We start from the raw sequence: 144,179 nt of genomic DNA, 5'->3' as shown, positions 1-144,179 counted from the left end.
TGAATGTCTTGAGGTTAAATTTATAGATTTTTCTTTCTGTTAGTAGGCTTCAAGTTAAAAGGAAAATTGTCCAGCTCTTAAATGTAAATTCATTGAATCACGTGTGTAAGGAATGTGCCGATATTTTTGTTGGCAAGTGTTTTAATATGATGATACAATGCTTTTAAAGGAGAAAAAAGAAAAATCTACCCGTGAAAGTTCAGGCACGAATTCTAAAGATAAAAACATAACGCATAAATGAAAGATCAAGCCCTGTCACAGCAGTCCATTAATTTCACAACTTGAATATATGTCTAATTTCAGTCTTTAAATAATAACCTGTTAAATAATTTTTCATTCGTTTATCCAGAATTGCTTTAGTAACTTTGAAGTTAATATCTTAGTAACACTTTCTTTCAAGACGTAATTTCTTAATCCATTTCCGTATATACATTTCCATTGATATTTGAAATTAGCGCAAATTTTCAGGTCAAGCCACTAGGAGCGCCACTTGCGACTTGTCTCCCATTTTAACAAGGCTAAATCCGGAAAGGGGAGGCGGTTCTCCTAGACGGTAGCGCCGTCTCTCAGGCCAGGGGATTTGTATCGGAGAGGGCAGTGAATCAGTAACTTCCCTCCCAACCACCAGAGCTCAGCGCGATGATCCTTGAGTCCAGTTAGTGGGGTAGGCCGTGGATAGTGCGGTCATGCCTCCAGGTTCCTTCGAAGAACTTATTTGCTCACTGTCGGAAGCAAAACTTCACATGCCCGGATGAAGGCCAACGCAATTTGGTGGAAAGCTTGGCTTTAATAAACGAATATATAGTGGCTTTAATCCAGTTACATATTTATTTCTGTATGTTAATAGAATTAGCCACGAAAACCTACGTTCATTAACAAGTAATATTCTATAATGTTCTATCTTGTTTTTGTATTTGAAGGAAATTATTACTCCATTAATGTTGTAGGTACATTGTGAAACAATACAGTAGGCAGTGAAGTGTGTGGTAATATTAGTTTCTCGCACATCTGCGTTAAAATAACTTTAACATATCTAATTTTACATTCCTATGTTAATTTACACTTGTACTTAAGACCTACTTAATCTAAACAAGTGCTTCAAAAGTGATGTATCACCCTACCTGATTCTTGAGACTTCCTTAGTGATTCCTGAGAGATATATTTCTTTAGAGGGAAGCTTGACTCGATGGAAGAGGAATAATCTGTAATATTAAGTCCTTTGTAGGACACACAGGACGTAAGCCTACAAAGGGATAAAAGCTATTGCTGCTGATACAGCAAGAATATTTCCCTTGCGGTTGGCTTCTTCTTTAATATATTCACTGAATTATATTAAGGATAGCATGAACTACACATTCATGTCATGGATAACAATTTAATTTCTGAGAAAAATGCCCCTGTGTTGCGATAATGCTAAGCACAAAAGTTTAAATCAAATCGCCTCATATGCGTACGAACGTACGGATTCCTTTTCTACTCGTAGTTATTCAGAATTGAAGTTCTATCGCTAGACGAAGAATGAAATAAACGAAACAAGCCATAAAGCACATCGTAAACAACGTTTTAAGTACTCAATCCCATTTAGTACCAAGGTTTACTTCCAACCCTCCATAGGTCGTCATGGCTGATATGGAGAAGGCTTGGGCTTTGCTAATCTTTGTCGAGAGCAACTTCACTGCTTCTATATAAATATCGTATGATCTACAATCAAATAGTGACATAATTATTTTTTTCTACGTACAGCTCTTAGTATTTTGCATCGAATAAAACTTCTTTGATTGATCTCGAATATGATTTCCTTTCTTCTGAGTAGGCTTCATTACTTGAATTGTTCTTTTTTTAGAGTAACTTACCTTCTAAAGGCGTAAACAATGCATTATTTACAAGTAAATATTGATTTATTTCCGAAAGAACGAACTCCATGACTTCAGTTACTCCTCGAGAGTGTTATTTCTCTTCTTCAAAGTAAGCGTCATGGCTAAATGGTTAGTGTGCTGGTCTTTGGTCACAGGGTACCCGGGTTCGATTCCCGGAAGGGTCAGGAATTTTAACCATAACTGGTTAATTTCCCTGGCACGGGGCTGAGTGTATGCGTTGTCTTCATCATCATTTCATCCTCATCACGACGCGCAGGTCACCTACGGGTGTCAAATCAAAAGACCTGCATCTGGCGAGCCGAACCCACGTTGGGATCTCTCGGCACTAAAATCCATTTCATTTCATCTGCAGCCAAACAGTCATTTACCCTTTCCGGCCAAAAATGTTGGTATTTAGAGACAGCCGTCAGATACTCAATATATCTTCCCATATTTCACGATTCTTATTAAACAGCGGATAACAATATTAATTAACAGCTAAATTCGAATATACTTGGCAAAAAGGTATAAATCACATCTTGCTGATTCTTTAAATATATATCACACTTTGTTTGAGATTTTCACTGCGAAGTGCTATGGCCACAAAACTACTGCAACGTATAATGCTTCCAAAGAAATGGAGTGATTTTATAATTATCTGTACCACTAACAGAAAGTCAAAATGCAGTGATGTACAAAAAGTAGTTATTAAAATGAAAGTAGACGTAAATAAGCATCTTGGAAACTTAAAACATGGTACCAGGGGAAGTAATATTATCTTGATCCCTAAATCGTACTGTATTTTCTCAAAACATCCTGGAACGTTGGTGGAGCAACGTGTCCCGAAATGATCCCTTACGTGTTGGGACGGTAAAATATCGGCTTCAGTCCTGTTTCACAACATTCTCTGCTCATTTTCACTTGAATGGGGCTACGCGCTGGATCCAGCATGTCACATTGGTTGTTCTCTAGATCTCCTTCAGTATTCTGTCTCGAGGTGTGTTGTCAAACATGTCTCTCCGTAACCTACAGCATGTTTCGAAGTGAGGTGTCGAATATGCTCATACCATGTCCTACTGCTAGTATCGAAGTGAGAGGTCAATCATGCCCTTTCTATGGCTTACTGAACCATTCTGTTCATTACATAATAGGCGATATTTAATGCGGACGAAATATTGCGCAACAGGACACCAAACACAAGGGCGTGATGCAGTATAGAACCCGAGAACTTGGAGGTGATTCCCTAGGCAGGGTGTGACCATGCATGAGTGAAACAGAAGATATGTTGGAGAAGGAAAAAGACATGAGAATTTTGTTTTGGTAAGCACCATGCCAACCTAACAATATTTAAAGAGGGAATAGTCAGGTTCACCACATCACGGGAATCGAGTGATATCTCCTCCTGTTTTCCAGGATAATAAAATGATGAAATTATATCCAGAATTTTAGGAAGCTAATGATACGTTAACACCGTTAATAAGTAATGAGATTAACAACTTCACATTAATCCGACCACCGTAGGGAAACTGTTTAGTGGCTGAATTTCAAACTCAAGAGTCTTAGGAGGGAATTTCCCTGGCGTGGCTCCACTTTTTGCTCCCTACAAGAGATGAGAGATTGGGGAGAGGCAGGCTATTCGACGATAAGATTGCTGTTGGGGCGAGTCGCGAGTCTGTCTGTGTTATTACGCCACAAACCATTGTCTAAAACAAAGACTAAGATTACTTATGGAGTGTTGCAATGATTTCACTTTAACTGTAAATATGTGAGGAATAGTTCTCGTGAGATTAGCTTTGATTTGTTATAGTGCGGTCGTGAACACTAATTAAACTACTATAAATTTCGCTAATGGCGTAGGCTTCTTTGTACGATCGGGCTACAGGTCAATTTGTAATATGAGGTTGGTCGGCAAGTGAGCTAGTACAATCAGTGTAGCTCCACGAAGCAGGCTACGAACTTGTAGATAAGTAAGCCTTGACGCACCCCAGTGCGAGTTTTATGTCTAACACTATACAAAACGATGGTGTAAATGCAGTACATTTCAATCTTGCCTAGTGTGCGCAGGAAACGGTATTTGTATAACGACTGTGCTGTGCGAGTTATTAACTGAACTTCTCAGTCCAATAAGTGTAGTAACGAGTTCGAGACTGAGTGCGAGAAATCTTCAAGCTGGTCTTCCGGAAGACGGCGTCAGAATGGAGCCACCTACGCTGCTGGGAACAAGAAGATCGATCCGGGACGACATCGTCACCATGATGGGCTGAATGGGCACAGCCTAACTCTGAAGGAGGTTTGTGGTGGTCACTAAATGTCAGATAAGTGAACCAGACTTGTAAGCATGTGATAGGAGTAGCGACAGTTACGCAGTAATTTAGTAATTAAGTATGTAAATATTAGTAGTGGAGCCCTCTTGGCAATCAGGATATGACTTGATCATAGCCCATCAGGCTATTTATTAAGATGGCTTTAAAATCACTAATGTTTTAATGTACATTTTTATGTAGGGAATAGTGACGTGCGATATACTATTTGGTGGGAAGAAGAGAGCCAGGTGTTACATAAGGTTGTTTAGTTGAATATTAGATCAGAATATTCCATAGTATTTTGTCTTCGGGTTAAATTTTGTTATAAGTAAGGATCATTTTGGATAGTTTATCACTCTCTCTTATTTGGAAGGATAGATAGATCTGCGTAACGTAGTGTTTGCATGTTGCCTGAGCATTATTTACCTGCACGTATCTGTTTGATTAAATCCTGGTGAGAAATTAAAACCACGTTGTATGCAGTGTCATCGAAATCTCTGACTACGTTTCACACTGCCAAAATAAGGGCTCGAACCATGGGTCTAGAGGGTGTCATCCTATGCCATTTGTGTAGAGTGTCGTGATTTTATGAGAAATAGCACGGTATAGTACCCTGTATGAAATGAATTAGACCCGAGGCGGTCTATTAAACGAGCCAGATATGCAGAATGAAAATTGGTTTCTCACTTGTTATAAGAAGTTAAGTTATGGCTCAAAGGATGGTTGAGAAGACGGATATGAAGGCCTTCTTGTAATGTCGAGTCTAGAGTCGCAGTAAAACGAGGTCAATGTCAGCTTTGTTTACGATTTTTTGTGCGATTGGGGGGGGGGCATTGCTGGCTAGACAGCTAAGTCAATGGCCTAAGTACTCCACCCCAGGGAGTCTCAGCCATTTTTAAAAGCCGTGTGCTGTATTGGATTCTTCCCTTTCAGGTCGAGAGTTATTTGTGACAATGATTCTTTCTTTTCGTCTTTCTCTTCTTTTCCACTTACTTGTCAATATTGATGTATATTTGTATATATGATGTCTTGGTACTAGTGTATTCTGATTATTAGATATTCTAGTAAGTATAAAGATTACCCAGAGGACATGAGTTCACATCCCTATGAATTTTTATATGAAGGCGGGTATCATATAGCTTCAGTGTTTGGTTTATTTTAGTTGTCGTTTATAACGTGCGGTGTTGCTGTTTATATGTAAACATTTCCCCAAAATGTGAGGGAACCTCAGTAGTAAATCTATTTCTGTGAAACGTCCCTAATCCTAGCATGTTTTTATTTTGTTGATCCAATGGTGTTGTTCCCTAAAGGATGACACATATTTGGTTCACTGAGGTGCTCATCATCACAGCAACGTCACATTATTTTTGTCTTCGTAAATTACAGCAACGTCACTTTATTTTTACCTTTGTAAATTACAGTAACGTCACCTTTTTTTATCTTTGTAAATTGCATATGTAAACTGGTTATGGCATTTTATCTTTGCACCATGACTGCCGTATATTATAAAAAGTTTGTGGCAACATAAATTTCTAAACTGACTATGCTTTGTCAATTAAATAGCTGAATTATTGAGTTCCTCATTTCTTAAATTAAATCATTAGAGTAGTATCCCTGTCCAATTATACTCTCGTGGTAGGACACGAAACGCCCATTTGCCGGTTTCAGCTAAGCTGGTGCAGTTTATTTTATGGACAAGTAAGCAGGTAAGTAATGTAACCCATTATTGCTTTAGGTATTTAGGCCCTATAGGGTGTATTACTGCTTGTCTCGAAGTGAGGTGTCAAACATGCTCTTTCCATGTCTGAAGAAAGAAAAGGGTCACGAAGAGCATGGAAGCGAAATACTCCCTGGGCCTCGTAAACGTATTACTGTCAGGGTCGGAAAATAACAAAGAGTTAAACCAGAGGGGTCGAATAGGTTAGGTGAAATTCGCGAGCCTGGCACAAGTAAGTAGAGGCTACGTCAGGACTCAGATAAGGGTCCTGTGGTCACCAACATATGCTCAAAAATTAAGAGCCCCTGGGGCCCTTAGTCATCTCTAATGCCAGGCAGGAGATAGGGTGGATATTATTCTACCATCCCAATCCACAAGGGGTGGTGGTGGTGGTGGTGGTGGTGGTGGTGGTGGCGGTGGTGGTGGTGATGGTCATTACTTTTCTTCTGTTTGTTAGTGTCTTAACGTCGCACTAATACATCAGATGTATGGGGAAGGTAACGGCCGTGACCTGAATTTAGGTAGAGCCTCAATAGATAATTTGCTCGGTTTGAAAAAGGGAAACCACGGAAAACGATCTTCACGGCTGCCGCCATCTCCCGAATGCAAGCTCACCCTAACCACTCGGCCAACTAGCTCGGTGATTATTCCTTTAAGAGGTAGTAAAACTGGCTAACAAATATCTATTAACATCAACCAAAGGGGAATAAGGAGGCGGTGCAAGCCTTCGGAAAATGAAGGTATTGGTAATAGACAGGAAAGGGTCACGAAAGGCGTGAAAATAAAAGACGCTCTAGGCATCACAAACCTAATACCTTCGGTGTTAGAAAATAACAAGAGTTGACGAAGGGAGGTCGAATGGGGAAAAATAAAAGCCAGGATCCTGGCACAAAAATGTAGAAGCAATGCAGGACTCCGCTAAGGGAACACTGGTCGCCAACCCACCCTCCCAAACTGACAGTCCCTGTGGGCCCTTTTAGTCGCTTTATGAGAGACAGAAGATACCGTGGATATTATTCTACCGTCCCCACCCACCGGAGGGGACAACGGTAGAGTTCACAGGTGTTCCGTATTATAATTGATTCCCCGTATATAATGATCTGAAGCACTTTCCCGTTTTAACAGCATACGGGACGCCATTTTTTCCCCACATTCAAACAGTTCACTTATGTTATGGTTAAAATTATATTATGAAACAATTTACCAACCTTGCATTTCAGTTCATTATTCATCATCTATCGATTCTGCACTGTGATCGAAGTAGGTGTAGTAGGTGAGGGAACCGCCGGTGCCGAGCCCAAGCGCCACACTCGCGGGAGAGAGACGCAGAGGCATCTGGTTAATGTCAACGGAACAATTAACGACAGCCTGTATTCTATTTTCAAATGCTTTTAGCAGAAATGGTTAAACCTAGCAGTTTATGTTGTACTGTGGTCCGGTGCGAGTAAGAGAGTTCATACCACGGTAGCAAGAAGAGAGACTGTAGGCGAAACGCACAGCCGGCCAGGAACATGTGACGTCAGTGGATTCCAGTCCACTAAGCGCTGTAATTTTGTACGAGAACATATTAATATCTTTACCCGCGAGGAAAGCCACTATAACCGCCTTAAATCACAGAAGGAATACCTAAGCCCAGACCTTAATGTACCTAGGCTCTATGAATCATTCAAAGTAAAGTACCCAGAAAAAAAACCAGTAACATATTAGTTTTACCAAGCTGTGCTCCTGAAAGACTGTCCAAACTTTTATTTTCAAAGATCACGAGTTGATACATGCAAAACGTGTGATTCACTGCACATCAAATCAAAGAATCAAGACGTCAGTATCGCAAGATCAGCAACGTGTTCTCTTGTGTTACATCATCGCCAAGTGGAGGTTGTATTCAAGTCTATAAGAGATTATACCACAAGTAGCACTCTGTCAGACAGTGATACGTGTACTATAACAGTGGAATTACAGAAAGTGTTTTCTCTGCCAAGACTCACCCGCAGCAACATGTACTATTCCATCAGGCATGAAGGCCAGTCAGCAAGATGAGGGAACCAGATGGCACCCTGCATACTACAGGCGCTAAATGTGGGACTTCTCAGTACTTACAAACAGAATCTGTGAATATGGAGTGATAACTGCGCTGGTCAATTAAAGAACCGAATGATTTTGTTTCTCTATATGTACCTTGTCTCAAACGGTTTCTTTCATACCATTGATCACACATTTCTAGTTCCTGGACACTCACTCTCTTCATCAGATCGTGACTTTGCGCTAGACGTTGTATTTGTAAGTTGCAAACTGTTGATGATGTGAAGACTGCTATTTCTGCTGCAAGACCCCCGCAACCCTTCAAACTGCTAGACATGGGTAATAAAAACATTTTTGATTTCGACCATGTCTCATCGAAGTACATTAACACATCCGCATCCAAACTAGCGATCACCAAAGCTGCATGGCTGCGAATCACGAAAGACCATACAGGAGTGGTTTTGTACAAAATAAACTATAGTGAAATTGCAAGTTGGGAAACATGTCGTGTGATGAAGGCAGGCATCACTGATAATAACATTTAAAAAATCTGCTACACTTCCAAGCCTGAATAGTGAGATACCTCTCAGTGAATTGAGAAAGTGAGACTTACGGAAAACGCTTGATTTTATGAGTGCGGAAACTAAACAATATTTTTCAAGAATTCTGTCAGTCAGTGTGCCTGCTGATGATGATGATGGTAAACAAGGACTTAGATCTGTTTCATAATATGTTTATCGGACTAATATCTTTTCCAAGTTTCTCCTTTTTTTCCAAACAATGTTAATTCTTTTTCAGAAAGTTTCTTTTTTCCTTGCTAGGAGCTTTACGTCGCACCGACACAGATAGGTCTTATGGTGATGATGGGATAGGAAAGGCTTAGGAGTTGGAAGGAAGCGGCCGTGGCCTTAATTAAGGTACAGCCCCAGCATTTGCCTGGTGTGAAAATGGGAAACCACGGAAAACCATTTTCAGGGCTGCCGATAGTGGGATTCGAACCTACTATCTCCGGGATGCAAGCTCACAGCCGCGCGCCTCTACGCGCACGGCCAACTCGCCCGGTCAGAAAGTTTCTTGTCTAGCATATGTTATTCATGTTTCCCTAGTTTCTTCTATGTTTTTAAATTAAAATTTGTATCAACAGTGTTCCACAGATGCAATTCTCACTCCTCCATAAAAAACGTCTTTTGGCACTAAAATCACATTGTCCCGCCACAATGGTATATTACTTACAACTAGTTTAATGCAATTGTCTTCCTGCTTTAATTGGTGAAAATCCCTTACGAGTAATCCGTTAGACGCTCATTCATCGTTGTCATTTCGCGAGTGAGTCTGAATACTACCACTGCAAACCTGATTGAAGGGATTAAATTTTACTATGGCAGCACGTGAACACAAGTCGTATGATGGTAGTTCAGTGGTTCTTTGTGTACTTTACATGAACATTGTTCAGAAAAGCTCATATGATGTAACATTCAGGTGTATCAAAAATTACGTAAAAATCTACGCTTGATTAACCTGATTAATCTTATCCATAAACCAAATGATAATATCAACAGTAATTTCATCTTCGGCTAGTATGAAATTGAGCAGGCAGGTTACTGATTCGCTTTAGGTCAGGAAGATCCACGAACTCATTGAAAAGGCTTGCTAAACAATTGTACGTCACGATTTTATCACACTACTGTAATTCTTAAAAGGAAAAACTGATTATCAACATTCAGCAAATACGCGAGGCAGACTGCAATAGTTTCAAGAAAAATCGACGAAATTTAAACCATGGTATGATGCTTTGAAGCTTTATTAATGCAAACATACGTACACGCTATAGTTCTATTATTGATTTTTGCTTTTTAATTATTTTCAATCCCTTAAAATGTCGTCCCTTTGTGAGAGATAGTACTAAACCTAGGTTTAAGCTCTGTAACAACATAGATTTGTTTTCAGTTTTAAAGTACTAGAGATTAATAGTTTGTAATCACAGTTTGAACTAGTTCGTGCTAAATACGGTATCACAGTTTAAAATACCAACGCTCTGGACTGACCTTTAAAATACAGCTAAATTCCGGTTACCACCGATACTATACATTAATATATATAAAGTTGGGCCCCACACAGAGATTAATAGTTTAAAACAATACACGCCTGTACTCAACCAGAGATTGTGTTTAAAATAAGAGCATAAAAATTCCCAAAACAGCATTTACCATATCTGCGATGTAGTATATCAAGGTTTCCAGGAGACGAAGCTTTCATAATCTGACTGTTAAACTGCTGTTAATTTCCTTTTACGGATTGAACCCTGGTATAGCGATATGTGTATTTTGTATAAAGTTTCTATAATAATTTTATGCACTGGCCTGACACTTCTTAGAAAGGTGTGGCAATCAAATTGTCGAACCCGCTGCCATACTGATATTGGATCTCCACTGAATTAAAAGTAGACGTCAGAGTTCCACAGAACGCCTTATTCTTCAAATTCACCACCAATGCGTTCGGCCTCAATCGTGTTATTACGCCGCCACCGATCCTCGGCAACAATACCATCGACTTTACATTCAGAAGGAACATTTTGCCCACTACGATATCATTCGTTTGTTACTAGTGTCATGAAAAACACTCCCTATGCTCAGTTCATATTTGTCAAGGATGTTCATGACCAAAGGTTACTTCTCAGAGGCAACGGGAAAGATTATCAAGGGGACCTTGCCACTTTGATACTCGCTATACTCCCTCAGTCACAGGTAGAAGTGCTCGCCTCCCTCCATCCTTGTTTAGCCGTACTCGGTTAAATTTGTCCCGCGTGCCTTTGTCTCTCGAAACATTACACTTTTGCCAAATAGTGGACTCATGTCTGCGCATGAAACAGTAGTAGTAGTAGTAGTAGTAGTAGTACGATTAAACATTAGTTTCCAGCATAAGATCACTATGCTGCGTATTGGCTAAAATCCAAAGCAGTGAATATAAGCTAATCAGTAGAGATGGGCTCAGTTCCATCACCATCTACTACTACTACTACTACTACTACTACTACTACTACTACTACTACTACTACTACTTTCTTTCTGTCTTAATCTGTTTACCCTCCAGGGTTGGTTTCTCCCTTGGACTCGGCGAGGGATCCCACCTCGACCACCTCAAGGGCAGTGTCCTGGATCGTAAGACATTGGGTTGGGGGATAAAACTGGGGAGAATGACCAGTACCTCGCTCAGGCGGCCTCACCTACTACGCTGAACAGGGAGCTTGTTGGGGGGATGGGAAGATTGTAAGGGATAGACAAGGAAGAGTGAACGAAGCGGCTGTGGCCTTGAGTTAGGTACCATCCCGGCATTTGCCTGGAGGAGAAGTGGGAAAGTGCGGAAAACCACTTCCAGGATGGCTGAGGTGGGAATCGAAACCTCCTCCACTTATTTGACCTCCCGAGGCTGAGTGGACCCCGTTTCAGCCCTCGTACCAATTTTCAAATTACGTGGCAGAGCCGGGAATCGAGCCCGGGCCTCCAGGGCTGGCAGCCAATCACACTAACCACTACATCACAGAGGCGGACAATACTACTACTACTACTAAACATTTTTATTTCTCCCTATACGGTGACGCCGCCTCTAATTTAATGAGATTTGTAACCGAGGAGGAGATGTGCGGAGAAGTTGAAAGAAATAGCGGCCGTGGCCTATACTAGGAGCTGTCCGGGCATTCGCTTTAGTGCAGAAGAACGGAAAACCATTCTCAGGACAGCCGACAGTGGAGACTGGCTCCTCTCCGTCTTCCGAACATAGAGGCGTAGAGCTACGTCAAAGCCGTGGCCACCCCTCCTCTGATCGGTTGGCCGGTCGGAATGCAGAGCTGTCAGACCGCGGATCAACCATGGCCACTTGTAGGCCAACACCCACTCTGCATCCGCCATTCCATCACCCTTTTATACCTTCAAATTCTTGGCCTTTGTTCTTTTGTAAACAAGGGCTTACTCACATCAGGCTGAACCACACAGCATACGTCAGTAAAGCAAGCTACGTCATCTTCCCTAGTCGGCAAACTTCGCTTCGAACATGCCCTGTCGAACGAACTAGAGCAAACTCGGGTATTTTTGCTTACACGCTCCACTCATGCGTGATAACGGTTGCATATGCAGCAAGGCATACATTGCTCCGTCTTGGTTACCCACCTCAAGTTCGAACAATGCACGCCACTATTAATTACCATACCCCAGTCGAGAAGCGCATTTCCAAAAGTAAAGTTTTACAGGAAAGAGAAAATCACTCAGGGTGTAAGCTTTCAATTGAAATATTCTTTCAACAACCTTGTTATGTTTAGAAATAATAAATGCAATGTTATATAAAGTGTTCCTATTAAAACTTTTGAAGTTCAAGAAATATAATTCAAGAAAGCGTACTGGACTTGGTACTATTGTTCACTTAAACTCTAAACACTTCCATCCGAGAGACACAAATTTTACTACAGTAATTAGAAAACTGCCGGCCCCACGGTGTAGGGGTAGCGAGCCTGCCTCGATTCCCGGCAGGTGAGGGATTTGTACTTGTATCTGAGGGCTGGTTCGAGGTCCACTCAGCCTGCATTATTACAATTGAGGAGCTATCTGGCGGTGAAATTGTGGCCCAGGTCTAGAAATCCAGGAATATCGGGCGAGAGGATTTGTCGTGCTGACCACATATCGCCTCATAATCTGCAGGCCTTCAGGCTAAGCAACGGTCAGTTTGTAGGACAAGACCTTCGGGCCTGTTGCGCCACGAGGGGAATCAGAAAAGTGACAGTATTTAAATATATAACAGCGATCTTATTCTTATTCTTCCATTTCCTGGTCGTATATAAACCCATTCAATGGGCACTTCCGAACTCACTCAGAGTCGGCTTGTCTGACTCGGAGAGAGTATGTCTAATGTTCTTGCACCAGCTCTAATGACACTTCACTTTTCTTTGAGGCAGCTTCAACAGTTCGTTTCCGTGTTGCCTTAGGACGCCCTGTTTCACTCTCCGGCTCTTCGATGGCACGAGCTTTCTGTACTAAATGGTATTCATCACGTTTTCTGACGTGACCATACCAGCGGAGCTGTTTCTCCTCCATCTTATCGCTTATGGGCACAACTTGAAAAGATCCTCGCACTTTATCATGCAGAGTAATGCCCGCCGACCATTACAACATCCGCATTTCTGTGACATGCATTCGCTGGACGTGCTTTTTCTGTCTTTCCCAACCGGAACCGTACACGAGAGCAGGCCGGAGAGTGATCATATTTACTTACATACAGTGAAGGCACAGGTACGCAAAGTGAACCATAAGTCCGTTAACATTTGACGAGGCAATACTTCAAAGAATATCGAACGTAGAGAGGTAATAATTGACACATACACATGATTGGCATGATATTTGGTTTTACTGACACCAAATAAAGTACATAAACTGGCCAACAGATGGCGCTGGACAGCAACATGTCAGGTAGAAATGGCCACGCATGCTTGACATGACATGGGGTTTTACTGACACCAGTAGGGGAGGATCGGGAGGTATCGGACGGCGGCTGGTATCGGACAATCACAGATGTCTTTGTTAGCAGCATGTGGCAGAACCTGTTTAGTTACTCACAGGTCTGCCTGCATGTTTGACGGGTGGGTACATCCTATTCAGTCGAAAGGCAGGGTCGTTTATGAGTGGTGGTGTATTTTTGTCCTTTGTGTGATTTTCGGCCGGCACGGATTTATTTTTACCAAGAAGTAGCAGAAACAAGGACAAGTTGCATTGAACTTTAAGTACATTAGAAGAAACAGTATTCTTTACTCTGTACGGGTTTAGAATAAGTTTCTTTTCGAACGTTCTCGTTCAGTTCCTGTTGTTTCTTAAGGCAGTCATTCGGGCGGTATCGGACACGAAACTGGCGTGTGGTATCGGACACATACGTTGCAGTTCCGTCCGAATTACTTATAGTATTATCCTTTGTTTTAGGTAAGCATGGGGAAGACACGAGGATAATGGGAAGAAAGCAATATAATATTAGCCGTGAGTAGTGTCAGGGACAGTAGAATGAGTATTAGAGAGGAAAGTCAATGTTCCTCTGTTCCACAAAAGCACGTTAGATGACAGAATTAAAGTTCTTGAAGCTGGTAAAGAGATTCCAATAACAGCGTGCACGGCGAACAGTGAGACTTATCAGAGTGCATTCTCAGATGAAGAAGAGAATGACCTGTACATGCATATCAAGGCCTCGACAGTCAGCTCTTGCCACTCATCAAAACAGAATTTTTTAAATCTTGTGTATCAATTTGCTGAGGAAATGAGAGCTGAACATAGGTTTAATAAAACTAAAATGATGGCAGGAAAGGCCATGTTTTATGATTTTATGAAGAAGCACCAGGACTTCCTTTTGAGGACGGCTGAATCCACCAGCGTTCAGCGAGCAGTAGGCTTCAACAAGGAGCAAGTGGAGATATTTTTTGACAAATTAAATGACCTTATGACTAAATATTTGTTTAGTCCATCAAGAATCTTCAACGCTAATGAGTGTGATATTTGACTCCAGTGACTCGAGGGTGTCGGATGTTCTGATCAGCATTCTAAATTTATCCCCTGTTGAATATATCCATGGGATCATTTTTTAAATATTCTAGGTCGTTTCTAACCAGTCACAACGTTAATTTGTTTGTATTTTGAATGTGAAAAAAATATATTTTTGTTAAAAAAGATTGACTTCCGATACCACCCTCCATTTTTCAAACCTACGAAAGTGTAATGACCTCTTAATTTGTTAATATTGATCGTGTTTTTAATTGTCATTAAATATATTCTCGTGAGTACGTTAATATAAGAATATAGATGCTTATAAAATGAATTACATGATTTTTTCCTATTCCATAAACAAATTATGGCAGAAAAGTTAAACTGTCCGATACCTCCCAACATCCCCCTAACGAGTGCATAAAAAGGCCAACCTATGGCGCTGGACAGCAACAGGTGAGTGATGCCGCATGAGATCCGTGTACATTATAAAAGGAGCTGTGGTGAGAAATTGCGTCAGATGCGCCTAGAGTCGTGGCATGCAGACGTTACCAGAAAAGGCACTGTTAGTGAAGCTTTACTGTACTTTATTTTGGTGTCTATAAACCCCATTTGATGCCAGTCATGTGTATCAATTATCACCTCTATACCTCTAATATTCCGTGAAGTATTGCCTCTTCAAATGTCAAAGGACTTTTGGGTCACCCTGTATTAAATAAAATAAACAAAATGTACCAAGTGAGTTGGTCGTGCGGTTAGGGGTTCGCAGCTATGAGCTTGCATTCGGGGAACAGTGGCTTCGAACACCGTAGTTTCCCGTTTACACACCAGGCAAATGCTGTAGCTGTACCTTAAATAAGGTCTCGGCTGCTTCCTTCCCACTCCAAGCACTTTCCTATCACATCGTCGCCGTAAGATCTATCTGTGACGATGCGACTTAAAGCAACTTGTAAAATATATAAATATAACAATAAACAAAGTGTTTTGTTGCTGCTGGTAGAGTGACCCGGAAATGGGTCCTCGTTGGTTGCATGAACACGTTATGTTTCGGCCAATTCACCCCGTGGTATTTGCTACTTATTGGAATTAAACATGATTTTCAGCGCCTTGTATGACAAGGATTTTGTGTCGTGTTGACTGTTTCTTTTTTCTTTCTTCTTGTTTCGTATAGGACCCTTGGACCAAGTGGTTCCTAACAGTGGTGAGCTTCCTTCATAGCCCTGTATTCCTTCACCTTTACACAGTGGGTTGTTTTCCTTTCCTGAATCCACTTCGCTCCCACTTCAGGACGCAATATTTTTAGCTGCCAGTGACTGGAGGGTGTCGGATGTTCTGCTCAGCATTCTAAATTTATCCCCTGTTCAATATATCCATGGGATCAATTTTCAAAAATTCTAGGTCGTTTGTAACCAGTCTCGCCCATTTAGCATTTGCCCCTTCCCTCTAGAAAGCGTGTTGAAGGTTCTTGAGGTCAGTCTCTTGTTGTGACCGTAGAAGATAAGTCTCCTCTTTCTCATGGCTAATGTTATGCTCACTAAATGTTGGTGAAGCTCGTTGTTATGTCTAATTCTGTATTCACCTCAGTCTTTAATGGAGCCCATGGTTTTTCTTAGGATCTTCCATTCTTTCAGTTCCTAATTCTTGAATTGTCCCTTTTTTGACCCTGTTCACGCATTCTGAGGCATTCAGTACCGAAGATCATACTACGATTTCATAGTGTCGAAGTTTCTTTCCTCTTATGAATCTTCGTACCAATGTATGTTTTCCATCATAATCACAATGTTTAATTTTTTGGATTTAGTACTGCACCCATAAGCGAATTTTACGTAATTAATTTACAAATTAAAAGTTGAATATTTCGCATATCGAACACTACAGTAGGCTGTGTGAGCTAGCAGTCACAAAGGAACCTTCTGGCGCCAGGCTGTCGGCAAGGAAAATCCACGAAACTCTTCTTAGAGCACGAGCAACTTGTAAACCGCCCTGAGTACTGCATCCAATAAATTTTATGGTACCGCCTAGGAGTGGCGACTTTCTACTTGGTTCTCACGAGAAAATCACGCGTTGAGGCCTGACCTACTTAGCAGAACAATGAGACAACGATAGCACCCACCAACCCTCGGGAGAAAATGGAAGCATCCATGCTGCAGAGAGCGCGAAAGTCTCAGCCAATCACAAAATTCTAAATTTGAATGTCCTGTCATAGCGGGAATCTACAGTCAGTATTTCGCTATTTGAAGCCCGGAGTAGTGGTGAAAAACAGTGTCCTGACTTCTTAATAATATTGGAAAGTTTATCGGTGCAAATCTGTGGTTAATTAGTGCCTGATTAGCAAAATTTTAACCTCACACGGAAGAGTAGTATCGCCCAGGAAATGAACTGTCATGGCGGGAAGGAGCCATTCGCTGGAAGGAAATAACGCCGGTGACGCGCGTCGTCGTGTGGATTATCCTGTGATCGTATCCCACGGCGCAATATAACAAGTAAGTCAGACCGAAATTAGGAAGATTTTGTACATAAATTTAGAAGCTTTAACCTACGGATGTATGATAAAGCGCTCCCAAGGGCTAGATCACTACGCCACATCCCTTCCACAGAACTATTTTCAAGGTGGGGGGAGAACTCATTACAAAAACCAGCGAGCAGGGTGGTGAATCTTCAGTGACAGTGTGACAGTGACACAGTGACAGTGTGTTGACAGTGTGACTGTGGCTGTGTGTTTCACTGTGTTCGTGGGTTAGTTGAATCTTCAGTGTGTTTAGAGTATGTCAGCTAATTCAGTTAGTCAGCTTTGAACTTTACTTTTGTCTGGTAAGAAAGCGATCAGAGACACTTGTTAGCATCCGAGTGAGCCATGCATTTTACTTGGGAGAGTAACATTTCAGAAATGAACACTTTAACAAACTTTACTTTACATTGAATTTATGCAGAGATAACAGGCAATAGCTACACTTTCAACACTGGGCTTAAATGAACTCACATTACGAATCGAGAGGGACAAGTCCATGTTTTCAGCCTAGCTGCATAAAACCTCTCTAATCCACGTGTAGTTTGATATTTGTTGGAAAGCTATTTTATTCTTCATTTTGGGAGGACGATCAGCATAAATTTCTCCACATCATTGGAAACTGTACTTTAGCTTGCTTTTACCACTTACAACAAACTGTTTTGGCAAGCGAGATGTATTCGGGGAGAAAATAGTTAAGGCAGACAGGGAGGAGAATGACTTTTCTTTAATGAAGGCCGCAGTGGTAGAGACCTTGAGCAAACTGTTATGTTCCGAAGAGGTGAATAACCGGCCAGCCACTAGGTAAACAAAAACTGAGAGAGGGTGTGCAGACCAGCAGGTGATTTCCAGGCAGGTAGCGGAGAGGAAATTCCGGCTTCACATCAGGAGTCTATGCAGTGCTATCGTCTAATCTTCACTGGAGTGCGAGAAGATGCGTGTGTTTATGTTAATGTAAGCATGTGTAACGCCATGATAAAAATGTATCAGGTTTGCGTGTGTGAAAATTTGGAATACCACATCAGCTTCAAGATGGAATTCTAATTCACCATGACGGAGCCCGGAGGGTGAACCAACATGCCTCCATCACCCAGGTATGAGCATCAATAAATAATGTAAATAAATATGTAGGACCGTGCCTAATCGATGATCAAATGTAGCTTAGACTCTTAGGTAGGATTGTAAATAATTCACATTTTAATAATAATAATAATAATAATAATAATAATAATAATATTTTTGCGCTTTCAGCTAGGGTTATTTGCGCACTTCCTTTATGTAGATGTGTTTGCGTATTATTATGGATTATTCTGTAGTATGTCACTTTGACAATTTAGGATGCTATATTATCTGATCTCAATGAGTGTAATGCCGATTCATAATAATAATAATAATAAACATCATGTTATTATATCGTTGGTTTTGAGCGATATTTTCTGTTGGAGTTGTGATTTTGTAGACGCCGCCTTGTTGATTTTAATGCTTATTTAGCCATTTTGCGCATTCAGCTTGTTTTGTGTTGTGGAGTCATCCTTCAGATGACCGTTTCCGGTAGTTCTTATCCCGTGTATTTTGCGACGATATTTTGGTGGACGCGAGTATTTATTTCTGTGTAGTTGCGGTTACACATTTTTCAATAGCTGTGTTGTGAGAGGCAATCTCGTCATTTCTTTTTTAAGAAACAGTTAGTGACAGGAAGCCATTGATGAGTCAGCTCTGATATTTTGTGATATGTGAAGCAGAGAATGATCTAGAGATCGAGCTAAGTGGGTAATATCCCTGATGATCTACGTTGATAATGGAAATGTGATATTTGGACCATGTCATGAACTGTCGTAAGAAATACTAATGTGCACGACAGATATTTCGCCCGCCGGATACGAGCGAGGCTGTATTATGAAGTACTACGTCGAGAATAATGATGAGTAAATAGAATTGAGAGATGAATAATTTAACCAAGAGTGTTAAATATGTTTCGACATGGGTTATGATTGTAGGCAGAAGCCTGTATTTGTTTCAAATAATTCCAGGGAAAGTAGATGCTCGGCAAAAATGCTAGCCGTAGTACATGTGAGCAGAGCGACGAGTCAATGTGTATTTTGATAGTCATGTAGTGTCATGGATGACATGGAATAGCAGTAATTATTGTCCAAAAGGGTTAAATAGTGTCATGGCCAGACATTTGTCATCTAAGGTTAGAGATTGCCGTCAAATTCACAATATTTTTGCTACTCGTAGCGGGGTAAATTTCCTGTAAGCTCCGATATTTTGCGCACTTCATCCTTATTAATTTTCAGTAGGCAGCGATTTTGGGATCTAGTTTTGTATTCATTATTCTTTCTTCGTGTACCTTTTATTACCGTTTATTGGTAGAATGTAATGGTATGTGAATTATTTATATTTGATTTGATGTAAATAGATAGGTGTAGTTAGGCTAGTTTGATTTCTGTATTTTCTTTTGGTTGGAGCAGTGTTTCTCCATTTACAGATTTAATTATGTAAATAAGATTTCATGTGTTAGGATAACGGATCATCGATTAGGTCACAGTCAAAACCATAGTAGTGGTATGCTCATACCAGGCATTCAGTAATTACCAAACCTTTTAAATCCACTACATTTTAAATTAGGAAATGAAGCGATCTTTAATAAACCAGTTGTATATAAAAACTGCCGCAATGAATGAGGTAAATAAGATGGCATCTGCCTCCATCTAGTGGTGGTACCACAAATATGAGTTCATAATGAAATGCAGTCAGCGGCAAATTCAGTAAAAGTGTACAAGGATCGCTTTCATTTGAAATGTAAACATGAGGCACTTGGCCTAATCATTTGGATTATTTTTAAGAAGTCCAGGCTATCACAGTCATGCAAGTGAAGTTTAAATAATTAGATGAGTGGTTGTAACACTCAGGTTCATGTGTCAATAATTTCCTTTTCAACCACGAGTAGTTTGAATGTGATAGTGGTTACGTGGTAAATGAAGTGTGATGTTCATGGCTGTTTTCTTTGAGTTATTCCTTATTTGTTACACATGGTTAGCGCAATCCACGATTATTTTAAAGTTGGGGGTTTCACAACTAAGCCACATGTGTTTAAGATTTGATAAATACCTCTGAGTCAGTGTTGATTTGATGGCGTAACTAATTAATTAATTATTCAACTACATTAATTTATTTTGAGAGACATTTTCTACGTAATACAATTCTGTACTTCAAATGAGATGGTATTTTCTGACCAGTGTTTTGAATTTATTCACGTCATCGACTCGAAGACAGTGTCAACATAGTCTGGAATATTTTAAATTTTGATCGACTTTCAGTCAATTTTATTAGGCAGTGAATGGTGTTATTGTAAGGCAGATCCTCAATCTTTAATTTTCTTAGTCTCATTTATTTCACTTTGTTTACATTTTTCACCAGTTTAGTTTATTTTCATTTTGACACTTTGCATTTTATTCAATAAATCAGTTGGTTATTTAAATTTTAATTCAGTCTTTGGGTACCGTCATTTATAGTTAGTTTACCCCTACTTTTCATTTCCTCACTCCCTGATCGACGGGTGGCCTATCTTCGGGGATAGCAGTGGACGGTCCGCGACTGAGGAAGAAGAGTCTACATGCAGCGGTGAGTATCATTTAAATGTCATTTATTACAGGAGCAGCCGGCGCACAGAAGAAGGAAGAAGTCACCGCTGTTGTTGCCTTGAAAAGGGCACAGTACCTTTCGGAAATAAGCTTCTCGGTTAACACCGACTACTTGAAAATTTACATTGAATTGACTACCGAATGTGGTTTCATTTCACCGAAAGATTGACCAGCGTTTCGCGACGTCGTCATGAACTTGTGTCCACCCATATTATATTGCGTTTATTTGAGGTGATTGGCAGTATTATATTTCTCTCAGTCTTGTAATTAAATTACGAATATCAGAAGTTCTTCGGAACTCTCATTGCGATCGATCAATACAACGTTTTATGCATGTATTTACTGTATGTAGTTTAGACGGTCGGTAGATGCAGAGTGGGTCTCGGCACATAGGTGGCCACGGCTGGTCCGTGGTCCAACAGCTCTGCACTATGACCGGCCAACCGAGCAGAGGAGGGGGGGCCACGGTTTTATCGTGGCTCTACGCTTCTGCATGCGGGAGACGGGGGATGGCTAGACCTCACGGCTGGCCCCAACCGCCGGCTGTCCTGAGAATGCTTTTCCGTGGTTTTCCATTCTCCTGCACTAACACGAATGCCGGGACAGTTTCTAGTATAAGCCACAGCTGCCAACTCCCTCACCTTCTCCGAGCATCTCCTTCACCGTAACAAATCTCCTAGCCTGAGAGACGGCGTCACCGTCTAAGAGGCCCGTCTCCTCCTCCAGGGGAGGAATAAAAATATTTTAGTAGTATTTGTTGTAGTTTAGACTCGACAAAGCTCCACAGAGGTATTTATTTGAAAGGAATGTAATATTACTTCATTTGAATGTAAGGTATGCACTGGAGTTAATCTGCTGGCTGCTACGCGGTAAGAATATAGTATCAAGTTGTTTATTTGGATTTTGTGTTGAGTTAGATCATGTACCCCTTACATATGGGCCTCCAAATTAAATGCAAGAACATAAAGCGCTATTGTACAGCTTATCACGTTCATTCTTTAATATACTGATCTGAATTTCTATTTCGGAGGTAAATTTCCCCGTTCTCCACTGCTCAAGTGAGACTGGGGACCAGATTTACATGCACTAGTAAGTTAGATTACCAGCCTTGTGATGTAGGTGTTTGCGTCCTAGCCTCCTGCTCCGAATTCGATCCCTGGCTCTTGCAGGTATTTTAATTCCGAAACTAAAACAAGATGATGATGATGATGACGAAGATGGCATGTGGACTCCGTAGAGACCTCGTGCAGGCCTCTTGAATTGACGCCTTATAGGCGACTTGCGCGCCTGTGAGAATGGGGTCCTAGCTATGGTGCATTCTGATTCTGAAAACGGCACACACACACCCAGCCTCCGAACCATGGGGATTAACCAATGAAGGTCAAAATCCCCTACCCGGCCGGAAATCGAACCCGGCATTCCTTGGACCTAAAACCAGTACGCTAACCGTTGAGCCTTGGACCCGGACTATTCTAAAATGAAACAGTTTATATCAGCCTCATTTCATTAATATGTTTTTTCTATTCTTTCAACTTGCGCTATGACACACCGATAGAGACGAGTCTTGTGGTGACAACGGGACAAGAAACAGCTAGGAGTGAGAAGGAAGTGGCCGTGACCTTAATTAAGGTACAGCCCAAGCATTTGCCTGGTGTGAAAAAGGAAAACCACGGAAAACCATCTTGAGGGCTGCCGACAGTTGGGTTCGAACCCACTATCTCCCGCATGCAAGCTCACAGCTGCGCGGCCCTAACCGCACGGCCAACTCGCCCGGTAATGGGAAGGAATTGGCCGTGGCCTTAATTAAGTTACAGCCCCTGCATTTGCCTGGTCTGAAAATGGGAAACCACGGAAAAATATCTTCAGGGTTCCCAACAGTGAGGTTCGAACCCACTATCTCCCTAGTGCAACCTGGCAGCTACGTGACTCAACCCGCGCAACCACTCACTCGGTATCTGGTAATGGATGCTGTATGTAGACTGTAATGGGAAGCGACTACAACCCACAACAAAGGCTGAGGCCACTGCAAATTTCAATTCAAGAAATGCTCGTCAACTATTTTTTAATTGGTATCAAGAGCAAGAATGTTATTGTTCGTTTCCATATTAGAGTTGAAAAAATTAAAGAGTCTATTTATTTGGATTTCCTTCATTTGTTGTCATTGTTATGACTAGTAAGCACAATATGACTAGGCCCATATCAATGTTCTATCTTTTCCAGAATTAGTATACATAGATCATAGAATTAGAAGTACGTTTTTCTCGTATTTCCTTTGTTTATATTTTCTAATTTGTAATTATGAAGATTTTAGAAGAGCAGTGATATATAATGTGTACTTTCCTTAATGACAAGTATTCCAAGTTCAGAAATCACGTATGCTCTCTGATGTCCTTCAATTATGCATGAATTGTCAAGCATTATTTTTCCCTTTTCAAACGAATGTAAAGAGGCACCATTCAATTCCTTTTAAATGTCTGTAAAACGAACTAAAATTTAGTTCCATAAGTAGCATTTGTTTCCCAGTCTCCGGGAAGTAACTTTTTACTGGTGTATTCCAAGAGTCTACTCACCAGTAAGACGAGAACAACTACACAGGAACTCACCTGAAAAGAAGAAATTAATAATGTTTTATTGAATTCTGATCGAGTGAGACATGTTATAACAATACCACTAAAACATACAATGAACTGTAACATGATTGAAATATAAAGCATTACTTCTATGGATATGTGACTCATTTACGTACAAAAGCAGTTTAAAATAAAAATTCAAAGTAAATACTGTAGGCTGTACTGTACTGTGCTCTTGAAAACTTGTAATTGTATTGCGACAAATAAAAAGTAACCTAACTATCCATGGCAGAAAGAAGGATTATGGAATATATTGATATCGGTAAAAGTTGATACTTCCGTGTATCATAAGAGAGAAGATCATAATCGTTTGAAACTAAATAATAATAATAATAAGTACTTTGCGTAGTCCTAATGGGCTCATTCGCAATATATAATAATAATAATAATAATAATAATAATAATAATAATAATAATAATAATAACCGTATGGCGAATGATGTATCTTCTGGAAAATTTATGGGAATGGAGTGCCCCCGGATGGAACCTACCGACGGAAAGCGAACTCTGAACTGTAACAACAGTAATAAACGGCGAACACTAGCTTGCGACGTAGACGGCTGATGTTTTACGGGCGCGTTCGGAAAATGGACAACGGGAGACTTACGAAGAAGTTCTCCTCACTCATCAAAAGTTTAAAGACTGGAAACATGTGGTTCAATGATATAGAAAATAATCTTAGCTTCGGCTGAGATTTCTGATACCTATCCCTCAGCCACCCCAAATTTTGTAAAATGGTAAACTCGTGGTCTCCTCTACCGAAGGTTGTTCAATCTCGCAAAGCTCTTTTACAGGGAAGAAAGAAAAATATACTGGCAGGTCTCAAGAGGTATTGGGCACGTAAGCGAGGAACCAAAAGGATCTAGGATTACGCCCTTCCTAGTGGGCTTACAACAACGACAATAATAATAATAAAATAATAATAATAATAATAATAATAATAATAATAATAATAATAATAATAATAATAATAATAATAATAATAATAATAATAATAATAATAATAATAATCGTTACGGGGATACCCGTGGAACAGCAGAGGTGAAAGAAGGTGCGGCCTGGAATGGGTCTAACTACAAAGGTGAGCTATTGATTAAAATTGCATGCAAGGTTATATTTTCAAAAATAGCAAAACAATTTTCACATAAAAGTTCAGATTTTAACAAGTAACAACAAGTTAAATCAGGTACAATACCAGGAAAGCCAAGATTTAGAGATATTTTAACAATCTGGGCCACAAGCCCTAATTTTTACAATTTCTGAGCACTCAGCTCACAACCACATATTACCAAAGGGCAGAAATCCCCTCATTACGTGGAGCACTTGCTCCCACCTTGCACTGTCAGGCCTCCTAGAGGCACATATCCAAATACAAGAAAGAGCTAACCCGCTCTCAATATTTCAAGCCTATCAAAGGCCACAATGGACTTTACTATTAACTGCCCTCAAGGCACACTTACAAAGAAACAGGGGTACCTTGTACCCAACCTAATGGCCTTAGTAGAAAAATAATAGGTTAAGTTAATGGCTAGCAACACCAGGTAGAATGGAGGCGAGTACTTGCACTCCAACAAGAAATCTTTTAAAACCTAAGAGGCACTAGGCCGATGAAGCAGGGGCTATTTCCAAACTATGGAGGTGACTCGAATAAGAAAATTTAACACATTAAGGAAGAAAAGGTTACCAAAACGTAGTCACCTCAAGGCAAAATGAAGGGGAGCTCGAGAGGGTAAAGCACTCTCTATCCCCGATTCACAGTTAAAGATATATGAAGTTTTACAAAAGTGACGGCAATTTACATGTTTGAAGATAGGTTACATAATAAAGGTTTCGGACCTTCCCCGCGGGTTAAACTGCTGAGCTAGCAAGAAATAAAGATGGTTAAGTGGCCATTACCTTGTTGAAGAGCTGCTGCCGGATGAAAGAGGGGCTTCCCGCCTCCTACTACACTTCCATACACTAGGCTAGATGTTGTTCGAGTGGCCGAGAGACAGGAAAATCAGCAGTTTTTATACACTCGGGGAAGATTCGAGACCTTTCATGAATAATTAAGACACACCCATAGGCGTTTATTGGGTAGCTTACAGTTACACATCAAAATCGAAGAAGAAAGACACGATTGGTCAAAAATTAATTACAGAAATTCGGGATTGACTAAGTTCAAAACTGGCGGAAAGAGAAGATTTATATTGCCAACCCACAAATGAAAGAACGAAATTTAGTAAAGAACAAAATTATGAATACAAAATTTCTTCAAATAAGGTTATTCCACTTCGCACCAGGGTGCATGCTCATAGCTTTTTGTAGAGACATCTATCAGAGAATGTCCACACTTCTTGATCAATAGGAAACAAAACAAGTTTAACTCCACACAGTACAGACAACTTCGTAATCACAAAATTTACGGTAGTGACATCTTCTGAAAAAACTTATGAGTTGATACAGTTGTTAAAGTTCAGAGTTCCTCCTGTAGAGGAGTACTCTAAGGCGGAAATTCAAATGTGCGGCGTAGAGGTGTACCAGCCGGTATAATAATAATAATAATAATAATAATAATAATAATAATAATAATAATAATAATAATAATAATAATCGCGTGCAGACATAATTTGACACCATCTGTCTGTCTGCTCGTCAATTCTGATGTTCCGACCCTAATCAAATGTCATGATAATTTCTCTATTTCAGGATATTTCTTTTTTATTCTGCAATGTGTCTCTAATCACCGAGCTCGATAGCTGCAGTTGCTTAAGTGCGGCCAGTATCCAGTAATCGGGAGGTAGTGGGCTCGAACCCCACTGTCGGCAGCCCTGAAGATGGTTTTTCCGTGGTTTCCCATTTTCACACCAGGCAAATGCTGGGGCTGTACCTTAATTAAAGCCACGGCCGCTTCCTTCCCATTCCTAGGCCTTTCCTATCCCATCGTCACCATAAGACATATGTGTGTCGGTGCGACGTAAAGCAAGTAGCAAAAAACAAGTCTCTAATCATTACGAAATACCTATACATTTAGCAAGAATCGCTTAACAAATCTAAATCAAAGAACATAAATGCTCGACAGTCCCCATGTTACGAAACACATTTAAAGCGCAGTGCTAGTGCTAGCTAACGGTATCCGAGCAGTGCGAGATGATGACTCCTATTTCAAGCTATAATTTCAAAGTTTCTAAAAAATTGATCCATAATCACATAAATATCATTCTGTAATCCTTGTAAATAATTATAACCGGGCGAGTTGGCCGTGCGCGTAGAGGCGCGCGGCTGTGAAGCTTGCATCCGGGAGATAGTAGGTTCGAATCCCACTATCGGCAGCTCTGAAAATGGTTTTCCGTGGTTTCCCATTTTCACACCAGGCAAATGCTGGGGCTGTACCTTAATTAAGGCCACGGCCGCTTCCTTCCAACTCCTAGGCCTTTCCTATCCCATCGTCGCCATAAGACCTATCTGTGTCGGTGCGACGTAAAGCCCATAGCAAAAAAAATAAATTATAATTGTGAAATTTTACCGATACTAATTTGTACCGTAATCGAAAGAAGAGGAGAAGGGGATTATATTTCTTGAAATTATGCAACCAAAATTATCTTTTCAAAATTCGAGTATTTTAACAGATAAAACTTATGTAATCTAAAAAAAGAATGGTTATACGGAATGAACTACGAATTTTGATCGTACGAAAGACATTGATGAAGATTTCTAGTGAATACACCTATTTCGGTAAGTGGTGGTAGTGGTGGTGGTGGTGGTGGTGGTGGTTCAACACCCTAATTATTAATACTGAATAGGTGCGGAAATTTAAGAATTTAAGTTACTGAAAGGGAACGACCAGGAATAACTTGAAAATAAACGACTCCTCAGGTCTCTCAGACTTGTTACCGTTAGAGTAGGAGGAGAACAGAAATTGACCAACAAAAGTTTGAAAGCAAGGACAGACGTGAGTGGTAATGGTTGTGATTATCGTTCTAAACGGAATCGTAACAAGTCAGGGATTCCCTCTTAACTTTATCCAAAAAAAAATATATATATATATATATATATATATAACGAAAGAGGATTGACCATTCAAAGGTAGGACCTCCAAGGATGTGAAAATGAAAGACTTGATAGACCTCGGTAACTTAATCCGTTCATGATTAAAAAAGGAAAACCTATTGTCGGCAGCCCTGAAGATGGCTTTCCGTGGTTTCCAATTTTCACACCAGGAAAATGCTGGGGCTGTACCTTAATTAAGGCCACGGTCGCTTCCTTTCCATTCCTAGCCCTTTCCTAACCCATCATCGTCATAAAACCTATATGTGTCGGTGCGACGTAAAGCAGCTTGTGGAAAGAAAGAACGAAAATGACCGAGGGTCTGCGTTCGACTTTCAGCCAATCCGGGCATATTAAACTCCATTAGTTATTTCCTCTGACAAGGTGGCTACACTTTTTTATATATAAGAATTTGGTTTATATTAAACATACACAGAGAAATTTTATGGCGACGATGGGCTAGGAAAAGACTAGGAATGGGAATGAACTGGTCGTGGCTTTAATTAAGGTACAACCCAAGCATTTGCCCCTTGTAAAAATGGGAACCCAAAGAAAAATATTTTCAGGGCTGCCGACAGTGTGGTTCGAAGCGACTATCTCCCGGATGTAAGCTCACAGCTGCGCGTCACTAAACGCGCGGCCAACTCTCCTGGTGGCTGGCAATCTGAACTATCATCAGATTTCATTCTAGGTAGCGCATGGACTTCATATATGCACAGGTTGGATATTATTGGAGAAAGAAAGAATGAAAGAAAAAAGGGAAAGGAAAGCCTACAAATACTTTTTTTCCTACAGGATTGAACTGTCTGGTCGGAAATACGAAGCTAGGAACTGATTTTACTGTTTCCGGAGATGCGAAAGCGCCGGAATTTCGTCCCACCAGAGTCTTGTTGGTAAAAACCACCAATATGAGGCTGGCAGCACCTTCAGATAACACAGTACTGAGCCAGGATCGAATGTGCCAACCCGGGCTTAGAAATCTTCTGAGCTACTCAGCCCGACTAATAGTAAGAAGCCTGACAGAAGTGGACATAATGCCAGACTAAGCAAAGGGGTGTCGTAGTCACCAACTTACTTCCCGAAATTGAGAGTTCCTTCGCAATTTTAGTCGCCTCTTACGACAAGCAGCAGCTATCGTTAAGAGTGTTACAAGAAAACGAGCGAAGCTCAGCTGTGGCCCAGCCATCACCTGTCCCAATGTGAGAGTTTCACGGGAGAACGTTACCTTCTTGTTGAAGTTAAACGTCTGAATTAAATACAATTTAGGAGACTGGTGTGATAAATTGTCTTTTTGTCAGTCAGAAGGGAGTTACTATATCATACTTCCTCCAATTCGTCATGTGTATGCCAGAGTTAATTAATATTTCCATGATAATCAGAATTATGACGTAATTTAGTTACCCCCATTAATTAGACCGTAAATTTTACTGGAGGATTTATCACCCTCTTCTGTTTACAACACTACGTAATTCATTCCCTGCGCAATGCTAACAAATGTTCTCGCTTTAGGAGGAGCTTTGGCACATTTAATTGAATTCGTATTTAGCCAAGCGCGCGAGAACAGGTTATTATATCACTGCATATTTACCTTATAGGTTTTAAAGCGAATCTTATTTATGAAAAAAATGTACAAAAAAATGTGGTTTCATGCTCGAGCAGCACTCAATCTGAATAATAATAATAATAATAATAATAATAATAATAATAATAATAATAATAATAATAATAATAATACCGGGTGAGTTGGGCGTGCGGTTCGAGTCGCGCAGCTTTTAGCTTGCATCCGGGAGATAGTGGGTTCGAATCCCACTCTCGGAAGCCCTGAAGATGGTTTTCCGTGTTTTCCCATTTTCACACCAGGCAAATGCTGGGGCTGTACCTTAATTAAGGCCACGGCCGCTTCCTTCTCACTCGCAGGCCTTCCCTATCCCATCGTTGCAATAAGACCTATCTGTGTCGGTGCGAAGTAAAGGAAACAGCAAATAATAATAATAATAATAATAATAATAATAATAATAATAATAATAATAATATTCATCGCACCAACTCAGAAAGTTAATTTGGCGTCGATGGGACAGTAAAGACGTATGGCTGGGAATTAATTGACCATGGTCGTAAATGAGGAGAAAATGGTAAACCACCTCGAGGGCTGCCAATAGTGGGTACGAACCCAACATTTTGATATAAATACGTCTTATGGCTAGAGGTCATCTGAAAATTTGCGTCACGAAATTAGCGATACAAAATGTGTGAAATGAAATGCCGTGAGGCCTTCGAAGAGGCCTGGTCCAGGTCTTTTGATGTGACACCTGTAGGCGACCTGCGCGTTGTCATGGGGATGAAATTATGATGAAGACGGCCTCAACTCATCATACTGTAGACCAGGGCCTCTCAAGGTGCATGCACTGAGCACGGTGCAAAAGACGTCTTCGCTTGGTTGACCAGAGTGCAGACCCCCACTCCTCGATTTCGAGCAATAGCGCTGTCTCTCTCTTTCCTCACGCCTGTCTCGCTCGCTCCGCCTGTCTCCCTCTTCGTCACTTGCTCCGCAGCGCTCCAAATCCGAGCCGAGTTGAGCCGAGCTTAGCCGAGTAGCCCAGAGACGAAGCGTTGGTCCGAGCTGAATGGGACCGATGCACTGTGCACAGGAACTCTGCGCCTCAGTTTGCACGCGTGAGATTTTGGGCATTTGAGAGACCCTGTTCTAGACAATTGACTTTTTCATTCGTGGTAGTTTTATACGTCCTCAGTTTTCTCTTTCGATGTATCGAATCCTGCACTCTTGTCTACTCCAAATTTCATTCAGATGTCTCTCGCAAACGATTTGTCAGATGCAAATACATTGATCGTTATCAATATCAGTTTAATTTATTGAAAGACGTATTCATGATAATTTGATTTTTCCAAAGCAGGATTTGACATTTTTTAATGCAAGCTAAACGTTACGTGGCCAGAAGTACGCAGTTAAGTCGCTCAGTATATAATAACAATAATAATATTTTTATTTTAAGAAAAGAATGAAACAACTAAAGAAAGGGAAGGACCATTAAGAACGTGCAAAATTTAAAACTCTGCAGGCCTCATAAACCTAACGCCCTAGAGATCGGAAGAGAACAATAATTTATTTATTTATTTATTTATTTATTTATTTATTTATTTATTTATTTATTTATTTATTTATTTTATTGTGTGCAAATATACAGGCGTTATCCCAATTGCAATATTTGCTCATAACCTCTAATCTTATTAAACATAATTAGAAAAACACAAGAAATAAAATACACAGAAAATGAAGTATGAAATAAAGAGTTACAAAACTACAGTATAACAGCCGTAATAAAGATAAAGAATACAATAAAAAGAAGAAAAAAAACAGGCACCATGGCATCATTCATTTAGCTAATTTTGTGTAATAAATGCTTACAAGATTTCAAAAAGTCGGATTTCTTATTTTGAAATAAATCTATATTCAGAGGAAGTAATTTATTATACAGTGACATCAATCTGTATAGGGGTGAATTTAGAGGTTTATTTGTGTTAACTCTTGGCAAGAAAAACAAATTCCTAAATTTACCTACCGGTTTTCTTGGTGCATACAGTAAGAGTTGACAAGTTAGATCAATACTTCAATGTTAAATAGCTCCGAACAACTTCTTCCCAGATAATATGGGCTGCAACAACGACAAATCTACAAAATCTAAATCTAAATACTTTAATACTAACTCTAAAACAACAAAATTGTTCCTAAAATATCAACCAGCATTACAATGAAGAATTCTACAAAAATTCACTTGCCAGATGAAATGAAATGGTGTGTGGCTTTTAGTGCCGGGAGAGTCCGAGGACAAGTTCGGCTCGGCAGGTGCAGGTCTTTTGATTTAATTTCCGTAGGCGACCTGCGCGTCGATGAGGATGGAATGAAGATGAAGACGACACATACACCCAGCCCCCGTGCCAGCGGAATTAACCAATGATGGGTAAAATTCCCCACCCTACTGAGAATCGAACCCGGAACATTTGTGACCAAAGTCCTACACGCTAACCATTTAGTCATGGAGCCACATAATTAAGAGGTAATACAAATCCTAAAACTAGATCTTCAAAAATGTACAGCTCTAGACCTCCAGGCAAGCAACTCAATGTTGAAAGCATCCTAGGGATATGAGCTACGAATTTCAGATAAATGAAATATAATAAAGTATGAGAAAATATTATTTATTTATTTATGAAAATTACAAACCTTTCCTTAATCATCGTTATCCGGTAGATTAGGTTAGCATTTTGCCTTTTTTTTTTCTACCACTATGAGCGCCAATGTGAGTCAATTTAGTGTTTCACTTAAGCCCTTATATCTACATTCGGTGCATACATTTTTCAAAAAGTCAAAAATGCCTGAGGGTATTGAACCATGGAACACATTACAGAAATAATTATGTAAATATGTTTAATTGGCTAGGATTTGAATTAAAAAAAGAAGGCAAGTGAAGAAACAAGCGATTTTAAACCCATTTTTCGGAACTTCATTTAGGCCGGAAGTGATTTTAGAAATGTGTTTTTTTTAGTTTGATAGAGCTATCCATAAGTCAAAATTTGAAACCTTTTCAGGCCATTTAGCCCTTCAACGTTCAACACAATTGAGAGAATTGCTTAGTTTTACGTTTTTCATTGTATGGGGACCCCTACTTTGTCTGACAAAAATTGTTTTCAACATTAAAATTACCCGGGCAGCTCATTGAACTATTTCATATCAAGACAGGTCATCCGAACTATTTATAATGAATGACGTGGAGCAGCGTGAGTCGTATAATGCTTATTGCTCAGGGTAAAATGTTTTGTAAAATTTGTTGTACAATTAATTTTATAAAAAAATGTTGAAAACAAGTTGTGTTGCTCACGGTAAAATTATTTTATAAAATCCGTGGAAGCATCAGGATGGCCATCTATGAACTCACTTCTGAACTATGATGTGCATGTGCTACCATCTATTGATAAACTTTTAAACCAAGAATTAGCTGTTCAACTTACAGTGTGTTTGAGAGTATGGCTCCAACAAACAAAGCAAACCTTGCTGCTTTAGCTGCAATTATATGCTGTTCAATGGTAAAAAGGAAGAAAAGAAATACCAGGAAATTCTGGACCTGGGACTGGATCAAAAGAAGAGAAGAAGGTAGAGGACTGCTGTCCTTGGTTGAAAATTAGTTGAGGTTAGAAGACCAGCATTCATGTAGGAATTCGGCGATTGTATTTTCTGCCTCTCTTCTTGCATTTCTGTTATGGTAAAGTGGCGTTTTAACTTCGTACAAACAAGGATATTTCTGGTATTCGTCCAGTAAAACACTAACAGCTTCCTTAATCCACCCAGATCCTGGCATTTTAGAAAGAAGTGTTTGTTTACAACTGAGCTTCACAATCATCTCAAGACGTAGCGCCACCATCATCGTGATGTCAGCTTCGCTGATTGGTTCGTTTCGAAAAATTAATTTTACGGAATAGAACATGTCCTATTTTATGAAAAGTTTTATCAAATGTTTTATAAAACCTGAATTTGACCGTGAGCAACAGAAATTTTATAAAATTAAATTATTGTACAATAAATTTGACAGAAAATTTTATCGTGAGCAACAAGCATTATGGTAGTTGGCAAGTGAGCCTGCCGTTATTGTAGAAACTCCCGAACTCGACTGTGAATGGCAGCAGGACATGTGCTGCCACTATCATCAAAACACCCCAACGCGCACCTTACATGGGAAACAACGTATGGAGTCTTCCCCATCTTGTTTCTACGATGGAGCTAAGAGACATGCAATATAATGTAATCTTACTCACTGCTTGTACAGTAATTTATGTAGTAATCCGTGTACAAGGTAGAATATCGTATTGAAGCATGGGTACATTTGCTAGTACATTATAATACTGGATGGGCTACGGTCTCTATTAACAAGAACCTTTCCATCTCCTGTTGTAATGGGATACGGTAGGGCATGTATATCGTAAATAACTATTACAATTTATCCATCCAAATTTTCTAAACTATACAAATATTGACTACCTTGCTGTTTACTTCGCACTCACATACGATGGAACAAGCAACATGCCAATAATTGGAGCTAAGATGGTGTCGTCACCTCCCAGTTGGAAGGCCAGTGCACTGTCAGCCATCTAGAGAAAAACGACAGTACCACATACTATGGACCATGATAAAGCATTCTTAAATTCAAAACTTCATTATTAGTAGAGTTGTGACAAACGGTTATTTTCGTGTAACTGCTACATCTGCCACTGTTATAATAAAGTAACTGTGAAAAGTAACAGTTAAAAATAACGCCCAAAGTTACTCACCTTTTATTGGTCACAGCCTGGTCACGGCTTCAAGCTTGTCTCCTTAAAGCTGTGTTGCGAAGTCGCATTCATTCACTCGCACATGCGCGCACGCATCACTAAACTGTTGAAAGTCAGTGCAGCAAAACACGCATTCCTATTTGCTATGAAGTTAACGAGAGGCAGACAACGGATGACATGTGAAGACAAAATAGCGTCTTTTCCGAAATCTAGAGGAGTGAGTTTGATCATACCCCGATCAAGGATAGAAGACAAGAAAACATGATGATCTGCCCTCAACCCTCGAGTCTGAGTCCACGATTACTCCTGAGCAGTTGAATATATAGTTGGGGACAAAGCATGACAACCTCAGTTCCTAGAAGCGAGCTGGAAGCCAGTAGTCAATCACACCCTGCACCCTGCTGAGTTTACTTGTTCTAAGTGATCCTTGTTTGTTGTGAAGAGGCTGCCAAACCAATTTCTTCCTCACTCTCTGCAGTATTTACCCTTTGTGTCGAGTGCAGTAGCTGATTTGGCAACTATGGCTGAAGTAGAGGTAGTAAATCCTGTAAGTTGCTAATAGACACCAAGCTGCCGCTGGAAAGTAGTGGTGTGAGGCGAGGTCGTCATGATTTGTCCCCAACTATATCGTAACAGTTTACACTTTGGTTACCATATAACAGCAACAACTTAAACAAATACACTATAGAGAATAGTTTATACTATAGTATATCTGACTAAAGGAAATTTCTACGAAAGCGCTCTCACTTGGAAGACATGGGTACTATCTGAACTCTGAAGGTCACATTCCGTGTCTGTAAGCTGCTACCAGTGTCAGTTCCCACTTCCCAGTTACTTTCTTCACTAGTAAGTTATTCCGTTGTCGTTACTCGGGAACATCTTATATGCCGTCCTCATTACATTTGTAACGGTGACAGGCATGTAACTGTGACAAAGTAACTGCTACGTTATTTTTCAGCCATCTCTAATACATTATTAGAGAAGTCTTCCTCGTGAACGGACGAGATATTCTTCTGAAGACGCTGAGCAAACTTCTCTGCGAAACGTAAAGAGGTTCATCTTGTTTTCTAACGCAGTAAAAGCCTAAAAGCTTATTATAAGTCTACAATTACGGGCCGTGAAAGTATAAATCTAAATATATTCATTAGGCACTTCACATCGGAAGCGTTCCTTGCAAGTCCTTTTCCTGGACTTAGAAGATGTTGAACACTTGGAGGCACGGAAGTGTGAATAATTGAGATGGATGTGCGGGAGTTCTCGCTGAGGGGAATAAAAACAAAAACGTGCTGGTAAAGTAGGACAGAATAAGTTAAAAAAAGTTGTTTCCTTTGATGCAGCTTATTGAAACAGTATTTCTAAATGAGAAATGAGAATGATATTCAAATATTTACATATATTAGCGTGCTAATTATTCATCTTTTACAGTGACAAGTTTCGAGGAAGACAGATGTTTTTAAACGAGAACAGAAATAATTCGAACACAATGCGTAAACAGTGGCGTAAAACTAACCGACTATCTTACGATTTTCTAGCGTTAATGTATCAAATCTAATCATCACTTAAAGGTTAACCTGAATGATATTTCACTCGAGGTACCCTTTTATTCTACTTGCTGTAAAATAGTAAGGTAAGGGTGTGTTCTGCCCGAAGGCAGGTCCGAACCTCCGCAGAGGTGTGCCTGAGCCGGAGTTTACGTGCGGTAGGGTGGCTAGTTACTTTCCGCTCCTCCATTCCCTTACCCCCACCAACAGCGCGTGGCAACCCATCCACTTCTCGACCACGCCCAATGTTGCTTAACTTCAGAGATCTCACGGGATCCGGTGTTTGACACGGCTACGGCCGTTGGCTTTGTGAAATAGTAAGCCTCTATTGAACTTTCTTCTCTCTATATTTATTTCCCAGCTTCCTAAGTCTACAATGAGACTGTTTACAGACTAAGTGGTCCTATTTTTTGTCTTACTTACAATTTATTTTACGTCGCACTGACACAGATAAGTCTTATGGCGACCATGGGATGGGCCTAGGAATGGGAAGGAAGCGGCCGTGGCTTTATTTAAGGTACAGCCCCAGCATTCGCCTGGTGTGAAAATGGGAAACCACGGAAAACTATATTTAGGGCTGCCGGCAGTGGGGTTCGAACCCACAATCTCCCCGAAGCAAACTCACAGCTGCGCGCCCCTAACCGCACGGCCAACTAGCCCGGTGGTCCTATTTTAATCCGATGTAGTGTGAAGTGACTTTTTCTTGAGGTCCATTACAGCCGAGTGGCACTGCAACTGGCTCTCACCTACGAAGCCATGGTTTGAATCCCCGGTCAATACACGTGAGACTTTTAAATTTGAGAGTAATGCCTTTGTTATTCGGATCTCAGGTGAAAATTGCAGTCCCGTGGCTATGGTCATGTAAATCTACAAACATACGTACGTGTTGAAATTCATTGCGTTCTTAATTTCGTCAAAGCGTTTTTAAAATGACAACGTACTGCTTTGAGGGTGAGAGTTGGCAGAGATTGTTAATAGCATAGATATTGAAGGTATTGTCTGGAATAATATTGGATCACATTAGGGAGATTAAAATGACGAGGATGATTACACACTGTGATTCTCCATCATCAAACATTTTTAATTGTGGCAAAAAAAAAACAGTAATTCTAAGGATAGAATGGATATTCCTGAACAACACGTAAGTTATTCGATCCCAAACGAGGAGAGATGCAAGATATGCAAAAAATGAAGAGGAAGTTTTCGATGAAGTGTTCCTCATAGGGGCTTATTTGTACACATTATTGTAGCATTGTTTGCAACTTTTGCGTTCAGTAGCCTAAAAGTACAAGTGAATAGAATATCAGGAAGTCTACTAAGTAGAATACATGTATTTTCTCTCAAATCATCTTGAAGATTGAAAAATATTCGATAATCTTCAATAAATTTAATTTAAGAATTATTCTTGGTACAGGTTGAATAATACTTCTGCAGGATAATCGTTAGTTCCACCTGAAGAGATCTCTGATGTTCTGGGGCGGGGAAGGGAGTGGAGGGAAGGGGCATATCTTCCAACATAAGGGGCTACTGGCTTTCTGTACTGGCCGGAGCACGTTCTGGCTAGTGACCAAAAAATATTGGTCTAACATATTAGCGGTGTTGAGCAGAGGGAGTGAGAGAGGTGGTGGCAATGGTGGTGGTGCTAGTGGTTGTGATGGTGGTGATTCCTTTAAGAGAAAGTACAACTTGGCAACCATCCTCTATTACCACTAATCAGACAGGAAAGAATGGAAAGGATCCGACACTTCAAAAATGGAAGCTATCGGCCAAAGAAAGATTAGGGCCGCGAAGGGCGTGAAAATGAAAGACTCCCAAGGTCTCGAAAGCTCTAATACCATCGGAGTCCGAAAAGAAAAAAGAGTTGACCAAGGGAGGTCCAATAGGATAGATGAAAGAGAGCAGCCTGGCGCAAGCAATGCCTGGACTCAACTACAGGCCCCGTGATCGCCGACCAATACTCTCAGGTTAATAGTCCCTGGGTCCCCTTTTAGTCACCTCTTTCGACAGGCAGGGAATACCGTGGTTATATCCTACCTTCATCACCCACACGGTGTAGGAGTGCGCGAGAGGCTTCGTTTCGGCTCAGCCTCTGGCCCACAGGGTTTAGGATTTTTTCTGTAGTAGTTGATAAAGAAATCTATCTCTGTTAGTTTTTGGGATTAACGTCATATTACATAAAATTCCAGTCAAAGGCAGTGGTAGTATCCGCAGGAAGTGTGGAGGGTTCGCGTGATTAATGATATTGGGATATATAAATACACATTTTTTGGCAGACCGGCGGGTCCCTGGCATTCATAATGATCACATTAATAATATATTTATTGCAGCCAAATAGCTATACAGAAAGAGAGAAAAATATACATTTATACACACTGCACTCGCGCGCTTGCGCCTTGGATTGCATATTCTTTAATAGTTTTTGTTCTTTTGATGCAGAGTTCTACGTGATAACGTTCACACATGTATCCACATAGTTAGCATTTACATGTCTCTGTCGGTTCATGGTATGAGGTGTTGGTACAAATTAGATGATGGAAACCATGTACTGCCAGTCTTGTGAATACGTGCCTCATCTCCAAGTTGGATGTTGTCCATGTCCGATCTATCATGGCTCCAGTTCCAAAGAATTCTGAAGGAATGTCTTCTCTTTTTTTACTGAGTGTTGCTAGATTTTCTGATGCTCTGGTGTTGGGTAGAGTCAGATGTGTTCTGAAGTCTTCAATGAGGAAGGATTCTCGCGCTAGGAGGTAGACGAGTCTTGTTCTGTAATCTTGGGTACACCGATCGCTCTTTTTATGTGTAGAGCTTTTACTCTTTCTAGAGAGTATAGGTTGTTTTCTGTGAGGTACGGCCATATGATTTCTATCCCATATGTTATTATAGGCATGAATTTTGATCTAAATAGTGCCATCTCCGTCTCTAGGCTGAGTGATCTTATGTAGTTGATTTCGTGCATCGCCTGTACCGCCTGTATTGCTTTCTCTGTTACATGTTTTGTAAAGCATTTGGCACTTGTTTGCAGAGTAATTCCAAGGTACTTGAAGTCGTTTACAATGGCTACTTTCTGCCTCTTTATGAAGATTTCTGTCATTGCTGGGATCTTTCCTCCTTGCCTAAATACCATCATTTTTGTTTTTGATGTATCAGTTTCAAACTTATGTTCGTAGCACCATTCCTCCATATCTTTTATCACTTTTTGTAGTTTTGTGATGTCTCTTGATCCGATCACTATATCATCGGCGTAGGTGTACGAGACTACGTCTTCCTTATGGGTTATTCTCATTATTTCTTCTGCTGCCAGGATGAAAAGTAACGGGCTAATTGGATCACCCTGTAATACCCCGTTCGTTTGAAGTATCGGTTCTGAGAGATATATATTGTCAGAGATTTTTATTTTGTTCCATGGTAGTATCGTTTTTATGGTTTTAGTCCACACATTGTTTCTGTTGAGGGCTTCTTCCAGCTTCTGGGTCACAAGTTCTCGATTTATGAGGTCGAATGCTTTTGTGAAGTCTATAAACACTACGCAAAACTTTTCTCTTTTTTCAAGGACTTCCCATATGTTATTGAGTAGTAATTGTATGGCGTTAATAGCTGATCTTCCTTTCCTGAATCCGAATTGATTTTCCGGTAGATACTCATCTATTTCTTCTCTGACTCTTGCCACGATTGCTTTTGTGAATATCTTGAACGGTATGTTCTCCAGAGCGATGCCTCTGTATGTGTTTGTGTCATATGGGTCACCATTTTCTTTATAGAGTACTTTAATAGTTGAAAGTCTCCATCTCTCCGGTATTAAGGCCGTCTGAATGTATTTATTGTATAAGTTTGTCCATATAGGCAGTAGGAGATGAGCAGTGTCTTTTATGTACTCACTGTATATGTCGTCTGGTCCTGCAGCTTTGTTTTCCTTTGTGCTTGAGATGATGTTTTGGACTTCATTTGTTATTAGCGGAGTCCATGCTGTTGGCGTTAGTGTATTGGTACTTTGATAATTTTCTGAGATGTTTGTTATTCCTTCCTTGTTGAGTATCTTGCTAAAGTGTGTCATCCATTCTTCCATGTTTATAGAGTGTGTCTGTGTTTACTTCCTGGGACGTAGAGCGAGATATGGGTCTTTCTTTGCCTCTTCTACTATTCTTTTACCTTCTTCCTCCCAGTATATCCTTTTCTTTTCCCGCGTGAGTGTTTTATAGAGACTTCTTTTTCTGTTGTATACCTGATAGAGTGTAAGGTTCTCCTTGTTTGTTTTTAGTTCATGCAGGGCCTTCAGTTCTTCTTTCCTTAGCAGGTGTCCGGCTCCATGGCTAAATGGTTAGCGTGCTGGCCTTTGGCCACAGGAGTCCCGGGTTCGATTCCCGGCAGGGTCGGGAATTTTAACCTTAATTGCTTAATTTCTCTGGCACGGGGATTGGGTGTATGTGTCGTCTTCATCATCATTTCATTCTCATCACGACGCGCAGGTCACTTACGGGAGTCAAATCGAAAGACCTGCATCTGGCGAGCCGAACTTGTCCTCGGACACTCCCGGCACTAAAAGCCATACGCCATTTCATTTTTCTTAGCAGGTAGCATTCCTGGTCGAACCATTGTTTCGCCCTTCGGTCCTTTCTTGGGGTTGCGGCTTGTATTAGCAATTCCTCTAGTGTTTGTGCCGCTTCTTCTAGTCTTAATTCCTCAGTGAGCTCTTCTATTTTTCTTATCTGGTCGACTTGTCCTTCTGCTTTTTCGACGTCAATTTTTCTTGATAATAGGCATTTTACTTGTTTGTTTGGTGATCGCCAATCTCCATGAATTTTTATTTTCATGGGGATATGCTTTCTTATTGGTGTGTGATTTGCTGACCAGATAGGGGTTATTTCTCCTTTTATTTGCCCTTTTATGAGTGCAACATCTATCACGCTTGTTCCGTTGTGAGATATGTAGGTTGGAATGTTTCTGTTATTTAATAGGAGAAGGCCATCTTCTTGAAATTTTTCCATTACTAGATTTGTTTTGTAATTGTGTACATCCGAGCTCGATAGCTGCAGTCGCTTAAGTGCGGCCAATATCCAGTATTCGGGAGATAGTAGGTTCGAACCGCACTTTCGGCAGCCCTGAAAATGGTTTTCCGTGGTTTCCCATTTTCACACCAGGCAAATGTTGGGGCTGTACCTTAATTTAAGGCCACGGCCGCTTCTTTCCCACTCCTAGCCCTTACCTGTCCCATCGTCGCCATAAGACCTATCTGTGTCTGTGCGACGTAAAGCAACTAGCTAAGTTCTAATTGTGTACATCCAACCTACAGTTTAAGTCTCCCGCTATGATTAGGGGGTTTTCTTGTTTGCTCTGAGTTATTAGTTGCCCTAATTCGTCTATTATTTCCAAGGCCGTTGTATGAGGTTGAAAGTAAGTGGCAATAATTGTGATGTGTTTTGTTTCTATTAGTAGAGAGTGTTCCAGTTGCGGTATCATTTTTATTGGGGTCAGCCAAGGCTTTAAGAGAACGGATATTCCTCCTATGGGTCTTCCTCTTTCTCCTTGTTTCGCTTGTAGATGTATGCAATAATATTCTGCATGTTGCCAATGGTCTGTGAGGAATGTTTCTGTCAATATTATTATGTCATATCCTTTTAGGCAATCCGTTAGCGACAAGCTTAATGCGTTTTGCAAGCCTTCGATGTTACTAGATATCTCACTTCTACTAGCGCTTTAACATGTTTTCTACCGAGCTCGATAGCTGCAGTCGCTTAAGTGCGGCCAGTATCCAGTATTCGGGAGATCGTGGGTTCAACCCCACTGTCGGCAGCGCTGAAGATGGTTTTCCGTGGTTTCCCATTTTCACACCAGGAAAATGCTGGGGCTGTACCTTAATTAAGGCCACGGCCGCTTCCTTCCCACTCTTAGCCCCTTCCTGCCCCATCGTCGCCATAAGACCTATCTGTGTCGGTGCGACGAAAAGCAAATAACAAAAACAAAAACATGTTTTCTTTCCTTTTTAAAATGCTATTTGTTATGGACGTCGACTTAGGAAGATATTTTGCCCATATGTTATGAACCTGCGTGTATATGGAAATTGCGGAAATGTGAACTGTTTAATGTGAGGAAAGGAACGTTAAGGACGACACAAACACTCAGTCCCCAGGCCAGGGATATTAATCTAAAAACACCTTACCTGGCCGGGAATCGATACCGGGGCCGCCGGATAACAGGCGGACGTGTTGCTCCCTACACCGATGAACCGGACGCATTAACATGTTAGTAGCTAAGAAGCTTTGTGCCAGTTCTCGATAGTTGACTGGATGCCTGTCTGAGCGAGTTCTTTACACGTGATGGAGTTCTCTGTAGGTGAAGAGTTAGTTTAATAAGAAAATAGCTTTCTGAAATACAGATATTTACATTAGACGAAGGCATTCAGTGCACCCAAACTCATGAAAATTGACTGAACTTGGTGAATTCCATCATTTGCATAGAATGCTTAAAGACGAGGAACGAAAAAGTACCCAATATTATCGAATGAGGCCATTATTATGTTATATAATATAAAAAACTTTACTGCAAGGCACAGCTAAATATTTCATTTCAGCATAAGGAAAACTTGCAGTAACACTGAAGTAAGGGAACTGAAGAAATTAAAATATATTTTTGAATATCATATAATATTACTGTATTTTCTACATTTGCTTTCATATTACACGTAATTCTTTTAAAATGTTAAAATCTGAGTGGAATGGAACAAAATCAAGTTGTCTTCGTCTATTAATTTTTTTGCAATTCATGCTTCCCACTCTGCTCATAAGCTTCAACTGTCGCGAGAAAACCAAGAGCGGACCGTGTCACAAGCTTTACTGGTGCTCGATAGCGCCAGCTCGCGCGTGATAAATTGAGAATTTCAAACGCTTCAACACTGAGCATTGTTTATGAAATATGGTGAAAAACAGCGCTAGATCACGCGTGCAGTCGCTAGTTGTTCTGTAAGGGCAGCCCTACTCTTTCACAAGTAATATTTCATTTATGTTGTGGGGGGTCTTATTCATCCTCTGCATAGTTTTTATGGGAGCTGACTTTTTTCTAAGAGAATACTGCTTATCGAAACTGCGAGTTCACTGCTCTACCTACTTTCTATACTACCATCCCGGGAGAAGATACATCCTAAATAAGTTACTTGAAATTTATGTATATATTTAGCGTATGGCTTTACGGGTACAATACATACGTACATGATTTTGGAAAGCAAACTGTATATATCCTGGTTGTTTATATGACTAGTTTTCTCTGGAAACGCACAAGCGAAAAAACTGATGTCGCTATTGTACTTTCTTTTTGGACACTCGGTGATAACATGTTGCATGGTCTGCTTACAGGCACCACAGTCGCAGTTCGATTTAGGAATTCTTTTCCATTGTAGTGGAAATTTGCCCAGTTCCCATGGCTCGGTCGTATCTAGCTGTTCCAGTTTTGTATTCCCAACATGACTTGCAGTTCTCTGAGGTTGCTTCCACATTGACGCCATTTTAGTCTTGGAGTGATAGTTGTGGTGATAATTGTTTTATGGGGAAGTACAAGTAGGCAACCATCCTCTATATAACACTAATCGGAGAGAAAAAAATAGAAGGTACCCGCGACACTTCGGAAAATGAAGGTATCGCAAAGAAAGACAAGGATCTCGAAAGGCGTGCAAATGAAAGCCTCTCTAAGCCTCCATACGGTATACTGTCGGGGTCAAAAAAGAACAAGAGTTGACCAAGGAAGGTCGGATAGGGTAAATGTAACTGAGGAGTCTGGCACGAGTAAGTGAGAACAATGTAAGGACTCAGCTAAGGGCCCCGTGGCCGTCAACCCACGCTCCCAAGTTAAGAGCACCTAGGGCCCCTTTTAGTCGCCTATTACGACAGACAGGGAATACCGTAGGTGTCATTCTACCGCCTTCACCCAAAGGGTGATATTTAAGTAGATTTCTGAATAAATAATATATTAATATAAGAAACTGTCATCTATTCAAGTAGATATCAGAAGTGACGATATGTATAACAATAAAATGACAGAAAATTACCCAATATCAGTGATTATGAATTAACTTAACAGGTGTATTGTTACTGCAGAAATTTTAGCTATCCATTCAGACATTAGCTATGGAATTCGTTACTTCCATAAGATTCTAATACTTTCTGACTCACAGTGTTTCCTTCAAAACCTTCAAAATTCACGTTGGGACCTGTCAACTCATCCGTATGTATTATACAATTTGAACTTAATCTTCACAGCCCAGAAAGGAGCTCAAGAAGTACATCTCTTATGGATTAAAGACCACGCCGGTATAACGATGAAAGAGATAGTAGACCAGCCAGCGAAAGAAGCCACAACATGTGAACACCATCTTTACAAACATCTTTCCTTCCCACAATCAAGCACTAGGCCTACAGGGAATGGTCTGAGTACTGCAAAACTTCACAGCCTACAAGGAGAAATCGCTATGCTAAAATTCAGACCACCATCCCATCGCAAGTCTCGTTCAAGAAATTGAAAGTAACACGAAGACACCTTAATAAGAATGCGTCTGATTCATGGATGCTATCCGAGCCATCTCTACAGGATCAATGTATTGGACACCCATCACTACCAGGAAGTCCCTGGAGAAATAGCCGACTTGAACTACATCCTACTGTCAACACCAGAACCACCTGCACACTTCTCTATTGTTAAATAGCACACTACCAACTTCAAATGGCATCCTTTTTTCACATTTAACTCCACAATTATGCGCTGTAATTACTCAGTACTGTCAAACTGTAGTATTAAATTTACATGTTATGACCATTTTTACAACCATGAAGATCTATGATTGTATGCTCTCTCTTTCACTCTGGCAGCATGGACTTCCGACGCCGGACGCTATTAGTAATATTAAAAACTTATAAAGCAAGAGCCAACAGGTGACGATCAGAGGCTTTATAAAATAACGCAACTAACGTGGATATCGCTCAACGAAACAATGATGTATGGAAAGTTGGATCATTGTGTTTGGTTCTAATTTATTATCACACGATTAAGAGGCACTCATAGCTCCTTTCTTGATCATATTCGAGCACTTCATTCTCAAAATAAATGAAATCAGAAAAACCTGTGTGATGTAAAACATCACATACATTTTGAAAATTAAAATTAATACACCTTAGTTTGTGGTTACCTTGGTTACCGCAGTTGATCCCTTTCAACACCCGACACATTGTTGACAACGATGTGAAACAGAGCGACATGACGCAAGTTCCTGATATCATGTAGTATCCTAATTTTCGTTTCACTCGTATTGCTTTTGAAATTGTCATGTTGAAAATAATCCAGTAAGAATGAACTAGGAAGTGGAAGGAAGCGGTCGTGGTCTTAATTACGGTACAGCCCCGACATTTGCCTGGTGTGAAAATGGGAAACCACGGAAAACCATCTTCAGGGCTGCCGACAGTGGGGCTCAAACCCACTATCTTCCGATTACTGGATACTGGCCGCACTTAAGCGACTGCAGAATTTTACAGTACTGATGCACCCTCATCAATATTGTATCTGATAATCTGTTTCATAACATACCTTGTCAAAAATTCGTAAGTCTATATTTATTTTAAAAGGATAATTCAAAAGTCAGAAAGCCTGTAGTCTTATGTGACGGTATGTTATAAAACAAAATATCAGTTTTAATACACCTGAGGACGTGTCAGTACGTTAAAATTCTGGTCGATACGATACACACGATTAACTCTAATTCATTCCACTCATGGGTTGATTTATATTAGAAATGTATGCGGAATCTGACATAGTTTCTAGATAACAAATCTATTGAGTTGTCTTTCCTGAAGAGCCTCCCGTATGTCTTAATTTCAACCTACGGTTTAGCAAGGTCCACGTATTAATGATTTTTTAATGTTGAAAACATTTCTTAACAGGCAAAGTAGAGGTCTCCACACTACGAAAAACGTAAAATTAAGGGGATACGGAACGGTTAAAATGGTCAAAAATATCATTTTTTTATATTTTTATATTTTATGAATCTCTGAAGTCTGCTCTTTAAAATGATGTATAATACATTATAGTTTAACAATTAAAAGTTGCCCCAATTTTAAATTTAAACTTGCGCTAACAATGAGAAAATCATGTGTGGAAAGTTTTAACAGCAGTTTTCTCAGTTTCCAATTTTTTCAAATATATGCTCCTTTTTCTAGGTGACTATCACAGAGCTGTGTAATTTTCATCATTAATTTGTCTCATATTGCTTAACATTTTAACGGAGGAATTTCCCGATTTATGTAAAACTGTTTGAGATATTTGGCTGTTTTTTAGGAAAAAATATGTGTCTGAGTCCCCTGAAGTCCAATTACAAAATCGCTCCGTCAGTATATCAAATAAGGTTTGAATAAAATGTGACAAATTTCATTTTCATAATTTTATTAGATCCTGAGAAAAAGGAACATGAATTAAACAATTTTAACATTGGTAAGATAGGCGGCTCCGTATTCCTTTAAGCGATTTCCTCCATTGTGCCGAAAGTTGAAGGGATAAAGGGTCGAGAAATGTCTCAAACCAGTTCTGGCCTAAATGCAGTTCCAGAAAAATAGCCTAAAATCGCTTGTTTCTTTACTCGTTTTCTTTATTCAAATCCTAGCCAAATTAACTTATTTACATAATTCTTTCTTTTATGTGTTCCTTGGTTCAATACCCACAGGCTTTCTTTTTGGTTTTTAAAAATTTCCACACGGAATGTAGTTATAAGGGCTTAAGTAAAACTCTGCATTGACTCACATTTGCGCTCGTAGTGGTCCGAAAAGGCAAACTGCTAATCTAATCGACAGGATAACAATAATTAAGGTAAGAATTGTAATTTTTAGGAATAAAGAAAGAATATATTCTCATTCTTTATTATATTTTATTTACCTAAAATTCGTAACTAATATCCCTAGGATGTTTCGAACATTGAATTGCTTATCTGAACGGCTATAACTGTGGATCTTTTTCCATTGAAGGTACTCAAGTTTTGACTTTATTGGAAATCATCTTCAGCCTATAAATGCAACAAAAATCATGCGAAATTTTATTTCATATTTATGACTCCGGCACACCATCAATATCTTAATGCGATCAAGTAATGCTTCAAGGATTAGAAATTCCTCTCCGTCATCTTACAAATTCATTCTGAGACTGCTATCACCACTATTACTGCTCTAAATTGTCCTCTTCTATATGCCTTGACCAGACTCCCGATCGTTGGCGATACATATGGACAGTATTCTTCTATCTTCAGAAAAACGGTAGAATTGTTCCAGTCCAGTCTTGAATGTTCTTAAGACATGACATTCTGTTTTATTCCGACTCTTCGCTGTCCTTCATTTTGTCTTTTAAAACGAGGTACAAAACTGCATATCTTTCATCACATAACACATGCCCCAGCTACGCAGACTTTCTGTATCTGATGGTGGTCAGTAACTCTCTTTCAGAGTGTGCTCTCTGCAATATCGGTTCATTAGAGACATGCTCCATCCAGGAGACTTTTAGCATTCTTCTATGAAACCACTCTTCCAGAGCTTTCTAAATTGTCAGTTAATATAAAAACAAATTCATTTTATCGTTCAGTGTTTCTGATGTGGACAGATTCTAAAAATTCAGTCTATCCAAGTGAGCGATAAGGTAGTCTTAAGAAATTAGAAAATGCGATTTATAAATTCATAAGTAATTTCAAACTTGTAAGACAAGAAAACACGTACCGGTACTTCATTATTATTATTATTATTATTATTATTATTATTATTATTATTATTATTATTATTATTATTATTATTATTATTATCTGCAAGTTGCTTTACGCCGCACCGACACAGATCTTATGGCGACTATGGGACAGGAAAGGGCTAGGAATGGAAAGGAAGCGGCCGTGGCTTTAATTAAGGTACATCCCCAGCATTTGCCTGGTGTGAAAATGGGAAACCACGGAAAACCATTTTCAGGGCTGCCCACAGTGGGGTTCGAACCTACTATCTCCCGAATACTGGATACTGGACGAACTCAAGCGACTGCAGCTATCGAGCTAGGTATTATTATTATTATTATTATTATTATTATTATTATTATTATTATTATTATTATTTTAAGCCCACTACGGAGCGCTTATGACTCGATCTACTAGGTGGATCCCACCAATATGATAACTCCATTCTATTCTTAGGCTTAACTTTAATTACTCTAACTATAATTCAATGGTGGCATGGTAATACACGGGAAGGAACTTACCAAGGCCTTCACAGTCTGTATTGCTGTAGCCGGTCCAAAGCCCGGATAAAGGAGGAGAGCTGTAGCTACTGACAATCGATCTGTAAGAATCATCAACACGTCTGAATAAGATTCGGAAGGGCCAACCTTGAAGACCCTCTGTCTTCACCCTATTAAATCCCTTTACTAGCTCTCATGCGATCATAAACAACACATACATTCTTTTCCTTCTTCTTTCGTTTCATCCTTCTTGGGGTACGTTGAGTCAATCATTTCTCTGTGTGTTGTTCTTTTCTTAGTGCCCAGTATTTCTTCATTCTTTCACATCCTCGTTTCCTCTCGTTTTCCGAGATAATTGGTTTGGTTTTCAATGTAGATTTGTCTTGGAACCTTACATTGTCGTCTTTAGTTATTACTTTAGCTGTCCAATCGAACAGTGAATTTTCTGTAATTTTTAGATCTACTAGGTCTTTTTCAGTTTCTTTAAAGCCAGTTGGGTTTTGTTCAAAGATTTGTTTGGTTATTCTAATAGAGTTCATTCTGAGAAGACAACCGCAAATATTTATCCATCTTTTTCGCATAATATCTGAGAGTTTTTTTCAGTTTTCTTGTAGAGTGTTTCATTTTTGATAGTCCGACTCGTTGGCTCAACGGTCAGCGTACTGACCTTCGGTTCAGAGAGTCCCGAGTTCGATTCCCGGCCGGGTAGGGGATTTTAACCTTAATTGGTTAATTCCTACGGCACGGGGGCTGGGTGTATGTGTTGTCTTCATCATTATCATCATCATCACCACCACCACCACCACCACCACCACCACGACGCGCAGGTCGCCTAATGGCGTCAAATAGAAAGACCTGCACCTGGCGAGCCGAACCCGTCCTGGGATATCCCGGCACTAAAAGCCATACGACATTTCATTTCATTTCATTTTTGATGTACAGTATATTATCTTATTATCCTGATATTTTGGTCCTATGAGCTTTCTTAACAATTTCCTTTCTTTTATCTCGATTTTCTCCATCTTCCCTTTGAAATTCATGTTTATTGTTTCTGCTGCGTATAATTCATCAGGATTTAATAATTGTTTAATAATGTTAAATTTTGAACCCTCATGAAAGTGATTTCTTTTTGTATGTATATTGTGTTCGTTGGAAGGCCAATTCAAGTTTAATTTTTCTGGTTCCATTGCATTGCAGTCTACAGAATTCCAACTAATCCATTCTCCGAGATACTTGAATTCTTTTACTAGTTCAATGTTTTGTTCTTGGACTTTGAGGAATTCACATGGGTGTCTGCTATTTGTCATAATTTTGTGAAAATAGATGTGAAGACCTATTTTAGCTGCTTGTTTCTCTAATTCAAGGATTTGCTCCCTTGCTTCCTCCATTGTGTCAGCAAACAAGGTCATACCATCTGCAAAAGCAATACAATTGATTTTAAAGCTCTTCTTTTCGCAACCCAGTCTAATTCCACTCTGATTATTTTTGTCCCATTCTCTAACTACTTTCCCAAGCACACAGTTGAATAACAACGGCGAGAGCCCATCCCTTTGTCGTACTCCCGTTCTTATTTCGAAGAAATCTGATAGTTCACCCATAAATTTAACTTTCGGAAAGGTATTTGTAATAGTCGCATTTCCTGCAGGACTGATAAAAGGGATTCTCTATCAATCGAATCGTATGTTTTTTTAATCAATGAAGGAATAACAAATGGTTGCCCAGTAACGTTCAAATGAATTCGTAGAAACATCTATCATAATGTTTTGATATGTTTTTTTTTATCAATTAGCATCAGGATAATTTATTTATTTAATGAAATTTTCAGTGAATTTACAATTCCAGTTCATAATAAGTAGTTTTTTTTCATTCGTTTTAAATGTAGAGTGTTCTTATTAAGTACTTCATTGCGATAATATTTCATAAGGAACACATTTCTAGTTTCTAAAAGGAGGACGAATTAATTTAAGACCCCTTCCTATTACGAGGTTGGTCCCACGTGCATAGTGATATCTCTATAATGTTTCTCTCCACGATCATTTAAGGTCGTCCTTACACGTTGCTGGCGCGCTCATCGGAACTAATGGATTTATAATGACACTTCCATTAGTTTGGATCATCTGTGGAACGTTAACTTCTCAGTGCCCCCTAGAAAAGTTCTATTGCGGAAAAGAGCGTATTCGTTTGAATGTGTGCTAGAGAAAATGGTTCGGCGGGATATTTGACGACGGTGAAGACCACATTATGACCTTTCCAGAGAGCTGTGATGAGTGGCTCAGATGGTAAAGTGTTGACCTTCTGACACCATACTTACGGATTCGATCTCAGCTCAGTTCGGTAATATATGAATCCGCTTAAGTAGGTTAGCAACGTGTCTGTAAACTTACTTTCTTGGGAGTAAGCTTAGTCACATAATCTATATATTAAAGGAATTAACTAAAAAAAAGCTTTGTAAAATCAATCCGTCCGTTCTACTGGACCGATTTGCTTCTCTCGGAAATTATCTGCCGGTGAATCATGAGATATTAATGGGTCTCTAATTTCAGCCAAGTTTGAGTAATCATAAAATCAAATCAGTAATTGCGGGCGAAGGCTTCCCCTAACCCGCAGTACATTCTCTACTTAGCAGGTTGCTAAGCGACTAACACTTTCATCAATATTCTAATGAATGTGATTTTCATCTTAAGTAATGGCATTGCATGCAGCCACGTTCGATTACTGCCTGTCAAGCCAGAGAGTATACAGTTCCTCTAATCACGGAAGAATACTATTTCCTGCTAGACACTCTTTGATTCTCTAAACTGTCTCAGCTTCCAAATATATTCAACAGGTGGTAGAGCGCTCCTAATAACGTACATGCTCTTAAGGGGACCAAGTACCCTTCCACCGGGTAACCTGGACGATTTTTTTTTTGTTTCAATTTCCCGTCGACTGATGTGTAATAAGTGTAATTCCAAAGTTTAAACTCTTAAATCCTATAGGAAATGCTTCGTTTTAATTATTTAGTGCATGCTTGCATACTTCAATTTGGCTACGCCCCCTTAAGCATGAAGATCCTTCGCTCCTTTCATCAGTTACTACTCCACGAGTTTTTGTGTCAGATTTATTAATGTACCTTTGTTTCAAGGAGGAGTTTACGTAGCTGAAGTTGGCCATATTGTCATCAAAGTTCTGTGTTGTGTTTTTACACAAGGAGTTGGTTTGTTTTTCTCCAAAGCACAGGAAGTTTTTTGTTTTGATCTAAATTACAAGTTATCCGGGTTGAGAAATGAGAAATGTAAAGAAATTCGGTCAAAGAAAGACATATGGAAACCAGCATAAGAACAAGAAAACATCTTTAATTAGTTAATGTGTTTGTACATATAGTGGAAGTGGAAAAATTAGTGAAGTAAATCACGTTGAAAGTGAGGTTGTAAACAGTTTGGCTCATGTCCAAATGATTGTACAGCTACTGCTTCAAATGCATCAAGCAGTAAACTATCATCTTCAAGAACTCTTTACAGTGAATTTGGTGAGAGTGTAGGTGTAAAAAAAGGGACAATAGGTTTTCAGTTTGTAGATATTGAAATGCTGTCAGAAGCCCTGAGACAATTTTGTACAGTGTAAATTTTGTAATAATGAAGGGCAAGAAATTAGCTGATGGCAAGCCTATTGGAGGATTAAATAGATTATCTGGTAGTGAAATTGATAAGTTGCAGGGTTATTATGGTAAAGCCATAAGAGAAAATGTGCATAATTTAGAAAGCATGAGGAAAGCAATATGGTGCACATATTTACATAAGCTCTCAACAGATGATCAGCCTCAACATGGACGGTGCCCTACAGTATAATTCTGCTAAAAGGGCAACGTACAAACATCATAGTCTGCCTGAGGCTATTTTAGATGTAATAAAACCTGTATATTGGGACTTGGCTCATCCAGACCTTCTAAGAAAATATTTGCATGGTCAAACCCAGAACCCGAATGATTCATTTAACAATGTGATATGGACTAAAATACCCAATAATGTGTTTGTTGGGTATAATGGCCTAAAATAGGGGCACTGGAAAGTGTCCCATCCTTTAACATAGGAAACATTGGGATAACACAAGTATTTAACCATCTTGGGATTAAACCAGGTCTGAACACCATCAGACAGCTTCAGATAATGGACAACCTGAGCAGGAAATATGCTGAAAGACAAGCAGAACAGATGACAAAGGAAGCAAGAAAGAAGAGGAGATGATCCAAGAAGAAGTATGAAGACATGGGTGTTTTTGAGTAAAAGCTGAGACGTTTTAAACCACAAGATGTGTGTTTTCTCCACTACCTAAACTTTGAAGTTTATATTCTCTGAACAATATTTTTTTTGGTTGTGGGGTGCTCATCTTGGAAACTACTAAAGATACCAGTATGAAATGTGTATCACCTTTAAAACCAGCACTGCCCTCCATGTTAAACACAAATTCATTATTTAACAATGGAAACTTTCTACATACAAAATATGTATGTGAAAATATGGTGATTTTTTTGCCTGTCAGAAAACAGTAAACAATAAATAAACAGTCGACCTGTTTTTTGTTAAAATGCATTTAACACGGAGGTAAAGGCTGTTGGTATAACCCTACCAAATTTCACTGCTCTATCTGAAGTAGTTTGGAAGATGAGCACCCCCAAGTTTAACAAATTTAGCATTGCTCATATAGGGAGTACTTGGTCCACTTAAGAGAGAAAAGTCTACGTGCAAACAGACCCCATCATGACATGCGCCTTATATATTATCTAGGAACACCTATCGAAGGATAACCTAGCTACGCTAGAAAGAGTTAAGGCCATATACCTTAAAAAAGTTCTCTGCCTGACAAAACCCACTCCTTCGGAACTACCTATGAGCTTACAAGAGAACCATTATATGTAGAAGAACGGCGATAAAAGATACCATTTTTTTTAGACACAATACCAAGCTTTATAACTGCAAGATAAAATAAACGAGTATATGGATACATTTTCCAAACAGACGGCATGAAGACATTAGAATGGATGAATTCTAACTACGAACTGTGACATACCATAACTCGGTTCGTATTAAATGTTCATAAAACCATTGAAAAAGGCAGGTAAATCAATATGACTACAACAGGTACATCAAGACGAGTTAGAAGACCTATTTATAATGAATGTTGTGGAACAGCTTGGGTCCTCTAGTATTATAATTGTACCGGGCGGTACACCTCCACGACGCAAATTCAAATATTACGCCAGTTGAAACTCCTCTACAGGAGAACGCCTGAACTTTAACAACCTATATTAATCCGATGGTTTCTCGAAAGATGTCACCACAGTAAATTTGGTAATTTTGCAGTGTCTGAAAAGTGTCTATTCCGACTTGTGTTTGTTTCCTCTGGATCAAGAAGTTTGGACGTTCTCTAACAGATGTCTCTACAAAAACTATAATAACGCACTCTGGTGTAAAGGAATGAACTGTCCTGAAGAAATTTAACATTCATAAGTTTTGTTTTTGCTAAATTTTGTTCTGTGGTTTGAGAGTTGGCAATGTTAATCCTTTCTTTCCGCCAGTTTTGAAATTAGCCAATCCCGAATTTCTTAAATTAATTTTCGGCCACTCGGGGCTTTCTTCCCCAACCTGCTATGTAACTGTGTTCTGTAACCAATAAACTGCTGTGGGTGTGTCTTATCATTCATGAAAGGTCTCGAATGTTCCACGAGGGTATATAAACTGCTGATTTTCTTGTCTCGGGGCCACTTCAGTAACATCTCTCCTAGTGTGATTATGTAGCAGGGGGCGGGAAGCGCCTCTTTCTTCGGGCAGCAGTTCATCCATAAGGTAATGGCCATTTAATAACTTCATTTCTCGCTAGCTCAGCAGTTTAACCCTCGGGACAGGTTCGAAACATTTCTCATGTAACCTATCTTTAAAATGTAATAGACACTTGGTAAAACTTCATCTCTTTAACTATAAATTGGGATAGAGAGTGCTAAACCCTCTCGAGCTCCCACTCCTATTGTTTTGAAGTGACTTTGTTTTCACAACCGTCACCTCCTTAGTATGGGATTAGCCCTTGTGTATGCGGCCTAGTGCCAAGTAGGTTTTAACTGTGCATTAGGAGTGCAAGTTACGCCTCCAGTCAATTTGGTATTTTGGGCCATGTAATTAACCTGTTTCTTTACTGAATAGGCCCAGTAGGTTGGGTATTTATTACCCCTGTTCTTTGTGTGCCTTGAAGGCAGATTGCAGTGGAGTTTGTTGTGGCCTTCGATAGGCTTGAACTTTGACAGCGGGTTTGCTCTTTCTTAAATTTGGTTTCTGTGTGCCTCTGGGAGGCTTAAAAATGTAATTGGGAGCCAGTGCTCCTTGGCATGATTGGGGTTTTCTGCCCCTTTGTTTGAACTTGGTATATAGGTAAAGATGGGCTCATAGCTCAAGGATTGTGAGTGTGGGGCTCGAAGCCCAAATCTCGTAACGAACTGAAATTGTACTTTCTTAATTTGTTGATCTGCTACTTGGTACCTGTTATAATTGTTATTTGTTGATTTCGAAAAGAAAATATAACCTTTGTTAAAGTTTTAAATTAACTTTAATTTGGTAGTTGAGACCTATTCCAGCCCGCACCTTCTTTCTCCTCTGCTGTTCCACAGATACCTCGGAACAATAATAATAGTATTGTTTTTCTTCGGTGTTTCCACATGGAACTTTTGTCTCCACTGCTTGTATCTCGAAGTGCGTCTAGATGGATGTCCACGATCTTGAGGTTTTGATACAGACTGAAGCCGAACTCCACCGACAAACTTTCGGAAGTTGTTCTGGGATACCTTCTGAGTATATTGGTACAAGGGACCCCGTGGTCTCCCGTAGCTCGTTACCGAGGACCGCACCTGTAATTATAAATCAGAGTGCCAATGCTAAAGGCTAAATGAAACTTACTAACTCCTGCCGGTTGTCTGGCGGTCTCTACAGGAACAAGGAGCTGTTACCAAAACCGATCATGAAGTGACTCGTCGGGTTCTGAAGATGAACTCTCAATGTGCTACACCACACTGAAACTGATGTTGAGAAAAGGCTCATTCTAGCTCTACGAGCGATGCTAACTTCAACGTCAAGATTCACACGCGCGGCAACGAAGGTGGGCGAACTCGCAGACAAATAATAACCTCACAACAATACTGAACATATTACCATGGTAACAAACTGTATTCGTTCATTCAATCAGTGGAAGAATATTAACGTCACAATTTCACTCTCAGAAATTGTAACACATTGCTGATTTGACTTTGAACTTGAGATTGTTTTATAATCGACTAATGAAAGCTCATTCTCATCCAGAGAGCAGTAAGTTTTGAACTTGTTCCACTACTGCTGAATAATAATAGAGTAAATTTAAATGCCAATACATTTTCACACATTTAACATCGCCGATGTGAAAGAGGAGATAATAAACTTTCAAAGTTATTTGAATCCGTAGGTTTTCACAAAATTCCTCACCGTAATCTGTGAGTCAGTCGCTAATGATTTTCATGGCAGCCTCTTGCCCAAGTATAATGTTCCCTGCTAATTGTTTACCACGTCTTTTCTTAAATGATTTCAAGGAAGTTTGGAATTTATCGAACATCAGGTTACAATCGAGTCGTAAAAATGTATTCATAGGTTCTATTACAATCTTTGTCTCTAAAAAGGATGAGGAGATACAGTGAGCCCAACTTCCAGCGGGGCCGGCAGGCAGCATGCATGTTTCAAACGGTATATTTAAAACCTCCCGCGTATTATATTACCGATATTATTACACTTATCGCTTATTTATGCACCTAAAAGCCTTCAGCACTAATACTAACGCATTTACAGGCAGTGTTGAAAGTATTCAAACATTCCTGGCATCTTCTAATGAAATTTCTAGTCACAAGCGTAAGTTCCTGTTGCGTAATTGCCCTAACTACTGCTGTTGTATTGTTTTCAAGTTCATCTATGGTGTGAGAATTATATCTGTAAACTTCATTTTTTATTATGATGATGCTTGTTGTTTAAAGGGGCCTAACATCTTAGGTATCTGCCCCAAATTTATTTTTTTGGCTTCCCCACAGATAAAAGTTGCACACAGTAAGATCAGGAGAGCGGGGCGGCCATAACCCTTTCGATATTATCCAATATTCAAAAACCACCTCTATCTTTGTCTTGCTAATACTCATGTGCAGTATGAGCTGTGGCAGAATCCCGTTGGAAATAGCCATATATTATAACATTATCTGTCAACATTTGAAAAAGCCGTGCGAGAGTATTTGTGCGGTATCTCTAGGAATCTATGGTATCGTTGAAAAATTTAGAACCTAATATCCCTTCCGCAGTTTCAGCACATCATACACCAATTTTATGGTCATATAAAGGAACTTCGTGAATTAATCGCGGATTTTCAGCTCTCCAATACCTATTGTTTTGTGAAGAAAGTTGACCACTCAAATGAAATCATGCCTCATATGAGAAAATTATTAAATGTGGATCAACAATACCGTCAGCAATATTTTGGAACCTCCAATTAAGAAATTCACTCTGGCTTCATCAACACAAGGTCGGAATTGGTGGACGTAAGGTTTTAATTTCAGTATTTTAGTAGGCCTTTGTACTGAAGACTTTGAGATACCGACTTGTTATGCAATACGTTGTAGAGATTTAGTGAGGGATCGTACGAATGATGTGTTAATGTCGTCAATTTATGTGTGATACATGCAAATCTTTGTTCACTGGCATTTCACCGGTGTAGAAATGTAATTAATCTAAATGGCTATACTGTAATTCAGCCACATGTGCTCCTCCAACAAATGTATTATTTCATGGCTTCCCACTACACACAAACTCGAGTAATTGACCGCCTCGTGGCTATGTAGTAAGTCAGCATGAGGTTATGAATCCACCGCTCGGAGCGTGCATGTGCATGTCGACTGCCGGCCCCATTAGGAGTGGGACACACTGTATAAAGTATATACAAGATTGACAGTCCTGCATTATTTCCTCTTCATCTTCCAGGTTCCTATATTTTACATTCTGTCTTTGAATTTCCAGGTTTATCTCAGGTTCTCGTATGCTACCAAGTGGTATGACGTTTACAAGGCCCCAGGAGTTTCTTACTTCCACGAATTTCACAGCGCCTAACTTGTATCTACTTGCGCCAACATCGTCGCGTTCATAGTTTCTATCGCACTACACTTAGTCGACTTTTGTTCTCTAACCTCTGATTCGTCCTAAGACGCTATATTCTAGGATTATACTGTATATTATATTTAATTCCAGCATTAAGTTCCAGAAGGTGTAGGAAACGGTGCAGAAAGTTTAGACCAAATTTTTGTTATTTAAAACCATTCGAAAGTATGTTTGAACCAAAGAAGGTGACCCGTTTTGACCATTCCTGCAGGATCCAAATATGAAGGTACTATTCCTCACGTTCCACTTTGTTCAAAGTGTTTGTCGTAAAATTAAATGCCATATGTCTCTTTTAAAGGATTATCCCAGATCCTCAGGTGCATTTTCTAACCTAGTGTCAATCGCTCCCACAACTGACATGACATTCCCAGACTATAACTAGAAATCATATTTGTGGGCTGCTAAAACTTCTACAATGAATAGCCCAGATTCATTACATTCTTCCTACAGCAGTCAATTCTAATATGCCAACTCAAATAACATATACTGATCGGTCTCTGTCTATCTATCTATCTATCTATCTATTACAATTTTGCTTTACGTCGCACCGATACAGATAAGTCTTACGCCGATGATGGAACAGGGAAGGGCCCAGAATGGGAAGGAATTAGTCGTAGCCTTAATTAAAGTACAGCCCGAGAACTTGCCTGGTGTGAAAATGGTAAACCACGGAAAACCGTCACCAGGGCTGCTGACAGTAGGGTTCGAATCCACTATCTCCAGAATGCAAGGTCACAGCCGCGTGACCATCAACTGGCATAAAATGCGACTAAAAGTGACAGTCTCTACCTGGTCCCAAATCGGAAGAGTGAAATGGTAATCATGGGAACTCTACTTGAATATCACATTGTTTCTGCTCGCTTTAACAGTTCCCATCTGACTTCACTTGGTCACCTCTTATTCTCTTCCGAACTCTATTGTACTGTACTGGGTTTGCAAGACCTGCAAAAGCTATCACTCCCATGCCCTTCGTGACTCTTACCTTTATTTATCTATTAGCATACTTCGTCTCGAGCCCCACTGTCGGTAGCCCTGAAAATGGTTTTCCGTGGTTGCCCATTTCCACACCAGGCAAATGCTGGGGCTGTACCTTAAATAAGGCCACTAAATACGTGAAACAACTAGCATTCTTCGTCGAAGTGCCCGTCATTTCCTTTGCTGCTATTCTTATGCATATAAGGAGGGGCTAGTTTCTCTTTCTGTCCGACCTCCCTTCCTCAAATTCTGTTCTCTTTCAGCTCCACAGCAATACATTAGTGGCACAGAACGAGTCTTTTATCTCTTCAAGTTCCTCCGCTTATGCCAATAACTTAATTCCTTGTAACATAAAACCATTGACTGATATTACGAAGGTTTGATTATTTCGTTGTAATGCCCCTTAAAATAATATTCACTATCATCAACATGTCTTAATGAGTGCTGGTTTGTTTCCTATTGATGAATGCCTCTAGTCTTAGGGTTGGGGTGGTAGAATAGTATCTATGGTATCATCTGACTGTCGCAACGGGCCTTTAACCGAATCCTGACATTGCTTCTATTTATTTGTGCCGGGATCCTCACTTTCTTCTATCCTATCCGACCTCCCTTGGCCAACTCTTGTTCTTTTTCGACCACGATAGTATTGGGTTTTGAGACCTAGGGATTCCTTCATTTTTGTGCTCTTCGTGGCCTGATGCCTTTTCAGGGCAGGTTCTCGCTCAGTCGGGTGGTATTTGAAGGTGGTGTGTTAAAAATATTTACAAGATAAAATAATATTTATGTCTTGTTTCTTCTTCTTCCTATTTTCTTCTTCGTTTAGGCGTACGATGGACCACGTGGTTCTTAACTCTGGTGAGCTTTTTTCTTCTTCTTCTTCTTCTTAGCCGGGTATTCCTTAATTCTAGCGCTATTTTTTCTTGAGTCCATTTCACTCCTAGTTCTGGACGCAGTGATTTAGCTGTTAGTGACTGGAGAGAGTCAGATGTCTTGATTAACTTTCTGAAATTATCTTGGTTGTAAATTTCAGCGTGATCAATATTTATGTATTGTAGGTCTTTCCGAACTAAATTCGTCCATTTGGCATTTGTTGCTTTCCCTCTAGATACAGTGTTGAAGATCCTTGAAGTGAGTCTCTGGCTGTCCAACCTGACTATGTGATCTTAGAACATTTGTCTTCTCTTTCTCATAGCTGTTGTAATGCTCTCTATTTTACTGTACAGTTCCTTGTTGTGCCTGATTCTGTACCCATCTCCTTCTTTAATGGGACCCATAATACTCCTGAAGATCTTCCGCTCTTTCAGTTCCAATTTTCTGAGTTGTCCTTTCCGGGTCATGTTTAGGCATTCTGTGGCATACATTACAGATGGTCTTACTACAGTATTATAATGTCTAAGTTTAGGATTCAAGGAGAGGAATTTAGACTTGTGTATGTTCTTACAAATATGATAAGCTCTTTCTATCTTAGTGCATCTACTCTTCATTGCAAGGTCCTCACTGATATTTGGTGTTATCCATTCTCCAAGATATTTGAATGAGTTTGCCTTTCGTATTATTTGGGCTGTATTCTTTCCCCCATGCTTTTCAACATCTATTCAGAAAAGATTTTTCGAGATGATCTTTACGGAAAGACTCAAGGAATTGTGGTTAATGGTTTCATCATAAATAACATCAGGTACGCCGATGACACTGTGCTACTTGCAACCAATCTCCAGGATCTACAGGAACTACTTAATGCTGTCACTGAAGCCAGCAGCGCAATGGGCTTGAAGCTTAATGTAAAGAAGACCAAGTGGATGGTTATAAGTAGGAAAGAAGATGGCATTCGAGATAATCTCATAACAGCGAAGGAACAGATCGCGAGATTGGCAACATTTAAATACCTGCCTGGGATGTCACATCAATGATGACTGGGACCTTACTCACGAGATCCGATGCAGAATTGAGCAGGCCAGAACTTCTTTTCAGAGACTTAGGAAACTTTTGACAAGCCGTGACCTTTCCATTTCACTACGGACACGACTACTCCGGTGCTATGTTTTGAGCATTCTGTTTTACGGCGTTGAGGCATGGGCACTAACTGAGACCATGTGCAAGAGATTGCAAGCATTTGAAATGTGGACGAACCGAAGGATGCTGAAGATACCTTGGACAGCTAAAATGACCAATATAGACGTTTTACACCGTATGAACAAAGAACCAGGAATTCTCACTACCATCAAGAGAAGGAAACTAGAATACTTTGGTCATATGATGCGGAACTCTAAATACCACCTTCTACAAGTAATACTCCAAGGGAAAATTAATGAAAAACGTGGTCCGGGGAGAAGTAGGACATCATGGCTCGGCAACTTGAGCCAGTGGTTTGGGGTGACGAAGCTTATTCTGTTCAGAACAGCTATGAACAAACAACAGATCATGCTACTGATCGCCAACGTTCTGCGAGGACATGGCACATGAAGAAGAAGAAGATTATTTGGGCCCGCAAAGAAATGAAATTGGGTGCTTCTCTGATGTTGGTCATAAACTCAGTTTTGTTCGTAGCGATCTTAAGCTCTACTTTAGCTGCTATGTGTTCGAGGGAGGATAGCTGGTACGTAGCCTCTACCATACTTGAAGCTTGTTTATATATTCTATTCATAATTTCTATAATATCATAATTTAGGTATGCACAAATACATACAGAGTCGTGAACAATTAGCTGTATATAGTTCATTAAACAGAAGTACTGTACGAGCAGACCACCTAGCCTTCATCTTGCCAGATTTGATAAATAAATACATTTTGTTTACTTTAGTACCATTAGAGTTTCCTTTCAAGCAATTGTCAATTCTCCTTTCATATGGTGATCATGGGGCCCTTTGATGAATCCTGTCATTGCTTCTACTTGCACAAGACTCCTCACTTTTGTCTGTCCTATCCGATCTCCCTTGGTCAACTCTTGTTTTTCTCCGACCGCGATTGTATTAGCCTAGGTTGTCTTATATTTTCACCCCCTTCATGGCTTTCTTTGGCCGATACCTTCGTTTTTCGCAAGTGGCGCTTCCGCTTTTTCTCTCTGGTTAATATTACATAGAGGATGGTTGCCTAGTTGTGGTTCTTCTTAAAACAATAATCACCACCACCACTACTCTTCTTTCATTCAGATACGACTGTCGGCGTCTCGAGGGCCAGGCAGAACAGTCATCGAGAGTCCGGCTCACGAACGAGAGATAGTCACCGCCGTGCCTCTGAGCTGAATGCCCTTCCCCCGTGGCCGGAGTGGAGTGACGCCGAGGTGAACCAAGAACAATGGCAAGTGTATGATAAAAATAATTCTATCCTGAGACCACGTGAAGATGCCCATGCACGTCCGTCGAGTTTCGTTATGGGATTTCCGTAAGTTACTGTGAATTACTGTATTATTAGTATTCCTCTTCATTCTTTCGCTTCTCTTTTTTCTCTCCTCCTCAGAAACGATCCGTTCGGGCCTCCGTTTTAGTACTTTCTCTTCGAATGATTTTAGAATGTTGATATTTCTTCTGAACGTTCTTCTGTTGTGAATCATATGCTGTGTAATTCCAACTTTTCCCGCACCCCTTTTGACCTCTTCTACACACTTGAAAGTGGCCTTTACCGAGCTCGATAGCTGCAGTCGCTTAAGAGCGGCCAGTATCCAGTATTCAGGAGATCGTGGGTTCGAACCCCATTGTCGGCAGCCCTGAAGATGGTTTTCCGTGGTTTCCCATTTTCACACCAGGCTGTACCATAATTAAGGCCACGGCCGCTTCCTTCCCACTCCTAGCCCTTACCTGTCCCATCGTCGCCATAAGACCTATCTGTGTTGGTGCGACGTAAAGCAAATAACAGAAAGTGACCTTTAACCCCAGGATGTATTTGAAGATCTTTTTGATCAGTCGTTTGTCAGTCATTCTTACTAGGTATCCGTAGAATTTCAGCTTTCGTTTCCGCACTGTGTCCGTGATCTTTTCGGTGTACTTGAAAAGCTCATCATTTCTCCTTTTCTTCCGAGTCCCATAAGTCCCGGAATTGTCCTCAGAATCTTCCTTTCCTCCTTCTGGAGTACTTGCACCTCCCCGTTTTTAAATTTAAAATCAGGCACTCTGAAGCGTAAAATCCTTCCGGTCAATTTTACTGAGTTATAATGTCGGATTTTGGCTTTATAGAATACTAGGAGTTACCCGCGGCTTCGCTCGCGTGGATTTCGTAATTTCAAAAAGTAATCGTTCCTCGGTACTGTACTAAGACATTATCTGAAATTCCTAACGTATAAAACCTCACCGAAAAATTGGGTTTCAATTACCTCAGAAATTCTTTGTAAACCACGTTTGCGGCATTGCCTTTTGCGACATAGAAATGTACATGTCTAAAAAACTTCACTTCTTTTCACCCCCGTTGAGTGCTTTTTTCGAAAACAAATTTCGGCTCCATGGCTAATGGGTAGCGTGCTGGCCTTTGGTCACACGGGTCCCGAGTTTGATTCCCGGCAGGGTCGGGAATTTCAACCTTCATTGGTTAATTTCACTGGCGCGGGGGCTGGGTGTGTATGTCGTCTTCATAATCATTTCATCCTCATTAGGACGCGCAGGTCGCATACGAGCGTCAAATCAAAAGACCTGCGCCTGGCGAGCCAAACATGTCCTCGGACACTTCCGAAAGTAAAAAAAAAAAAGTTCCGGTATTTTTATAGGACGTTTTAAATACCAAGTTTCATGTCCGTGACAAGTTAAGTTTTTGACATGTACTGTAGATATACCTGTACTCATTTTAAAAATTCACCCGCTTCTTCAATTCTTTTCATCCCCTTAAGTGGATTTTCCGAAAAAAAAATTATACGTGTTTCTTTATTTTTAAAGTTGATTCCAAATACCAGTTTTCACATCTGTAACGTCCTCAGTTTTTGAGATATAAGTATCCTCATAAAAATAATTCAACTTCTTCTTCACTTGTTTCCACCCCGATCCCACCTTAAGTGTATTTTCCGAAGGCAAAAAAATACGCATTTCCTTATTTTTAAAGGAGATTCCAAATACCAATTTTCACGTCTGTAATTTCTTTCCGGATTTTTAGGTGTAAGTATCCTGGCAAATAATTCAACCAAGTTTTCAATTCTTTCACCCTCCCGCCCCCCTTAAGTAGAATTTTCGAAAACAAAGTATATTCCAAATACCAATTTTCACGTCTGTAACATTTTTAGTTTTTGAGATATAAGTATTCTCATACGAAGAATTCAACTAATTTTTTAATTCGTTCACACACCTTTAAGTGGATCTTTCGAAAGCAAAAGAACACGGATTTTTTACTTTGCAAGAAGATTCCAAATAAAAGAATTTCATGTCTGTAACATCTTCAGTTTTTTAGAAATACTGTAGATTGTTCAGTTTAAAAATTAACCCTAACCCCCTTGTCAGGTCTTTTAGCCCCCTCCCTCAAGTGTTCTTTCAAAAAATAAAACAATATGTATTTCTTTACTTTAAAAGAGATTAAAAATACCATTTCACACCTGTAACATGTTAAGGTTTTGAGATATACTGTAGATATGCTCATTTTATAATTCATCCCATTTTCAGTTCCCCTTAAGTGGATTTTCCGAAAACAAATTATCTGTGTTTCTTGAATTTATGTAGGAGATTATAAATACCAATCTTCACATCTGTAACATGTTACGTTTCTGAGATATATTGTAGATATAGTCTTTTTTTTTTAAATTCACCTCCTTTGTCACGTCCGTTCAGCCCCCATTAATTGGATTTTCCGAAAACAATAAAACACGTCTTTCTTTATTTTTAAAGGAGATTCCAAATATAAATTTTCATGTGTGTAACATCTTCAGTTTTTAGATATGGGTATCCTCATAAAAGGTATTCAAACCTTTTTTCACCTTTTTCATGCCCCTTAATGGTATTTTCTGAAAACAAAAATTACGTGTGTCTTTATTTTTAAAGAAGGTTCCAAATACCGTATTTTACGTCTGTAAACTCGAAGCTTGTGAGATATAGATGTACTCATTTAAACAATTCACCCCTTTTTCTCCCCGAAAAATCCTCCCTTAGTGAGCGCCTACTCTCTAATATAAATGTATCCCCAAAATTTCGTTTCTTTATGTCCAGTAGTTCCGGCTCGGCAATGATGAATAAGTCAGCCGGTCAGTCAGGACATGTTATTTTATATACATAGATTGCCCGTTTGTTATACCTGTTTTGTGTTAGCTTGTAGGCCAGATCTATTTTTCTGACTAATTGCCTTCTTTACCTCTTTATCCAGTCCGTTGAGATGGATCGCATGGTTTACCTCCACATACCTCTTGCTTTGGTGCTTGCACTCCATATATTCAGTCTTTTCATAAGATACTTTAAGGTCCACTTTCTAGGAGGCCCTCCAGTAACTTTAGGGTGTCTTCTCGGTTTTCGGCTAAAGCTGAAGACTTGATTTCTAGGTTCTATCCTTTCTTCTGCATGTTTATTACACTTATTCCTTCCAATCGTAGAGCTTCTTCCCATGTTTTCATCATTTTCTCCAGTATGAAGTTGAAGAGGATCGGCAATAAACCGTCTCCTTGTCTGACCCCTGCCGTTATTTCAAACGGAGCAGAGATTTCTCCTATGAACTTTACTTTCGAGATGATGTCCGTAAGTGTTAGTTTTTATTATTATTATTATTATTATTATTATTATTATTATTATTATTAAGCAGAAAGTACTTGCAGAAACGTCAAGAATTTCCGGTCTATCCCGAAGGCGTTTGAACTAGTTGTATACAAATTTTCTACTTACGGCTTCTGCCCGCACACTTGCACGAAGATCGCATGCGTCTCTGTCACCGTTTTTCCCAATTCGTAACTAAACCTTATGTTTATCCGTAGCTCCATTACGCTACGCCACGAATCTTCACAAGCACTACGTTCGACTGGCCGCAGCAGACTAACCTGACTCAGCTCCGTATGGTCAACTCCACGTGGCGCTTCTCGAGATATTTGTCTATTGACATGCACGCAATGTGACACACGTTGCCATTGCGATATCAGTCCATTCACTGCACTTCTTAGGAACACCTTACAGTTGACAGAGTGGTACAATGAATTACTATTAGCTTAATACTATAAATAAATCATCACTATATGGCGGATTGTTAGGCAGTAATATTATTTGCGTTATTGTTATTATTAACAAATACATCGCAAATGGGAAATATCCCGGTGGCAATGGTCACTTACAGAAGTGCAATAATAAACTAAAGTTATCAATATTACCCATCAACAACAACATCAAGAACAACAACAAGAGTGCAACAAGCAATTCCATGGAAAGAAAATATGACAAGAAATACTACTAGTTCAACTTTCTAAATCCAGCAGAAAATAACAAATTCTGTGTCCGTCGTTTACAGCTTGACCTTTCCACTTTACACTGGCACTAATGAACTACTTAAACGATTTGATACCGGAAGGGAATCTATCAAAGACTGCTGCAGGTAATTTATTACAGTCCCTTATGGTCCTGTTTACGAAGGAAAACTTGCCCACATCGGTATGCTGGTTTCTGGCCCTAATTCTATGCTTGTGATTATTTCTCCATAAGTACGAAGGAGGTTCCAAACTATTCCGAATACTACTCCAGACGGCCCCTCCCCCGTAGCTCTTATGAAGACCACACAGGCGTGCTCTATTTCTTCTAGATTCAAGACTTTCCCAATTGATGGTATTTCTCCTATTCCCGTTTACGAAGCATATCTTTCTTCTTTGAACTTTCTCTAATGAATTTATTAAGTCTACCCTGTACGTATCCCACCACGCAGACCCCTATTCGAGAATCGGTTTTACCAAACACTTATAAGCTTCTTTACTTTTGGCACAAGAATTAGCTTTCTTGAGCTTCCGCATAATAAAATGTAACGAACCGGGAGAGTTGGCCGTGTGGTTAGGGGCGCGCAGCTGTGAGCTGGCATCCGGGAGATAGTAGATTCGAATCCCAGTGTCGGCAGCTGAAGATGGTTTTCCGTGGTTTCCCATTTTCACACCAAGCAAATGCTGGGGGCTGTACCTTAATTAAGGCCACGACCGCTTCCTTCCCATTCGTAGACCTTCCCTGTCCCATCGTCGCCATAAGACCTATCTGTGTAACGATCTCCAGGATTTAACCCTCTACTGCATACTGTTGCCGTTAGGCAACAAATAACATTTCACCTGTATAAATGGATAAATATTGTAGACAGAGGTAGTTTTACGGCACACCTTCAACTGTACAGTCATTTAAACACATATCCTAGTGATGCCTTGTTTCTTTTTTTTTTACATAACATAAGACAAAACAGCCCTACAACCAAAGGTACTCCTTCCAACCCGTCAACATCCACGCGTTTATTTGACGTGGGCCCTCCCCATCACATTACCACATTACCAAAGACATTACTTACCTACGGTCGTGCAAGTTGTACCGCAGTACGTACCCATGGCCAGTAGGTAGTAACGTTCGGTCTTTAAATGTTAAAAGCTTAGCGTAAAATCGTGAAAAATCGTACCGGTATATATATTCCACTATGGTAATCCACATCACATACGAGTGTTAAGCTATTAGCCCCAGTTAAGAATTGCTGGTACATCTAAAACACTGAACGTATGTTGAACATTAAAGCTTGAAATTTTCTTCACCAAACAACAACGAAAAGTAAATCATGCAGTAGAGGGTTAACTACATTTTCCACTTGCTCTGATAAGTCTTTTCTAATAGTAACACCTAAGTACTTCCCCCTCCCCCCCCCCCCCCGCCAGTTCGTATTCCCTCTTTCCTGTTATTTTGCTTTTACTGAAACCCAATTTCTTGCATTTCCCGCTGTGGATTTTCATTCGATTTTCACGCGCCCTTTTCCAGTCGTATCTAAATCCTGCTGAAGCAATAGTTCATCCCCCTTATCAGCAAAAGGCGCACTTCCGATTTTATCGAATCAGGCATATCATTCATGAAAAGTATGAAAAGAATTAGCCCAATAACGATACCCTGAACTGCACCAGACCTAACGTTTAGTAATAGGTTAGAATGCGAAGGTAGTAACAAATATAGGAAATGAATATTGAATTTTCACGACCGCATTATAATCGAAACAGACTTTCAACGTATTAGGTCGCGTTACGTACATGTAGTACGTGTTGAAGAGATGTTAAGTACAGAACAAAAATGGCCAGCCGGACACCAGTGGGATCCGAACCCATTTTTGTTCTGTACTTAACATCTTTTCAACACGTACTACATGTACGTAACACGACCTAATACGTTGAAAGTCTGTTTCGATTACAATGCGGTCGTGAAAATTCAATATTCATTGACATGCCCCACAACGGGCGACTTAAACACACTCTACAGTGTGCTAGCAGCAGTGCCAGACCTGTAGCTCAGATCCTTTCGAACAGAACGAAGATGGCCTAGGCCACCATAGCTCAATTGGTAGAGCAACCGACGCGAAATCGGGAGGTTGTGGGTTCGGATCCCACTGGTGTCCGGCTGGCCATTTTTGTTCTGTACTTAACATCTCTTCAACGCGCACTACATGTACGTAACACGACCTAATACGTTGAAAGTCTGTTTCAAATATAGGAAACTTTACCCTGCACAACGACTGTGATATGAGGTTTGCATAAACTTTAGGGTTATGGCCCATCAGAACCTCTAGGATTACTGTATGTTACTTCTGCTACATTCCGGAAGAACGGGCAAGCCTGTGCCGGTCTGGGCCTGAATATCCCTACCAAAGATTCAGGCCTGGGCAATTTCAAGTGTTTAAAACAATTTCTCTCTCTGTACTTATAGGATATATTTGCATAATTCCTTTTCCTAGCGCGACGTATTATGGCTATGCTCGCAGTTAGACTGAAATGTGCCAGACGACACTTCCCACTAACCAAATTAGTTTGCATTCCATCGTATTACTGCCTAAACATGCGGCGTCTAATCATCACATACAGATTGGAGGGCTCAGTGACTAAGCACCATCTGCCACATTTCGATTAAATGAAGGATAAAGTCAACAGGAGATTTCAAATTAGATCAGCTTTCAAAATCATTTATTGAAGCTCTTTCACAATGAGAAAAGTATCTGCTTTCATAATGAAGAGTATTCCAGAGTTACTCTTACGCTAGTGTGCGTATCAGTACTTCAAACTCTACAAATTATGCCCTCAAAGAAATAACTATAATATGCACTCTTGACAGTAAACACCTTTTAGGATGTAAAGACAATAGGAGAGACTTTTGTGCTTTTTTTGGATACTTTCTCATATACTATCACAGGAATTAAACTATAATGTGTCCTCTTCATCCTGATCTGCTATTGCCTCCACTGTTGCCAGATTTCTGTAGAACTGATGATCAATTGGGAGGGATATATTTCAAGAGATCCAAAAGGTCAGCTTTTTTGTAGTCGTTATCCTGTAGTACTTGAAAGTTGTAGAAAGCTGTGAACTTAAGTATACTGTCTTTATGAAGAACAAGTGACAGAAGTTTTCCTGTTAGTAATCTCATTCTGGAGTTGTTTGCAGGAATAGAACATGTTTCTGTCCAAGCGAGCGACGTGGAAATGGGGTTTCTTCTATTTTGCTGATGTATCCTGCTACGGTAATGGAGTAGACCGTAGAGCCAGCGTCTCAACGCCGAGTGCTGGGAGGTGGGAAATAACCTAGAACCCTAAAGGGGCCAACATCTTAGGGTAGATGAGCTCCTTTAGGTGGGTAATGGTCCCTCAGTGGAGAAAATGCCACTGTATCCCATTCGGTAGCGGCTGTATTCCATGTTAGGGGCAGCTGAATAATAACCAGAGAAGGCAACGAGAAACCACTCTGGTATATCTTTCTCCAGGATATCATTATGGAGAGAGTTAATGAAATATTGGCCCCTAGTCGCAGGCAGCCCTTTAGTGGGCAGGGGGGTGCGAAGAATCTCCTGGCCCAAAGTAATGAAGTCCAACACAAGATTAGCAACATGTAATATAAGATGTTTGTTCATGGCTGGCAAACTTGATAACATGGTTAAAGAGGAGACGAGGTCAAAAAATGTCTATCCTTGGGATGAGTTAACTGAGGTGGCCTGGTAAAGGTACCTGTCAAATAGAACTATTCTGGCAGTTCTGAAACTGATAGAAATCACAGAAATGGTTTAGCAATATTTGTAAAATCAGAATTCGTTAAATATACCACCAGTTTTGTCCCAATATCAGACAGACTCATGATCTTACAACTACATGGACATCCCTTCAGGATCGATATAATATATATTATTTATATATAATATATGATATAATACAATAGTCGGAGAATCCAATGAACGCGGGGATAAGTTATACGAATTTTGTCAAGAAAATGAAATTCTTATTACAAACACATGGTATCAACTTCCTCATCGTTGATTATACACTTGGGTTTCACCTGGTGACAGTAAAGTAAAGTAAACTCGTGTCCTCATCCCGAGGTGGTGCAGCTCTTTTCAGGCACACCCCCATTGGAGGTGAGCTGCACGTACCATTTCAACCACATACCAGCCCTCCTGCCATTCTTAAATTTCTGGCAGTACCGGGAATCGAACCCGGGCCCCCGAGGACGGCAGCTAATAACACTAACCGTTACGCTACGGAGGCGGACACCTGGTGACAGTGAACATCAAGTTCATATAAGGAACCAAATTGATTACATCCTCATAAATAAGAGGTTCAGAAACTTCATAAAAAAGAGTTATCACACACCCAGGAGTAGATATAGGTTCTGGTCATAATCCACTAGTTGCTGATGTACAATTGAAATTGAAAGTTTTATAGAAAACAAAACTTTCCAACCGAATTGACCAAAGAAAACTGGTAAACAGTGAAACAAAACAAGTTGAAAAATTAATTAATGAAGAGCTAAGACTATCATTGAATAGTCAACAGGTGGAAAACCAGTGCGAGGAAGTAAAAGAAGCTATACAGAAAGTAAACAAGAAATACCTACAGTCTGATAAAAGGAAAAAAAAAGAACAAGTGGATGACGGATGATATCTTGGACTTAAGGGAAGAACGCAGAAAAGCAAAGAACAATAAGGCTCATTACCGTCAGATACACGGTAAAATTAGAAGATAAATTAGGAAAGAAAAACAAAATCGGATGATTGAAAAATTCAGAAACATTGAAAATTTGGAAGAAAAACACGGTAACTTCAATATGCACAAAATTATAAAAGAATTAACTGGAACTTTCAGAATAAAGATGCATCTTGCTCTAGAAGATAATTCAAGGAAACCTACTATAGATAATCCTGACAAAATTAAGATATGGAAAGAATATATAGAAGAACTCTTGTATGATAATCGACCAACATTCAATGAAAATCGTGCATGCTCAAGTGGCCCAAGCATTTTGAAATCGGAAGTAATTCATGCGGTAAGCCAATTAAAAGATAGGAAAGCTTTAGGCCAATGAGAAATTTTACCTGAAGTTATTAAACTTACCAATGAAGAGCAAATTAATAAGATAGTGGACCTTTTTAATAACATTTATAACTCCGTAAAATTACCTCAAGATTGGCTAACCTCTACTTTCATTCCCCTTCCAAAGAAAACAACCTCAAAGAAATGTGGTGAATATCGTCTCATTAAAATAATAACAATAAGTTAATAGGCATCTGGTTGATGATGCCTATATGCAAGGCGAAACATGTACCATTTTAATTAACATGTCAATGTAATTCAACAGATACAAAACTATTGTATTGATTAGGCGCTCAAATTATTAAATTAACTTATTGTTATTATTTCAATCAAATATCATCAATACGGATCAAAAATGATATTTTTCACATGTAATATCGTCTCACTAGCCTAATGAGCCATATGTTCAAATCTTTCCTGAAAGTTATCCATGCCCGAATAAGGAAGAAATGTGAGGAAAACCTGGATGATACCCAGTTTGGATTTCGGAATGGATATGGAACTCGTGAGGCTATTTTCAGTTTAACGACTATTCTTCAAGAATATTGGGATCAACAAAAGGATGTCTTAGTCTGCTTCATAGATTATGAAAAGGCTTTGATAGATTAAAACGTACCGAACTCATCAGATTACTGCAGCAAACTGGAATTGATGGTAAAGATATAAGAATTTTTGAAAACCTGTATTGGCATCAGAAGGCTGTGGCGAAGGTTGATGATGATACAACGGACTACATAGAAATCCGACTAGGAGTTCGTCAGGGATGTGTTTTGTCTCCGTTATTTTTAACATCTATCCAGATGTCGTATTTAAGGTCGAATCAGCCGATTTGGAAGTGGGAATTAAAGTAAATTGCGGTAGTAATTTTCAACATGCAGAAGACACAGTAATTCTTGCTAATAGCGTTGAAAGCTTGCAACTATTCCTGTACAAAATTAATTTAGTTGGGGAAGAGATGGATCTAAACATCAACATCAATGAAACAAAACTAATAGTTTTCAGCAGAGGAAGAAACAATGCTACTCTGAAAAACTTAAAGACCAACAAATTCAACAAGTAAATAAACTTAAATATTTTGGTTGTTAGATAACGGATAATTTGAACGCAGACCTAGAAATTCAAAGCCGAATAGAAATTGCAAAGTCAACATTCAGGAAGAATGTGTTGTGTGATGATGCATTATATTTAGCATTTCGGCAGCGTATGGTGAAATGTTATATTTGGTCTACTCTCCTTTATGGGGTTGAAGTTTGGACGTTAAAAGAAACCACCATCAAAAGACTGGAAGCCTTAAAACTTTGGCTTCATAGAAGAATGCTTAGAGTCTCGTGGATTGACCATGCCACTAATGAACAAGTATTACGGAGAGCTAAATGCAAGAAAAAACTGGTAAGCACCATCAAATGCAGAAAAATTTCATACCTAGGGCATGTTTTGCGTGGTGAGAAATACGCAGTTTTACATCTAATTTTCAAAGGCAAAATTGAAGGGCGCCGAGGAGTAGGCAGAAGAACAACATGCCTTAAGAATATTAAATACTGGACAGACATAAAAAGCACTGAAGAACCGTACAAGGAGTGTTGCTGAAGACAGAAAAGCACTCTCCACATTGATCGCCAACGCCCGGGAGACTAGGCAGGGCACATAGAAGAAGCAGGAGAAGAATGACAGTCAACCAGTTTTCTGGTGTAAAGATGTCGGGTATACTTGATTCATTAGTAGAAGTATGTTCATCCGTCTGATAAGTCCTTCAATCAATCAATCAATCAATCAATCAATCAATACTGATCTGCATTTAGGGCAGTCGCCCAGGTGGCAGATTCCCTATCTGTTGTTTCCCTAGCATTTTCCTAAATGATTTCAAAGAAATTGTGAATTTCTTCGTCGCTAACAGTAGATAAGTCGGATACCGATGAGTTCTCATGTAGTATCACCACCAGCTCAGCACTTAGTCATGTATGGCTCACACATCACAGTCCTGCTCACCGATGACAGCACGTAACAGATACAGTAAGATTGTTAGTCATAAACTGCCATAGATAGAATACAATCTTTACACTGAAAATATCAAAATGAACCGCGATGGCACTTAGTCATCTCTGCAACTGATTCACTCAATTTTAAGGAGCCAGGAATGTAACAGGCAGTTAAAACATTACTGTTCTTATTATGCAAACGTGCAAATGGACCAAGTCAAATCACCATATTACATTATTCAGGTGTAATCATATGACGTTGTTGATTGTGAGTCGCCCGTCGAATACAGACGTTAAATCTTGGTGCCATTCGACAAGGAGTGGGATACGTGCCGACACCGGGATTTTTTACTAAATTCTTTACGACGCACCGACACAGAATGATCTCAGGATGACGTTGGCATAGGAAAGGGTTAAGAGTGGGATGTAAGCGGATGAGACCGTAATTAAGGTATAGATTGAACATTTGCCTGTGTGAACATGGTAAACCACGCAAACCTATCTTGGCGGCTGCCGACAGTGGAGCTCGAACCCACAATCTCCCGAATGTAAGCAAATAGCTACATAAACGAAACCGCGTGGCGTAGTCACTCGGTTGTTTCAATGTTAAAAATCGTATTTTATGTCTCATGGTTTCATGAAACGTCTATATTTTTTGTTTTTCGTCATTTAACCACATCACCTTACAATTCCTTTTATACAGTTACAGTTAGCCGGGAATGGAACCTTCTTCCCCCTTCCTCAAGTCAGGGGAATATCAGAGATGAATAGATTCAAGCGGGCTTGTATAAAATATCTCCACGAGATAAGATCTCAGATAGGCAGTAGGTAAATACCACTTCTTCATCCCACTGTGCCTAATTCTCGACTACAGAACTGTATCCTTCATTCCCTGCTTTACGTCGTTCATACCACTTTATTAATGTGCTAGCAAACGTACCCGTGCTTGGCTAAGGTATTCTATAATGTATAGGTGTAAGAATTTCTACCTAAATTATTATAGACGCAGGGACTACGGTCTTGTTGAATGTTATATTTCTTGGCGTTATCCAAGAAACACCACGGGCAGGTCGGTCCTCATACGTTCTTTCCGATGTAAGGTGCGTGTTGAGGAGTTTTGATGATAATGGCAGGCGGCAGGCAACGTTTCCTACTGCCATTCAACTCGAGTTAGATATTTTATACTATAATGGCAGGCTCACTTGCCTATTGCCAGTCACAATCGAGATTGGGAGTTTTGTTTATAAAGAGAGACCTCCTTGCATACTGTCAGTCAAAATCGAGTTGGGGTGCTTTCACTAAAATAGCAGGCCCCCTTGCGTACTGCCAGTTACAATAGAATTGGGGTGTCTTCATTAAAATGAGAGGCACACTTTCCTATTGCCAGTCACAGTGAAGACGGGGCGTGCTCATAATAACGGCAGGTCATCCTTCCTACTGCCACTCTCATACGAGATGGAGAGTTCCGATTATAACAGCAGGCCACTCTGTCTATTACCAGTCAAAATCTAGTTGGGAAATTTTGTTCATAATGACGGGGAGCTATCCTTAGTGACGGATACAATCGTGTAAGGGAGATTTGACCAAAATTACAGGCCTCCTTGCCTATTGAGCGCGAAATTGAAAAGGGGATATTTCACTACAATGGAAGACACCGTTTACTAATGCCGCTTACAATGGAGTTTGAGACTTTCCATCATAACGGCAGGCCACCTTTCCAACTGCCAGTACACAAAATTACCAACAGATGGCGCTGGGCAACAACTTGTCAGGTACAAATGGCAACACATGCTTGACATGACCTGAGGATTTATTGACACCAACAACGAGTGCACGAATAGGCTAACAGATGGCGCTGGACAGCAACACGTAATTGATGCCGCATGAGACCCACGTACGGTGCAAATGGAGCTGTCGTGAGAGTGGACGCCAGATGCGCTTGCAATCGCGGCATGTTGACGTTACCAAAAAAGGCACTGTCAGTGAAGCTTTTCTGTAATCTATTCTGGTGTCAATGAAACCCCATGTCATGCCAACCAATCATGTGTGTCAATTATTACCTCTCTACCTCCCATATTCCGTTAAGTATTGCCTGGTCAAATGTTAACTAACTTTTGGGTCACCCTGTATTTTAATGTGTTTCAGGTTCGAAGACCCAATGGGGCACGCACCACTTCCCGCCAGCTTGGTGCCACATAGTTGGAAACGTCTCTTCACCATTCCTTATATAACTGTATGCAACGAAGATATCACAGATTCGCCAGTTCTCGATCTTGCCACTTGCAACACCCATCTGCTGCACAGCGAAGTGATGCGCTGGATACTGGCAGGGATCATGAATCTTTACCAACTGGGACGAGCTCATAATATGGAACTGGAAGGAGAGGATCAAGCGTTCCATGTTTACGCACATCCTTGGAAACCATGGCATCATGTATATTCTATGAATAAGGTAGGACATGTAAATTATCTTTAAGGAACATCTTCTCAGTGGTGAAGTCGTTTGGTCTCTGCCTTCTATTTACCAGGGCCTTATTTCATAAAAGTTACAATTTTATAGGTGACAGGTGACAGGAAATTGTCCAACAGTTTTACATATTGACAATTTTGTGTTTCATAAAAGTTTACAGTACATGTTTATAAAATTGTCATGACAATGTTGTTTTATGATATTGTATAGGCTTTTGGGCTTGTGCCGTGTCAAGAAAATAAGGTGAAGTTCTTAACGTTTCGCAGGAAACTGTGCTCTGCTGAACGTACCATTTCGACTTCTACTTCTATTATAACGTTCCAAATTCAAAAGTGTCATTGTTTAAGAAGCCTTTCTCGTGGACAGTCGAGAATTCTTCTGAGGACGCAGAGCACAGTTTTCTGCGAAACGTTAAGAATTTCACCTTATTCTTGACACGGCATAAGCCCAAAAGCCTATACAATATCATGTCTATAAGTACGGGCCGTGAAAGCATTAATGGCAACAAAGTTGTATATTTGTACGACAACCTTACAAATGTCTGTTTCAAAAACTTTTGGACTGACAGGTAAAATTTTGACATATTTGTCAAATTGTAGGCTACATGTAGTGTTACGAAACAGATACACAGGATACATCCGTGATGGTGTTACGAACTTCCAGCGATGGCGGAGGACAGCAAATGTATCATTTTCAGATAAGGAACCACATTCCGGAAACGATCGAGTTAATTTAACTCAGTTAAGTCCGTTTTGCACAAGTTTTACAAGCTGCTCCATTTACAAATGTTGGAATTGGAATCTGCCTGCATCAATGCAGTCATGAATCATCGCAAAAACTTCTGTCGTACCCGTTCGAATATCCCCGATGTCGTTTGAACAACGTCGCAGGTAGCGAGAATACTTGCCAAAAGATCCTCTTCAGTCTCGACAGGTGCATCATATACAACCCTTTGTCATTGGCTTCCGGCACGTTGAAGAACTACTACAGGATGAAATTCCGACACCCCGGCAACTGTTAAGAACGGACGGACGTTAAACAACTTGTATTATTAATAAATTTTGACTCAAACGTTTCCGTTATCCCCTCCCTGTCGTAAGAGGCGACTAAAAGGACCCCAGCGGCTCTGAACTTTGGAGCGTGGGTGGCGACCACGGTGCCCTTAGCTGAGTCCTCGCATTGCTTCCACTTACTTGTGCCAGGTTCCTCACTTTCATCTATACTATCCAACCTATCTTGGTCAACTCCTTTTCTTTTCCGACCCCGGCGGTATTAGGTTCCCGAGACCTAGGAAGTCTTTAATTTTCACGCCCTTCGTGGCCCTTGTCTTCCTTTGGCCGATATCTTCATTTTTCGAAGTGTCGGATCCCTTCAATTTTTCCCCTCAGATTAGTGTTATATAGAGGATGGTTGCCTACTAGCACTTCATCTTTAAACAATAATCACCACCACCAGCTTAACTCAAATTAATCCATTTTCCGTCCTCCATCGTCCCTGAAAGTTTGTATCATCACGATTACACCCTCATTATGGCATTACTGTTTGACATATTTACAAATTTGTAGAATTGTCATCGCAGAAGTGACAGGTATGTAACCAGTAATGTGCATATAACCTGGGAGTTTATTTTCGTGAATGTTTTGTGATTTAAATTCTCTTGTAGATAATGAACTCCAGAAACAGCAGTAGTGAGAGCAGTGAAGAAATTTAAATGAGACAACGTCGGGTTTTTAGGCAAATGATTAACCTATCCTTCAATTTCAATGACTATTCATCGCATCCAATGATCGGTATCACTCTTCAGAGTCATCTAGAGTGTAATACAGTAAACTTACTAGGTCCTTCGCGTTTATGAGACAAGTTCTTTAAGTTTGACAAGTCAAGTAATAGAAACTTGTAATATTTGTGAAACAGAATACTGTAATGACATACTCATATTTTCAAAATTGTCAGTTCTGACATAATTATCAAATTTGGCGGACCTGTCTAGTTTTATGAAATAGGGCAAAGATAGCAGGTTCAGTATCAGTTGAGATCGGAATTTTCCATTTTCACGCCATTCGTGGCTCTTCTCTTTCTTTGCCCGATACCATCATTTCCCCCGTTTTCTCCCTGACCAACATTAATAGAGGATGGTTGCCTAAGTGTATTTCCTGTTAAAACAATAATTACCAACATTATCTTAAAAGATCTATAGCCGGGCTGAGTGGCTTAGACGGTTGAAGCGGTGGCATTTTTAACCCAACTTGGCAGGTTCGATCCTGAGTCAATCGTGTGGTATTTGAAGGTGCTCAAATATGTCAGCCTCATATCGGCAGATTTACCGGAAGTAAAACAATATGCTGGGGCTGTACCTTAATTAAGGCCACGGCCGCTTCCTTCCAACTCCTAGGCCCTTCCTATCCCATCGTCGCCATAGGACCTATCTGTGTCGGTGCGACGTAAAGCCCCTAGCAAGAAAAAGTAAAAGAACACCTATGGGATTAAATTCCGACTCCTCGGCGTTTCCGAAAACCGTAAAAAGTAGTTACTGGGACGTAAAAATCCAATAACAATTTTAAAAAAGATATATTGGACTGAAACGGCATGACATAATAAATTATTAACAATACTGATGGAATTCACGAAGTTGGGTGTGCTTATGTAGTCCATCAGGATGGTATTAAAAAATTTGCAGCCCAGTATAGGCTTTCAAATAGCTGTTCAATATTTCAGGCTGAACTCTGGGCCATAAAGAATGCAGTGCTGCGGTGTAAAACTAACAATAAGAATGTGAAGATATTCAGTGATTCACAAGCAGCGTTGCGCTTCATTAACAACGAGTACAATATGAATCCGATAGCCGCCAGCACAAGAACAGAAGCTGAAGAATGTCCTCACATCTCTATGTCTTGGATTCGTGGTCATACAGGATTTGATGGAAATGAAAGAGAAGATTTTTTAGCAAAATGAGCCGCCACATCAAACATCGGAATTACATATGATGAACCTCCAGTGTGCTATGTTAAGCGACAAATCAAGAAATATATCATACTTTGGAACATTACCTGGACTTCTGGCTTGAAAGGATCTGTTACAAGGGAACTATTTTCCCGGAAGTTAAAGATCGACTTCAGAGCAAAGTATTAGTGCCTAAATTTGTGCTAACGCAATTTCTATACGGACATGGAAGATTTCAATCTTACCTTGAGCCATTTAAAAATAAATTACAGATGGATATTTATGCTTTTGTTGTTCTGCTCAGACAGTGGATCATCAACTTTTCTCCTGACCCGTGTTTGGAACCTGAACAGTTGTGATCTTGTATTTTCTAAACCAATGCATGATATTTTCAAGAAGCCTTGTTTTTTTTTCTTTTTTGCTCTTTGCTTTACGTCGCATCGACACAGATATGTCTTACGGCGACGATGGGATAGGAAAGGCCTAGGAATTGGAAGGAAGCGGCCGTGGTCTTAAGGTACAGCCCCGGCATTTGCCTGGTGTGAAAATGGGAAACCACGGAAAACCATCTTCAGGGCTGCCGACAGTGGGACTCGAACCAACTATCTCCCGATTACTGGATACTGGCCGCACTTAAGCGACTGCAGCTATCGAGCTCGGTCATGAAGCCTTGTTGTTTTAAGCAGTTCTTAACAATCTTTCTGCACATCTTTAACAAATTGAACTTTTAACCTTTCGTTTTGAAATATTTTAAGATTATTAAACTACAGCCCTAATGTACTCTTGTGAAATAGTGCTCCATGCTGTACTGGATATTCAATAATAATACCAGTATTAATTAATGCCAATTTACGTTAAGTTTATGTTTCGTCGATCTAGAGCAGAATATGACGGAGTATCGAAGAAAAAGATGTTCGTCATACGGAGGGTATTGGATTAAGGGCAGATTATTAAAAGCAATCAAAGGCATTTATGTTAGTAATTGGACTACAGTGAGAACTGATGGTAGAATGAGTTCTTGGTTCAAGGTATTTACAAGGGTTAGAGAAGGCTGTATTACTGTATTTCACCTTTGTGGTTCATAGTTTTCATGGATCGTCTACTGAAAGGTACATAGTGACAGGGAAGGATTCAGGTAGGAGGAGATATAGTATACAGTTTGGCCTATTCCGACAACTTGGTCTTAACAATATACTATGCTAAAGGGCTGATATTTAACATCTTGCAACGTGAAATTAGGTGCTGTGAGTATGAAGTGAAAATTAGCATTTTCAATACTGAAAGTATGTCGGTAGGAAAGAAAACTATGAGAAATGAATGAAAGGTCGGGAATAAAACTTGGAGCAAGCAGATTATTTCAAGTATTTAGGATGTGTATTCTCTCAGGATAGTAGTAGAGTACGTGAAATTGAATCAAGGCGCAGCAAAGCTAATGCAGTGAGGCTGTTACGATCGAAGTATTCTTCTAGAACTTCAGTGCTCGGAAGTGAAATATGGGTATACTCAGGATATCTTATTCATAATTTAGAACAGGGGTTTCCAAAAGGCGGCCCGCGAGAGCACTGTAAGAAATAATGTGAAGTAAAGTAACAAAAACATTTAATAGCTCGTTCGAAAACGTATTCATTTTTATACAACATATAGACCCAAGTCAGTACTAATCTTCTTTAATACTAGTTCCTCTTTTCAAGTATTCACTTGTTCTCAATATATTATTTTTAATTTCAAAACATTTAAAATCCGAATTTTAAGTAATAACGTTGTTATTTTTGCATCCCACTGACTACTTTTGCTGGTTTTCGGAGACGCCGAGGTGTCGAAATTTTGTCCCGCAGGAGTTCTTTTACCTGTCAGTAAATCTGCCGACACGAGGGTGACGTATTTCAGCACCTTTAAATAACCCCAGACTGAGCCAGAACCGAACCTGCCAAGCTGGGGTCAGAAGGCCAGCGCCTCATCCGTCTTAGCCACTCAGCCCGGCTCCAAATTTCACTCTTTTATGCAATTTTAAAATAATGTTTTAAGCAATTAAATTATCAGACCCTCATTTCAATTGAACTATGCATATTATTTCGTAATGGTTCTTCTGTACTATTTGCAGAATTTTACGAAAATTGGCCTATTCAAGTGCGGGCCGCGAACATGACGAAGGTTAATTAAATGAAATAAGTTTCATAAGGATAGATCCGTATTGAACTGTGGTTACAATACAGTAAGTTAATGTATTATTTGGGTCCACCTTTTCAATACCAAATGTAAATAGTTTAAATTACATAAATGATTAGGGACTAGTTTCGACCTAGTAATAGGTCATCGTCAGCCTAAAGCAAAATTGGTCTTAAACAAATAAAGGACTAATTAATGAATTACAAAATAATGAATCTTAGGATCATAGGAAACAGCTCTTTAATGTGTTATGTTAACCTTTTCTTCATTAGAGGTGACCAAAGAATATTAATATTCTCATTGATTTTTTGTTTTTAATTAATTAGTTCCATTTTTTGTGATATTGACATTTGATGTACAGTGTGGTTACTGTTATTATGATTATCTTATTTAACGATTTTCTGAATAATGGATATGAAGACGTAACTTTCTTTCCTTCTTTTCAGCATCTCTGGCTAAACATAACTCATATCTGTGAAAACATTATATTAATTTTAACATTTGTTTTTACAAACAAAAAAATCAGTAATCTTTGCAACTTCTTTGTTAAATCACATTTATGTTAGAAAAGTTTTTTATTAACAGACTTTATGAATCTCCATAAATAATGACTGAAATTTTGCATTTTTTGCCCAAAAGATCGGAATTTAAATTTTAAAATTAAAAATCCCCCAAATTTTCTTTTTTCAAATACCGATATCAGTTTTGACCTAACGCCATTTTAAAGGGTCCACATTTTGTGAGTAACTTACAGTCCAGAGCAGTTTTAGAACAAATATGTTTCTTACAACTTTCAGCAACAATTTTCTAGCGTAAAACATTTTCAGCACTTTGCCATGTACACAATGTTCCTCGTGAGAGGGTTCTTATCAGATTCACATGACGTTTTCAGATAATGTTTCAAAATGTACAGGAAGTAAAATTACTTCTGAATTTTATTACCATTTGAATATTACCTTCATATGTTTGCACCTAAAATAGTACAAATCTAGATTTTGTCTATTGTATGAACCATGTAAATCTGATAAACGTGTATCCCCTGTAGTTTATACCTGACTGCAAAACTCAAAGTCAAGTACACTGACTGACAGAGCAAATGCAACACCAAGAAGGAGTGGTTCGAAAGGGATGAAAGTTGGGGAAAAAACAGAGACGGCACGGACGAATAATTGATGTTTATTTCAAACCGATATGCAGGTTACACAATGCGCACGGCATCGACTCATTAGGATGTAGGACCACCGCGAGCGGCGATGCACGCAGAAACACGTCGAGGTACAGAGTCAATAAGAGTGCGGATGGTGTCCTGAGGGATGGTTCTCCATTCTCTGTCAACCATTTGCCACAGTTGGTCGTCCGTACGAGGCTGGGGCAGAGTTTGCAAACGGCGTCCAATGAGATCCCACACGTGTTCGAATGGTGAGAGATCCGGAGAGTACGCTGGCCACGGAAGCATCTGTACACCTCGTAGAGCCTGTTGGGAGATGCGAGCAGTGTGTAGGCGGGCATTATCCTGCTGAAACAGAGCATTGGGCAGCCCCTGAAGGTACGGGAGTGCCACCGGCCGCAGCACATGCTGCACGTAGCGGTGAGCATTTAACGTGCCTTGAATACGCACTAGAGGTGACGTGGAATCATACGCAATAGCGCCCCAAACCATGATGCCGCGTTGTCTAGCGGTAGGGCGCTCCACAGTTACTGCCGGATTTGACCTTTCTCCACGCCGACGCCACACTCGTCTGCGGTGACTATCACTGACAGAACAGAAGCGTGACTCATCGGAGAACACGACGTTCCGCCATTCCCTCATCCAAGTCGCTCTAGCCCGGCACCATGCCAGGCGTGCACGTCTATGCTGTGGAGTCAATGGTAGTCTTCTGAGCGGACGCCGGGAGTGCAGGCCTCCTTCAACCAATCGACGGGAAATGGTTCTGGTCGATATTGGAACAGCCAGGGTGTCTTGCACATGCTGAAGAATGGCGGTTGACGTGGCGTGCGGGGCTGCCACCGCTTGGCGGCGGATGCGCCGATCCTCGCGTGCTGACGTCACTCGGGCTGCGCCTGGACCCCTCGCACGTGCCACATGTCCCTGCGCCAACCATCTTCGCCACAGGCGCTGCACCGTGGACACATCCCTATGGGTATCGGCTGCGATTTGACGAAGCGACCAACCTGCCCTTCTCAGCCCGATCACCATACCCCTCGTAAAGTCGTCTGTCTGCTGGAAATGCCTCCGTTGACGGCGGCCTGGCATTCTTAGCTATACACATGTCCTGTGGCACACGACAACACGTTCTACAATGACTGTCGGCTGAGAAATGACGGTACGAAGTGGGCCATTCGCCAACGCCGTGTCCCATTTATCGTTCGCTACGTGCGCAGCACAGCGGCGCATTTCACATCATGAGCATACCTCAGTGACGTCAGTCTACCCTGCAATTGGCATAAAGTTCTGACCACTCCTTCTTGGTGTTGCATTTGCTCTGTCAATCAGTCTGTATGATATTTTTTGACAAGTATGTCAAATTGAAAACTGAGCCGCAAGGAGCAGTCTTTCATGTTTTATTGACAACTTTGCAACAAATTAACTAATCAACTCCAACATTTTTTGTAGTGTTATTTCTTATTAATTTATGCTCTTTTTTTTATAATTTAGTTGTGATAAGTGGTAAATTGTAGAGGCTCCAAATTTCTATATTTCAAATGACAGTATAGGCCTACTGTGTATTGATTAAAATTGAAGATTTTGTTGTTTAGCGTAGAACAAAACAACAACAACAACAATAATAATAATAATAATAATAATAATAATAATAATAATAATAATAATAATAATAATAATAATAATTGTATTGGTTTTAAGTTCTACTAACTACTTTAATGGATTTCGGAGGCATCACAGTAATTCTTTGACGTCCCTGTAAATCTACCGTCACGAGGCTGACGTATTTGAGCACTTCCAAATCTCGCTGACCTTAATAGGAATCGAGCCCACTGATATGAGTTCAGAGCAGGACATGTGGCACTAACAGGGTAACATGATACTGGATATATAGTTTCACAAAGTAAATAAATACTCATGATTCTTCACTTTCAGTTCACATTTCGGTTTGTTAGGTGACGAGGGCCCGCTATCGCAAGCCTATCGTGAACCCTGATGGAAAGTACATCGTCCGTCTGTTCTACATGGGCTGTTGGCGACGTATTACAGTGGACGACTACTTACCACTGGACGATACGAAACGACCTCTTCTGCCCATGACTGTATTACGTGATGAGATGTGGCCAGCTCTTCTCACAAAGGCATTGCTCAAAGTGGCATCTCTGTCGTGGACTGAAGACAAAGAGGTTCAAGACTTTAGCGTCATGGCTTGCCTTACAGGATGGCACGCACAGGTACAGTATCAGTCAGATTCCATCCACTGTGACATAATTATAATTTATCTTTTCATAGCAATTTAACACCCAGTTGAACACGGTCCGGGTCTATTGCATTCTTCTAAATGGTCTGGGCCGAAAGCCTCTTCTGTTCTCAAACTCAGTATCATCCATCCACCTTAATCTCGATCTTTCAACTTTTCTCCTCCCTCCCAAAATGTCTTTGGGTATTTTATTTTTATTTATTTGTGATGTTTGGAGATACTAGTTTATAATTTCTGCACACACATATTCCTTTTTCAAAGTTAAAGACCAGTAAGTGGGGAAGGGGATGTTCAATTTTTTCTGTGGTCTTCATACAGTAAAACTTACAACACTTTGAAGACGGTTCATTTCTTTTGATTCAATCTGACTTTTGTCTCGGAATTATTAATAATTCATGGATGTAAGGTCCACAGTTTTATGTCCGCTGATAAAATGCCCAATTTTTCTGAGTCTACAGTACTTCAGTTCACTTTTGTCCAAAAGTACACTGACTGACAGAGCAAATGCAACACCAAGAAGGAGTGGTCAGAACTTTATGCCAATTGCAGGGTAGACTGACGTCACTGAGGTATGCTTATGATGTGAAATGCGCCGCTGTGCTGCGCACGTAGCGAACGATAAATGGGACACGGCGTTGGCGAATGGCCCACTTCGTACCGTGATTTCTAAGCCGACAGTCATTGTAGAGCGTGTTGTCGTGTGCCACAGGACACGTGTATAGCTAAGAATGCCAGGCCGCCGTCAACGGAGGCATTTCCAGCAGACAGACGACTTTACGAGGGGTATGGTGATCGGACTGAGAAGGGCAGGTTGGTCGCTTCGTCAAATCGCAGCCGATACCCATAGGGATGTGTCCACGGTGCAGCGCCTGTGGCGAAGATGGTTGGCGCAGGGACATGTGGCACGTGCGAGGGGTCCAGGCTCAGCCCGAGTGACGTCAGCACGCGAGGATCGGCGCATCCGCCGCCAAGCGGTGGCAGCCCCGCACGCCACGTCAACCGCCATTCTTCAGCATGTGCAAGACACCCTGGCTGTTCCAATATCGACCAGAACAATTTCCCGTCGATTGGTTGAAGGAGGCCTGCACTCCCGGCGTCCGCTCAGAAGACTACCATTGACTCCACAGCATAGACGTGCACGCCTGGCATGGTGCCGGGCTAGAGCGACTTGGATGAGGGAATGGCGGAACGTCGTGTTCTCCGATGAGTCACGCTTCTGTTCTGTCAGTGATAGTCACCGCAGACGAGTGTGGCGTCGGCGTGGAGAAAGGTCAAATCCGGCAGTAACTGTGGAGCGCCCTACCGCTAGACAACGCGGCATCATGGTTTGGGGCGCTATTGCGTATGATTCCACGTCACCTCTAGTGCGTATTCAAGGCACGTTAAATGCCCACCGCTACGTGCAGCATGTGCTGGGGCCGGTGGCACTCCCGTACCTTCAGGGGCTGCCCAATGCTCTGTTTCAGCTGGATAATACCCGCCCACACACTGCTCGCATCTCCCAACAGGCTCTACGAGGTGTACAGATGCTTCCGTGGACAGCGTACTCTCCGGATCTCTCACCAATCGAACACGTGTGGGATCTCATTGGACGCCGTTTGCAAACTCTGCCCCAGCCTCGTACGGACGACCAACTGTGGCAAATGGTTGACAGAGAATGGAGAACCATCCCTCAGGACACCATCCGCACTCTTATTGACTCTGTACCTCGGCGTGTTTCTGCGTGCATCGCCGCTCGCGGTGGTCCTACATCCTACTGAGTCGATGCCGTGCGCATTGTGTAACCTGCATATCGGTTTGAAATAAACATCAATTATTCGTCCGTGCCGTCTCTGTTTTTTTCCCCCAACTTTCATCCCTTTCGAACCACTCCTCCTTGGTGTTGCATTTGCTCTGTCAGTCAGTGTATAATGAATACAAGGATGTGAGTCCACATTTATGTCTGTGATCATGCAGGTCCAGAGAGATCTAAAGCTAATGAAGTACGTTAGTTTCGATACCTTAAGACAGCGTGACAAAAACCATCGCCAGTTAGCATGATTAAACACTGTTTCCATGTTAGCAATGCTCGGCATTGAGTCATGAATTCTATTATCATAGTTGGTAGTATAGTCTACAAGGTAAAACTGTATAAGACGTAAATGATCGGATTTTATTCTCTATAACATTTGTTATGTAGTATTTTCCGATAGGGCCAATGACATAGGTATTTCAAAAATTAAATTTTAGGCACCTTTCCATAAACTACTATTTCATCTAGCGTGAATAAAATTATTTACAGCCTAGCCTGTGTTTCCTTATTCCTAGAATTTATATACAAATTTTCATTAAATACTGTTCACCAATTTACTCATGGTTAGGCGTTGATTTGGACTTCGCAACAAAAATTGAAATTCGTGAATATCTCTATTATCATAGTCGGTGCGATAACAATGTATAAGATATAAATGACCGGAATTGTAAATCTATATGACTTAAGTAATGTAGTATTTTCGATAGAATCACTCGTAACATAAATATTTGAGATTTTCATTTTGGGCCTTCCCCTACACTACCATTACACTCAGCGCGGGTAATATTCTTTATACCCTATATTATAGTGCCAAATTTTTCGACTTACAGTAACGGTCAAAAGTTTAGGACCACATAAGGAAATCACGAAATGTCATCTAGAACCTAAAATTGTGCCACTAGTCCTCTATAATTTTCTTTCTGAGCTCTCACATCTAATAGGATATATGTCGCTTGATTTCATTGAGTTACTCCAAATACTGTGGAAGTTATGAATTTTTAACTCTTGGAAGGTCACACCAAAAGATAAAAAAATTTGGTAATATAATGTACTGTACACTCTAATTGGTTGCAAGTAACACCAACAAGATTTTTCTATAGACTTAGGGATAGGTGGGGGCCATTTTAGTATAAATATAAAAATTCCGAAAATATGCGGCACCGGTTTTTTTTGCGTGTTTTATTTTTTTTTGAACGAGGGCCAAAATTGTTGATTTTTCTTTGCCTTTGTCATGTAAGGCCTAAGGGGCGAGCTATCGGCGTCAAACTTATCTGCCATGATAGATCCATTTGCACTCTGCGGATGGCAACCAAGAACACATTTCTGATGCCGATAGCTCACACTGAGACCTATGACCAAAACAAGGAAAAATTGACTATTTTAGCGCTGGTTCGAAAAGAAAATAAAGGCTCAAAAATGGGTGCCGCATTTTTTTAGGAATTTTTATATTTATGCTAAAATGACCCCCAACTATTGCTAAGTCTCTACGAGAATCTTGGTGGTGATACTTGAAACAAATTAGAGGATATAGTACATAATATTTCCAAAAATGTTGACTTTCTGATGTGACCTTCCAACAGTTAAAATTGTATAACTTATTCAAAACTTGGCGTAAATCACTGAAATCAGGCGATGTATTATCATATTAGATACAAGAGCTCAGGGAAAAAAAAATACAGAGGTCTAGTAGCAAAATTGTAGGTCCTAGATGGAACTTCATGATTTTTTAATGTGGTCCTAAACTTTTGACCGGTACTGTAACATACAGATTTTCATCAAATTATTTTCAGCCATTTTTGCGTGATTGGCGTACATACATACAGACCGACAGACAGACACGCCGGAAAATTAAAAGTGCACTTTCTTGCTATTGTAGAGACGTGGGTTTCAGAAAAAAAAAATTTTCAAATTCTGAGCAATGTACAGTAAGACAAAACTCTTACAGTATAGCAGATGTTTCATTTATATGACCGACAAGAACGGTGTCATTATTGTAACCGCTACGGATTACACAACAAGGAACAAGACAGATAAACATTTTAAAAATAATAAATTTCGATCGCACAAATTGACTGAAACATACACACCATGTTAACACTCTGAAAACAACGTAGAGATATAAATAGTAGTTTAAGCAACGTGACAACTAAAAGAAAGGAAATGGAAAGCGGTTGTGAACCCTAACAGGTCCGTGAGAAAGAAGTGCGTTGCCCGGAAAACGAAATTAACGGTGATTCCATTCGAACACTACATTTACTGAATTTAAAACAATTGGAAAATTGCGTTACAAGACAAGGCCAATAATGAAATACAAATTAAGTTAACATAGTAAATAAAGACATTTTAAGATATCAATATTTTCAATAGTACAAGCATCAGATTCATGCCAACGACTTAAAAACAATGTAAAGAAAATTTGAACAGTCATAATTTGAAGTGATGACAAGGTAGTTTCGTAAGGTAGTTGCGGACGATACCAAATTAAAATTACATATAAGAAAATGAGCTATCAATTGAGCAAGGACTATCCCTCTACAACCAAAGAAGTTAAAGAAAAACACACGTTAACGTAACACCTCATGCAGTTTAAGTAAAATAAAGCATGTTAATTATTAAAAATCCTAACTCAAAGCCCGATCAAGTAGCCGCCTTTTCAAAAGCACTTCTGAATAAGGTGCGTATCTTTAAATGGAATACGTTAAGATGAAACACGACTACTGGAGACAATCCAGGAGGAAATTAAAATTTACATATTTATTACACAATATATAACATCAAAGAAACGGGAAATGCCTCCAAACAATGTGGGTATGACTAGCTGCGAGGGCTAGGTCATTTGAACTTAAAATTGGCAAATGGAAGATACCCCGGGAAAACTCCGGCGCGGAAAGAAATTTAAAATAAGAATATACATTGAAAGCTTAAAATCCAAAACATGAACCAAATAGTGTTCACCTCGGAGGGCCGGTGGTTCCATCAGATGGAGGAGACGACTGTTCCCCTTGCCGGTCACAAAATGAAATACCGGGCGAGTTGGCCGTGCGCGTAGAGGCGCGCGGCTGTGAGCTTGCATCCGGGAGATAGTAGGTTCGAATCCCACTATTGGCAGCCCTGAAGATGGTTTTCCGTGGTTTCCCGTTTTCACACCAGGCAAATGCTGGGGCTGTACCTTAATTAAGGCCACGGCCGCTTCCTTCCAACTCCTTGGCCTTTCCTATCCCATCGTCGCCATAAGACCTATCTGTGTCGGTGCGACGTAAAGCCCCTAGCAAAAAAAAAATAATGAAATAGCGTATGGCTTTTAGTGCCGGGAGTGTCCGAGGACAAGTTCGGCTCGCCAGATGCAGATCTTTGATTTGACTCCCGTAGGTGACCTGCGCGTCGTGATGAAGATGAACGAAATTAACCAATACAAATCAAAGACTACGGGCACAAGCTTGGCCCTGGCCAAGTCGCCAGGAGACGGAAATGGGGCAATCAAGAGATATGCAATTAGCGCACCCGCGGGTCTTACATTCACCAATTAGGAATCGCGTTTTTTTAGCCAATCAGGGCTCCGAAATTTTTGTTGAGAAAATATCTCTACAACTTCCAGAAACTTTCTTCCTGATGCAACAGGAAATCATTAGATGCATCTTACCAACACAGACACGTGCAGCTACACCCTGCCACACAAGTTATTACCTTAATCCAGATGCTAATTACACAGTTATTATAAAATTTTACACAATGAGCAAATTAAGGCACTATAAGTTCTTCTTAGTCCACGGTAAATTTTTCAAGGCAACAGAAATGAATATATTTTACAAAATCAAATAGAACAAAATCAAAATTAAAACGATGACCCTTGTCCTTCAACAATGTACTCCAACGTCGTTTTTTATTTAATACCGTAACAATCATGATCACAAAATTTAGGAATGCGTTTAATGTAACATAAGATTGTAAAAATAGACCAGGATGACAATAGAAGTCTGATTCATAACTTTCCAGTTATTATATATACTTAAATATTTTTTAAAAAAGGTTCTCTTTTCTACGCAGACGTATTCAAAATTTCTCTAAACATAGCTCCCTGATCGATACCGTGTTTCTTTTCAGGTACTGGACCTACACAATGTGCCATCGCGCACGATTTGGTGCCTATGTCAAAAATTGCTGAAGGCCGACAGTAATAACATGGAAGATCGCTATACTGGAACGAAGGACAGGACGGCCAACGATTTGTATGAGACTTCTTCGAGTATATATGAGTCCAACATTCAAAGCTTGGAGGCTGCGCTCACAGACTCTTCTGATGAACTACCAGGGTCTATTTTCCTCTGTGCTGTGGTCCACACACTGCCTGGTGAGCTATTTCCCTGTGTGGAGCATCCAGTCCTGATCACAGGAATGAAGACCGACACACAGGATGAAATTCGGCCACCAACGCCACTGTGGAAGACATTTCGTTGGAAGAAATGGGCTCTCGAACAACACATTATAGCACCAGAAAAATCCGTCAAAAGCATCCGGATGTTCAGCTCATTACAAAATTGTATGCCAAATATGTATCCTGTTGCAAGTATGCCGTCCTTAGCAGAAATAGCACCACTGTTGCATCATTATGAAAAATATCGTAGTTTTCACAAATCTACCATTCAGTCTAAAGCGAGTATTGCAGTACTTAAGAAAGAAAGATCTAAATCTAGAAGGCAAGTAAAACCTGTGGACAATGATCAGGAAACGGTATTCCCTGAAATATGGATAGAATTTGAAAAATTAGTCCACTGTATAAAGAGATTTGAAATATATTACAAAACGAAATCATTTCAATATAACTTGAAAGTAACTGATATTACGCAAATTCACCAGGAGAAAAATACTAATCTCCACAAGAAACGCCACAGTATGGAGGACAAAACATCTTTGACGTCAATTACAAGTAGTGAAAATACAGGAAAGGGTGAAGCAAATATATTGTATTTGCTTATGGATTCAATAACATGCAAGAAATTCATAATTTCATTAAGTGTTCTTAAGCCTGGTGTAAAAGTTCAAAGAAAGTCATATCGGCTCAAGAGTAGCAGTACACAAGATGAAGCAGATAGCAATGGAGACAACTCAGTCCCACCACCCACCATGTACTATATTCTAGGAGAAAGTTACGACTGTCGATCTACAGAGATCCAGGAGATCAAGTTTGCAATTAAAACGGTGGCAACTAAGTGTCATCTTTTGAATTTCAATGAAGGTCTTACAGTGATTCGCCTCTGGATGAAGTTGCCAGAAGTATATGCTATACGTATTTCATCCCAGATGCCGTTCATATTGGGAAACAGGGAAGTGATTGAAGAAAAACTTGCTTCAGAAAGCGTATCTTGGAAGCAGTATGGAACCAACTTCAGTTCTGCATTCAATGCTCTGTCAAACATGAAAGTTGACTCTCCTCATCACCAAGATTTACTAGAAGACCTGCACAAATCCTTCCTCCCTCATTTTATTTTCAAAGCTTCTTCACATTTTGCTACAAAGCTGAAGAGGAAAATACATTCAAAATTCGAAGATGCTCTCGTATCGTTACTCTTGGAGAAGACTGATGACATTGATACAATTACTAAGACTATCTTAAAATGGAAATGGCTATTTCATAGGAATGACTTTGGAACTGGAATTCTTATTCAAACCAAGATAGGCGATGTTGTTGGAATACAAGGAGCAAGGTTAAGTGAAGTCAAGGATGACTCTGAAATGAGAAAGCCCAGCATTGTTGAGAAAACACTTTCGAAGGATAGGAGTGAGCTTGTGGATACTGATAGCAAACATCTTCAGCCAGTTCCAAGTCAATATGAACTCATCTCCTTCGACCAAGTGTCAGGAATAGAATTTCTAAGGCGTATGCTAGGAAACGAACCCGAGTTGATAAAATATTACCCATTCAGAAACGATGATAAGAATCGCATTTTGTTCACCGATTATAAAGGTGTTATACATAATATCATGGAAGAATGGATACCTCTGGTAAGGTTTGTAGTCAATGTCCATTCGGATACATTTCCCCACTGTGCTCTGCATCTATCAACCACACTACCTTATGGAGTAATTGAATTAATAAACAATGACACGTTGCAACATTTCCCGAAACATTTTGGAGATATCGAACCGTCTTACATTCCTACCAACCGCGACGGTTACACAGTCTTCGCATACGGGAAAGGTGAAGGAAAAATAGCACATGATCACTCTTGGACAGTACGATTTGTTGCGGCAGCTCAAGAGAACTCACAACTGCCACACGCGTGTTCTTGGATCACCACAAACGAGTGTTCACCTCAAGAGCCTCCACAACTTACGATCAAAGAGATTGAAGGAAATTACATGCCGAATACAGATAACATTATTTTTAAATGTACTCTCACTTTGGAGAAGACTCAACATCTAACAATGAGGGCAGTTATGTCTAACAACAATGTAGAGTTTGCCCTGCGAATCACAGATGAAGACGGCGATATAATAAGAGAATATCAAGCATCCGGGGAGATAGTAATTCCTGTGGTGCCGCTCCGGGGAAGAGATTTCTACGTCATCGAGGCACGAGTAATCGGTAAGACTTGGATACTGACCGCTGAAGAATTGGAACTAGTGAATACCCTCAAAGATAAGGTGAGATTTATGGGTAAGACTACAATGAACTTTTAAACAATTTGTTTTACGTCGCACCGACGCAGATAGGTCTTAATGGCGACGATGGGATAGGAAAGGTCTAGAAGTGGGAAGGAAGCGGCCGTGACCTTAATTAAGATACAGTCCCAGCATTTTCCTGGTGTGGAAATGGGAAACCACGGAAAACCATCTTCAGGGCTGCTGGCAGTGGGGCTCGAACCCACCATCTCCAGGATGAACATTTTTACTCTAAGTATAATATACAGGTGGTCGGAAACAACGTGAACGGGACAAATTATATGAGCAATGGAGTGTTGGCCATGCTGATAAATAATTTGAAAGAATTAATTCGATACCTCGCATCGTTGTCATTTCATCGGCAGCTGAAGTTAACCAATCAGATCGCTTCGCGGGAAGATTCAAATAGGCTTTGCGAGGCAGTGTTGTTACATCTGTACGTGGCTTAACTCTTTGAAACACAATACGCGTATTTGTTATGAAAAAGTCCAGGACATGTTTATTTCTTCTATATGCACTTAACAGAATTTCGTAATTATGATTTTGAATTTTTTGGTGTTTTGGGGTGGGTGTTCTGAGGAGGTATATATATATATATATATAACGTACGACCGTGCCAGTTGGCGTGTGTCGTTTTCAACCAAAATACGCTAAAAATTAGAAATATGTTGCGACTTACTACAACCTATGACAATAAAGCTCGGTAAATGAAGTCAGAACGGTCGATCCGGCAACACTAGCAACACACAACGCTGCACCTGCGTAGCAGCAGGTTTTCACCACCTGCTCCGAACGTTGTTTAGTTGAGCATGGTGTGTGTACCGTGTAAGACCTGTTTGACACAGTGCGTGTTTAGTGCGTTGGTTCTGAACTGTGAACAGGAAAATCAGCGAGCAAAAGATCAATGCACAGTTTTGTTTTAAGTTTGCAAGCTACCAAAAGAAACGCATGCGATTCTGGTACGTGTTTATAAAGATCAAGCACTGTCCTTGAAGTGTGTGTATGAGTGGTTCATCCGTTTTCGAGAAGGCCGGGAAAGTGTTTCTTACAACCCCTGTAGCGGAAGACCGGCGACCGTCATCAGTTACGAAAACATTGAGAAGGTGAGGACATTAATCACGAACGATCGGCGATTAACTGTGCGCATGATAGCGGATGTACTGCAGCTTAACCGTGAATCCGTGCGACAAATCGTTACCCAGAAGTTAGGGGAGAGGGAAACGTGTTCCCGTCTTGTGCCACATCACTTGACTGACGATCAGATGCAGGCACATTTAGAGGCTTCATAGGAATTTGTCGAAACTGCGGATATGACACCAAATTTCTTGAACCGTATTGTCAGTGAGGATGAAACCTGGTGTCTCAGGTTGAAACGAAACGGCAAAACATGGAATGGCGTTATCTGGGAACCCCTCGTTGGAAAAAGTACAGAGCAGAAAAGTCAGGCAACAAACTCGCTTTCAAAGGAAAGAAATTTGACGATAATGCTGACTTCCAACGAAACGTGACGAGGCTTTTGAATACCATCCCAAAGGAAGCTTTCTTGCAAAGTTTCCAGGACATGTATCGCCGATCTTGGCAGTGTATAGTTATGGAAGGGGATTATTTCGAAGGATAGTGAGGTAACTGTCGTGCATTTTTCATTTATCTTGATAGTACAGAACTATTCACCGAACTTAATTGTCACAGGTTGTATTATCTTCCCTGATCCAAATCTTAGTGAACACTAATGTAGTAATGAACTTTATCTAATAACATTCATCAATGACAAAATGGGCAACAAGAAAAACGTAGGGTAATTCCGGGAGAGTTGCCGCACTTTTTATGTCTTTTGTTATATCTCGGTATATTTACTTTAAAAATTGTTGCAAATTCATCGAGCATAATTTGAAAACATGTATATTTGATCAGGGATGAACAAAATATTGGCAATTGAAAGTAAATAGGAGAAAGGAGTGAACAAAGGAATTGTTGCATCTGCGGCGTCTCTCCCTGGATCCCGGTATAGATGCCGACTTTGCTCGGGAGAGATGCCGCGAGTAAAATAATTAATGACAAAATCAAATTTAAGCCAATTTCTTCAACTTTAATATAACCGAACACTAGAACGTACTACAAGACAATTATATCCACATAATATAATCATTCGATGGAAAAAATCTATCTGATAATTTACAACATTAAAATCATATTTTAATTTCGATTTACTATAAATGTGCATGTGCAATGGATTCTTCACTGTGTTATATAAAACCCGACGGCACTTAACACCCTTGAAATGGCTCTGGCCTGCACAGCGACCGCTGCTCAGCCCGAAGGCCAACTATCAGGGAGAGACGCCGCACCCTCCTGTTTTCATACCTCAAGGCTATCATGGCCCAAAATTAGCTTACTCTCAACTACAGTTATGTTTCTGACGTCTACTGTACTAAACACGTCTGATTTAAGCATTTGAAGACAACTTAATATACAATAAATTAACACACGCAAAAACTTTGTCAGGAGGAAACATGTACTCGCCTCATGATATCGGCTATAATTGGCGTAATATACGAGCAAATTTCGTCACACTCGCAGACAGTAGTTCTTCCTTAGAAACTGAAAAACCACACATATTGCCATCTAGCTGTAACGATGGGAACCTTTAGCTACAGTGTATGCGGCATCTCTACCGGGGCGGCATCTGTCCCGGATTTACCTTACACTAATAAAGTGAATCAAACACAAATATAATTATTCATAAATATATTGCAATGCTCCTCTATTGACGAGCAACACTATCCTAACATCTGAGAAAATCTTGGGCACATGTTTCGTTCTTATTCAAAGTTTGTAACAGAATATTACTTTCGGAGCACATCCACTTGCTTGGCTGTTGAGCGCTCTGGTTACGGTGTTGAACTATACAGCCGTACATCCTATAGAACATATAGCTTATGTTTCCTTACCCGAACTTCATGTCTACGGGATTGTTTTGTGGAAAAATTGATTGAAATAGCACCCATCACAAGAGACTACAGAAAAGTTAGTTTATAATCCCCACTGTCCATATTTGCGTAATACAAGCATGGTGGTAAATAAATCATACCACCCAATTTTCCCAAGAGGGGTACATTACCATTCCAAAGTGAAACAAAGTGATTATCATTTACCTTAGCTCTCATATCTAGTGAATTGTTCAGCAGAAATAAACAGTATAATGGTAGTTTTCTAGAGCCATAATTGGATAAATAAGAGCAGGTGACGCACCGAGGTCCAGTAAGAACACTATTTAGGCAGTACCGGGCGAATTGGCCATGCGCGTACAGGCGCGCGGTTGTGAGCTTGCATCCGGGAGATAGTAAGTTCGAATCCCACTATCGGCAGCCCTGAAGATGGTTTTCCGTGGTTTCCCATTTTCATACTAGGCAAATGCTGGGCTGTACCTTAATTAAGGCCACGGCCGCTTCCTTCCAATTCCCAGGCCTTTCCTATCCCATCGTCGCCATAAGACCTATCTGTGTCGGTGCGACGTAAAGCCCCTAGCAAAAAAAATATTTAGGCAGCTGATAAGAAGAACGGTTACGTAACGCGCACTTTCCACAAAGTTACGAAGTAGCAGAAAACCGTAAAGTGATGGGAATAGAAATTTACCATCATGCAGCGTTCTCAGAATGAATTAAAATATGGTACAGTGGATATTTCTAATCACCTCGCGAGAGAAATTTTATTTCTAGTTATCGAAATGTCGAGATATAGAGAATATCGTTTTTGAGCATGTATAGCACATAATTGAATCACATGTATCTACGGGCTTATACTGAATACATTACATTTTACAGTATTTAAATATACACAAACAAACTAACTTTTACGACATCACTTTAATTATACCGTAACCCTTATTATAGTAACATTTTAGAGTTCAACTCTTTGGCTGAATGGTCAGCGTACTGGTCTTCGTTTCAGAGGTCCCTGGGTTCGACTCCCGGTCGTGTCAGGGATTTTTAATCGCTTAATTCTTCTGGCTCGAGGACTGAGCGTATATGTCCGTCCGAACACTCTCCTCATCATATTCAGGCAACATAAGACACTACAAACCACCACAGAAACACGCAATATTGCTTACATCCCTCCGTATAAGGTTGCGTCAGGAAGGGAAAAAACAAGGCAAAATACACATGTGCGACACAGTTCGCACCCGCGAACCCACGGGTGTGAGAAAAAGAGGTAGGAAAAGAAGAAGAGTAGAGAATCATTTTAGAAGACAGGATACAGTACGTACAATAGTGAAACAAGAAACATACCTCGGTTAACACATATGGAAAACAATCCATTAGTCTCTTCTGTTTGTTACTGTTCACCTTCCCTCCCCTCACATTGAAACTTCTCGTCAATGCCACGCAGCCAAGATTCGTAAATGGAGCTTTTCATCAGCGAATTCGGGGGTTGCTTTCATACGTGACCGATAAAATGAAATGAAATGGCGTATGGCTTTTAGTGCCGGGTGTGCCCGGGAAAATGTTTGGCTCGTCAGATGCAGCCCTTTTGATTTGACTCCCGTAGGCGACCTGAGCATCGTGATGAGGATGAAACGATGATGAAAACGACACATACACCCAGTACCCCCTGCCAGCGAAAGTAACCAATGATGGTTAAAATTCCCCACCCTGCCGGGAATCTACCCGGGACCCCTGTGACCAAAGGCCAGCACGCTAACCATCCAGCCATGGAGCCGGACAAGTGACCGGTAATTAATTCACACCTGAGGAACAGCGAGGCTTCGCCAATTTTACAATCATGAGATTTTTTTAGATTTTCGGTTCCCGTCATATTAGCTCTCAGCTACGGTTGAACCGACCGGTACAGTCAGTTGTTCCGGAACATTAGGAGCTTGAGGTGGGGTGTTTCGGTACAGTGTGCCGGCACGCGAGACACGGCACTGTGACTACGCAAGAGAGAGAGAGCTTCGTGATGCTACATGACATGCTCCGCTTCAGCAGCAATATGCTGCTGTACCGGACGTGCTGTGTGTAGTTACGGCCAGCGTAAAGCTGCATGTAATGTCGGAACAGTGAAATTCTGGCCCAATAATAACGTTCAAAGTTTCAAATTTCTCGCCATTGTGCCAGCTGAAGATCCTTTTGCAGACAAAATAGAAGAACATAAATTGCATGTCACTCTGTCCGGTTTTATTCTAGAAAAGAGTCGTAAACAGGACGCCAGTGTAATTCGAAGTTTAGCGTCTTTCGTACGGTATATATTACTAAGCTTCAAGGAAAACACTCTTACAAAACAGAGCGCATTAAGTTATCCGCATATACCATGTACCGAAGGCCAGTTGCCGGCGCAACGGAACTCAAAGAACAAAGAGGATACGACAGAACACGGAACACTGCAACACATGGCGGCACACTGCCGGTATCGATAGTCAGCTAGTAGGTGAAGGGCAATGTACAGTGGTGTTTCTGACGGGACAGTGAGTCAATGTCTCGGTCTCGCTTGAGAATGTTTCGGAACAACTGACGCTCCGTGTTCCGGAACAGCGGAACGTAACTATGCACTGATACAGTGTGCCGAAACAGCGACCATGTTTTTCCTTCATTCCCACCTAGATATACCTGCTCCCTTCTTGGATTATTTCTTTCTCTTCACCTGGTAGTCCTAGAGTGGAGAGTCTGATTCTGCCCAGCGCCTCAAATTCGAAAAGTATGTGTTCAGCTGATTCCTCTGCTTCATTGCATTTCCTACATATCTTGCATTTTATTACACCAATTCTATGTAGGTGCTTTTTCAGATGGCAGTGGTTTGTCAATAGTCCTAGTACCCATGTTATATTTTCTCTGCTGAGTTTCAACAGTTCTTTAGTATGCTTCTTCTTTGGTCCTTTTATCAGTTCCTTTGCAAGCCTGTACCGTGGGGTATTTTTTCCAGTTTTCCATTTGTTTCTTTTGTGCCCATTTTCCTATGTAGTATCGGACTTGTCCATAGGAAATCTCGCATACTGGTTCTGTGTTTCTGCCAATTTCCTGGCCAGTTTATCTGACTTATTGCACAGTTAATGCTGGAAAAAATTCGAGTTAGAGTATTTCTTGCTTCAAGGGAGGAAGTGTTTGCTTCGATAAATCGAGAAATTCGTGTAACCGAGTAACAGAGAAATGAATACACGTGAATAATAGGACAAATTGCCGGGAAATTTAAGTTATATCGAGATACTGAAAATTCGAGTAATGGAGGATCGAGATATCGACTGTATATATTTCATACCGCCATGCTTCAAAGAGTTAAGACCGGTATGAGAGCACCAGTCGAAGAACCGAGGAGGAGTTGGAATACAAACCTCTAAGCTAAGAGGCTGAAACCAGCGGTGCTTTTGTGTTGTTTCTCATCATGACTCTCAAACCGATCTTAAGTCACGTACTTATTTAGCAAAAGTACCGCAAAAGTCAAGTTCAATTCACTCGCGAAAGGATCTGATCGGCTAAATTCATCGGCTGTTAAAATGCAAATGGTGCGACATATAGATTTACTTATTTCCAATCTTCTAACACTCATATACCCGTTTCACGTTATTTTCGACCACCCTGCATATCTGAGATAATTTGTATCATATTTAAATTTGTCATAAGCTTTCTGATCATTAATCAAGCAAGCAAAGACTGTTGTATTGTAGTTCAAGGTATTTTTGAACTGAAGAAATTAAAAACACAACGGTTCCACCTAATCGATACTGTTTATTTGCTAAAGGCAAATTTGAAAAATTTAGGAAATGTTTCTTCTACTTCATAGACATCTTCGGTTTAGTTTATGTTTATGCGTATTACATAATTAACAAGGACACATTACTGTTATCATATTGTTAAAATACACATTAAAAGCATTGACATTTTAAAAAGCTTAATTATATTTAAAAGTACGTGTCATGGAAAAGTGGGAGATGGGAGCTTTCATGGCTGGAAAGGAAATGTAAGTCCATCCATGAACGCTCCCCCCTCCCTCCACTTTCCCTACGTGGTTCTGTGGCAGTTAAAGTCTCCAATTATTATTTGTGTGTGTTGATTGTAAACGTTAGTAGGTATCTTAGCTTTGAATTCAGTGTCCGGGGGCTGTATATGAATGTGATTGTACAGCATTTGATTTTCAGAGTTAGAACTTCTAGATCATTTTCATCAGCTAAGGATGTTGATATAACTTGTATATCAAATTGGACTAATCTAACACTTCCATATTTGTAAAGGGGTCTTCCGATAGCCACGCGCATTCCATCTATTTTCCGTCTACGCATTTCATAGCTTCAATGTGCCTTCTGTATGCACAGTACATCGCACTTGGTGTCCCTGCACAAATTTCGTAGCTGTTCCTGTTTTGGTTGTGACATACCTTATATATTCACTGAGATGACGGTTAACTAAGGTCCTAAAACAGACAAAGATGATGTTTCCGTTATGAAAGTACTAGCCGGTGATTTCGCCATTGCCCAAGGAACGCCTATTGCATCATAACTCTTAAGCGGGTCGCAGTCTTTACTTCTTCTATATGCAAGTGTATGACAGGGACACGTATCCCTAACTTTGCAGTTAAAATAAACCGTATCTACCTAGCAGAATTCTAACAATGATTTTGAATTATTTAATACCCGACGAGTTGGTCGTACGGTTAGGGGCGCGCAGCTGTGAGCTTGCATCCGTAAGATAGTGGTCTCGAACCCTACTGTCGGCAGCTCTGGAGATGGTTTTTCGTGGTTTCCCCATTTTCAAACCAGACAAATACTGGGAGTGTACCTCAATTAAGGCCACGGCCGCTCCTTTCCCACTCCTGGGCCTTTCCTATCCCATCGTCGCCATAAGACCTGTGTCGGTGCGACGTAAGGCAAATTTTTAAAACAATATTTAGTGTTTTAGTGTGGGTGGTATAAGGTGGTGTATATAACATACCACAGTCCCAGTTGTTCTGTATCATATTCAAACAATTTATTCTACAGATTAGAAACATGTCGAGTTTTACTATCATTCTAGAATAGAGGTGCTCATATGGGCGGCCGATGAGGCTAGCCCAGTGCGCCCGGGCTGGCGCGACGTAAACGAGGGCAGCTTACGTAGCAAACATACGTCACAGTGAAGCGAGAGAGCAAACACACTTTACAGGAAAGATAAAAGTAACGTTCTATTGACATTACGAAGCTCTCCTCCACTGCTCAGCGAAATGCTGAGTGCGGTACAGTATTTAAGAAAAATAACCCCTATAATCGCTAGAAAGCCGACATTTTCAACATATTCCTGTTTGATTTATACTGCGTTCGATGTAAACAGTCAGTTTTATTTTCTTATATCTATTCATTCAAAGAAAAGTAACACGTTATATCTTTTTGTTTTACAATTTGCAAAGGTACAGGGTGTAAGCATACAAGCAACGGTTTACAATTCCCTGGATGTGAATGACAGTATTTCCATTTCTTAAAAAGTAAAATTCCTGTTATTCATTCAGAAAAAAAGTGATATATTTACAGAATTCAACAAGTTTACTGGTTGATTTTGCACAGTGTTGTTGTATTGTTCGAATTTCCCTGTTCACTGAATTTGAAAATATAATTTAAAACTTATCAGTTGTAGTAGTAGTAGTAGTAGTAGTAGTAGTAGTAGTAGATAGTAGCGAGCCTCTAAATGCCTAAGGAGTTTCATATCGAGTTGAAGATTAAAGTACAACAACAGTGTAAACGTACCTACCAAATAGATGTACAGTATGTTTTCAAATAAATAACGTAACTGATGTTATTCCCGGTAAGCATGATTGGATTGTTGGTGAGTTTATCAGATAATTTAAATCCAAACAACCACAACCGTGTATTCCATTATAAATGCCTTTAAAGTACATCTTAAAATTTTATAGTGAAAATTTTAATTCATTACGCAGATTACAAAAATATATGAGGCTGTAGGCTTCTTGATTGTATCCGGTCAAAAAACTTTTTTTTTAAATATTTGTTTTACGTCGCACTGACAAAGATATGTCTTATGGCGACGATGGGATAGGAAAGGCCTAGGAATGGGAAGGAAGCGGCCGTGGCCTTAATTAAGGTACAGCCCCAGCATTTCCCTGGTGTGAAAATGGGAAACCACGGAAAAACATCTTCAGGGCTACCGACAGTGGGGTTCGAACCAACTATCTCCCGATTACTGGATACTGGCCGCACTTAAGCGACTGCAGCTATCGAGCTCGGTAGGTCAAAAAACGTAAATTGCAATGAACATAAATAACTTATTTCTTAAACGTAAATTGAAAATGACGTAGATTCCTGTCCTCTTTCTCCCATTATTTTCTGCCTCCATTTCAAACTCGGGTATCGCCGCACTGATCGAAAGTGGTTGGAAGAACTTCGCCCATACTTGACGGCTTGTGACGTAATCACGTCACTGTGGTTGAATAGCACACGATCACCGCCTGCCTGCCCACCCGCGGTACGAAATCCCCAGCATGAGCACCTCTGGTCTGGAATATTGTGAACAGTAATGCAATCAAGGATTTGATTAAATTATATCCATTTATGAGAAAAAGGACAAAAAATACAAGTAAAATAAATCAAGCACAAAAATATTTCAGTGCTTCTGTAACTACCAACACCACTGTGTTTTCGCTGACGTTTTTGTTGGAATATGATATTTTATTCTATCGGAAGTACATCATTATCTCCTTGCTTTAAGTAATGGCAAGACGTATTTGAGCGAGATGAAAAACAGTCCAAAGAGACTGGTACACAAAAGAAAAGGCACTATGGGCCTTGCTTTTGTAACTTGGGTTACAAGTATAATATTAATATCTGGAAACAATCACACATACCTCTGTGAATATTTTCAAAACGTTTCGACTTCCTCTGCTTGATTTGGAATGTTAAACTAGTAGTATTCCTTGTAACATTTTCTTTCCATGCAGTTGCTTGTTGTACTAATGTTATTTTAGTTGTTGTTCTTGTTGGTTAATTACGTTTTAAACTTTACTAGTAATGTCAAGTTAATTATATTTTTAACTTACTTTATTATCACTTGTAATTTTAAGCTAGTAGCAAGATCAACCTATAGTACTGTAAGCTGTAGTGTTAAGCAGTGAAAATAATTAAGCTGTGTGCGAAATTTTACGTGATAATGGTACATTCAAAAAGTTAAACTAGTAGTATTTCTTCTAATATTTTCTTCCCAGGAATTGCTTATTGTACTGTTGTTGTAATTGTAGTTGGTGGGTGTTTTAACCTTACACTTGTAGTTTTAAGCTAGTAGTAAGCTCAACAACAGTATTTTTTTTGCTAGGGGCTTTACGTCGCACCGACACAGATAGGTCTTATGGCGACGATGGGATAGGAAAGGCCTAGGAGTTGGAAGGAAGCGGCCGTGGCCTTAATTAAGGTACAGCCCCAGCATTTGCCTGGCGTGAAAATGGGAAACCACGAAAAACCATCTTCAGGGCTGCCGATAGTGAGATTCGAACCTACTATCTCCCGGATACAAGCTCACAGCCGCGCGCCTCTACGTGCACGGCCAACTCGCCCGGTCAACAGTATTTTAAGCCGTAGTGTTAAGCACCGTAAATAATTAAGTTTTGTGTGAAGTTGTGTATGACGATGCTGGATTCAGTATGTTAAACAAGTAGTATTTTTTATAATATCTTCTTTCCACGCAGTTGCTTGTTGTACCCATGTTCTTGTAGTTGTTCTTGTTGGTTAATTATGTGCTTTTTAATTTTATTTTTGTATCACTTGTAATATTAGGCTAGTAGCAAGCTCAATCTATAGTATGTCGCCATAAGACCTATCTGTGTCGGTGCGACGTAAAACAAATAGAAAAAAAAAATATATATATATATATAGTGTTCTAAGCGTAGTGTTAAGCACTGGAAATAATTAAGTTGTGTGTGAAATTGTATATGATGGTGGATTCAGAATGATAAACTAGTAGCATTTCTTGCAATATTTTCTTTCCATGGAATTGCCTTTTCCACTCTTCTTGTTGTAGTTGTTTTGTTGTTGTTGAGTAGTTATGTTTTAACTTTTGCTTTATTATCACACTACATGAAGTGACAATTGCCACCGGGATATTTCTCCATTGCGATGTACTGCAACACGTTAACTGTGATTTTGAGAAATTCATTCCAAACTGTACAGCCTCCGTGACTCAGGCGGCAGTGCTCCAGCCTCTCACCGTTGGGTTCCGTGTTTAAAATCCCAGTCACTCCAGTGAGATTTTAGTGTTAGACAAAGTGTTGGCGCGACAGGTTTTACTCTGTGCACTCCGGTTTTCCCTGTCATCTTTTATTCCAGCAACAGTCTTCAATATAATTTCACTTCATCTGTCAGTCGTTAATCATTGCCCCAGAGGAATGCGACAGGCTTCGGCAGCCGACACAATTCCTATCCTCGCCGCTCGATGGCGTTTTCATTCATTCCATTTCCGACCCGGTCGGATGACTTGAAACAAGCTGAAGATGTTTTCATTCCAGATTGTACAAAATCATCAATATAACTTAAACGTAAATTTAATAAATATATTCCTTAGGAGTGGGAGGCGGACTAGCTGCCCAAGTATAATAAAGAGTACAATATATTAAAAATTCCAATGAAAATTAATTAAGTGTATTGTAATTTATTGTCATCGTTTAATCAGTAAACTAAACTGTGCGGTTTCTCTGGTGCTAGGGCAGTTATCCTTAGTGGATTTTCTGATTATGATGATGTTTGTCTGAAGGGACCTAACAGCGATGTTCGGATATTTGCGGTCACCGGACATTTCCGGTCGCTGAGATAAATTTGTGACCACTCACACAAATCCCCCAGCAGTCACAGAAGATTTGCGGTCACTGCAGCAGGTGGGTGGGCCTCATTAGATTAATCTCGGGGTATCCCCGCTATCATGGTAAAACAGAAACATAATGTTTCTCGTATAGTAGTACTGATCACAGGTAACGAAGACTCATGGTATTTCTCGCACGGTCGTATTAATCATAGGCAATGTAGACCCTAATCACTAATCACAGGCAACACAGACCCATGGTGTTCCTCACACAAGGCTACTACTCACCAGCAAAGAAGGCCCATGATTTTCCTCACCCAAGGGTAGTACTCACAAGCAACGTAGACCCACTGTGTTCCTCACAGAGAGGTACTAATTACGGGCGCCAGCTAGATCCGTGGTGTTCATAATATAGTTTACTAATCACGGGCCGCGTATACTCATGGTGTTGCTCGCATAGTGGTACTCATCACAAGCAATGTAGACCGACGGAGTATCACACTGTATGACACCACTCACAGGCAACCCAGCCCCATGGTGTTCTTCATATAATGGTACTACTCCCACAGTAATCCTTCCCCGAAGGTACTAATCACAGACCCAGCTGGAGGCAGTAGCGGTACGAGTTCCTCAGGTAGTAGTGTTATTGCTCCAAGAGGGAGCACAACGAGGCACATGTAAAGGGTCATTGTTATAAATGCTGAGTGTTCAGCGCCTTTTCTACCTAAGCAGCTGTACGGTGATTTCTTGACATTGCAAGGAGTGTGCATGTGTTCGATCTAGCAAAAAATGGCCAGTCTGAATCGCAGCTGTCAACATGTGAGACAGTTGTCATTGTAAAACATTATTTTCGTATGTAAAAGTTTTTTTTTTTAAAGTAGGATTTCACTCGACGGGCATGCGATGCACTTTTTCAGCAATTTCCTTTTCAAAATGCCACCTTCACGAGTAGAGATTCACGTAACTGCAAATAAATTTGAGACTAATGCTCAAAAAATGAACGCACACGAACAGTTTTAAGAAAGGTAAAGCTGGATGACACTAGTGCGAATCTTGAACGGCCAAAAAAATCAAAAAAGAAAACGAGTGAAGAAATAAGAGATTTTAGGCTGTTTTTCGAAACTGCATTTAGCCCAGAAGTGACTTTCGAAATTTGTTTCTTCTTAGTTTGATAAAGCTAACCAAAACTGACATTTTGATTCCTTTCCGAGCCCTTCAACTTTCCGCAGAATTGAGTAAATTGCTTAAATTGAAGTTTTCCGTAGTTTGGAGACCGCTACTTTGTCAGCTAAGAAATGTTTTCTGTATTAAAACTCCGTCAGGAATTGCTGCAGTAAGTGAATGTAGGGCCATCCCAACCTGTTGGCGAGAGGGCGTTGCGACGGGAACTGCATACAATGCACATTTGGAATCGGTCACCTCGCAAGAGGCCATTGTTCACACAGGCACATAAAGCTGAGCTTTGTCAAAGGGCTAGAAATCATCGAACGTGGACAGTAGCTGACTGCTGGAACGTAGTGTGATCTGACGAACCATATTTTTGCTTGCATTCGAACGACGCACGTCGTCGAGTGCACCGAAGGCCAAATGAAACATTTCATCCTGGATGTGTGCAAGGTCAGGTTCAAGCCGGAGATTGGACTGTGATGTTTTGGGGTTTTTCTTCATATCATGGATTAGGTCAGCTCACTGAGGTGACCACTAAAATGAACCAGCATGTTCATTTAAAAATTCTGGATGATCAAGTTTTGCCTTTCAGTCAACATCTGCATGATGAGTATTCTTTGCAGGAATAATGCACATGCCCGGTGAGGCACGGGGCGAAGGGGTTTTCACCAGCAGAGCCAGTGACGCAATGGTTACCATAGCAACTCCACTACTCCCCATGCGACTTTGTATTATCTTCTACTGGCAGCTCTTCGCTCTTATCAGTTGTAATCCAGCAAACTGCAAAGAGTGTGTCAATCTTTTCGTGTAGCAGATAAGAGCAGATAAGAGCCTATCTGTTTGGGCAGAACAGGAAGTTCGTGCTTGCAGGCCACATTCCTCATTCTTGCATTCTTCTCATCTATACATAGTTTGCTATTGCTACTCCGATTGTTCAAGATAACAGTAAAGTTCATCGGGCTGAACGGATATTTGACTGGTTTTATGAATACTCCCCTACCTTATTACATGTCGATTGGCCTGTAAAATCGCCTGACCTGAACCGTATGAAAAATCTATGGGACATGTTGGAAGAGTGGGTAAAACCCCGACATCAGTATCCCCGCAATTTGGTGGAACTGCGCGATCACTTCCTCAGCGAATGGCTTAACCTGGTTGCGATGTACCAGCACAATCTTGTGGATTCTCTTCGTAACCGAATCCAGGCGGTTATGAAACCCAAAGGCGGAGTTACATGATATTAAATTATGCTTATAATGATTTATTTAGTGGTGACTAATTGTTTGTCCGATGAGCTTTTATCACAAATGGGAAATTGTGGTGGCAATGATCAGTTACAGTAGTATGGTAACGAAGTAAACTTGTAACTAACTTAACATTACAACTCTGTCATATACAAATTCACTCGTTATTTAAATAATTCATCTGCCTTAATACCTTAATATCTACTGCGATTTACAGTGGTTTTACCGTTACACCACCACATAGAATTTTAAACACAATTTGCAGACAATATATAGAATGCTGGAGCCAATTCTTGAAGCACATTCCTTTTTTTTTGGAAAAGGCTCTAAGAGGTGTAATCTTTACCCATTGAGATATATTTTAACTAGTTATATTACCCGGCGATGCCCGTGCACTTTATTTATTGTTTACTTTTAGGCATTTTATTACCTGTTAATTATGTGTGAAGCGATATTTTGCACATTTCTTTACTGTAGATGTTCAGAGATATTTTAAGAACTATCTTGTAGTTTAAGAGTTATTGTTGTGTTTAATTTCAAGTATTAGTTATAGATTACTTTGTTTCTCGTCATTTAAACGATTTTCATTCAATTTGGACATTTTCTTCATCACCGCTTCTCACCATACCTATGCAGCTGAACTGGTGCCTACACGGCATCCATAGTGTTACAATACACTGACTGAGCAAACGTCATGGGATAGTGGAGCACTGATGCGCAGGTGTGTTGTCTGCGCACCACACGCCTCCTGTACCAGCGGCAGTTGTATAGGAGACCTTGTGAGCAGTGGCTGTGCATGTTACAGGTGCAACATGGAGCGTCGTCGTGAGCTGACACCGTTCGAACAGGGTATGGTGGTCGGTGCCCGACGGATGGGAAGTGCGATTTCGCAAGGGGTGCGGGAATTCGGCTTTACGCGACCAACCGTGTCCAGGGTGTATCGTGAATGGTTGAATGCAGGTGTCACCGTCCACAACAGAGGAACGACCGGCCGTCCAGCCACCCTCGATGACCATGACCGGCGACATCTGAGACGGATTGTCAATTGTGACAGACGGGCAACCGTGCAACAAATCACGGCTCAATTCAACACAGGCCGTGCTAGACACGTCTCCCAGTGGACAATCCCTAGGAACATGAGTTCTATGGGGGTATGGGAGCCGGCGCCGTACACGGGTGCCACTGTTAACCCAACGTCATCGGGCACAACGACGCCCATTTGTCGCCAATCACCAGGGATGCACACTGGAACAATGGCGTAACGTGATATGGTCGGACAAATCACGATTTCAACTGCACCATGCCGATGGGAGGCACCGTGTATGGCGCAGACCACAAGAAGCGATGGATCCCGCCTGCCTGGAAGGTGTGGTCCAGGGCGCTGGTGTCTCTGTTATGGTCTTGGGTGCATTTTCCTGATATGGAATGGGCCCCTAGTTGTTCTGGAAGAGACTTTGAATGGTACACGGTATGTTGAGCTGCTCGGAGACCATCTCCACCCATTTTTGGCCTTCCAGCGCCTAGACGGTTCTGCGGTGTTTCAAGATGATAACGCGCCGCCACATCGCTCCCACGTTGCCCAGGAATGGTTCCAGGAACATGCAGCGGAGGTCAAACGACTACCATGGCCACCCAGGAGCCCCGATATGAACCCTATCGAGCATATTTGGGATGTCCTGGAACCCAGGCTCCGTGCCATGGATCCTGCACCCACGAACAGACCAGCATTTGCGGCCGGTCCGCAAACGATTTAGTGTCAGCTGCGTCCAGATGACTACCAGGGACTTGTCGACTCACTTCCACGGGGTTTCACTGCAGTTCTCAGGGCCTGCGGAGGCCCCACACGCTATTAGGTGACTATCCCACGACATTTGCTAAGTCAGCGTACACCTCAGCGCCTACGGAAACTATAGATTCGACGCTAATATTGGTTGTTTTCCATTATTCTTGTATGTCATTCCCTTCCCTAGGATTGCTAGTAGGGGTATCTTACCCCTCCAGTACCCTTTCGAGATAGTAATTTGTATTTGTACGAGGTTTCATTTAGAGCTATTCTGGAAGATACTGTACACACATACATCTACAACCTCTTTCACACCTTTTAGGATTTTTATCAGGGCCTACCCAAGACAAGGTTGCAATTAACGCATTACAGAACGATAAAGCCCCACGTGAAGATGGAATGGAGTCAAGAGTTGTTGAGATATTGGTGAGAGAGAATAGAAAATGTTGTTCATGAATTGTTAAGGAGGTTTGGATGGAAGGAGGAAATGCCCAAGGATTGGACAATGGGCAGAATTTATGTGGAAATTACCGAGGGATCAGTTTGATGGATATAATTTACAAGGTTACTAGGGGGAAAACAAGCAGGCTTTAGGAAAAACAGCTCTGTACTGGACCATATATTTATATTACGACAGTTACGGGAGAAGTATTATGAGTATAACAAGTAGCTTCATTAGCTGTATGCGGATTTTAGGCAGGCATGGGAATGTCTAGATAGAGGTAAAATTTACAAAATTATGAGAGAATTTTTAATCCCGAGGAAATTTATTAGGCTGACAAAAAACGACCTCGAAAACAACAGTATGCAAGGTGAGAGTGGAACGGAATCTATCAAAGACGTGTTTAGTGGAGAGAGTTCTGAGACAGGGAGATGTACTCTCTACACTGCTCTTCGATTTAGCACTGGAAAACGTCATTTGCCAGCTACCCATCAATCCAAGGGAACCATTCTGAATAGACTAGTACAAGTGATAGCATATGCTGACTTTGTGGCAATTATTGCAAGAAACGAAAGAGCTCTTAAAGAGAACTATGCTTTGTGAGAAGAAAAAGCTCGGGCCTAAGACTAGAAGTGAATATAAATAAAACAAAATATAAGAATAAGGGAGATACATGAGGAACAACACCACTGGTTGCCATGGTGGGAGAGGAAAATAGGAAAGGGGCTGCGATGGGGCGAGGGTCTTCCCACGTAACCACAGGGGATCCATTGAAAGGTGGTGGAGGGTATGGGGGCGGCTGAGCCTTTGCTGCGAATGAAATATGATTCAAGGACGGGGTGATATGATCATTGTTCTAGGTCGTGGCTTACGAGACTAGAGTTGGATGATTAGACACGCTGATTCAACCCAGGCTTGACATTATACCTTTTATGTTTTTATATATTTCTTCTATTACAGTCTAGAAGGAGAAATCTGTAGAGCTATAGAAGAAATAAATTATCACTGTACAGAGGGAACAAGAGCAAGGACCACAGTACGATTACATAGGAAGGAATATCAAAGAGTTACAACTGTCAAATATCCAGGCTCAGTAATAACAGTGGACAATAAAAGCTCTCTGGAAATACAGGAAAAGGATAAGAAGTAGGAATCCATATTTTTTCGCCTTGTAAACTATATCGAGAAATGTTAGCAGGAATACGAAAATAAAAATATAAACCACAGTACTAAGATCTGTAGTGATGTACGGCTTAGAATACTGGGTGATGACCACCAGAAAAGAATAATGGCTGTTACGATGGGATAGGAAGGTATTGAGAAAGATATTTGGAGCAGTTAGAGATCAGGATGGACGGAGAATGAGGACAAATGTAGAGTTAGAAGGATTGTTTGGCCAGCCAGATATTGTAATTAAAATCAAGCAAGGAAGAATTAGGTGGGATGGTACCGCAAAGAGAATGGAAGAAACCCGTGCTGTCAAAAAGGAAAACTTGAAGGAAAGAGGAAGAGAGGAAGGCCCCGGAAAAGATGGATTGACGATGCTGAAGACGACCTTACAAAGATGAGAGTTAAATGCTGGAGAAGGAAAGCTGAGGACCGAGGTAAATGGAGGCAGATAATAATAATAATAAGCTTTACGTCCCACTAAGTACTTTTACGCTTTTCCGGAGACGCCGATATGCCGGAATTTAGTCCCGCAGGATTTGTTTTACGTGCCAGCAAATCTACCGATACGAGGCTGACGTATGTGAGCACCTTCAAATACCATCGGACTGAGCGAGGATCGAACATACCTCCACGTTGGAGTCAGAAAGCCAGTGTCTCAACCATCTAAGGCACTCAGCCTCACAGGCTGGTGATTAAGGAGACCAAGTAAGTAAGTAAGTAAGTAAGTAAGTAAGTAAGTAAGTAAGTAAGTAAGTAAGTAAGTAAGTAAATAAATATGTAAGTAAGTAAATAAGTAATTAAGTAAGTAAATAAGATTAGGGCCTACCTGTTTGAAGCAATTCTGCTTGTTTAATTTTCTTGAATGTGGCGTTAATTGATAGTTTACGAACTATTTTGTAGAATTATAAATATTTTTATGTGTGTAATTTTACGTTTTATGTAGTTTGAAATTATTTACTTTCACATTAAATTATTTCCTTGTGTCAGCCCATATTGTCTAGGAGATAGCTGATCTTTTCAAATAAATAATACAAATAACTTAGAACGTAATGTACTTACGCGTCGTATTATAGCTATGATGTACACGAATCCAACTGTCGCCAATCAGCCAAGGGACCTCTCAAAGTGTGTAATCAACATTAATCTCTCTCAATTTGCGCATTTTCTTTTTTCACCCCTTCCGAATCACCATGCCGATGGGTGCTGAACTTGAACTTAAACTACATCCATTGTGTCACTTATCTCAGTGACCCCGAAAACCATGGATTCGACAGTAATGTTTGTATTCGATTCTTTTAACGTCATCCCCTCAGCTAGGAATGTTAGGGGTGTCTTCCCCATATATTGTTCTTTCCAGATACTATAGTAAGTCACGTGTTCACCAAGTTTAACTAACAGCTATGCTGAAATATAACATGTACATCCATAACCTCGGCCATTTGGATATTGCTTTTCACCCCATCTGAACATCCATTTTAGGCCTGAACTAAGAATTAAACGGAATGCAGAATTTCACGGTGTTAGGGGAGTCTTGCCCTGATTGTATTTTTTCAAATAGTAAGCCATATGTGGACTATGTTTGGTTTAGATCTGTGCTGGAACATATACACATTCATCCATTATCTCTGTTATTTTCGATATGTTTCTTTTTCACCCCTTCTTACTCTCCATGCCGATAGGGGCTAAACCTGGGCTTAAAGGACATGCAGAGTGTGACTGTTCATCTCAGCAACCCCGAAACCTATGAATTCGACGTTATTTTCCATTATTTTTATCTGACACCCTCTCCCCTCCTCCGCTTCTAAGGGTGGCTTCCATCCACAGTGCTTTTCTTCATACATCCATTGTGCAGCAGAATCCCTCCTTGGCCTAGTCTAAATTTACGTGTGTGCCTACTTTGAACACTAGGCCTGTATTCCACTGTAGTATCCTTGAGCTGACTTTGCCATTTCTTCATCCTATTCCTAGAGCGGGGTAATGCAATGCCAATATCTCCATAATGGTCGGTTTTAGGCCCTTAAAACATGGCTTTCGGGGTCTTAGTTTTGTTCTTCGCGTCGTGAGGCTTAAAATGAGCTTTGTCTCATCCTTGTACGTCACATGCGCTATTGCACCTATATTAGCATATCTTAACGTGCCAAAGAGCCTAAATGTAAGTAATGGAGACGGCTGTTAAAATTTCATGTAGATGGGGTCACCCGCAGAGTCCTAAAAGGTAAGTATACAAAATTTGCTTCATATTGGTAGAACGGTATGAATTTGTGTAAGGAACAGACGGACGGACAGACAGACAGACAGACAGACATACTGCACATGTCCGGCGATCCAGTGCATAATTAATTACTTCAGGCCACTAATACGATGGCTGAATGCAGTAAGTTAGATGGAGACCTTCGGAAACAAACCCCGGCATTGAAGTCTCATCACCCCTATTTCGTAGTATCCACGACTAAGCTCGAGAGCAAACGGGTCAATGGTCTGTTCGCATAAAGTGGGCACTAAATTAAATGTCTATAAAGTAGGGGGATTTATATATAAGAGGAATACGACTCCACTACTAAATGAGAAGAATGGTGTTCCATACTTTAAAATAGAATCTTTAATGGACCGAGAAAAGCACATATTAGATTCTATACGTGAGGATATGCCATACAATGTATATAAAGGAAATATATATTAGATTTATGATTATGATTCAAATGTCTTTCAGTCTCTGTCTGATTTACATTTTGCACATCATAATCTTACGATATCGAAGATACGCCCCCTTCTAATTAATAAACACTCGCTAATACTCATTTTATAATTACACAATGATTAATTAACAAATACCCATGATAAAAGGCACATCTCGCAACTATTCATTATTCCCGTATCATAGTTTCATATTTCACAACTTTATAGTTCATGATGTCATGATATCATTGTGATTGAGGCGTTAAATAAAGCTATAATATGCACACTTTCGAGATACTTGAATATCATGTCACAACATTAGCCTATTAAATCCTATCTGAATGTATTTATGAATTATTGAACTGTATCATAACGCTTGTTTCACCAGGATATTAATAAACACTATTTGTCAAGACAGATTCCAAACAATTTGTTTCCTGTAAGACAAAACATTCGACAAACAATACCAGAACAAAATATACAACATGGACAATAACAATTATCTGAAAGGGGAATACATTGAATACTACATTTCACATATACCAAGGCGTATGGAAGATATGATTCATCCAGTATCACTGACAGTGACCATGTCATCATTGCCGCATGGGATTGAACCAACGCTCCTCAGACATCTGGGGTGCATTTCCTGAATTCCCTATATCGATTTAATTAAATAAAGAAAAAGTTGGGAGAAATTATTTCATCTCGTGAATTATTGATTCTATAACGACGGTGGTAATCTATGATTCTGCATGTGAATGTTTCATCGTGGCAAGGTATAGTGAACAGTTCACATAATGTCCCAAGCAGTAGTAAGACAAGACTTCCTCCAGTCGTCTCCTCTTTCAGACAAGGAGCCATAAATCTTTCAAGGTGCTCCTGGCTGGTGGCCACTTTCACTATCACCTCCCGAACACAAAGGCGGTTTATTATTATTATTATTATTATTCTCACAGAAGAATGTCTCTCTTCTTTAATCATCCGGCTTATATCAGCCGCAATATCACCATCTGGCTTTTATTCAGCCTCATTACCATTAAGCCTGGTGCGGTAAAATACCTCGCACTTAACATAAATTCATTTGGAGGACTCGCATTTCTATTTACGATTTAGCCTTTCGGACAATGACCTGCGGGATTGCTACCACTCTCATTCCGTTATCTCAAACACATGCAGATAAGACTGTATCCTTCGGGAAACACCCGCGTATTAAATCACTAATGGCTCGCACCTCCCTGTCGTGTCTCCATCATCTTAATCAGCAGTCTTTAAGCTACAGATTGGACGAATTTCCTACATTACGTGTGAAGTATAACAGAAATAATTTAAGAACCTTCTGACGACTCATATTAACTTATAAACTGATGGTAGCTGGAAACAATCTAATGAACATTACCTCCTTTTATTACGATACTTCACACTTAATCAATTCTAGGATATTATAACTACGTCATACATTAATTTTCCCGGTTCAAAATAAAATGACTGCTTCGCAACCATAGAAAAAACTCCCTATAAAAATATCATAAAACTAAGAAACTGCAATCCCTTTGAAACAGCTTGGGACAGTTACCTATACTATAATTTATTTAGATGCATGAATGATCTATTTACAGTTATGGGATGATATCACTTTCAAACCGAAAAATTTGGAAATGTACTTATGCTTCAGCATTGTGATCAGCTGTCATCAGACAGATACATCCATAGCGTGTTAGACGATCATCACGTCGGGTTCAGTTGAGCGGAATCCAGGGTTCGTCTGCTTCTGGGTCACGTTCATGCTGTCTGGATCTTCACCTGGCGTCGGATGTTCTAGAAATTATCTGACACGCTGGGATGGAACACAGGCAAACAGCTCGCAGACTGCTCCGTGATCTGACGATCTCGCTCGTTCATATATGCAAATGAGGAAATTATTCTGTTACAGCTATGTTAATTTTATACCACATACTATAACTCGTTGCGACTAGAATCATTCATAGGATCATGTGTACTAGCCCAGTAATGACATTGTCCTGTAGCTCGTTACCTACTTCCTCTAATTTGTCTATTACAATTGTTACAGTCATCTAGGTACTGAAGCATCACACGTTCACCTAGACACTGTCTCTGAATACACAAATGTTCTACATAATTTAACACTTTGAATGTTAATGACATTATACTCGCCTAGTTCACGGCACTTACTACACGTAGGACATGTTACTCACTGTGTTTTTATGGTATTCAGCAGACGCTGCCCGTTCTATCAATATCGCACATAAGCCGCTATTCCTTCTCACCAAGTTTACTTCCCAACTCGGCTATCATGACGTTACAAGTATTCCTACGGCACTTCACTGTCTTTGTCTGACCCTTTCACTTAATTACATCATGTACATATCAGAATGGAATGGAGTAGAATGGAGTACGCCCATCCCCTAGTTCCGGATTCCGGAATTATGGGAGAGAGTACTCTTTTATTGCAATTTGTTCAATTTGATACATGCTTAACAATTAACATTTTCCTCTTACATTTGTTTACTGTACTGAATAAAATTTGTTTTGTCCTAAACGTTAGCATTACTATCTTGTCTAGGACAACATGTATCTTACCTTAATTTATATATACACTTAAATTAACAAAAAAAAACAGATCATTATCAAACAATGTAACTGCTCACCTTGCGGCAAACTAACAAAGGCACACATTTGTGCTTTACAGCAGAAGTAAATTAAATAAGTGTGAATACCCACTTTCCAGCGGATACTACATATTATGTGAAACCTTTTCAGGCAAGTCGCAAAGCGCCTTCACAGGCATTTTAATAACCTTTACAGGTATATCAATCTGTTCCTCTACATGCTTAAATGCCACCATGTACCTTACCATTACTATATTTGACGCACGTGCTTGTTTAACAGTAACAATACTTGTGGTTATTGCTAGTGTCTTTTCGTTTCCTTATGCTATATACTTCTTAAAATTTTATTAACTCATACATTTCTGCTATTTCCGAGATCTCTTGTTGTACAATCATCATATTATCTCTCTGCTGCGCTTGTAACTTTCATTGTCATCACACTTTACTCTAATCTGCACATGCAGAAGTGCTGAGTCAGCACTGGGCTTGAGATAGGTAAGCCTATCTCTTCCTCTTCCTACTCTACTATACTACAGCAGCCAAAACAAACTAATTAACCATCCCACAGCAAATAAAACAGGCTAACACACAGCAAACGACCTCATTGTAAGGAACTCATTACTGTTAGCATGTTGCTGAATTAAATCTGTTACTTAGCAATATACAATATCTAGTATAAATGAACACTGAACAACTACAAGAGAAACTTAGTCCTAAACTTATACTATAGTATTTCCGAGATCTCTTGTTGTACAGTCATCATCGTGCTCATGTATATTACATTTACTATCATTTACCTGTACTGTTATTACTTTCTGTTATTACTAATCTCATTTTAATTTCTTTCTTCCACATGTTTCTTAGAATACAGAAAAATTTAGCTAGTTTTCCTGGGGTGATCCATTCTCTATTTAACAGTTTGGTTATTGTATAAAATTCTTTCTCTCTTTCTACTTTTAATTTATATTCATCTCCAAGGTATTTAGTTCTCAGTGCCTCCGTTCCCTTACATGTTCTCAGTAAATGAGCTTCTCCCATTATGTCGTCACAAAATACACACTGATTTACGTTACGGTTCTCACTTATTCCCTTATTTTTGTATAAACCCAAAAGCCACCACAACACACCTCTTAGTTCCCTATTTGTGATTCTATTTTTTCTTATTGACATATATTGGATAATGCCACAGAATTCTACTAGTGTTGTTTTGGTTTCACATTCTGCTCTGATCGTCTGTTTCTCTATGTCCTTTACTCTAATCGTTAATATTTTAATGAAGCTGTTTTCTTTACCGTTCATCTCCTTATCCCAATATAGCCCCATTCCTATTTTGTCTAGCATACCTTTTACTATCGATAACCAATAATTCTCATCCAAGTGTCTCATCTGGTGCTGGTAGGCTAGATTTAATATTTCCCTCCCCTCTCCTCTTTTTAATCTTAACCAATATTTTACTATTTTCTTACTTATGTCTGCTTGGATGCTGATATCTCCACATATAGTTCTCACTCCACTATTTGCTGCACATTCTGGTAGGCCCATTATTATTTTACAGAATTTGTTACTTATGATATCTAGTTCTTTTTTGTCAACTTCTATACCCCATATTTCAACCCCATACAGTGCTTTTGATACCACAAGGGCATTAAAAACATTTTTATGTACTTTGTATTGCAAATTAGGCATCTTCTTTTCTAAGGCCTTTATACTTGATAGGGCGGCCACACCTTTTATTTTTGCATGGCGTATCTGTTCCTTCCACAACCCATTCTTTGTTAATATTATTCCTAAATATTCTAATTTATTTACAACTTCTAATTCAACACCATCTAACAGCCATCGCCTTTCATTTCTTTTTAATTTATTTCCTCTTTTGCAAACCATTACTTTTGTTTTTTTGGTATTTATTTTCAAATTCCATGTATTACAGTATTCCACCAATTTTTTGAGGTTACTTTGCATACCTGCTGTTGTTAGTGAGAGCAGCAGGATGTCGTCTGCGAAGACTAGACCGGGGATCTCTTTATTGTATAAGCAAGGGCTAGTATTATTCTCTTTCGCTAGGCATTCTATTACATCATTAATAAAAAGCAAAAACAGTATTGGTGATAGTTTACATCCCTGCTTAAGTCCAATGTTCGAGTGTATCTTTCCTATCATAACATCTTCTTTGACTTTAACTGAACATATTACTTCGGCATATAATTCTTCTATGGCTTTAATCATTTTCATTGACATTCCTATTCCGGCCAGCTTCACAACGACAGCCCGTCTGCTGACTGAATCAAAAGCTTTTTGTAGGTCTATAGCTGCGATGTATAGTCTACCACCTTTCTTTCTTATGTACTTATCCATTAACGTTTTGATTATAAATACATTGTCAGTAGTTCTCATTCTTTTCCTAAATCCTTATTGGTATACCGAGAGAATAGAGTAATCTTCTGCCCATTTCATAATTCTTTTCGCTAAAATCCCAGTGTAGATCTTACTTAGTGAGTCCAACAATGTAATCCCCCTGTAGTTGTTCGTATTCGTTCTTTCTCCCTTTCTTTTGTAGATCGGGCAAATTACTCCTTCCTGCCAAGATCTTGGAATTTTTTTCCCCTCAAATATTTTATTGAATATTCTAGTTATTATTTCAATCATCTGACCGTTGTTACCTATCTCTTTCCAGAATTCATGCGTAATTCCATTTGCAGCACCTGATTTTCCGCCCTTCCCTTTTTTCATTACATCTAGTACCTCATCTGTGGTTATTATATCGTCTAGTATAGGCAGCGTACACTCCATTTGTCTCAGTTCACCAATTTCGTTTCTGTTCTCTACCCATGTGTCCTTACCCCCTAGTAACCCCTTAAAATACGTTAACCATTCCTCATTAGATATTTTTACTTGATCATAGCTTTTATAACCCTTACATATTGTGCTAATTTTGTTCCATACTTTCTTTGTTTCATTTTCCTTACAGTACTTTAGTAATATTTTTGATTCTTTGTCCTGCCATTTACTTTTCTTATCGCTTATTAAATCTTTGTATTCTTTCCTCTGGTTACAAAAATCTACTCGTAAGGCCTGAGATCCCTCATTTCTATACCTTTTTAAAGCCTTAATCACTTGATTTTTCTTCTCTTTACACTCCTCCGTATACCATACATTTCTTTTATATTGTCTGCTCTTACTCACCACCATTTTTTTACCAGATACTTCTATTGATCTTTCAAGCATTCTTATTGCCTCATCTAGGTTATTATCCTCTATCATATGCTCCATGCCTATTCTCAGAATTTCAAAGGTTTTACCCCTATAGTAATCTCTAAATTGTTCTCTCTTTTCCTCATTCCACCTGTATCTTACTAATTTTCTCTGTTCATAGTTAAAGAATTGTTTGTCTACTTTATTATCTTCCTCTCTCAGTAGCCGAATAGCAACTGGGAAATGATGAGACGCTGTCCAATTTTTTACCTGGATTTCTTTAATAAGAGTTAAAGCCTCTCTAGATGCCAGTACTAGGTCTATAACACTCCCTCCTGGCTCAACTATATATGTTAGGTTGCCTGATTCATCTCCCGGCCATCCCCCATTTAAGATGTACAATTCCTCTATCGCGCATATTTCTAATAATTTCTCTCCATTTTTATTACACTCTTTGTCTTTGCTGCTCCTTTTTTCTATTAATATTTCCCCGATTTCTTTATCGTATAATGGATTATTTAGGCCAACCCTTGCGTTAAAATCCCCCATTATAATTATTCCTGCTTCTTCATTTAGTAATTTTATCTGATTTACTGCGTCGACGAGTTCTTCAAAGAAATTTTCCTTCTCAAACGGGGACCCCGATGGATGGTTGTAGCCAAAGCCAATAAACATATCTCTCCCCTTTTGATTTCCTTTTTTTGTTTTGACCCAGATCATTTCCTCACATCCTGATTCCCATATCTCCACTTGTTTGCAAATTTCATCTTTTGCGATAACTGTTATCCCTCCTGGGTGACGCCCTTTCGTACTCCTTTTATATTTTGTTTTACTCCAGACCTTAAATCCCGGTATTATCACATTTTTACTAGGCGGCAACCATGTCTCTACTATCCCAATAATCTCACTCTCTCTCATTAAATCCATAAATTCATCATTTCCCAGTTTACTTAGTATACCCTCTATGTTGATTAATCCCACTACCCAGTCTAGTTACTTGTTCATAGGTGTATCTGCTGCTACCAGGGCCTTGCTTCTCGTTATTCGTGGTTTTTCTATTTGTATAATAGATCCACTTGGGGAACTAATTATTTCCTCCTCTGACCCTCTAGCTTCCTCTGACCTAGTCAATCCTTTCTTTGCCCATATGTCCTTTAAATTTAACGCTGGCTTACGTTTCTTTTCTTCTTTTCTCCCTGCGGTGTCTTGCTTTCTCTGGATCACATCTCCTTCTTGGGTAGATCTCCTGGGTTGGTGATGTCCGGTTTCTGTCGTCACAACATCCAGTTCGTTGTCCCTGCTTGGTAGGATTGCACACGTACCTGTTGACTCAGGAGTGCTGGCGTCGCTCACTGTACTGCTGTACTTCCGCTTATCTGACGTATCAGGACAATGCCCTAGCTCACGTAGTTGACCAGCTGTCCATGCCTTGCTCCACGAATCGTCTGATATAATAAGTCTGTTTCCACGTATAAAGGCTTTTAGTCCCGAATGCCTAGCTTTTCCTTGATGAAAACGTAGTGTTCGTACATTCTCCATTTCTTCCTTGTCGAGATCTTTCTTTATCCATATCTTCGTGCCTTTCAAGTTTCTGGTGTTTTCCAAAATTTTACGGGCCTTCAAACCAGATACCATGCAGACTTTTACTGGTCTTTTTCCCATATTTCTTCCTAATCTGAAGGCGTTATCAATATGACTATCATTGCACTCTATTTTCAAATTCTCTCTGATTAGAGAGAGTACTCTATCTATCAAGTCATTGAAGTTCTCTCTCCCTGGTTCTGCCAATCCGTAGATTATGTTTTTCTTCCTCTCTTCTTTCGACCGTGTTTTTTCTTATTCCTCGAGTTTCCTTAATTTTTCTTCTACCTCCAGTGCTTTCTTCTTCAAACCATATATTTCATTTTTGTTTTGTAATACACTCTCTTTAATACCCTTCAGTTCTGTTTGTATAAATGATTTCAAGTCCTTGAAATCATTTTTCTGTTCTAGTAGCATTTCTTTGGTCTTTTCTGTATGGCATTCTTGCATGACCTCTTTAATCTTCTCGATATCGTCCCATGTCAGTCCTGGGCCAGGGTTCATCTCCACTCCGCCAATCACTAATAGTACCATCACTACAACTAATGACACTACTGTATGAGTGATATTGATATCGTTTTTCACCGTTTGTAACGATTTCTTCCTACATCGGGCCTGTCATCTGCCTATAGCACATCTGTATTGTTCAATTGACACTCCCATGCTCGCGCACTCCTGTACTTCCCGCACGTTCAGCACTACGTCCGTTCACCTCGCTAGCTGAATTGCAACTGATGTACATATCAATCCGTACATAATCAAACATCGCCGACTGCCACACGGTTCAATGTAGGCGAATAGCACTCGCTTCAATAGGCCTGTATGGTTTCACACATGACATCAAAACCTCACAATGACTGAATAATTCATAACTCCGTAGCACTTGAAAAATTAATTTACACAGGTCGATAATAACACCGTGCTTATAGATCATTGGATACAAAGCATCTGCACACCGCGCAATATGACAAATACACAGCATTGAGACTGTACTGAGAAATATTTTTTTGCAAGTTGCTTTACGTCGCACCGACACAGATAGGTCTTATGGCGACGATGGGATAGGAAGGGGCTACGCGTGGGAAGGAAGCGTTCGTGGCCTTAATTAAGGTACAGCCCCAGCATATGCCTGGTGTGAAAATGGGAAACCACGGAAAACCACCTTCAGGGCTGCCGAGAGTGGGATTCGAACCTACTATCTCCCGATTACTGGATACTGGCCGCACTTAAGCGACTGCAGCTATCAAGCTCGGTAGTACTGAGAATAAGACTGAATAAAGACTGAGAAAAGACTGGACAAAGACTGGACAAAGACTGCGTCACAACTGGATGAATAACTCCCAAAAGCTCCTTTCTTTTATAGAAGAACTGGCCTGGCATTGGTAGATGGGGCAAACCACGCCTACTTCCCGAACATCGGTCCGCTAATACTTGCTTTTCAACATCGGTTGAGGTATCAAATGAAAGCCAAAATATTCTTGTTTCCAATGATCAAATTTCATTTTGATCGCATCGCAGGTTTGTTCATAATCTCTAAAGCATCATCAGATAATTTTCTGTAGGGGACGCCATGCCGTGAGCAATCCTGGATTTCTGTTTCACGGTCAGGCCACAGACATCTGTTTGCAATTTGCTGCTCCCTTATACAATGCGCAATTAGTGATACATTAATTATGTAGGACACATCTTGATATCATAAATCAGTATAAAATTCCCTGACTCACATGAGTAGTTATTCATAAATATCCGTTACGTATATCAGAATTTTCTTTATTATTATTATTTTTAATAATAACTGAAGGCTATAGGTTGGTATCGGTGGATTTGCAGGGAAACTCACAGAGAGTTACTGTTGCATGCGTTGACACGACGTGGTAAACATCTCCCTTTTACCTGAATCTCCGATCACGTGCAACGTGCCTCCTCTCTCCCTCAGAAAGAGAGCGTTTCTCCAAGTGCGCATAATGAGACCCTAGTCCTGCCAGCCAGCAGAGAGCCACTCGTGTCCCGGACTGGGCGAAACATGTTGATTATGACGACATGCTCCTGACGATGTCGTGTACGGTTTCACTACATTCTGCCTTATATTTACAGACTAGCTACTGTATATTACCCGGCACTGGCTGAGCACTCCTTTGATTTCAGTATCCATGTAAGTTACTGTGAAAACTATGAATTCGACTAATATTTGTCGTTTTCGATTGGTGTTAATATCATCCCCTCCTCTGGGGGGTGCTAGGGGTGTCTTACCTCCACGTATTTTTTCTCTAGATAATCTAGTAAGTCATGCATTCAAGTCCTCCCCCCCCCCACCAGCACTTTTCCAGATAGTAAGCCGTACATGTAAATATGTATGGTTGAGAGCTATGCTGGAACATACATCAATTCATCTGTAACCTCGGTTATTTGGGATATTTATTCTTTAACCCCTTCTCACCTCCGTGCCAATGTGGCTGAACTTGGACTTACACGACATCTGGAATGTCACTATTAACCTCAGCGACCCGAAGACTATGGATTCTACTTTAACATTGGTCGTTTTCTATTACTTTTAAATTTCACACATTTTCCAACCCCGCTCAGAGAGGTGCACACATACACACACACACACATCCATAATCTCGGCCAATTTAAACTTTTTTCACCCCTTCACGCTACCCTCCACCCATGCTGATGGGGCTGAACTTGTATTTAAAAAATATGCAGAGTGTCACTGTTCATCTCAGCGACCGCGAAACCTATGGATTCGACATTATTTTGGATTTTATATGCCACCCCCTCTCCATTTCCATCCCTTAGGGTGGATAAGTCTCACAGTGCTTTGTTGTAGACAATCAGAATCTTTCCTTGGCCTAGTCTACATTTAGGCACGTGCCTGCTTCGAATACCAGGCCTGTATTTAACTGCAGAATGAATGAGCTGACGCTGCCATGGGTGGTCATTTCTTCAACTGATTCTTGGAGCCCTAGAACGGTTGGTTCTAGGGCTTTAAAATGTGCTTTTCAGGGCCCTGACCCAGTTTTTTTCAGTGTCGTGAGGCTTAAAATGAGCCTTGTCTCATCTCTATACGACAATTTCCATATTTTGCCTATATTAGCTTATGTTAATATACCAAGGAGCCTAAATGTAGGGAATGGAGAGGGCTGCTAAAATTTCTTGTAGATGCGATTACCCGCACGGACCTGAAAGGTAAGCATACACAATTTTATTCTGATTGGTGGAACGGTATGGATTTGTATAAGGAATAGACAGAGGGACAGACGGACATTCTGCTTTATATTTAGATTATATCTTGTTTATTTTGCGTTATAGGCCGCTCAGGCGCAGTTAATATACAGAGATAAAATGAAGAAATATAAGGCTCCAGGCAGTTCTACACGCACCGGGAAACGTCTGAAATCACCGCCAAGCCGTCCAGTTATAGCATTTAACTCAAATGCACCGCACTGGAAGTTGATGATTGTGGTGGACGAGGAGCTACGTTCTACAGTGACTATTAAGAAGGACCAAAGGAGACTAGAACAAATAGAAGAAATGAAGACTGAATGGGAATTAGCTAAACCTGGAAGATTCAAGAAGAGTTATGAAATTCGGCAATTATTTCTACGTCAGGATCTGTATTCATCGTACTTGCACAACTACATCCACGAGCAAGGTTTGGCACCTGGGGAGAAGACAAGGTATTTACTGCAACACTTGTCATTCAAACAAAGTGAATATCAACCTGATACATACGGATTATGTTGTCCTAATGATCGACAGGAGACGAGCAGAAATAAGATGGATGAATTCCATTTTGTATATGATGGGATCCGTAAAAAATTTAATGAAATAAATCGAAATCAGTTTCGTAACCACACGTTGATTCGAAAGCATCTTTTGGAAGCTACTGATAAATCAAAAGAGATGATAAATCGTGCATATAAAGAACGTAACGCACTTGTGAAAAGGATAGAGCAACAGCTGCGGAAGGACAGTGGGGAGGATATGATACAATCATGATAAGTCTATTGGGGGGAAAAGATCTTGACATCTTTAACCGTATCCAGTAATAGAATATTAAAAATAGGAACTTCTATAATGGTAGCTTGTATAAGTTAATGTATTAAAGTTACTAACCACGTATTTCGTTTATTTAATTACAGATTCCCTGAATAAATCTACTGCAGTAGTATGATGGGTTGGGCTGGGCAGCTCAGATGGTAAAGTTTGCGGGTTCAATCCCAGCTCAGATTTACTTCTGTTACATTTCTCTTTGTCAATGTCTCAGTCAATTTTCAACGTGTTAATAATTACTGAAGTTCCATTCCTGTGAGGAAAACCAAGAGACGACATACATAAAGCTTGGTGTGATTAATTTATGACCGATTTTTACCAGCTATCGACCACGTAAATAACTTTCCATTACAGTGGAACCTCGATCTCGAATCACCTCGATAGCTGAATTTTATTTCGAGTTAGCGAAATTTGGAGATATAGAGAATGCCGTTTTTGAGCATGTAATTGAATCACATGTATCTACGGGCTTATACTGAATAAATTATTTTTAGCAGCACTTAAAAATATACAAACAAACTCTATTTTACGGCATCACTTTAATTATAACCCTTATTATATTAACTTTTTAGAAGACAGGGTAGAGCACATAGAGTAGATAAACAAGGAACATACCTAGGTTAACAGCTTTGGAAAAAAAATCCTTTAGCCTCTTCTTTTTGTTACGGTTAAGCTTTTCTCCCTTCACGTTGAAACTTATCGTCAATACCACGCAGCCGGGATTCTTAAACGGAGCGTGTCATTCACGACTTTGAGGGTTGCGTCCATGCATGACCGCTAATGAATTCACACTCGAGAAACAGCGAGGCTTCGCCAATTTTGAGATCACTAGAAATGTTCGTTTTTCAGTTCCTGTTATATTAGCTGCCAGGATCACTTTAACCCTTTCTTTATTTGTTAACTCTTCCTCACAAACCGAAAATGCCGTTTGCACAGTTAATGATGCACAAATTTCCAGTTACAAAGTGTTTTTTGCTTGAAGGGAGGAAATATTTGCTTCGAGAAATCGAGAAATTCGTGTAACCGAATTTCAAGTAAAAGAGAAATAAATATATGTGAATAATAGGACAAACGGCCGGGAAATTTAAGTTACTTCGAGATACTGAAAATTCGAGTAATTGAGTATCTAGATATCGAGGTTCGATTGTATTTCAGTTTCCTTTCGCGCCAGTGTTCCTTCATTCTCTTGCTTACAACTTCTTTCGTTTCAGCCGCCCAATGTTGTGTCTTCCTGTTTGCTTTTTCTGGCTTTAGGAACCCTTCACAGGTTTAAAGGTTCTGTTGTGGACGTCTTGATCCATGAAGTTCATTTCTTGCAGATCCTTCTTGTGTTAACAAATCGTTTGCCATAGGAGTTACCTTTCTTATTGGGTTTGCAGAAATGGTTAAAAAAATTCTTTGCGAGTCTGTCATAGGGCATTCTTCAAATATGTCCAAGGAATTTAACCCTGCGTTTGCGTATTGTATCTGAAATCCTCCTGAATGTTTTATATACTTCTTTGTGCTGCGTAATCGGTATGTGTCAGCACATTTTTTATTTTGTCTGAGAATTTTTCTTAAAATCTTTCCTTCTTGTCGATTTCTTCAGTGTCTTTTCTGGTTGTTACTTTAGATATTCTGAAGCATAGAGGCAGTCTGGTTGGATTACTGTCTGATAGTGTCATAGTTTAGTCCTAAAAGATATTCCTTTCTTATTGTATGTGTTTTTCGTAAAGTGGAATGTAAGCTCCCTTTTCCTGGTTCTCACGCGGTCTCCTCCTTTAGCGAGTCAGTTATGCTGTACAGTAGTATGTCATCAAGGTACTTGAATTTAATGCCTTTTCCTTTACTATCGTTAAGTATCTCGGGGAATCTTTAATATGGGTCATGAAATTGGCTTCTTCAAAATATGCCTACAGGCCGATTTCCACTGCAACCTCTTCCAAAATGTGAACATGAATTATAGCTTATTCGATAATCTCTGACAGCAGCACAAGATCATCAACGAATCAAAAGCACATGATAGCGATGTTTTCTTTCTTACACGGTAACCTTACCTGGTGCTTAATGACTTTTTCTGTGAATACTTTTCCTCATTATTTGATGAACTTGTCCATGACACAATTGAACAGAAGTGGGGATAGGCAATCTTTTTGTCTTACGACCGTCTAGTCTTCAAAGGGTTCAGATATCTCACCCATTAACTTAAACTTTGAGTACGTGTTTGTTAGGGTGTCCCTTACCGAGTTCGATAGCTGCAGTTGTTTAAGTGCTGCCAGTATCCAGTATTCGGGAGATAGTGGGTTCGACCCCCACTGTCGGCGGCCTCGAAGATGATTTTCCTTGGTTTCCCATTTTCACACCAGGCAAATGCTGCGACTGTACCTTAATTAAGGGCACATCCACTTCCTTACCACTCCCCCTGCCCTTTCCATTCCCATTGTCCCCGTAAGACCTAACTGTGTTGGTGCGACGTAAAGCTACTTATAAAAATAAAGGTGTCCTTTCTTGTTATATTTTTGTAAGGACATTATTTATATTGTGAACGTTTACGTGATGTCAGGAAGCGGCGAAACTCTTTAGTTAATTGAAGAAAGAGGCTAGTGGTGCGACTTTCGTCTTGTCTACGTGGCTTTATGTGAGAATCGCACACTAACGTTCGCTTCGAAAGAGATTTTTTTTTTTTTTTTTTTTACAAGTTGCTTTACGTCGCATCGGCACAGTTTGGTCTAATGGCGACGATGGAACAGGAAGGGGCTAGGAGTGGGAAGGAAGCGACCGCAGCCTTAAGGTACAGCCCCAGCATTTGACGTGGTGTGAAAATAGGAAACCACGGAAAACCATCTTCAGGGCTGGCTACAATGGGGTTCGAACCCACCATCTCCCGATTCCTGGGTACTGGCCGCTCTCAAGCGACCACATCTATCGAGCTCAGTGAAAGGCAGCCTTCCCCTCCTCCAAGTGAATTCTTTCGAGTAGTCCAAGACCTACTCCAGGCTACTTCGAATCGTCATCGGTATATAGAAATGTTTCAACCAGTGCGAATCCGAAGTTAGATTAGATTCCTTTCAGTCCACTGAAACAAGTCGCCGTGTGGGACTTAAAAGTTTGTTTCAGTGAGGACAATGATTCTTTTAAGACATTCAGCTGGGAAGTTACAGACAATGGAGCTTGGAAGTGTGATCAATTAATCAATCAATCAATCAATCAATCAATCAATCAATCAATGACGAGGGGAACGTGCTAAGTGTAACAACACGATTTGCCAGAAACTTCGGTCAGGGAAGAGAGGTCGAAATAAGTGAACATATATTTCGGCTTATCCGTAAACACACTACCGTTTCCGAGAAAATGACGGTCGAAGTTTCCGACCTGCTTTAGGAATCCATTAGACAGGGCCACTCAGAGTGCATGTACTGTGCATTTCGCTGGTTGACCAGAGTGCAGACCCCCACTCCTCGATTTGGAGCAATAGCGTTGTCTCTCTTTTTCCCCACGTCTGCCTCGCTCGCTCCGCCTGTCTCCCTCTTCCTCACTTGCTCCGTAGCGCTCCAAATCCGAGCCGAGTTGAGCCGAGCTTAGCTGAGTAGCCCAGAGACGAAGCGTTGGTCCGAGCCGAGCCGAATGGGACCGATGCATTGTGCATAGGAACTCTGCGCCTCAATTTGCACGCGTGGCTTTCGCCACAAAGGGATATCACGTCTGAACGCGATGCAATAAAAATTCACGCATTGATTCAAAATTTATTTCAAATGCCAGGTTTTGGAAAAATGATCCGTTATGCGTGATTTGTCGCAAAATTATGGCCAAAATGTGAAATTTTCAGTAATGTTAATGTTTCTTTCCCGGGTGACATTACCACCCAGAAATATAAGTGTGGCAAACCTGCGTTCACGCGATGCTCGTAGTGTGCGTAATGTCGTATATTTTGGATGTTTCTACGATTGGTATCATCCAAGAGAATGCACCGCATCTGTCGGTAGCGTGAACATAAGAATGAATTTACAAAACATTGCAATCCCTGAAAAATACAATATGCAGTGTGTTTCTATATTCCCCTTACAGACTTCGAGGGCTTGCAGTGAGGACCAAGACGGTTAAGTTTAGCATAGGAACTTGTGTCCGGAAACATACCGTCTTCCCGCTACCCGAAAAAATCAGCACAGCATACGCTCAAATCTCCCGCATTTTCGGCGCCACTGACTAGAGTACATGCGTCATTGAACGATCACGTGATGCCCCATACCCCTACAGGTTTGTTGACATTCCATACCATTCAGCTGAGTGTGTGACCCGCACGGAGACGTGTTATACCTGTTGTTGTACTTGTGATTTTCGTTCATACTACAGTACAGCAAAAATTCTTTACTACGTATACAGCAGTAAGCTGTACAGTACTTGATCTTCACGAAAGATTTGGGCAGTAGTGGATAGGTCGTAGTGGTCCGATTGCTTGGCCTGCACATTCATCCGACTTGACACCGCTAGACTACAACCTGTGGAGTCGTATGAAAACGGATTTACGAGACCCCTGTGGAATCTGAGGAAGTTCTACTTGCGCGGGTTATGGTTTCGGCAGATGTTGGAGGACCAGGTATTGATGACCGTATGTACGAGAACATAATACGTAGGTACCGTCCATGTCTCACGTCGGTGGTCGTCATATCGAGCCCCACCTGTAGTTGGACCCAGACAACAAGCATCAGAGGACGGACTGTACGCCGAAAATGCAGGTGCTGTGAAAGTGTGCTGTGGTAGTTTCTTGCGGGTAGCGGGAAGACGGTACGTTTCCGGACAGAAGTTCCTATGATAAACTTAACCGTCTTGGTCCCCACTGCAAGCCCTCAAAGTATATAATGGGAATTTAGAAACACTCTATATACCGGATGAAGCGAAATTCGCGCTCTCGGGCGTCGCAGCGTGACTCCTCACATGCCAGCAATAAAAAAATGTCTCACACAAAAGTTCGCCCTGCGAGTATATCAAAAAAAAAAAAAAAGGTCGTTGAAGAGTGGCAATCTGGCAACACTGTAACCACATGTATGGTAACTACCTCTGTGAGCACGTGTTAGTCGTGCTGTACAGTTGGCGCAGTGGATAGGGTTCTGGGTTGGCAGGCGGGAGGTCGAGGTTCGATGCTAGGTTGAGGCGAGTTTTTTACTTGCTAATTTCCATCGGACATTACATACTGTAACACAGTAAGACACCGTTTCTTAGGTCACATGCATCCTACATTCACAAAATTTAGTAACGCTGAACACGTTGTAACGCATCTAGTAGATGAATTATGCATGTATGTTCAGTCCGTCAGCGATTCCGCTGGTGGGATCCACAACAGCTCTGCCATCAGCTGCCATAGATGGCCTAGGCATCACTGAAGAGGCGTACTAGGGAAATGAGGAGTGAGGTAGTTTCCCGTTGCTTTCCTCACCGAGCCAGAGTTGCTATTACATATCAGTCTACCAAGCCCACTGAAATACATACACCAACCGACCCTATGAGCAACATTTTCACACCATTCATAGCGGGGACTGGCTGCATAAGGATTGGCATTACTAGCATCGCTCATACCTCAGTCACTTTCTTATTGTCAAAGCCAAGGATAAGACAGAAAGAGATCTATGAAAGTTACAAAATTGCTCTAGCCTATACCAGAAGACATAGTGCACTGTAAGCACTTGGTCGTGCCAGCAAAGGCAAAGTAGATGAAGTGGTACGAATAAAGTCACGCCCACAACGTGGAAAGGGCGTCTTTCAAAGCTGACCAATGAAAACGAATGTTCGTTCATTTCTAGCATCGTAGTATGTAAGTGCAAATGGTTTCTAGAGAACCCACTGCAATCGCTGTTCACGATTAAGATGCCAGATACCATACCACCTGGACTACATTTACGAAATAAAAAACATACGCCTCAACCCAGAATCGAACCCTCGCCCTCGTGCACGTTAACCCAAAACTCTACCCACTGCTCCAACTGTACAGCACGACTAATATGTGCTGACAGAGGCAGTTACCGTACATGTGGTTACAGTGTTGCCAGATTGCCACCCTTCAACGACCTTTCTCTCCCGGATATACTCGCAGGACGAACTTTTGTGAGAGACATTTTATTATTGCCTGTATGTGAAGAGTCTCGCTGCGACGCCCGAGTGCGCGAATTTCGCTTCACCCTGTATAATGAATACATCGTCGCTGTTCTGGCAAAAGATCATATCTACCAATGCTCTTCGTATCCATTATTTTCCTTCAGACTGGCCACGCCTCCTAGCGAACAATATTCGCTGTGTTCATTTTCCTATACTTACGTGTAAAGTAAAATGAACCTTACCGTACCGCACTCTAGGAATGTACATTTGCACGACTTATTTACGCACTCTTACAGTAGGCTATAATATACTCAAGGTAAATTCTGTTAAACAGAATTGTGCAAGTTACCATTCTCAATTAGACTGCCAATTTGCATTGATTTACATCCAGTAGAATTTGAGAAAGTGCACCTTTAATGAGAAAAAAAATAATGTTAAATTACGATAAACTTGGTTTAAAGTTATAACTGGCAGGGCCAAACCTTTCTTTATCATCATCATCATCATCATCATCATCATCATCAAATGCCATAGGGTGCAAACGAGAATTGACAAATGTACACTACATCCGGGAAACTGGAGTTACAATATAATAAGGAGGATGTTCATGATGAATTGACAAGTGTTATGGATTGCTGCACTATTTCGATGTCTTTAAGTCAAAAACCACTAGTGTAAGACTACTTCTTGTTTCCTGGCAAAATACATTCATTGGTACTTAAAAAAAATGTATTTACAGTTTGCTTTAGGTCGCATGACACAGACAGATTTAATGGTGACGATGGGATAGGGAAGGACTAGGAGTGGGAATGAAGCAGCTGTGGTTTTAATAGGGTACAGCTCCAGCATTTGCCTGGTGTGAAAGTGGGAAAGCACGGAAAACCATCCTCAGAGCTGCCCAAAATGGGGTTTTAACTCACTATCTCCCGAATGCAAGTTCACAGTTATTTGACCCTAACCGCACGGCTAACCCGCTCGATCTTCATCGATATTATTGTGGATACACTATTATTAAAAACTAGCAAATGTACCCGTTCTTCGCTACGGTATTCTACATTGTATTCGAATATCGAAGTAAATACTGTACATACACTAAATACGATTGTTTTAAAATTGCATGTCTCTTGGCGTTATCCGAGAAACAGCATGGGGAGGGGGTCCCCGTACGCTGTTTCCAATGTAAAGTGTTTGTTACGGATTTGTGATATAACGGCAGACTCACTTGCCTACTGCCATTCACAATCGAGTTGGGAAGTTCACATTATAATTGCAGGCCCTATTGCCTACTACTCAATCACAATCGATTTGGGGGGTTTTCGTTACAATGGCAGCCCACCTTTCCTACTCCCAGACAGATAACAGTTGAGGAGTTTCTATTATAATGGCAGGCAACTACTCAACTATCAGTCGAAACTGAGTTGTGCAGTTATCATTATAACGACAGGCCCCTTTTCCTACTGCCAGCCAGCTTACTGCCAGTCACACAAAGTTGGTGAGTTTCCATCAAAATAGCAGGCCACTATGCCTAATGCCAGTCACATTTTAGATGAGGACTTTGTTTATAATTGCGGGCACCCTTGCCTACTGCCAAACACAATCGGGTAGGGGAGTTTTAAACGAAACTGCATGCTCCCTTGCCTTCTGCAAGTCAAATCGAGAAGTGAACTATTCATTACAATGGTAGGCCTTCCTTACTACTGCCAGTTACACAGGAGTTGGAGAAGGACCCCATTCCTACTGCCACTCGAAGTCGGTTTGGGGAGTATTGATTACAACTGCAAACACACCCTTTCACGATCGATACAAATCGACATCAGTGAATATATATAGATCGACATACGAAAGTATATGCGTGTTTACAATATTGCAGAAGTTCATTTACAGATTAACTGCTGCTACACGTACGTCATATCGACAAAGGATTGTACTAGTGGCCTAAATGGCTGATCCTACGATATTTCATTTATTCTTGGGACAGATTGAGTTAAAAACGTTGAACAGGGTAAAGTTTTTGTAAGATTATCTCACATTGCATTACTTTTCGGTTATGTGACAGCTACGTACATAGCATTTGGCTCATATATGGCTACTGGGTGGGCCAATTTTCGTGAAGAGTTTGATGATTCTATATTTGCTATAAGTGATTGGATGTATGAATTATGCATGTGAAAAGTCCAAATTTACTTAACATCGATTAATAGAGAAAAATCAAACGTGAAGGGGATACAGATACGACAAAAAGTCATCAAGGTTGTAGATAATTCCAAATTGAACGGAGTTTGTGCAATCCGTTATGTGATAGGACTTCCCGAAGCTCTGCACCATCATTAAAATTGCCTCCATATTTCGATATTCTTCGGGGATATGAAAATGAAAAATTTAAAGATCTTGGAAGTTTTCCGTCCGTTACAAGCTAAAACGTACAATTTTGTCAAATTTCTATTTTCTTTTTCGTCTGGCAGATTATGCCGCAGTCTGGATTTTGGGTGACGAGTGTACAAATTAGGACATTCAGTAAACTAAACAAAAAAATATATGTAGATGGTCATTATTACCCCTTAAACGGGTAGCTGTGCGAAAATTTCGCCAAAATAGTCAATATAGAAGCACACAGTCGTTACGATTTTATTTATATAGATAGATAAGGAATCTTCTCCACGTACAACACCTTTTGGGCTATGTCCGCTGGACTTAACCTGCAAAACTGATCATTCATGATATCTCTCTTATTAATCCTCCTGACGAAAAAATGCACATGAAAAAAACGTTTTAGAGGAGGAATTCCATCACGTTTGGTCGATTTCCAGTCAGGTTAGTCTTGTACTGTATATATTGTGGAAGAGTAAAATCACCATGTCGGTTCCCTATAAACTACCAGTCCATTTCGGGAACATGAAAAGTTATTGACCTTTAAAACCTACCTTTGGATAGGTGGATACTAAATATAAAGTTTGTTTCGAATATCTTCAGTAGTTTTCAAGTTGTAAGGAATACGCTTTACACGCACCCGCTCTTCAGTTAAGTCCGATGGGACTTGTACCGAAAAACGGTCCGTTAATGATATCTCCCTTATTAATCCTCGTATCGAAATGATGCACATGAGAAAAAATGTTTGGAAATTAATTTCCGTTAAGGCAGGTAGATTTCCATTAAGTTCAGTTGTGTATATTTTGCGGGACTGTAAAATCAATGTTTCGGTTTCGTATGAACCCCGAGTCAGTTCAGGGAATTAGGAACAATATTTGGCATAAAACCTACCCAAGGACAGCTGGATTCTAAATATGAAGTTTGGTGGATATATATTTAGTAGATTCTAGCACTCGCGTACATACGGAATAATTCAGGAAGAAAATAACACAGTTATGAAAGTTGAAATTAATAGAAAATATTTTATAACTTAAGACAGCTGGGTAACGACAAATATGTAAATGGCAAGTTAATGTATTGGAAAATCAAATGCCCCTCAATAAATTATGCTGGTGTGAGTTATGGATATAATAAAGCGGTAACAGAGGAGATATTTAGGCGCAGTGATTCTTAGGTAAACAGATAAGAAAGTAACTAATGGTGTTATTACTTGATCTATTCGAGGGCGGTTATGACCTCCAACGATATTCCGCCAATATCCTGCAGATAGGCCGATTGACGCCTCTCTTGCCTTTTACCTAAGGAAACCATGAATTTAAAATCATGATGAGGAAAATGGCATTACGTTACTTCCCTGCTGGCAAGCAGTCAGAGACGTTGCCATGGTAACCTGTAGGTTCGTGGTCGGTCTGTCGGTCACTCAATGCAGAGCATGATACCCGCAGAAATCAGTAAATTTCTCCGTCATTTGAAGAGTAAGGTAAATTATGAACACAACGAAAGTTGTTTATACTGAAGAGATGTTTCACGTACCGTCCACGGAGTTTATAGAAAATAGTATAAGAGAAAATGGAGGAAAACCGTTCTGGTTTTCCTATAATCCCCCGTCTATTCAAAGATTTTAAAATGATGGGCATATCGAAACCTTCCCCGGGATGAGTATACTCTGAATATGAAGTTTGGTTGAGATCTATCCAGCCATTTCGACGTGATGGTGGAACAAACAAACAAACAGACAGACACGAAAAGTAAAAACCACCGATTCGGTCTTTAATTGGCAAAACAAAAGAAATTACAGACAGCGGACCCACCTACAACTTAATTTATATAGATTAGTGGGACAATTCTATTCATTGTATGTACACATTGAATCCTATTTATCTTCATTTGTTTAAACACTCTACCAGTAATTCTCCCTATATTTACACTAATAATCAGTATAGAACTCAATTATATCTATTTATGAAAAATAAACAATTCTCACATGCAATACATGTCTATTTGCCACATGATATCTTCTCAACGAAAAGGAACTGGAAACTTTCGTCTGCCATGTTCACCGCTGCCTTCTAATATTTAAGATCATAAAGTTCCAAGTGGCCGTCAGAGAGGCAAGCTATACACAGATTCCTGATCAGTGACAGTAGAATGTGGGACGTGGTAACATAACCCTTCGAAGTATTTAATTTTATTCACGCATTTAGAATTGGAATACGGCAATGAATCCTTGGAATGATTATCTTGAAACAATGTAGCACTTTGAGGCAAAGAAAGTAAATCATTTTTTTTCTGAAAAATTTACTTAAATCTACGCATAAATATGATTTACTCATAGCTGAGCGAGCGTTATAATAAGCTCGCTATTCTAATGGAAGACTCCCGGTAGCTGGGTGACTCGCAGCTTCGTCTGCCCCAACTGGGTTAATCTATCTGAATGTAATTAAAATGCAGTGTGAGAACAAACCTGGACGTAATTGCCGCCACAGCTGTGGGGTGGGATATTAAAGCGGATCAGCTGTTCGGGGTTAACTTCCAAAAACGTGAGCGGCATATGTTTTAACCCGTCAGTGGTCGCGCGTTGTAATTTATCACCCCAGTAATTAGATAATGCCTGCATTTTGCTTTGGATAGTAAACGATAACCTGATCTGTGATCCTTTCATGCACGCTATCTGACGCAATAGTAGCTGATTGTTAGGCCGGGTGCATTGTGAGTTCGCTTTCAGCAGTGATACACAGTAGACTAGAGCACTGCCTTCGTAATGTCCAGGCCGTACTGTAGCTCTGATGACGTCACGCTTTGGGGGGGGGCTTGAAGGCAATACGCATACGCTCCGCTTGAATAACACACTCGTTTAAATTACTTAAAGAACTGTTAATTAACACCTTATAAAACCAAAACCTATCCTCAAATATTTGTTAATTCTGACATACAATACACGTTGAGACATATTATTGCGATTTTATCCGTTTTCTGGTCAACTGGAACATTCACATAATACACACTGACAGAAAACATACAACCAAATACTAATAAAATATACTTACTTATCCGGCGCTACAGCCCTGTGTGAGCCTTGGCCTCTTCTACGATAGTCCGCCATCTACTTCGATCCTGAGCGGCTGCTCTCCATGAGCGAATGTTCATTGCCCTCAGGTCGGCTTCAACTTCATCGCTCCATCTATTACGGGGCCTTCCTTGTCGCCGTCTTTTATCTACTCAGGATTTAACTACTTTTCTTGGCATTCGATCTTCCTCCATTCTTTCCACATGGCCAAGCCATCGCAATTTCTGTGCCATATTAAATCTAACTATATCCTCCTGGTCTAATATGTTTTGTTTTTCAGTATTCGTCCTTATCCTCCAACCATTCTGGTCTTGAATTGGGCCATATATTTGTCTAATAATCTTTCCTTCAAATATTATTAATTTATTCGCATCATCAACTAAACGGTTCCAGGCTTCTGAGCCATATGTCACTACAGGTCTAATAAGGGTCTTATGTATTTTGAATTTTGTAGGTTTAGACAATAGACGAGATTTAAATAATGTAAGATTTGCATAATAGGCACTGCTTCCAGCTATTATTCTACGATGTATCTCCTCACTTGAACTATCATTGTTTGTCAATATGGCTCCCAAATACTCAAAACTTCGTACATTCTCAAAATTATGCCCATTTATTGCCAGATTATCTTGACTTCTTCTGCCCTCTGTAACAGTCACATGCATATACTAAGATTTACTGTCATTCACCTATAATCCCATCCGTTTTCCTGCTTCCTCCATTTCAAGAAAAATTTCCTGGCCATTAATACTGCATCATCTGCATACGCATAAATTTGTTTAGATTTATATACAGTATTTCCGGTATCCATTATATTTTCAAGGACTTGGTTAATTGCCAGATTAAACAAAGTAGCTGAGAGTGCATCACCTTGTCTGACTCCTGTATTAAGAGCAAACTCATTTCCAATTCTTCCATCCACCATCAGCTTTGCCCTTACTTCTCCTAAAGTGATTCTGATCATCCTAATCAGTTTCTGTGGAATTCCTATTGTCTCAATATAAATAAAATATACTACAAAATAATATAAATTGGAATAATCTCAGCAGTCTTATTCCACAGTACATTTTGAAAATGCATAAATTGGATTTGAATTTTCAAATACACCGAATTCAGATAAACCGTAGGCCTAGGTCTGATTACCTAAAAATATAGGGCCTACCTAATATTACCCATGTTTATAACATAATAAAAAATTAGCTCACCATCTGGACGACACACTCTTATTTCTCTCAGAATTTGATTTTCAGGAAAATGCTTGAAACACAACTGTGTTGTGGTTAACTATTAGATTCTCCCTTCTTCCGTAACTTAACTCTTTCTTCATCAGAAGGAAACACAAATACCGGAGCGTACTCTTCTTTTCTGTAATTGGCTTTGCAGCCAGACACACAGCAACTCTTAGGCATGGTGATTTCCCTTACTGATCGTCTTAATTCAAGTAAATACACATCGTGGTTCATAATAAAACACAGAATGCACTAACTCAATTAATTTTACACTATAAATATAACTTTACACAAATAAAGTACAAAATTAAAACACTGAAGAACGATCTCCTTAACCTATAGCTTCACATAAATCCTCGCTCACACTACGTTTTCTTCACTAATTAATGACTTTCCACTTAATAATGCAGTTGATGACGACTCATTCTCACATATATCTGAGTGAACATGCGGCCAACATTAAAAATTTCAATAAAACTGCGAAAATTTAGGTTTAACTCTGTTAACTCACGTGCTAAACTTCCCCCTAACGATCGGCTGGTTGCTTTCCCGCACTCGCTTTAATACGGCCTGGACATCACGAAGGCAGTGACTAGGGCAACTTCTTACCCCACGCGATCACCAACTGGACTTCAAACAAATTAATATATATTTTTTGTGTTTTTTGCAGTTATTACTTATGTAACGTTTCAGTATTTGTCTTAATTGCCAAAAATGAGCAGGGAAAGTAAATTCTTATCATCAATTAACAATGTAGAATTTCTCCAGCGATTTCGTCTCGCCCGGTATCTTAGCAGTTAGCATCGTTCTCAGAGTTCACCACATCTCTTCCGCCTACAAGTTCATGGAAGCACTTAGTTTGACAGTGTCTATCATGGAATTCATGCCCATAATCACCCAGTGACCACTCGTAGCTTGTCATGACCTCGCTCAAGCAGAATTCCTCCCTTATGCTACCTCTCTTTCGCTGAAGTTCCATGTAAGCTGGTGGCTGGCAGAAGCAGATTATGGTACTGCACTTTCTTCCACGTAGAACATCTCTGTTGTCAATTCCTACATCAGGCCTAAGGTAATTTAATGTGGGCATATGCACCGAAGTAAAACAGTGGCACGGTAACTATTGTGGTCATTTTATTGTTGAGTACAGGGAATGGCGCGGTGGTTAGAACATGCGTATAAAACCCGCCGGCAAGTTGTTTAGTTGCTAGATGCTCCACTGCAGAAAGCTCCAGCTCGCCGCAGCAAGTTTGCCTTTGTTGCCAGCGGCTTACTTTCTTCCTACCACCGAACGAAAAGGCAGTGCTTTCTACCAACTATTGCTAACCGAGATACCCCAGCAAGAGGAACATCAGTATTTCTCTATTGATTTAAAAAATAAAACTACGCATCATAAAATGCTACCTGAAGTTTCTTTTACTGTATGAAATAGGTGAATTAACAGTCAGTCAGTCAGTCAGTCAGTCAGTCAGTCAGTCAGTCAGTCAGTCAGTCAGTCAGTCAGTCAGTCAGTCAGTCAGTCAGTCAGTCAGTCAGTCAGTCAGTAAATAAATAAATAAATAAATAAATAAATCGGTCAATCATTGATCTGCATTTAGAACTGTCGCCCAGGTGGCAAATTCTTTATCAATTGATTGCCTAGTTCACTCTTAATTACGTATCAGTGAGTGAGTGAGTGAGTGAGTGTGAGAGAAGCAGACGTGCTTAGTGACGAGTTGATTGCAACACAAAATGGTGCTGACTATACAGTAAAACACCGAGCTTTCATTGTCGAGTGTTATGCGAAGCACAATTCGTGGTAAACCTGTGCGGAAGTGTTTGCGCAAGTGTTTAAGGCTGCATGTGTTCTGGCAAAACATCCGGAAAAGTCTGCAATGCGCAACTTATTTACGAAATGGTGGGAAACTGGCTCTGTAGGGAATCAAAACCGTAAAAATCCTGAATTGTTTGAATGACAGAAAACATTCCTCGAGTGAGGAAAGCTTGGAAGGAAGTCTGAAGAAATCTCAACGCCGTTTAGGCCTATCTGTGAAAGTGGGAATATAAAGAGATCGTTGTGTCGAAACATAATAAAACCGGGAGAGCTGGCCGTGAAGTTAGGGGCACGCGGTGTGAGCTTGCATCCGGGAGATAGTGGGTTCAAACCCCACTCCCGGCAGCCCTAAAGATGGTTTTCCGTGGTCTCCCATTTCACACCAGGCAAATGCTAGGGCTGTATCTTAATTAAGCCCATATCGGCTTCCTTCCAAATCCTAGGCCTTTCCTATCCCATCGTCGCCATAAGGCCTACCTGTGTCGGTGCGACGTAAAGACACTAGCAAGTACATTATTAAAAAGGACTTGCGTCTGTATCGTTAAAAATTTATTGCTGTGCACACGTTAGAGTCCAGACGAACCTTGGCGTGTTGAGTTCTGCCGGCGGTTTCTGAGTGGAGTTAAGACTTTTGGATCCCCAGTTCTTCATTTCTTCAGAATAGGCCATTTCCAGCATCTTCTGTGATGTTCATTAACTAGGGTCAATCCCGCAGCAGTCCTATTGTAAATATTTTCCGAGCCATTTTTATTTTGACCACCCGGTAGAAGACTTCAGAGAATCTCCTAGGTTCATCACTGACGAAATGTGAAAACATTACGGCGTACCCACGAACAAGAGTATATCTACTAAACACTGGCATATAGCGTGAACTGGAATATTTCGGTTACATCAGGCGGAACGATGAGTAATATCGTGCACTCCAGCTAGAGATACGGGACAAAATATTTGAGAGAGCAGACCCAGGACGTCGTCACATTTCATGTCTCAGGAAACTACGGCAATGGTTCAGACTCTCTGTCATCCATCGAACTATTCGGAGGATCTGTCAACAAAAATAGGATCGTCATGATGATCGCCAGCATACGGAACCGATAGAGCACAACAAGAAAAAGAGGAAGGTGAGAGATGAAGTGCTGGAATTTGTTAGGAATTTTCATTTACTATGACTGAAAATTACATTTACTTGCCTCAAATTCTGTGAGCCGCATTACATTGCAGATGTACACGCCCGTCTTGATGGGTTCATCAGAATGAATATAGAGTTACACTAAGCAGAATATTCAAAAAAGAAAGCAATGTTAGTTTCGTATTGGCTAATAGAGACGCTACAGACAACGTGGTTACCATCCATTATTCTTCTCCATTTTACTGCCCGAAACAATGTGACATAATAGGCTTATACACACAAAGGATATGTTATATTTCGGCGCTCACGCGTTAGACCAATTCTGTATTTGAGATATTTGCAGCCACTCATCTTGAATGCTTCATTGTAGACCACATTCGTCGTTCTGTTACTATGAGCACAAATGAAGAGCGATTTACTTTTATAAACACGGGATCATGCGACATACAGTTGGCCGTGTGAGAAACAAGCTCGATCTGAGGTTAAGTCCTGCAACTTTCAGAGTCTGAACCTGTGACTTCTTGTTGTCTATCGCGAAGCAAGGACTGACGGGGAACTGGGGAAGCGCTTGAACTGGAATGGACAGTTCATAGAAATCAGTGGAATTCTCGGTATGAATACGGACTTGCTTTTGCCATAGTCAGCGAATTTTACTGCCCCTATCACATGCCTGTGCGGTGCCTTTAGTTGTAGCCTAGTGCCACTGCAGAATTTCAGAGGGGCAGGTCCCTGAGGAGTATGATGGGTGATCGCATTTTCAGAGTCAAATATGCTCCGACAGTCTAGGGGCTCTGACAGAATTGAGGAATTTCAGAAGGTAGTGCACCACGATATTCTGATTAACGAGTCGGTTCACCGAACTATACACCAACTCCTGCACTTAAAGTCTATTCAAGATGGACCCACCGAAAAGTAGGTTCGAATTCCACCGATGGCAGCCCTGAAGATAGTTTTCCGTGATTTACCAGACAAATGCTGGCGATTTACCTAAAGACCACGACTGCTACCTTCCCAATCCTAGCCCTTTCACATCCTTTCGTCGCTGAAAACTGTCGATGTGTTCGTGCAACGTTAAACGAGTAGCTACGCAATGATGGGCCCATTGACAGCTCTGGCTTCGTTGCTGGTTGGAGTTAGTATGGTTTGCTCACAGAGCCATTCAGTCGATTTCAAGTTTATTTCATGAATACAGAGGTATACTTTGTTGACGGAGTCATCGATATTCGGAAGTGCTGTACAAACTAAATCTGATAGACCGTTACTTCCCTCATGGTACCATTGCGAATAGATGGGACTAAGTCAGAAAATCGTGTGCTGTCGGGGATTGCCTCCAAGATAAACTCTCATAATTTGAGTGGGAGACCAATTATGAATGAATGGTCACAGAGATGATATTTTCAGAGAGTTTTTAGCTTCACCTGCTTTGGTTCAGTAGGCGACAACACGCTAAGTCCTTCGAAAGTCGCCAGAGAAGATGACTGCTACTCCAACAAAAAATATGTTAAAATCGCGAGTATCTTTTGGAGTCAATTGCCTCTATATGTTTTTGGTGTGGAATTGTGCACTCATCCCATATGATCAGTACTTAGTCCCGATAAACCTTTCTTGTACTGATGGTTTTCGACACATTGCACACTGATACCTCAAAGTTGTCGAGATCAGCGTCCACTTTAAACATGGAGTGTACTATCGTACCTGAGTAGTATAATTGGACAGTTCGGCCGCCTCCTCCTCCTCCCGCCGCCTCCTCCCGCCGCCTCCTCCGCCGCCTCCTCCGCCGCCGCCCGCGGGAAATTTGAATTTTGGCGGGAAATTTGAATTTTGGCGGGAGATTTGAATTTGTAAACAAAGCCACGTGCTTTTTGACAGCTGTCATCGACAACAACGCATCGCTAACCTCACTGCTGCCATCTTGACGGGCCTAAACCTCACTAGTGCCAACTTAACCTAACTAGCGAGAGGTAAACAAAGCCACGTGTTTTTTGACAGCCACGTGCTTTTTGACAGACAACAACGCATCGCTAACCTCAGTACTGCCATCTTGACGGGCCTAAACCTCAGTAGTGCCAACTTAACCTAACTAGCGCGAGGTAAACAAAGCCACGTGCTTTTTGACAGCCACGTGCTTTTTGACAGATTTGTAAACAAAGCCACGTGCTTTTTGACAGACAACAACGCATCGCAAACCTCAGTACTACCATCTTGACGGGCCTAAACCTTAGTGGTACCAACTTAACCTAACTAGCGTGAGGTAAACAAAGCCACGTGTTTTTTGACAGCCACGTGCTTTTTGACAGATTTGTAAACAAAGCCACGTGCTTTTTGACAGACAACAACGCATCGCTAACCTCAGTACTGCCATCTTGACGGGCCTAAACCTTAGTGGTACCAACTTAACCTAACTAGCGCGAGATAAACAAAGCCACGTGCTTTTTGACAGCCACGTGCTTTTTTGACAGCTATCATCCGCCATCCTTAAACTACAGAGCACCGTGCTGCCCTCTTTCGTCACCTGTCATCGGCAGTGCTGCCATCTTGACGGGCCTAAACCTTAGTGCTACCAACTTAACCTCACTAGCTCGAGATAAACAAATCCACGTGCTTTTTGACAGCCACGTGCTTTTTGATAGCTGTCATCCGCCATCTTTAATCTATAGAGCACAGTGCTGCCCTCTTTAGCTACTTACCTTTGAAATGTGGTGGCGGATAATTTGAAAAATGCTTTTCGACAAGCAGCCATCTTTAATCCAGAGAGAACAGTGCTGCCCTCTATGTGGTGGCGGCAAATTGAAAAATTCCACGTGCTCTTGTTTGAAAACAAACTCACGTGCTTTTTTGACAGCTGTCATCTGCCATCTTTAATCTATAGAGCACAGTGCTGCCCTCTTTAGTTTGAAATGTGGTGGCGGTAAATTCCACGTGCTCTTGTTTGGAAACAAAGCCATGTGCTTTTTGACAGTTGCCATCCGCCATCTTTAATCAACAGAGCACCGTGCTGCTATCATGCGGGCAATTTCATCACCTATCACCCGCCATCTTTAATCTACAGAACACCGTGCTGCCCTCTTTATGGCTACTACCTTAAGCATGTAGTAGCGGGCAATTTGAAAAGTTCTGTTAGCTATCATCCGCCATCTTTAATCAAGAGAGCACTGTGCTGCTATCTTTAGCTAGATACCTTTGAAATGTGGTGGCGGCAAATTGAAAAATTCCACGTGCTCTTGTTTGGAAACAAACTCACGTGCTTTTTCGACAGCTACCATCCGCCATCTTTAATCAACAGAGCATAGTGCTACCCTCTTTAGTTTGAAATGTGATGGCGGCAAATTCCACGTGCTCTTGTTTGGTAAACATAGCCATGTGCTTTTTTGACAGCTGTCATCCGCCATCTTTAATACAGAGAGCACCGTGCTGCCCTCTTTATCGTAGTAGATGTAAATTCGTCACCTGTCATCCGCAGTGCTGCCATCTTTAGCTAGATACCTTTGAAAAGTGGTGGCGGATAATTTAAAAAGAAAAATTCTACAGCAGCCCTCTCTCGACGCTAATTGCATAAGATGGCGGCTATACATGACTCCTTAAGGGTGCTTACGCAAGATGGCTGCTATACACAGGTTCTTATGAGACGCCCTTGGGATGTTTGCGCAAGATGGCAGTTATACATGGCTCCTTATGAGATGCCCTAGGGATGCTTGCGCAAGATAGCGGCTGCTCTTATGGGACGGCTTAAGGGTCCTTGCACAAGATAGCTTGAGACGCCCTAAGGATGCTTGCGCAAGATGGCGGACACAAGATGGCGGCTATACACAACTCCTTATGAGACGCTTTAAGGGTGCTTGCGCAAGATGGTTGCTACTCTTAGCTTAGAGGCTAACGTGTCGTGATAGTTCGATTCATTAAATTTAGGGCTTAAATGCAAAATGTTAAATATATCGAAAACGGTGCACCGTAGAGCAAAACGGACAAAATTTTTCTGCCTAATACCTAGGTTCGCAGTATGAGGAACAAGAAAATCATAGTCTAATGATGGGATCAACGGTTCGGTTCCTACTTAGGCCCTTTGGCATTTGCTCTGTTTTAGCTTGTATTGAAGCGAGTCTTCGTAACATGATCAGGTCTAGCTATGGTAGAGAGTATAACGTACCGTGCAGGTTCGATTCATTAAATTTGGAGGCTTAAATGCAAAATGTTAAATATCTCGAAAACGATGCATCGTAGAGCAAAACGGACAAAATTTTTCCGCCTAATACGTAGGTTCGTAGTATCAGGAACAAGAAAAAACATAGTCTAATGATGAGATCAACGGTTCGATTCCTACTTAAGCCCTTTGCCATTCGCAGCTATCTATTTCTACAAGATGCTGGCTGCTCTTATGAGAAACAAGATGCCTTGAGACGTCCTAGGGATGCTTACGCAAGATGGCAGACACAAAATGGTGACTATACATAGCTCCTTATGAGACGGCCTAGGGGTGCTCGCACAAGATGGCGGCTACTCTTATGAAGAAAGCTAGCTTAGAGGCTACTGCGCAAGATAACAGCTGCTGTTATGCATGTGGCGGAGGGCAATTTGAAATTCTATGTGCTTAATCAACAGAGCACCCTGCTGCCCTCTTTAGCTGAAATGTGGTGGTGGATAATTTGAAAAATTCGTTTGACAGCTATCATCTTTAAACAAAGGCGACTATACATAGGCTGTTAAGGTCTTATCATTCTCCTCCTCCTCCTCCTCCTCCTCCTCCTTCTCTACCTCCTCCTCCGCCTCTTATGTCAAGGCATAGCTTTATATCGAACAAGTTTAAACCTGCATCGCGAAGGCAAGCGTGTGCAGCGATAACATTATTGTGCATGTTTAGACTTTCGAAACATAAGAAGAGTAGAATCAAACGCTGTACTCGATACGACATGTGACCAGAACATTGATTGATGCGTTCAGAAAACAAAATAAGTGATCAAGACTAGAATCGAACAATGTACTCAATACATCATGTGTTTAGAATATGTCAGGGGATACGCTTGTTCTAAGAAGATCAGATTGAAACATAACAAGACTAGAATAGAACACTGTAATCGATGTTGTTAACTTCAACATGTGATCAGAACATTGATTGATGTGTTCAGAACACAAAATAAGTGATCATGACTAGAATCGAACACTGTACTCGATACAACATGTGATCAGAACATTGATCGATGTGTTCAGAACACGAAATAAGTGATCAAGACTAGAATCGAACACTGTACTCAATACAACATGTGTTTAGAACATGTTAGGGGGTACCCTTGTTCTAAGAAGATCAGAATGAAACATAACAAGACTAGAATCGAACACTGTAATCGATGTTGTTAACCTCAACATATGATCAGAACGTTGTTTGATGTGTTCAGAGCAAAAGTACAATTTTGATGATTTGCGCAGCTAACTCGCTCGATAAACGATATAGCCAAAGTATATCTTCAAATTATTTACCTTCCA

The sequence above is a fragment of the Anabrus simplex genome, chromosome 11, assembly GCF_040414725.1.
Source record: "Anabrus simplex isolate iqAnaSimp1 chromosome 11, ASM4041472v1, whole genome shotgun sequence".
NCBI lineage: Eukaryota > Metazoa > Arthropoda > Insecta > Orthoptera > Tettigoniidae > Anabrus > Anabrus simplex.
The sequence above is the reverse complement of the archived record's forward strand: the minus strand, read 5'-3'. Positions refer to the sequence as shown.